The following is a 142,993-nucleotide window of genomic DNA, read 5'->3' as shown; positions in this document are numbered from 1 at the left end:
AAGAGTGTTTGCACTGCTGCTAAGTGGATCAAGAGTCTTGGGAGAACATACAAGACTAAAAACCTTGAACCATCTCTCTAACAGAGGGTATGTAATTGCCATGCTGCTCTCATGTTGAGAATTGTGGTACAACCGCAACTGATCCAAGACAAGGAGGAAAGGCCAAGGTTATCAGCCACTCAGTTTAAGAACATGCATTAGTAGCAGTATTAGAGGAGCGATTAGGACACAGCTCGTAGCGTGGATAATGTTAATTAAATACATCGATTCTTTACCTGATGGGGAGGATGGGAAGGCTTTTACAATGACTAAGGCCTAAGACTAAGTAATAAGTTTAAGTGGATTTTCAGAGTACTTTATAACAGGTTTCAATATAAGGATTTTAGTTAAGAAAGCCCAGCATGGCAGTTGTGAACATTCCAAATTTTAGAGAACTTTCAAAGACTGTTTGTGGCCAAGACAACACCAGCTAAATAACAGGAGCTGGGAGACAGTCTTAATTTAAAGCAGCAAGAGAGCATTTTCTATTGAGAAAGCTACACTCCTCCAGTGAAGCAACTACCTGAGTAGGAGGCAGCATTGCAACATACCACATGTTGTCAGACTGAGTATTCAAAATCAGTAGCAATGGAGCTTAATTCCACAGCAGCCTGGGAAGTAAGAATGAAGATGAGGAATTTCTACCTAGTAGAATTAGCTGTCAATCATTTCAGATGTTTTGATCACATCTACCCAGGCCAGATTTAAGATAGCACAAATCAGTAACTGTAATAACTGGACACTTACCTGGGACATGAATTCATAGGCCACAGTTTCATGATTCTCAAAGCCAATCTCTCCTGCAGCCAGTGCTCCTTGTAGGAATAGACGGAGAGGTAGCTCTGCCAGTTCTGCTTTGATCAAAGCACTGATGGTCTGATGAGCAAATGAGAAGATTTTCTGGCATTTCTTTTCCCATTTGTCATCCTAGAGAAGAGAAACAAGTCAAAGATTGAACAAGGAAAAGAACCTACTTTGTAATAAGATCTGTTAAGTGCTCTAGTCTGTCTTCTGCGTGTCACTTCAGCCACTTATTTATTAAAGTAGTAGCAAGAGTCCGAGCAGTAGTGTTGACCTCAGTGAGGCTTCACAAAAAGTTCACACTCATTTTCCTACCAGCTCACAGAAATGCTACTCAGGAGTCTACACTGAATTGGAGTTACCACAACTATGCTTCAAACATAGCAAATTAGGCTTTTGCTCAGTTAAGTCAAGAGAAAGTCTATTTAGTCTGGAACATCAATCAGTGGAAGGGAATTTTAAATCATGCACTTTGAGGAGTGTTTTAACAAACAGCATTTTAACTTTTCTCCCCACAATAAGGGAAAATACCTATAGTTAAGCTAACTATCTCAACCAGAAAGCATTACAGGGCCAAAATGGATCAGTGATTATTTAGTGTGTCCTTTTGCAACTATCATAAGTTAACATACAAAGGAACACTTGCTTTTAAAAGCATTAAACTAGGATAACTACAGACTTAAAAGCCTATGAATTTCAATAATAATATTTAAATCTGTTTCATGCCATTACTTGCAGTGTCATCGATCACTGGTCTCCCCATAAAAAACACATAATTGGTCACTTTCATGAATAAACACAACTAGCCAATTTCTGCTTCACCATTTCTCAAGTGCTGAGGTAATTTGAGTTAAACTATATTAGAAAGCATCAACATCTCAAGTAAAAAAATTCGCCTGAAGCAAAAAGCCCCCTAGTATTCTGTACAAATCTTAGCATATTGTAGCCAGACAAAACGCATTTTTAAGGAAGTCAAAAAGCAGCAACTATACAAGAGTTACCTGGAGGTCTACTTACCACTTTGGAGTTCTCTTTGTAGCGAAAAGCAAGCTGGTATGCAGCAAAAACGAGGGGTGGCAGCGTAAAACGAATGCGTTGGTTCCCACCTGCACCAAAGTGCTTCCGGGCAGTGTTTAGGATCTAAAACAAAAGCCCCATAAACTTAGAGAATTCTTGAAAGAGGAGTGTTATTCACATCTGTAACTTAATTTATGCTCTATAGAACAAGAACATCAGAAAGACATGGTGTTAACATCAGATAAATTACATGTTTTGAGGGGACTACATAGAAAGTGTTTCAGTTTAATTCAGTTTGTGTGGGCTCTGTAGCTTTTTATGTGCTATCTGCTCAAACTTTCCCTACACCTTCTTAATAAGTGTTAAGCAACACTTGCTGCACTGTATCCACTGCAGATGCTTCACAAATCAAAATGTGAGACGGAAGTTGCCTGAGCTTGCATTTAATAACAACATCACATACATTCTGTCCTCACCCCAATGGAAGCTACACAAAAGATTTATTTCTTACAGTAGCCTGTAAGAAAGTAAAAGAAAGAAACCAAGTTTCATGAAACTAAACCCCTAAGTCAATAAGGCTTCTCATACTCTGAGAGAAAGGCCATAGTGTTACATTGTGGTTTCTAGTGCCAGAGCAGTGATGCCCCAGCTCCCAGCTCCACTAAAAACTCTTGCACAGCAAATAATGCAAGAACTACCAGTTCAGAGAGCAGAAGCATCAACTGCCGTACCAGGTACTGTTGGTCAGGGTCATCTGAACGCAAAAGATGAATAAATCTTCCCACAAGACTCTGCTCATCAGCAAAGTCCTCAGGGTCAGGATCTTCAGCAGGTTGATCTGGTTGATCCTGGATCAGCGTTGATACCAAATTCATGATAGCATCAACCTGTTAAAGGCAATATATATAACTGTGTTTAAACCACAGTAACCTACAAGCATAAGTTGACAGCAACTGAAGACATCTTTACAGCCATTCATAGTGCTGACAAAGCACAAGGGAAGTCTACTAGTGATGCTTTAGGAAATATCTGCCTTACTCCTTGAAGAGGGACTTCTCTTCACAAAAGTGGGACAGTACAGCAGTACAGAGGCAATTCAGATTCCAAAAATACTATCCAGGCTTCTTTAGGTAACAGGTCTAGTTTTAAGGGGATTCCTGGCCTTTTTTTCAGATCCAATAGAAGTACTCTCTAGGATGAGATTAAGCAAGATATGCAAAAACAAGATATTTAAGAACATGGGTGAGAGAATTATCAAGTGGGATAAAGCCTGTGCTACTAAGATGGGGGGCAGGGGCATGAAGACTAGAAAAAACATGCCCTGCATAAAGTCACTTAGTATATGTTTTCAAACCTTCAAACAGTAGCTTAAATACCTGGAATTTCAAGTTAACTTATGCCATACCTGTTCTTGGGCCACAATTTCTGTGTTATAATCCAACACATTGCTAAGCACGTAACAACTCATGCTCTTCCTGGATTCGTAATCAAAATATTCAAAGAGTGGGTGAAAATGTTTTAGTTTCAGAACTGTCAGGATATTGTTGTAAGTATCCACAGGGATTTTCAAAAGCCTAGTCAGCTCCTTTGAAACAGCACTGCTTGTTGCAATACTAGAAGAAAATATATGCAAAAAACCACAATTAGAAAGAGTTCATATATGTAGACAGATTGGAAGTCTGCCTCAATACCAATTCTGACATATAGTTCTGAAATAAAGTACCAAAACAAGTCCTACCTTGCTCTTCAGGATGTACAGTGGAAGCAGCATATTCTAAGCTACTAATAGCAGAAGGGGTGACTGTGACTACAAATTCAGCAAGATGAGAACCCCAAAGTGCTCTAAGAGATGACCAGATAATGACTACACTCAGCTTGGCATACACATTGTGTAGCTGTACAGCTGTGCAGGGGGACTCACATACAGAAGAGCAAGGCCTGGTTAGTCAGTCAGTAGTTTATCACAATCTCCTATAGCTTGGCCCAAAAGCAATAACCTTACACAGCCAAAGCATGTTTCTTGCCAAATAAACATTTCTTAGTGAAATGCAGAAGTCAAGATTTTAGAGTAAAAACTGCTATTTCAGAGAGAATGCAAGACACATTTACTTACTGTTCCAGGTTGAGTTTATTGAATATTTCCACAGTTGTCTCCAACACCTTATCAACATAGTCAACACGGTCTGGGTAGCATTTCATAGCCAAGTTAATGAGAGATACTTGCAAAGATACCACATCCTCTGAGGGCATGTCCTGGCGAGACTGAAATTTAAGACAGCACTAAGTTCATAAAAATCACACAACTTGGCCAGAAAAGCCCCCAAACTCACGCAACAACACCCAGCATACCTGTATAACAGTAGCAACCTGCTGTGAAAAGATATCAAACAGTTTGATATCTGCTGGGATACCAGGTCCATCTTCACGATGTGCAAATAAAGCTAATCTGGTAACAGACAAAGGAAAGCAGCTTGGTCAGTATCACCTTTTCAAGTCTTCAGATACAAGCCAGAAATAAATATTATCAGAAAAAAGCAAGTTCTTCAGGTATATTTGCAAGCTTTAATACAAGCAAAAAGGAAACTAATGGAAGTTGCCTTAAGAGCAACTGAGCCTGGTAAACATCAGTCCTGGAAAAGAGTGCTAACAAAGATGGCAAAATGAAGAAAAAGCAGCGACATTTCGTAATCCACATTCTTCAGCTAGCAGCAACGGTTCTGTTCTTCTCAGCAGAGAAAGAGGTATAGAGCAGGCTGATGGAAGAGCAAGTATCCCCACATTCATTCAGTGATATCACTGGAGTTAGACATCCAGTAGCATTCACTGAAAAACAGACTCCAGAGAAAAAAAAGAAGAAATATGCAGACCTAAATATGCTTTGTCTCCAAAGAGAGAACAACATGTTTGGGACTTCCACTACTTGCAAAGACCAATATAAAGTAAAATTTGAAGCAGATAAGAAAATACTTCTGCGGGAAAACAACCCCACAAACAAAAAAAAACCCCACAAGACGCATAAAAAAAGAAAGATTACTATTGAGCAAGCATCCAAAAGATGTTGTAGAGCTATCTGTAACAGGAGAAAGTCATGCCAACCTCCATTTTGCAAAAATCTGATACAAGGTAAGACAACCCAGTACATGAAGGCTAGCACCTTACCGAAGACGTGCTTCCAAAGTTCAGCATTGCTATCTTGGCTTTCTAATCAGTAAGGGATTATTTTATTCTGAATTTAAAAGAGGTACACAAATATTTAGGAGAAGGCATCTGATGAAAATTTGTTTCTTATAGGGTTTCTGAACTTTGATTCTGAATGAACTTTGAGTCTGAAACAGGCAGGTAAAAAAATGCTGAGGTGCCAAAAAACTTCACTGCCAGGAAAAGAGAGATTTTGAACTACTCTTAAGACTTCATTAGAGTGGTAACAAGCGGACTTCCTAAAGCCAGGAACAATCACTGCCTTTTCTCAAAGGGAAGAAGCAGTTTTTGTTAGTGTGTTAGGCCAGCACACTACAAACTATGATCAAGTTGCAGGCAGATGGCAGCGTAGTTAAAAAGCTATAAACGATTTAGTAAGGCAAGAAAGATCTCAAAGCAGCAGGCCTATTTGCAGGAAGATTCCTTTAACAGGAAAGTCCTATGGGAATAGGAACTAAAGTCTCACAAGCTTCCTCAGCAGTCACTGATAATGTTTCAATTATCCCATGCCAGCTGAAATCAAGATGAGAAACGTCAACTACATGTATGGAGTAAATTGACAACCTAACAACTGTTCCTAGTAATTCCACCCCAGACACAAGAGCAACATCTTCCCTATATGCATGGATTCCAGGAACAGATGCATTCATCCTCCAACACTTGCAGCAATATTACAGTCAAAAGCATACGTTGCCATACTACAGAGAAGATAATAATCATACCATCACCTTGCTACTTCTGTCCTATAGCCAAACAAGAAAGCTCTAGAAAACACTATTAGTGGCCCCACAAAACACAACAGTGCTAAGTCCAGGAAGGCAGCTGTTTCACTGCTGTCAGTTGCTTACTGCTGTTGGCACCAGTAAGAATAGAAAACTTACTGTGAAGTCCTCTAAGCAGACATAACAGCAAAGGCTACAGGGTAGCCTTCTTGCAAAAATTACATTGTCATACGCTAATGTAAGAGCCTAGCAGGAGACTCTGCAACCTCTGTTCAAAGTAGTATCCAGATCAACAGACTCAGAAATTAGATTGTCATAGGCAATGCTTCCTTGGGTTTTGTGGTTTGGGTTTTTTTTTTTTTAAAGCTAACAAAATTATGAAAAGTTTCAGCCACAGCAACAAAGCATAGGAAGCCAATGAATTCCTGGAAACATCTCTGAATGAAGGCAGAGCTGCTTCTCTGACAAATGCATAAATACTGAAAGGTAGTCCAGTAGGCCTAAGTCCTGAACAAATAGATCTGGTGGAACCTGGAGAAAAACATCCTACCAATTTGTTCAGTAAAAAGTTCAAGATCACCAGTGACATCTGACATACATGCTTCATCTCCATGCAGGGGAGAAGATAAAGCCACAACTCCTCCACTCATTGCTAAATGTCAGTAGACTCAAGATCCCTACAGTAGCTGACATTCAAACATTGGTACATGGACCAAATATACAGAGATACACAAGTTTGTGGGAAACTGCAAGAACAAGTGGGTTTTTTTGAGGCTTCAAAAAGCCATGTAAGTGTAATTCCTTTCTGTACTCACTGATAATCCACACTGTTTCCTTTCAGGATACAAATAAAAACTTCTTTTATTTTGAAAGTATTCCCCAAACTAAATGGTTCTATGATTTCTCCTCCATATTTGAATTCAGCACAAATAGTTTTAAGCAATATCTCCAACAGGAAAGACATACTTCAGGGAGAAGCAGCAGGAAATTAGTGATAAGCTAAGAAAAAAATAAGGTAGTTCCATTTCCTACTAGCTCTTTTCTGAAGAGACATATGTTATATTTTCTGATCAAAATGGCAAGGTAAAGTATCCTTGACATACGATTTGGTCATTAGGATCCTCAAGTTCTCAAGGGGTACCTATGAGCACTACAGTTGTCAATGCAGAATGTTACTGCCACTTCAGTTCAGAACCATGAAAACAGTCAATACAAAATAAGTTGTTTCCTGGCTTAATTTGTTTACAACTACTAACCAGTCCTTAAAGCAGCTTTCACTAGAAATTGTAAAAGCAGAGTCTAAAGAGAAGCTACAGAAATAATATTCTTTATAGCCTTAATTACAGCCAATATAAAAACATGGAAATAATGAAGTTCCGTGATATCCAAAGTGACAACGCTTTCAAATGCTAGAAGAATTATTATCTGCTTGTCCACTGCATAAAACTTAACTTTGAGCCAACTTCCACCCCCTTGATCACTCACCTGTCAATTAAAGCAATAATTATATTTTTCACATTCACATTTTGGTGCAGCTCAGCACAGGCTCTGAGAAATGGGTTCAGGGTTTGGAGGTGAAATTCATCTGGGAAAACCTGAAGTTTTAGATCAATAGTCATCAAGTTATAAACTGAATTTGCCCATTGTTAACACAGCAGTAAAATGCAACAGTTAATTCCAAAGCAGATAGCCACATAGCAAACATGGTCTGACCTATGAATGCTTTAGGGTTCCCCAAATAGACCTTGACTGAGTAATGCATGAAGCAAGAGGTGCAAGACAAATGGGTAACTTCAGGGCCCAGCTATTACAATTCATTCTACAGGCACTGTTGCTCAGACACTTACAAGCTTCTGCAACAGGAGTAAAAAATGGATTTGACTCCATTCTGCCCATTTAGTAAAAAAATGGAACAAGCCACTATGTAAGTACCCCACTGACAAAGTTTTCCAGTTCATGAGGAAGAGGTGAAAGTAGCCCAAATAGGATTGAAAGTAGAAGAGCAAGTGTCGTCCCTGTGTCCCACCACTGCAACTGAATTTAAGCAGCTCACCTGTATGATGCACTCCATGAGGTACTCCTGAGCTAAAGCATCTCTACAGTTTACAACTTGCTCCAATATTCCAGGCAGAACAATCTGAAACAGGAAAGATGGTCTTTCAGTGATTTTACAGATAGTTTCTAAGTTTATATTCACACATATGCATTTAACCCAAGCAGAACAGTATTTCTAACATTTCTCAGCTTATTATTTACACAAAGGCTTTCTGACAAAAAGCCCAAATTTTCAGTAGTTCCAGTGTTCAGAGAAAAAAAAAAAAAAAATCTGTCTCAGCCACCTGTCCATCTCATACACTGTACAACCTGCAAGCTTTGAATTAGTTTGCTCTGCTAGCACATACCACTACAAGGTGCCAGAAGCAATGCTCAAAACTGTTTTCAGCAACTATATTGAACATATAAGGGATAGACTTCCAAATAATGTATTTGCTTGACTATCATTTCATGCAGTAACGATTGAGTGCTTTGGGATGCACAGCTTCACTTCACTTCTAAAGTCTGTTGCAGAATGCTGTATGTGTATATATCCCTTAAATCAGCTCATTCTATGTAAAAAGGGAATTAGGAAGGAAAGTGTTAAAATTATGTGCAAATATTACAGATAAGCCTATACATGAGTCATATCCTTAGCTTCACACCACACTATACAGCTTTATTAGCACTCAGAACTTCCTCAAGTGAAGAGCTAGAGAAACACCTGAATTACTGAACTTTTAGCACAGCTGTAACACTTTAAGCTGCCTCCTCTAAAAGTCCAAACTACTTTGATTTGCAAGAAGTAACAGAAGTGAGAAAGCCATCCCACCTGCTTGTATCGCTCCACATTGACACCTTCCAGCTGACTGAGGCGCACCAGGTTGGTTCCTACCAGGATTCTCAGTTCCTGCCGTTCCCTCTCCCTTTTCTCTCTGTCTCGACTGTGGCCCTGATGTTGCATTCGCACCCAAAGTTTGTTCATCTCTGCAAAGTTCAGTAGCACAAAATCCATCGAATCACTGATGTCTCCAGTAGTTTCTTCACTGCAATTAGGAACATGTCAGGAAGAGGAAAAACTTGTCAGAGGCATTCATACCTTCATCCACTTGGTGGATATCCAATTTTTAAGAAGGTAGGAGGGTGGGGAAAAGTGTGATGGGATATCTGGGTTCATAAGAAAGGTTCATATCCTCACTTGTGAAAAATCTTAGTTCTGGAAGGGAAAATTGTTGGACTAAACATCTGTCAAGTCCATAGAGTTCTAACATATTTACTTCTCTCAAACCTGAAGAAAGTCACACAGAAAATTTAAATATGTTCTGTTAAAAACAGCAATTTTTTGAAGTTATAGCCCATCTTTCTTACTCTGCTTGCTCGCCTTCATCTGGTAAGATGTTCCTGGTACACTGTAGAAGATAGTTTCTAAGAAAGAGGCCTCTAAGAGGATGCTGTACTCCACGGCACATTTCCACCAGGTCTTTCAAAATATCTTTCCTGGACTGTGGAAATGACTTGACATAGACAACGCCTACTGTTATCAGGAGATACCTGCAAAAGGCACAGAATCAAACAATAAATTGGCAGTAACAACATCACACTTAAAGGCAACAAGAGCTTTCTTTCATCCTGGCAGTATTACCAAACCACAGGAAGCAGTAAAATATCAGCTGGGTCCCACCATTTTGGATATTTAGCCAGCTTGTAGCTCTTACTCTCCTCTGCTACAGAACACAGCAAATCTGAACAACCACTTGACCTCATTACAATTCTTTACACAATGAATGTCTAAATGCTCAGCATGCATAAAGTTCCAAATGCTCCAGAACCCCACTAAACTGGAAACCAGTCCTGGAACACAGAGGTAAATAATCTATTACAGTGAAACACTTGAGTCTCTTTCACACTGTAGTCTAGCAGGACAGGTGTTCATCCCCAGGCCCCATTCTTATTCCTTCAGCATCTCTGTATTAAGCAACAGGTAGAGGGAACATACAAGATGCAAAGGACTGGTGTCCCAGTATGCCTGCGTTCCCCTTCAGCTTAAGGGAAAAAACATTTAGTGCTGAAAACGTTCACACTTTCAGTTTAGAAGCCTCAACCCTCTGCACACTTCTCTGACTCATGCAGTGATGTGTACAGCATTTTGATGAAAGCACCAGAAGTGATCATCAAGGAGAAGTAGAATCTACATCAAGCAGGCTAGGAGACAAATTATTACACAGAAGGGTAAAGATATGATGGTAATCTTAGTCAAACTCCAGAAACTGCACAAAGATGCAGACTGGTGTCTCTAAAGCCTTTTCCTCACATGAACATAAGGTCAGGAAATAAAAACTGCAGTACCAAGCAAAACTCAAGTTCTAAACCTGAAAAGCTACAAAATCTGCTCCAGCCCAACACTCACATATTTAAAGATAAAACCTTTCAGTACCATCTCTATGATGTTAACACATAACCAAAACCAATAATATTCAGAAACACAAAGCTTTTAAGAATTAAGTTGCAGAAATTTTCAACTTCCTTCTCACACTTCTTAAGTCTCCAAAGAGATAGATAAGTTACAAAGCATCTGCTGTGTGTGAGCATCTAAGACCTAGATCCTCAGGTACAAGTTAATTAACAGATAATAAAAAGTTAATAAATGTGTAGTCAATCTCGCTGGTCAATGTGCTACTCAGCTAATCTTCTGCTGATCAGCTCTTTAGCCAAAGTCTGACTTCATTCCAAGATCAAACTCCTTCCATCTTGGTCATATGCAAAACCAACACACAGTCAGAAAGAACTGATATTCTGCAGCTGCACTCTTGGTCTAAATCTCAGAAGTCTCACAGTAATCCATTCTTATATGCAGAAATACTATTCACCATTGCACACAGAATTCTTGCTGCCCAGCAAGAACACAGAGCCAGTCATTACCTGAACCCAGTCTGATCATAATTCCTTAGCTAAAAAAAACAACACAAAACCAAAAACCAAAACCAAACAAGTACACATACATACTTACAGTCTTGGAATAATATTTCCAGCATACTGTACTAGCTCATAAAGATCTGCCACCTTTCTCCCTTTGGCAAATTCATCAGTCAGGTAGACTTCCAAGTAGTGCAGTTCATCAGAAATTGCCATGTCTTTTTCTCATAGTTAAGGATTAAAAAGTGGAATGTCTACAGAAGACTCACATTTTAATTTCCTCATTCACATCAAGGAGGAAAGATGCTGTACCAAAAAAAAACCCCATTCTAAATCAAAAGAGGGAGCAAATTAACGACTGAAATATGTGTATACACTCAATAAATACATACTATGTGTATATATATTGAATATATTCACATTCTGCTCCCAAGTCTCACAAAAAAGCCTCCCTTTCTTCAGATACCACAGATTTATGGTTAGAAGTTAAGATAGTAACAAAGGGCAAAACATAAGATGGTTTTACAGATTTTGGGGTAGCATACAGCAAGCAGAGTTGCTTTATAGAGCTCATATTTTCACAGAACTAAACTCCTGAACCTCCCAAAAGATATGAAAGACACTAAAGACCTGCTTTATACCAAAGGGTTAACTTACACAGTTAGCAGGTAAGTGTATATTCTCCTACACTATATCTCCTTAACCAAATACTGAGGAGAAAAGTGCTAGGAGATATCTGATATCAATGAGGTGCTATTGTACCAAAAAAGCATTTCAACTGTTTGCTTCCTCTTCAAAGGATACAGAGTTCATAATAGCTCTTTGGAGATAACATAGAAGTCCGCAGCTCACCAAGCATGTTGGAAGCATGTTTCAGAGCATCCATGAGCTTGTTCTTGTCCTTTAGAGGAAGACAGAGAGAATAGTCTGTAAGAAGTAATACCAGGCAACTGTAATATTTTAGAAAGGTACACTTGTAGCTTTTTAAAAAGCATGCAAATATCAAGTAAATATCAGAAAAGTGATAATTCTAATTAAATCAAGTGATCTATTACCTTGCTTGTACTAGTAAGAAAGAGGAACATGATACCTGAAGGTAGTAAGATGCATCCGAAGACAGAGCTACAGTAATAAATTTTAATACTACTGGTAGAAAAAACTTAAAGAAAGTTCCCCTTATGCAGACACTGATTGCACCCAGAAAGCAAAATTGAGTAGATTCTTCCCTTGATGGGGTCTGTTGTTTTGCTCAGATCTCATAAAGGAAACTTTAGCAGATAGAGGACAGGCAGTGCCAGCACACCACTGTTGGAATCAGACTCCCCTTCCCCAGCTTCTCACCTAAGAACATCATCTTACTGAATACCACAGTTTATTAGGCTGCATGAACTTAGATTTATGATGCATATAATCATCTAGCATGACAGGACACAAGATTAACTTAACCTACCACCTATACATACTTGTTCAAGCCATCATAAGCAGCAGCATTAAGTCATGGGGGAGAACAGAAGGAACTGCTAGTGTGATCCACTTAGTACATTGTCCCTGAGTCACAGACAGTACTGAAAAGTTCAGCTGCAGCTACTTCAAAGGTTTCAAAAACATTCTCCAGCATATAAAACTAGAAGAGGTGTTACCTTTCTCGCTACTGTCATTTGCCTGTAAACAAAAGTAGCTTGGCTAGCTGTGTGAAAATATATGGGAACATTTAAGTTTTTACTGCAAATTGAAGCAGTTTCTCCAACTAAAAGGCTTCCTCAGAAAGGTACGTATGATGACATCATCTGCCTGCATTGGTTACAACTTCAAGATAAATATCTCAGCACATTCCTAGCCAGTGGTGTTGGCCAGTCACAGAAGAATTAATGCATCAGTCTACAATTACTGTAAAATTTAATCTATGCAGCAAGTGATTAACTACTACCCTGACCTCTGGTTCATGTCAGGAAAATATGTGAATAAAAACAACAGTATGTTGAATATAATCAAGGACAGTTTTTCTTCACACAGTTTCATACAAAATGAATTTGAGCCTTCTGATGTCTAATGGTAGGCTTATTCTCCATGAAGGTTTACTTAAATGCAAGCACATAAATTACCTGGGTCCATCTTCAGAATTTATCTTGTCAAATATCAAAGCAAAGTCAGGAAGACACATTCAAAGAATACTCAAGGCTCACTCTCATTGAGCAGCCGTATCATTTTTTCCAAAGCCTCTGGCAGAAAGATGCATAAAGGGTTAAATTTCCTCACAGCACCAGAGATTAGCATTGATTTACTGTTTAAGTCCTAGCAGACAGGAAGCTTGGCTGTATTTTAAAGTCACATTCTTACCAAGCACCTCTTCATCTGGAAAGACTGCACCTTCACAGCCTGAATGGCTTCATCTAGGAGTTTTTCCTGTTCATCCTGAGGAGATTGCTGTGTTGTCGGCTAGAAGGGAAAAAAACCCACCACACAAATAAAACTCAATTTTATTAAGCTGCTTATGACTTGATTCAAACTGAGTTCCTGTAGTTTAGAACATAGTGCAAGCAACACTGCAGTGTGAACACTCAGGAGCTGTCAGAAACAGTTATATGATATATATAAGGGAGAAAGTCCCTAGTACTTTGCAAAAACCTGAGGGTAGAGAGGAGATGGTTATGAGTAGCCTGTGAGCACCACTGCCTCTCTGAGTACCAAGTTCAGGGGAACAGAACAGAGTCAAGAGTCTAATGCAAGTATCTGCCAAGAAAAAGCTTCAAGTGAATGTAAAGACATCACTACGTTGAGAAGCAGCATTGTCACTTCTTTCCACGGAGCTTCAAAGCAATGTCCAGTCTGCACACATTGCAACTGTATGGATGCTTTCACAAGTCACAAGTTCTCAATTAACTACTATCTGGGCCCCAAAACTCCTAAGGTCAAGTTTCAGTTAAGCAAAGGATAAAGTACAGTTAATGCCTTCAGAAGGCAGAAGTGACTTTCAGAAGGAAATTGAAAACTGAAAAGAAACAGCTCTTCATATCCCATACTTGTCCCAGGGACCCTCTTACCTCTCCTCAGAGGCACATTTCAGGCCTTCAAGTTTTCAACATATTTTGCCTGTCCAAGGACCATCCTGTATTTTCTTATATTAATTGAACCTACTGCTTAAAGCCTCAAAACTTCCTCCCAACCCAGCTGTAACAGGCCTTCTGCAGCTGATCCCTGGCCTCTACCAGACTAGTGAGATTAATTTCTGAGCATTTTTAAGTTATCCTCCAAGATGTTCAAATTTACTCTGATCAGAACCCCTAACGTTGTCCTCATTTGCAACCAGCCTTCCTAACACCTTCCAAGGAAACACCACCATCCACCTTTTTTTAGGTCCAGTCTTCAACATCTCATTAGAACCTCACAGCCTCTCCTGATCTTGCAGTTTGTCTTCAGATGACCTCACTGAAATATTGACAGAGATAAAAGTACAGATGTTGTGTCCCAATTACATCCTCTCTAGTCTTGACAAATATCATGTATACAGTGACTTGCACAGCAGGTTCTCAGAGCCTGCAGCTTCAGTAAATTCTCAGCTCTTCATATTTGTTCCCCTCATCCACTGTATCCAGAAGCTTCTTGGTCTCCCTTTTCTAACTAAATCTAAGTAACAAGCCAACAGGCCACAAGTCACATCATCTTAATGGTCTTTAAAACAGTATCTTCAGTACCAACTCCTCACACATATCCCATGCTTGGAGTCCCTTTTGAGGACTGAGAATAAAATTGAGGTCTTGATTAAAACAGAGAGGTTTTAGTTTAACAGCAATTTGATGGTTACAGAACACTGCAGTCCTGGCACACTCCTGTTTACCGTTAATTTAATTGGGTTCTTGTTCTGCAATTGGAATTGCAGATAGTATTTGCCCCTTGTTCTCCCCACTATACTTTTCCATCTACGGAAAACTGACAGTGCCATGCAATATTGTTCTTGCCTTGATCACACCCAAATAAATGGTGAAACTCTGCTCTTTAAAGTTTTCCATAGTCCAGCTAGACAAAACCAAGGCTGATGTAACATTGGTGATAATCCTGCTTCAAGAAATAAGTTATATGAGATAAAGGTTCCTTCCAGTACTTCTGTAACTCAATGAGCCTCAGCAATATTCAAACCATGCAAATACCTAATTAACAAAATTATTTAGTCAATAGAAAAAAAATCAACTCTGCTAATGAGACAGACTGCATCTTTTAAAATGCTCTCACTATAATTAATGATATAAAGTGCAGTTCTTCCAAAAGACAACTTAAGCATAAGACAAAAGTAGTACCTATGGCTAGATGGCCCAACTTCCCCAGCAATTCAACAGCTCCAAATTCTTAGAAAACCTCCAACTGTGAAACAAGTACATTTGCCAGTAGAATCTTGCTGTAATTGCTAAGCTTTGTTTGTTCCATGACAGATTGGACTTTCAAGCAACAGAAAATGAGTGCAGGGACTAGCATACAATAATCAATATAAAAACATCATGTAACAGACTTGCTGAATTATATCTATGCCAGAACATTTGTCAGACTGCAGTTCCATGAATCTAGTGCTTTAGAGAGGACACATCACTACTGAGCTGATTGCCATATGCTCTAACCACATCAGATCTCTATTATTAAAGCACAGCTAGAAACCATGCAGCAACATCAACACTAGCCACAACTTCCTTAACCTCCATCCCTTAATGGGCATTATGCTTCCACAGCTACCAGTCCTGCTCTGCCATGCCCAGCTGTTCAAAGGGCTGTGACCGAAGTCTGAGAAGGTGACTGTTATGATCAAATATGTCTTTACTACAAGGGTGCTGCATTTCATGTCTAAAGAAAAGACAATCTTAGCATTTTACAGTCACACAGGTAGTTAATCTAGCACTAAGCATCATAAGCATACAATTGAGGTGTTGTTTGTAGCAGCGTTACCTCTACATGAAAACATCTTAACAGCAGCACCACTGAAGGCATTCCAACTCTTTCTTCCTTTTCAGTTTTCAAAGTCTGAATGTTTATAGGCTTACCCTTTTCTTTCTACTTCAGAAACCAAACTGCTTGCAGCTTCAGAACTATGGAAGTTTGACACACAAGTTGGTTATTACCAAGTGACACACAAGACCACATCAAGGTACACGTATTGTGATACGTATGCCTGATGTTTGAGAAAGCTGTAGCAAAAAGCAACTAAAGACAGCACACAGCAAAAGCCTATCAATGACAGCAGGGCACACACCAAACTAAAAACCAGTTCTGTCAGATACAATGTTCAATAAAGTTGTTTATGCTCTGTAGGGACCTACTATCACAAGATGGTATTTTCAAGTGTTACTTTATCAAAAAATGGAACTGCACTGTGAAGTCCTATGCCAATCTATACAGAATAACCTTGAACACAAGCTTTTCAAGTGGGAGATATTGGAACACAGAAGAAAACAGTGTACAGCACTACACTGTAATCAAGGCACAGAATGTCCTACCCTGGCAATATGTTCAAGATGGTATAAACTCCTGCATGAACACAAGATAAGCAACTTATAGCAATTATGCAGCCATTTAGATTTCAGAAATGCCTGAGCTTTATCCTCATTAAATACACTGCAAATGTTGAAGAAAAAAGAACTGACTGAAACACAGTTTTCTGCTTTACTTGTTCCCTAACTTTTTTTCCCTCCGAAGTCACAGGGAAGCAAGTGGGCAGTGGAGAAAAGACAGAAAATTGCCTCCTCCAGCTGCACTACCAGTTTCTATACAAGAGACCATAGACTTTTCCTGGCTTTGAAGAAAGAACTATCCTAAGTTACCACAAGCAAGTTACGGGAGTCACACTCAGCTCCATGGGAAGACTCTGTGAGATTCATGCTTAGTTTCATACTTGACACTTGGCTGCACTCTGTAAATGGTTATTATTCTGGGTCAACGTGTTGACTAGTTAAGATGCTCATTCCACTTGAAAAATCTGGTAACTCAGAATACTCAGAATTATGTAGTCTGGAAATATATCAGAATCCAAAGAAATCTTGAGAAGCCTACCAAATAGCTTGAATTCTGGTGATACAGGCATCTTAAACTGGATGTTGAATACAAATAACACAAAGTAGGTGGTTTTACCTCTCTTCCATTCTAAAGTGCATTTTCACCTAATTTCCAAATGATTTAGTACTTCTCTTTAGACAACTGATTGCTTACAGTCTATTCCACACATGACTTCTCCTTCTGTTTGCTCACGTGCCACATGAATGGGATTTACTCAAGGAAGTTTCTCTGCCTTCTAGGTGGATTTGATTAGGACTATCTATCAGCCAGTCACCACTGGGACATTTAAAATGCATGCTATCCAAGAGAGAAGATGGGTTAGGCAAGTGGATCAGGACAACTGCCAGCCTACAGATGAAGCCTAGCTACACATAATATATTATTGCTGTAAAAATCATTGAGCTGCTTGCAATTAACAAAAAATATATAAGCATTTTATACCATACAGGAAGTACAACTCCAGAACTTCTACTACATTTCCCAGAATAGGAGCTCAAACATGAGCCAGAGAGAAAAAAAAAAAATAATTTTTCAAATGTTTAAACTGGTACTTACCGTCACAGAAAGCCACAAGAATTAAAGGGGCTGGACCTTTTACCCAGGGGTAATTAAGAATGGCCAGAGTCCCTTTAACAATCACTCTTGTCCTTAAAAATTCAGCTTCAAGGTATAAGCCAAGCTCAGCGACAGGAAACAGCAGGGGACCCTAATTTGGCAGATGGAGTTATCACATATTTGACATCTCTTAGTTCACAGGCCTCAGACCAGTTCCCATGGGAAGTGACAGGCAGAAGGGAGTTGTACCATTCTCGAGCCTGTGACTACCACAAGGTATTTATGTGGAGGACAAAGACTGCCATCTATGTCAAGTTAGCATCTCTCATCACCCAGTTAAGTATTTTCCATTCATCTTCCACATAACATTACAGGTTTGTCATCCCGTCACTCTGTCCCCATCAATTGAGGACGTAGTATTGAACTGATACCAAAAAACACATAACCTTGAAAAGAAACTCTGTCTCAAAAGCCTAAGAACTGTGCAATCCCTGCTCTACAAAGTGCACAGTTTTTGTCTCATTGTCTAGACACTTAGTACAGCTTGTACTCCACACTTGGGCTAATCAACATGTCATGATAGCTATTGCAAGTGTTGCTTAAAATCTGAATATGGAATACCACAGAAGACACACTAAGCAGAGAGAACTTCTCAGTTTTACTAGGAAACTTGATTAGCCCCCTTTTTTTATTGATAACTGAAAAGCATTTCTCAATACACGCTAGTTATGTGTTCAAATTTCAAGTTTCTCTCTCTAATACCAACGTACTTGTTCCAAAGCAGGTCTGTCGAGCTGGGCTCTCTAATGCAAAACCACCTTTTTTGCAGGAAAGAAGCTTGCTAGTAATGTCTGAAACAGCAATCCTAGAGGATCAGGAATACCTGAACAGCAGACTGCAATGTGGACATGAGCACACATGCACGGGACTGGAGATGATATAGCCTCGGGTTTATGACAGGAGCAGCACGCTAAAATACACTTAAACTCTGACCGCAAGTACAGCGGTTCCTTATTAAAAACACCTACTTCCCCGCATCCCTACAAGCGAACTGGACTGAACCCAGCAAAGCAGTGGCTCGCACTGAGCCGCAGCGCCGGCGGGTCGCGGATGGCGTTCCCCACAGTGCCGACCGTCATCACGGCCACAACGGGCCCTGCCCATACCTCAGCCCCGCCCGGACCGAGCCAGGCAGCGGCCTGGGGGCTCGGCTCCGGCTCCCCGCCGGCCAGGCTCCTTGCCACCCGAACGAGGCCGCTCAGGCGCCCTCGAGGCCAGGCCGGCCGGGCCTGCCCCTCGGCCAGCGACGAGCGCGGGCCGGACCCCTCCCACCCGCACACAGCAATGGCCAAGCCAGCATGGGCGCCGGCTGCCGCGGGCCGCTCGCTGCCCCAGCGCCCGGGAGCCCCCTCTGGCCTAGCCGCGGCGCAGCCCAGCCCCTCCGCCCGCGCCCCTCACCATGGTCGCGCCGCCGCCACGAGCCGCCCCCACAGCAACACCCCACAGCGCCGCGCACCGTCATGTGACTGCGCCGCCCGTGCTGCCCCGCCCCGCAGCTGCGCCGCCGCCTTCCCATTGGCCCGCTCTGCGGAAGCGGCTCGCCCCGGGCCCATTGGCGCAGAGGGCGATGATTGGCGTCTGCGCCGGCCAGTCCGCGGCCGGGCCCGGCGGCGCGGGGGGCCCCGCGCTGAGGCGCGGCGGGAGCGGCGGGATGGAGCGCGCGGCGGTGCGGCGGCTGGGTGCCCGGCTCGGCCTCACCGAGCCCCGCGTGCTCAGGTGCGGCGGCCCGGCAGCGGCCCGGGAGCGCGGGGAGGGTCAGTGCCAGCCGCTGGCGCCGTGGAAGAGCGAGCGGGACGCGCGGAGCTAGCGATTGCGCGCCGGCCTCAGACGCCCCGGAGCGTTCTTCCCGCCCGAGTCCGTGGGTGCTCCCCGCCGGCCCTGCCTGGGACCCGGCCACGCTCCCGGCTGAGCAGCGGCAGCCGAGGTGCACCTCAGCGCCTCACCGTGCCGCCTGCCCTCCGCTTCCTGGGGTTCTGGGCGATAACAGCCCCAGGCCTTGAGGGATATGCAGTCGATGAAGGAGCGGTTTCAGGCTATGACATGCAAAGCTACTGCTGGTAATTGTTAGAGAAACGGCAGTATTAGGCTGTATTTGCCGTCCTGTTTAGCATTCCTTTTTCTCACAATGTGCTGCAGCTTCTGTTGGAGCCGGGGTGCTGGACTAAGTAGACCTTGAATCGGTTCCTGCCCTGCCATTTTGACCATCTTGTAACTATGGTTTTGTTAACAAGGACTTTGTGTGTTGGGTGTTTTGCAGAAAAGCTGAAGAGTATCTTCGTCTGTCCCAGGTGAAATGCACAGGATTCATGGCCCAAATGACAGCGACAAGCAGTGCAGTGATGTGCCTGGACCTAGCAGCGAGTTTCATGAAACAACCAGTTGACAAAGTAAGATGCAGTATATGACTTGGTTGGCTGGGATATTCTCTATAAGTCCACTAAAATTATTGTTCTGTGTAGTGTATCTTGGGAGGAGGAAAGGGATAGTAATGACTGACATTACCCAAGACACAGTGCTGCCAAACACAGAGGTAGAGCTTTCAGTACTCTTGAGTACTGAAAACTGAAACAGGGCACATAGAAACCAGTGGTACAGTCACTTGACAAGCTGAGCTTGCTGTGCTAAAATTTCAGCATTTTTAGTAACAAACTGCCAGCAAGAATGTTAAATTTAAGATCTATCCCTTTTACTGTGTGAGGGATGCAGAGGCTCCAAGGAGTCGCTCTCTATAGTGGTACCTGTAAATCTCCATCTGCAGACCTGCCATGCAAATGACACTGAACTGTCAAAATAACACCTGGTACAAGGTGTTTGTGATTGGCCAGTCACAGGAGAATTTAATTGGACCTGACCTCATGAGGAGTATGGTGAAAGTATTGCTTAAGTCTTCCAAGATGCCCAGATCTTTGTTACGTTTGAGTTTAACCACCTTGTGATAAAAGGGCCACATCATATTTTATGGAAAAGACAAACCCCATTTCCAGTGAAATGATCTAAAAATAACACTGCATTAAAAGATGTGGCAGTCCTAGGCAGCTCAGCTTTCTGTGTGCAGACAAAGCTTACATCATTCATTGCACAAATCTGTTTAATATAGCAATTGAACTTCAGTTTATGGTATTATGTAGTTTCTCCCTAATCTTTTGTGTTTGCCTGAATGAGATTTCAGGAAGGAATCTTGCTAATTCCTAGGGTCTGTCTTTGTCTTCTTGAAAGAGCAATTTTGTTAAACTCTCCGGTTTGAACAAGACGACCTACCAGAGCTCCATGAAGTCTTTGGAGTGTTTGCTAGAGGTGAACCCCAGGCTGGGACTGCGAGACTTGGCTGTGCAATTCTGCTGCACAGAAGCTGTGAGCACTGCTGCAAAAATACTGCAGAGGTGAGGAAGCTCCTGTAAGCACAGTGGTAGCCACTACTAAGAGTCTTTATTTGTTAAAGGTGTAAAGAGCTTGATGGTTTGAAGAGCTAGGTATCTCCCACTGACTGGAGTAGGGAGGTGAGTTCTTCACACTGACACTCCAGCCATTTATCTGTGCTGGTTTTTAGAATATATTTTAGAAAGACTTAGTCTGGGAATCTCAGTAAATCATTGTCTGAATCCAGGTTCTCCAAAGGGCAATAGTATAATTAAAATATAAGACTCACAGTCTCTGTATTTGTATATGGCATCACACTGTCTTCCGTTTAACTGCTGATCATGTCACAGTTCAGAAGTAATGATCAACAGAAACAAATGCTGCCTTCTAGAGAAGCAAATCTCTTACACTGCACTGTACTCTAGTTGTCAAAACAGTAGGTAGAGAACTTCCATGGAGATCCGACACATTTAACTCAAATTTTGCACTCTAACATCTACTTTCATGAGAACAGTCACTGAAGAGTTGTGTCTTAGAGCACTGTCACCCTGATAGGACAGGCTTAAATGCTGTTAGGCATTTAGAATATTCTGAGTTCTAGGTCAGTGAACAGAGGCTGTAAATGCTTGTTGGTGCTTAATACAAACAAAAAAAAATTGCTTGAGGATGAGTGAACACACAAAAAAATAATTAGTGCTGCATATCCATCACGTCACTCTATATATTTCCACCTTTATGTGTGTAATACACGTACTAGAGGAATGAAAGAAACTATAATTCTAGCCTTTTATTATAGGAGGGCTTCATGCAAAGCGCCTCATGGTAACTTGTAGAGAGAATAGTGCTGTCTGGATGGGGAGCACAAGAGAAAGATTTTTCTGACGTGCCTTGATCCGATCTCTAATTTAAAATACCTTTCACTGAAAAAGAGGAGGTGATCCCAGTTCCCTTCTTTTCCCTAGTCTCTTTTGGTCTCCTCAGCCAGTAGCAGCTGTTTCTGCCTGACTGCAAAGAAGCAAACGATCCCACAGGAGATTTGTTCAACTGCTGAGGACCACGTAACAAATTAATTTCATCGCCTTCATTTGAGGCAAATGCACTACACAATTATCTTTCTTATTATTGTTCTTTAGGTATGAAAGCAGCCTCTCTGAAGCACAGCAAATAGACCTTGATTTCTCAAAACCACTTTTTATAACAGCTGCGCTATTCACTGCCTGCAGGTGAGTGTAGATTGAGGGATCTTTTGTAGACTTGAACACCTGGTGAGATACCAAATGGACACAGTGTTGACAGTGCAAGCAGCTGATTCATTCAGCATGTCTGGATAGTCTGAAGGGTTTTGCTTAGCATGTCCTGATGACCTGCTCCTGGAAATGGAGACAGCTGTAGCTAACCAAGCCTTTCCTTACAGTAAAGTCTCCAACCTATGCTGCGCCTACCTTCAGCAGAAAGCAGAAGTATTGTATCAAATGTAGAGAAAAGGATTTTGAGTTACCCTAAAATAATTGAGAACCATCTTCCCTGATGTTTAAGTAGATGCTGCGGATAATTCCATCAGGACATATCCATGTTTCTGTTAGTGTTTTGCACCTCATCCTCCACCCTCTCAGCTTAAGCAGCATAATTTATTAGTAGTATTTGCAGCCCTTCTCAAGAAGGAAAAACCTTTGGGAGATGGATCCAATAGATGGATCTAGGCCTGCATCAACTTGGAAGATAGGTGTTGGGAGCACCTAAGCCAGCCAGCACTTTCTAAGCACTTGCTTGCGTGCAAACACCTTCACCCTCAGTGTTTTATGCATGGTAACTGTCTTAAACGTTTCTTAAACCTGAAACAATTCAGGTTGTTGCACATTTTGTCAAGTGTTCTCTTGACATAGGAGTCCTGTGCAGCTTTTTGCAGTAGCGGGATCCATCACTGGTACAAAGCTGGTTCCCTCAAAATCAAAAAAGTACCTTTTCCTAATAGAATTTCCCCAATTGAAGTAACCCCATATCTCACTTTAGGAGCTGTATTGACTGAGTGATGTAGGGATATAGTTTTTAAGCAAATTCATTTCCGAGCAAGATGAGGATGAGATGGAACACCTTAGGCCTACCTTCCTCATTCTCACAGGCAGTGTTGGTACAGTAAATATCACCTCACCTGAGTGAGAGTTGCTAAACTGTTGGGTTTGGGTTTTTTTTTGCAGAGATAACTTAAGTTTCTCTTACAGGTGTTTGAAGCTAAAAGTGGACAAAACTAAAATGCTGTCTGCATCTGGGGTGAAAAAAGCAATATTTGACCGGCTGTGCAATCAGCTAGAGAAGATGAGCCAGCAACTCAGCAGTAAGTTTTTGGCTTTATCTCTGTCAGGATAAGGCAACATACCCATTGCCTGAACTGGTGCCCCATCCTTTTCCACTGGTGATTTCATTCTGATCACTTACAGCTGTTTCAGCCAGACCTGCCCATCCATTCCAACATGTTTCCTGCAGCCTAGTTCCTCACCACAATAATTGCTTCTGGGGGAAGTCACAACAGCTTAGCATGTGGCAAGGCCAAAATTAAGTATATTTTCTCTTCTCAAAACTTAAATTCCCTGCTGCTCCCATACTATCTGACCTATCATGGGATTCCTCCTTCTTGCTCGCTTCCTGCAATGTGGCAACCGTACACAGAAATTAATTGCTACCTCTGTTGCTTTGACTGGCTGGCTTCTGTTTTCTTTTCCTCTACTGCAGTATTAACAAGCCTAGTCCTTGCTCTTCTGATAGTCATTCAGTCATTACCTGACAACATCCCCCTGCATACAGTGGGCAGACCTGGGGAATCATTCTTGCCCAATGTTGAACCTGCAGCTTGTTCCACTTCTTTTTGTCGAGGAGGAAGACTGAAAGACAACACACATCTTTCTGTCGTTGTATCTCTGCTCTTTCCTACTTACCTCCTTCATCCTCTCCTAAGCATATTCTCCCAGTGACAGTACCCCTGTTTCACTCCATCTTCATATTTAAAAGTTTTCTAGAATGTACTGCCTGAATCCAAACCAAAAGATACTGTTCTCCCATAGTGCAGTGCCCTATAAAAAACCAAAAACGTACCCTACCACTGAAGCAACTAAAGGCAGCTGGGCGGTTCTGTACTGCTTCAGGGAAGAGTGTGCGTCAGTTGTTACAGACATCTACAATACAAAGTGTGGAAATAGAATAGAAGGGGAAGAGACAACTTGTAGTTTTAGCTGAGCTGAACATGGTAGATCATTGTGGTTACAAATCCAGCAGCAGTGCTAGTTAAAACAGTCAAGCAGTCTGTACAACCCCTGAAGTGTGCTGGCACCTCTGCATGTACAGCTGAGGCATCAATCTGGACCAGGAAACGGCTCTGACTGGGAGACAATACTTCCAGAAGGTGGCACTACTGTCAAAGAAATTGCATGTAGAAGATCACCCCTGGGGCCTCAAACACCATCCAGAAGTAATTTGTTGTTTTTTTTAGAAGATGTTCCGTTGGCTGCAGAGACAGGTGAAAGCTCAAACACTGACCAGGAGCACTGTGAGAAGGAAGATGGTAAGTTGTATTTAGCTAGAAACTAAAATCAGATCAGCAGAGCAGTTCTGAGCTTTATTACTGCTCAGTAATACAGAATCTCTCAAGTTGGAAGAGACTCATAAGGATCATCAATTCCAAATCCCTACTCCCCACAGGACTACCTAAAACTACACCATATGGCTGAGAGCATTGTCAAGACACTCCTTGAACTCCCAACAGGCTTGGCACCCTGAGCACTTCCTGGGGAAGCCTGTTCCAGTGACCAGCCACTTTCTCAGTAATTAACCTTTTCCTAACATTCAATCTGAATTTCCCCTGATGCAGCTTCATTCCATTTCCTCATGTCCTATGTTTCAGTTATTATGCCATAATATTCATTTGATATCAACTTAGTCTATTCTGCCAACCACTGGCTAGTGAAAACACACAGAGGACTTAGGACAGTGGTGTCTATACTGAGTAGTGCTAGCAGAGTTAAGGACAACTCTTCCATTCAGGCACAAAAATGAAGAGGTGAGTGTTCATCAGGTGAGGAAAGCAGCAAACCACAAGATTAGGTAATACAGTGACAGCCTCTGCCTGGGTATGTACTCAGTGCCATTATTATTGTCAGCAACATGTTGGCCATGATGGCCTGTCACAGACTTTCTCTTTCTCTCACAGGCTCTGAAGATGATGAGGAAACGCCATGTAAACAGCCAAAGACTGAAACCAAACAAGACTATGAAGAGTGGAAAAAGAAAATCCTGGAAAATGCTGCTAAGGCACAAGAGACAAGTAGGAGTAGCAATATCAGTGCTGCTTGCTCATAATTTTAACTCTCCCTGTGTTCTAACAAGAGTTCCAATAGCATGTGTGATGGCTGCCTGGTAGCCAGCTGATTTTATTTATGAGCTAGATTTTAAGTATTTAAGAATGTTATTTTTAGTAAATGACTTGAGAATTGAGATGATTTTATGAGAAGCCTGTCTGACTACTTGCCAGGCTGGTACCTGAGCAGCTATGGCATTAGGTGGTAGAACAGGTTCATTTCCTTTGGCTGCAGGAAGCAGGGAACATTCTAATACTGTGTCAAATGTAACTAGGTTATGTGCCCTTGTGCCCCTGGCTGGAAGTAGTCAGTGAAAAAGGAGAGAGTGAACTAATAGTGCCTTGTTTAACTACAAAACCAGCACAGGTCTTTTTTAAAAGACTGATAATATTTTCTGATTTTTTTACTGTTGACCAACTATTGTTTCATCACTGAATTTGACTTATTTTTATGACCTGTAGGGGAGTGAAGTCTCTTGTATTTGTAAGGGAACCCAGATATTCCAAGTAACAATAAAGACCAATCCAAGCCTTCTGCCCATTTCTCTTGCATGTTTTATGCCTGTAGTATGCAAAGAGAAGTTCAGCTTTTATAAACTCTCATTTCAAGACAGCCCAGAAAACCTCAACTGTCCACATGAAGCAAGACAGATTCTCATACCTGAGCATTTAGATTTGAAACACTGCTCCCACCTGAGCTTTTTCTCCACGGTATTTTAACAGCTCGCCAAACACCTCACAACTGTGCAGACCCTGCTTGCCTCTGTGACACTGATCACACCAGGATTACAAAAGTTCGTCTCATTAACTGCTTTAGACACCAGGGTATGAGGCCAGTTCTTTTTGTCATACTTACTGTTCCAGTGACTCACAGAGCACCTGTGGTTCATCCTTTTGCCCTTTGTAGACACCAAGGCAAAATGCACAGGACATGGTGAAACATCCCAGAAGGCTGCAGAGGTGGGTTCTACTGTACTGCAGAACCATGTGACTGCTGAATCTAACAGGATTTCTTTCTATTAGGAATGAAATAATAATCCTACTGGCCAGGATTTCTCTTTGCAGAAAATGGAGAGGAAATGCATACAAGACAGCAGAGGGCATCTGTGTGTTATCTTCTTATAAAAATAGTGGGAAAAGAACACAGTAATTGGAAAATTAAAACCTACTGGCCCTTTTCCTTTCATTTCTCCCAATGCATAAAAAAGGAAATCACTTGAAGACAATGTTATTAGCAAGAGCTAATTGCATTCCAGATGAGAGTTTGGAAATGTAACATTAACTAGTGGGGAATGGACTCCAAACAAATGTGTGATGTGCAGAGGAATATTGGATAATTCACCAACATTAAGAGCTGTAACAAAATATCCACCATTTAAAGTCTGATTGAGTAAGTAGCAGAAGGTCCTCAGGATGGGAGAGAATCCAACCTAGCACAGGAGCATTCTGTTGTTAAGACCTACTCAGATACTTTCAGGTTCTGTTGGTGGCATGCTTTAAACCAAAATTGAGGAATAGGCTTGTTCCACTTGAATGGAATTTATTACTATTAATTCAGAAATATACAGACCAATTAATATAATCACATTTAGCATGCAGAACCACTGTGGAAGGAAAACACAAACACAAGTGGGCCTTCACAGAAGGTGATACATTGCAAAGATTGTTCTACTTGATTTTTAATAGTTCTTCTCTGTTTCAATTCTGGAAATGCTGCTGCAGTTCAAAATCCAGGACTATGCAAATTGAGAAGCCCTACAGTGGAGAACTAGGGTAAGCCAATCTCACAAACCTCTTTACTGGCAACCAACACTTGCTAATTCAAGGGACTTGAAACTCCATAAAGTTAGCTGGAGTTTTACAGTGGTTTGATGCCTTTGCTGTAAAGCTAGTTTTAGTAGTATTAGATTCTGGTTTTCCTAAGAGCCCCTCCAGCTCACACTGAGTTTTGCATAATCTAGAACAGGAAAAAAGGAAACCACGTATTTAATAAATAATGTTTTACTTTCAGCTGAGAGATTGTAAGTGGCTAGATCAGGAAAAAAAGCTTGAAATCCAAAATAAGTTAGTATTGTGAAGAAAACATTTAATTTTTAAGAGCAAAGTGGGGCAAAAAATACAATACTCTGCAGAATGAAAGCCTTCAGCAAGAAGTCAACCCCAACAACAGCCATCACTATGTACAACAACTAAAAACTTGTAAAAACAAACAAGGTAGTTTCTGCTTTTAGGAATTATTTCAATGCCTCTTCCTTGAGGCCCTTCTGGAACCTTAGCACTAACACACTTGATGAAGGCTGACCCCAAAGCTTATAAGACAAAGGGGTAGATACTGTTGAAGATACTGTCCTTCCTCCATGGCTTCATGTCCGTGTCCAAGAGTGGTAGATGCTTCACACAAGCTTATACAAGTTTGACAGACAGATTCTGAAATCTCTTCAGCCTGTTAGCAGCAGCCACCACATAAAAATGTTTCTGTGAACAAAACAGAACAGAGTCCAAGTATAAGGACAACTGAGATAAAGGACCTCTTCTGTGGCTGACGTGGGTTTTTTTCGTCTTAGTAAACCTATTTACCAAGAACCTTGTGTGGATCTCAGTGCAGAACAGCTTTGTGCTGATTAACCATGGATTGCTGCTGAGCAGACTTGCTACTGTCAACTTCTGCAGCATTTTTATGAATTGTACAGTGATACATCCTTAGATTATGTTAGGGGTTTTTTTTTTAATGCAAGTACAGAAGTCTGTGACCAAGGAGCTAGAGGGCAGGAGCAGAAAAAGTGTATACTTCTGGTTTAACTCCTTGACAAGGAATTACACTTCTCCCCTGACAAAAGACAATGAAAGGGTCCTCACTGAATTTTCCTCACATTTCCACAGGATTATTTGTAACCAGATCAGTGTTTACCTTTGAGGATTGATCACCTACAATCCAATAGAGACTCAAATAGAAGTCATATCACTTGGTATAAAATTTAGTCCTGAAGGAGCATGAGGTTATCAGAAAGGTCCTGAAGAGTTCTCTGGATGGACTTAAGGCTGATGTTTTCTCCCACATTTAAACTCTCTGCAATGGGAGGCAGAGAGTTGCATCTGCCCTATATTGTATGCCTACTCCATAGTGACAACAGAACAATGCAACTGTTAACAATGGAAAAAAAATCTCCCCAAAATGAAAAGAAAGTTTAATGTAAGCTAAGCAGCATCTGAAGTCTCTGAACTTGTAAAGAAACAAGTGTAAAACTTCTGAGCGTTTATCAGGAGGAATGAAAGTTGAAACTAAAGATAGAAGCAATATCATCTGACATCAGGAAAAAAGTCCATTTACAACTCAAAATAGACTTCCTAAAGTCATATATACAAGAAAGAATGCTGTGGGCAAAAGTGAGCCAAGATACAAAAAGAGGAGGGAATGGCTCTGCCCATGTTGAGCTAATTTTCCCCCTGGCAGTATTGCCAAAACTTTGTCTATTTACCTTCCACTTTCTGTGAGCCATGTAACTCTGCAGCAACAACTGGGACTTCAGGCGACAGTTGGACTTCTTGGCTTTGGCAGGGAGATTGTTCAGCCACTCGTGCTTCAGACACTGCGTTGCACTCATCCGGCAGCTGTGGGAGAGCAAATCTGCCATGTACATCAGCTCCCCTCGTTGCTGTTTTCACAGTGCCCTGAGCAGCTCAATAGTATGATGAAAAAATACCCTGAATGAACTAACCCAAGTGAGCAGAGATGCCTCCTGAGATGGTGTTCATTACAGTGCACAGGATCCTAATGACATCCTGCACTCTCCAGTGCGAGAGGTGAGTGGTGTGAAAAGCTGATGGTGGGTCTGCAGTGGGTTGAGTCATGGTTAAATACTGTATTTTGCCTTTCTAGGGTTTGGTTTTGGGTGTGTTTGTTTTTGCTTTGAAGAAGCAGCTGTGTAGGTTTTGCATCACTTTGTTATGTGAATGCAGAACTTTGCTAAGAGAACAGTGCATACAGAAAAATTGTATTTGTGGTGTTACCTGTCTGTCCTGATAGTGCAGGCTTAGTCTGGGCATCATATTTTAAGAACATAATTGTCTACTCACTCTAAACTTGGATCAAGCTAAGCATATATCATGACATTCAACAATGGGCCCCAACTGCAAAGACATATCCAAGAAACTTTGAGAAATACCTGGTGGTAGAGGAAATCTTGGGGGAGAGGTGTTGAGAAAAAAAAAGCCTATGTTTATTTTCAAAACAAAAGCCTGTGCCTAACTCCTAAGCTTTGTCTGAACTGTCACTGAGAATATGATGAAAGGATGACTCCTGCCTGCTTGCACCAAATTTCAGTAGCCAGGGGAGGCAGGTCAAGATCTTGCACAAGGCCAGACCTACTGTCTCAGCATGACAAAGGTGCCCAGTCTGTAGGAGAGCAGGGCCAGTCCATATACCCGGTGAATAACTGGGGCAACTAATCATTGCTCTTGGAGTCTCACTGATATCACTCTTTTCTTGAACAGTCATTTCATTCACAGTTTCTAACCAGACTTTGCATAGTGTCCCTCTGGAGTACCAAGTCCCATTGCACATAAAAATGGAAGGCTCCAAAGCAAAGACCAGAGTCTTCCAGCAAATGATCATCAGTCTAAGGAAAAAACCCTTTTGTTATCTCTTGCTGGGAACATGCTTATTCTTAGCTTTAAATATGACTTATTGTTCAAAATTTAATTAGAACTAGAACTGATTTGTCTGATTTAGGTAATGATCTGGAAGTCATTAATATTCTAAGCACTCCTCTGAATTCCTCTCAAACACATAATCTGTTTTACTGTATGCATCATTTCCTGTTTTGATTAGTTTTGTATCACTACTCAGAAAGAGAAAAATTTCTCTACTTGCTTAAGTAACCCTGTAGCCAGGGTCTGACATCAGTATCATCCTCATTCTCTCCTATTGTTTCATATGTGCAATCACTTTTTATTGCAGTGGAGCCAAGACTGAGAAGCCACATGCAGAGTTAAGTACCAAATGCTCCTTAATATTTACCAAATGTATGTAGACCATTTTAGAAGAGAACAATGCACATTTTCACAGCTGCATTTATCCTCCATGGCATTCAAGAGACATTTTTGCAATCTGTGTCAAAGCTTGTGAGAATCCAAAGAAATAATAGAAATAGCTTTTGCTCAGAGGAAGAATACTAAAACCAGATTCCTACCAAGCAAATCCTTCCAGATATAATCTGTTCTGCCCATATTGATGCTACTGCAAAAAGCAACTTTCTTCAGTCAAGCTACACAGACGTTGTCCTTTTAAATAGGAGTTTTTGAATCACTGAGGAACTGCCCAGCAAGCACACAGTATACTAAAATGTATGTCACATAGTAAGTTCTCATTGTTGGCTAGGAGGAACTTAATCATTAGGTGCTACTATCCTCATGATCAGATAAAGAGGTACCTTTTCTCCTTCACAAGTAATCTGGAAATAAAGTCTTTAGCTTCCTCCGAGAGCTGTTCAAATGCTTCTGCATCAAAATCCCAGCTGCAGTTGACTACATAATTCATTGTCTCTGCATCAGTTTCTCCCAGGAATGGGGAGAGGCCACTAAGCCTAAACAAAACAAAACAAAAACAGAAAAAGAAAAGGGTAGGAGAGGGAAATGAGTAGTTGTTATATGCAAGATGTGTTTTTCCTGCTATGAATCCTCTGCTTTATAATCATTGTTAACTTACGGAGAGCAAAGACTCTTAAGCTATTGGAGGTTCTACTTCTCAGTTGCTGCAAAGATAAGCCACCCGTTTGGAGCAATAAAGCATTATGTTAGTGTTACACTCTGGCGGCTCACTCAGCTGTGTCAAGGAATACTGTTAATAGATCTCAAAGGAAACTAATTCAGTGGGGATCTAGGTACATATCTCAGTGCTTTCCCAGCTAGCAAAGCTAGGTGGACTCAAGAGCTTTCCTAAAATGAGGCATATATATATATTTGGCTTGAATTAAACAGAATTCTGAACAATAGCATATACTTTTTCCAGTTAGTCTCCGAGCTCAGATTTATTGTCTCAGTCATTTATTACTTCATTGAGTTGGGTTTTGGCTAATACACAAATTTAAGCTGGAAGTATATCCAGTTCACAGAAAGCATCTGTGAAAGATTCCAGGATGCAAAGCTGGCTCGTCTGAAGGCAGAGAATTTGAACAGACAAACTTTCCATGGTCACCATCCAGATAGTGAAGAAAAGTCTCAGCCCTCCTTGTGACATGCCATGCTTTTAGACCCATGGCCTAACACCCAATTAATTCCACCCAAGTTAATTCCTCTGTGCAGATGCAGCTGCACACCAAGCCCCAGCTGCAAAATGAACACAATCAAGAACACAATCAAAATTCTGACATGCTTTGGGCAACTTTTCCAAGTTAAAAAAGACCTGACCCATTTTACCTTGCTAAATAAGGTGGGAAGGGAGAAGAACAGTTAGATAGTTATCAAAAGGATTTGTTTAAGGACTTTGTATGCACACCAAGGTGCCTTTGCAGGAAAGGTTGGGGGTTTTAACAGAAGGGATCAGGAGTCACAGCCGAATGGGCTCAGTGGCTGCTGTATTCCTGCCCTGCAGACACCCTCCCCCGACATGCTGTGCAAAACCTTTGGTGCCACCACCATGATCCTTTGCAGGGTTACTCACAACATATAGGTGATGACACCCACGCTCCACATGTCCGTTGGGAAGGAAACAAAGTCATAGTTCACCACTTCAGGAGCCAGGAACTCCGGAGTTCCAAAATTAACCTTTAGTTTTTCACGAGGTTTGTACCTTTACCAGGAAGAGACATCAGTTCTGAGAGCAGGCTGGGGAACACATCTCACAAGGGTCATTCAAGAATGAATTGGTGAGTTTTGCTGTGCCTTCAAGGAACTACACCATCAGCTACCCCCTTGCCAGAGCAAAACCCAAATGAAGACCAAGGGCAATAAAAGTTGCACAGGCTTCCCTTAAAGGCAGCTTTACTCTCTGCCAGGCTCCACAGGATGTTTTCCAGTAGATGTTGTCCAACATAAAACAAATAAAGAAGCTTCTATTAAACAGGTTCTGAGAGCATTTGCTTAGTGGGATGTACCCAGCTACAACTCAGGGTAAAGGTCTGTGTAACAGATATGAGCGCATTGTAATTGCTAAGGTGACATTCTGAAGAGGATTATTTAGGCTTGGTAACAAGTTAAACAGTGATGCCACACAGGGAGAAAATGATTTGGTTTTATTGCTGGGAAGGAGAAGGTTACAAAGGTGAACCAGTAATAACTGTCACCGGTGGCAGCCAGAGTTACATCTCTGTACAGACAGAGCAAACCATTAAAGCATTGCTTTTACTTTTATTTCCTTGAAGACCTTGCTTACAAAACTGCATTAGTAGAAGTTTGCATTTTTACCCTCCCAATTTAAAAAAACCCAAAACACCCATAAAAAAACCTAACCCAGTTTATCCATTTCTGTGTTCATAAAATACTTCACAAAGTCCTTGGCCAGATACTTAAATTACCACACATAGGTTCATATAGACATGAACATACCAGGTTCTGTCTTAAGAAAAGCCTCAAAGGGTTTACAAAAGAAATAGAGAAATGTTTTTGTTCTTACTGATACACTAACAGGAGTAATTCCTTTTTATTCTAGGGGAATTGACACACTCTCACACCTTTAACTCATGTGAGCAAAGTCAAAGAATGGAGAAAAGCCCATATTTCCCTCAGGGTTCCCTGTTTCACTTGGGATGGCTCAAACAAGCCTTTTCTTTTTTTCTTCCCGTTCAATCAACTTATCTATGTAGACTTCAGCAGATATTTCTGCAACTAGAACCTGCATAAAACTCAGCAGTCAAAAAGTCTCTAAAAGCCTTTGTGGAGTACCTAGAATAAAAAGCTCTACATGAGGAATCATTTTGAGGTAATTAGAATAGCAGTATAGCTTTATCCAACAGAAACATTGTTTGAAAAAATAATCAGATACTTATTGCAAACAGCAGCAAAGTCCTGCCTGCAGCAGCATACTGCTTAGCAAATTCACCTGTTAGAGTCACTTTAGAGCCACCAAAATGCATTAAAAACCCCAAGAACTAAAGAAAAACAACAAAACATGTCAGCAGGTTGTGGGTTTGTTTTGGTTTTGTTTTTCTAAATAAGCTCATAACTGAACTCTTACCTCCTTGCTAATCCAAAGTCAATAATTTTAATCTGGTTTCCTGTGTGATTTACACATAGTATATTTTCAGGCTACAAAAAGAGAAGAAGGTATTTTGAGTTAAATATATGACTGACTGAGATCTAGCAAAAGAGCATAAAAATCTGAGAGACTTCTAATGAGAACTTTTAGTATAATACTTTTCCTTTTATTTCTATTATGGCAGAGAAGGATTTGACTGGCATACTGAGAGAAATGTTTGGGTTTGGACCTCTCATAAAGAAGTTTCACTTCTGTTCCTGTATAACAATATTCCTATATTTCACCGCAGGCAATGAATAGATTTTGAAACAGAAAGGCCCTGCTGTGTATAATGGCAGAGTTAGGCTGATGGCTGAGGCTTACACACTGCATTTACTCCTTGAATATAACAGTAACTCCATAAAACGCCACAGGAGATGTATCAAATGCATCCTTTGGTTTGCCCATGAAGGCAAAAATTTGGGGATTTCTTTCCAATGAGAATATTTTTCAAGGTGGGATGAGGGGAGGTAATGGTGTCCAAATTTATTGCAGCTGCAGAACCATCTAAAGGCCAACTAGGCCTAATATCACTCATGTAAAGTGCTGTATAAACAAGCAGAAAAAAACAGCAGTTGCTGTTTCACAAAGAGGCCATTAGGAAAACATTGTTATTTTACTGGAGTTCCATTCCAGGTTGTAAAAAAATACAAACAAAAATGAAGATGACTGAATAGGTATTTGAATACAGTTACAGTGGGGTAAGGCGAAGTGGAGGGAAGACTGCAAGCATTTCAGGCCACAGAGGTTTGTGGGTGTGGTTTTCTCATTGCTGACAAAAGATTCGATCCCACATAGAATCAAAAGCTTCTGATTTAAGAGAGGCAAAAGCACAGAATCTGTCCATTTCACTATTCTAAGCAAGCTAGCAAATAGACAAAAAAAACCTACAAATGCATCTCCAGAGCTCTAGTTTTTGCGGTTACTGAGTTATGTCATAAAGGAATAGACTTAAAGCCCATGAAATGAGAAATTACTCTTGCAATCAGAGACTCTGTGGTGGTCCAAACCATAGCATCAGTAAAGAGCAGAGAGTATGAACTACTGACCTTCAGATCTAAATGGAGAATGTAATGCTGGTGCAAGTAGTGGACTCCTTCACAGATCTGTTTGGTAAATAGGATTGCATCCAACTCAGTCAGATTGTAGTTTTCGTCTGTGATCCGATCAAATAGTTCACCACCATCAAGACTAAAATATTGACAGAGAGAAGTGTTAAAACCCTAAAATTCCTCATTAACTCAATTTATTTTCAAGATAGGAGCTTAGGCTTTCTAACAGCACAGGTTCCAAAAAAACATCCAACATTAAGTGTATCGGTAGTCTCAGTGACGTCAAGAGACACCTTTCTGAGTGTGAAGTTAAGTACCCATCTACTTTAAAAAAAGGAAAAGTTGTCACCTAACATTTGGAGGGGGGGATATATGACAAACAAATCCACACGACCTGGAGAATCTACAGAGACTATTAAAGTATCTATTAGTCTAGAGAAAATAAGTCTTCCATCTATAAAGCTTACTAAATAAGAATTCTCACAGGGAAAGCTATTTTACATGAACTAACATTTGAACTCAATTGTGAACAAAAGAGAAAGATTACAGCAGACAGATAAGGTCTGACAAAGTTCTGCAAGGTAAAAACTTCTGGTATTCATTTCAATATACAAAATGTAAATGCCTGATCATATTTATAGTTGCTATTTTATTTTGTATCATTTTTTCCTTCATGTCATAAATAATTCTGTGGCAGAAACTCGTTTTTTAGGTTATAAAACTTCACAGTTTTGTAAAGTGATATGCCCCTACACAGAAAAGGCAGCAGCTATACATCATGAAATCTCCTTTTTCTGAATCTTATATTTGCTATAAACCAAAATTCTTATTTAGTTTCAAATGGTGAAGCATTTTCATTAATCCTGAAATCATCCAAAGGAGGCGTGCCAACCATGCATATAATTAATCACCTTCCTAACTTCTCCATGTCTTCTCTGTTTCCACTTTAAACATCTCACTCCTCTTGTCTGGTCTCTCACATTCAGTATCTCCCTAATATGAGATTTTATGTATCTAGGTGAAGCTGCTTCTGCAGGGGCATTGTACTAGATGATCTCTGAAGGTCCCTTCCAACCCCTACCATTCTATGATTCTATATTAACATAACAACACTTACACATTATTTGGTAGCTTGGGACAATGTTGGGGCCTGCAAGTTAAACTTACATGAAAAACAAACCACAGTCAAGTTCTGTTCATTAACAGTCTTGGAATTTGGTTTATAGTTTGGAAGACAGCTGCCCTTCTTCTCATTTGTTTAAACTGTAATCTTGCCAAATATATAGTTTTGAACCCAAAGTAATTACCTTGAAAACTTCCCCCCACACACACCACACCCCACCCCAGCCCCTTCTGAAAGTGAAATCAACTCTCTCCCAGGCTGGGAAACCCCTCCAGTCTTGTTCACACCTTACAATTATCATTCCCTGTTTCCTCTGGTGACCTGGGGAAACCCAAACACCTGACAGTTCCTGAGAAAATTTAAACTTACTATTCCATGATCAAAGTGATATTGTTTTTTGCTTCAAAAGCATCATAAAGCTGGATCAGATTCACGTGATTTAATTGGTTCATGACGTTAATTTCATTTTTTACTTCCTCCTGAAAAAATAACATCAAAAACTGAGCAAAACATGCTCCTTAAAATGCAACATACTCAAATACAATTGGTTGTAAATCCCAACAACAGCTATAACACAGGTCTGGGGCTGACCAAAGGTTTAATCATAAAGTGAGAGGACAAACAGCCATACAAAGTCCAAGCTGTTACTTACTAAGACAGATTTTACAGCATTTGACACTACCCAACAAGAAGTTGCCTCTAAGGGGCTGATTCAGGGAAGTGGTGTTAAGGTGCTTGCAGTAAGGCCAGGTTTAGAGTGTGCTCATTTAGGTTCACAGCAACATAGTTACCTTCTCTTTTGCTCCTTTCACTTTGATGATTTTGGCTGCCAGGTTGAGACCAGTCGATATCTCTGTGCACTTGTGAACTTGCCCAAAACGCCCCCTGTCAATACCAAGGAAAGGATGGGAAACCATCTGAACACAGCACACTGCAGAAACCCTGCATACAACTATTCTCATCATCGATTAAAAATAGCACAGTACAAAGTGAACAGAATCAAGTGGCCGGCAGCATGATTCTCCTCTTTCTCTCAGCTTATGAAGGATTAGTTTTATCTTTCCAGCCAGTTGTTCTACACTTACATTAAAATATTATGCCCCTTTCATATTACTACATTTCACTGCAGTATGATGACCTGATGATATTCTTTTTCAGTTCTGTAACTGTACCCACAGGCTGTCCTTCAGTGATGCTTTAGTGGGTATATTAACAAGGATATTTCTGTCCTGATCTCGTAACTTTTTAAATGACTCTAAGACCAGTAACAGTAGCCACTCCACAGACTGCATTTCCTGCAAGTTGCAAATTCTCTCCCATGTCACCCAGATACATCAGTGCCTCTTTGTATTATTTCTAAACACCATCTTCTCTGCTATTGCATCATATTGCTTATACTTATTAAGCCATATTTGTATTTGGATCAAACGGTAAATCAAAATTGCTTGTCTGATAAGTAAGGATACAAGAATACAAAGACTGGAGCAGCTGCAGACTTCCTGTGAGTGAGAACTAAACATAAGGTCAAAACAATTATAACTTCCCCCTTAGTTTTTGTTAATGTGCCGTTCAGCACGGAAGAAAGATTTTGGAAGCTGCCTGACCTAATGAGGTTTGCTGACTTCAAATGCTCCAAATGTATCTGCCTGAAGGGTACAGGTTTTTCTCATGACACCAGCTGTGGCCAGGATTATTGTAACAAATGCAAAAAAACAGTCATGCAAGATCCCAGACATACATCTGAAAATGGAACTGGGGCAGGAACCAGTCATCCAAAGGACACCCCACACACAAACACCCCAAAATAAACAGGAGGTTGATAGAATGATCCCAGTAACTACTACAGGCCAAAAGGTCTCAAGGATGAACCTACTTATTCTGGCTGCAGTGAGCTCGTACGTCTCTCATTCACACACACCTTGGGGCCTTCTGAAGATAATAGCTCTAGCTCTCCAGCTATTTTCATTTCTCCATGCCTTAGCTACCAACAGCACTAGCTAAGGACACGGATACTTACCCCCCCAGTATTTCGTGACGACACACCGAGTAGCACGTTGTCACCTCTGTTTGCTTGACACTCACTATGCGATGTTCAAAAGGAGCTGGAGGAGAAGGGCTGTCATCTAAAGAGGAGACAGGCTGGTCATTGAAATGTTTCTGCACACATTATTGCACTTAATGTCACCTCCCTCACACCAATTATTTCATTCTACTTGTTCACTAAATGTAACAAGAAGACTCAGCTGCCTTCTGTGCTCCCAGGAGCCACAGCTCCACCAAACCATGATCCTGTGCTACTGCCACTTCAGCATCACTGCTCCTGAAGGGATGAACACATGTTTTCCAGTCAGGCACTGCTGATGCAGCCCCCAGTGCTTCTGGCTTTGGGGCTCTAAGGGAGATGCACCAGGAGCCAACACAAAGGTAGAGGCAGATCAGCCTCCAACTGCTGCCAACGAGCCTCTAATGCAAACACTGGGATTTCAGTGTGAAGTGCATCGTCTTCTCTCACATCTTTTCTCTTTGCTTCACGCTCCTCACCACACCATCACTTTTTTCCTATTGGAATTCAGACAGCATTGAAATATTTGGATAACATTAAGCATGTAATTCCTTCACTTTAGAGCATTGCATTTGCACATAGCTGTAAGAAGGGAAGTGCTAAAAATATCCAAAGTCTCTCTGTTACTGCAAGTGGGAGACTTTTATTGCCAACACTCTTTTACAGACGAGAAATAAAGGCCCAGACTGAGATTAGGATTTCACCTTCTGAATCTCAACCTGTTCTTTTTTTTAAAAAAAAAACTACTGTAAATCCACTGGACACCTTTAGAAGACCAACATCTTAGGTTATGCTTTCACAGAAGTGGTCACCTTAAAAAAATACCCAGAAGCTTGATAAAATATACTTGATCTTCTTTTAATTGTTGTATGTCAGCTCAAAGACTAGCACAAGTATACAGCACTGAAACGATGACAGTTATTGGTAAAATTAGGACAAACTTCTAGCAGCAAGATTTTTGCAGACAATGTCCAATTAAAGGGGAAAATATTAGTATTACATCTATGAAGTTTAGTCAGGTTAATGGAAAGTTTAATCAGTTCACCATGACACACTTAAATCCAAATTTTTCAAGGGCAGAGATTCCACAAACCCACTTTTGTTGAAGCCCATTCAAAGCAATTTTATGTTAATCTTCAGGTGTCTTGGGCTGCCATTTAACATGTGTTCAGCTCATCTCCAGCCACTGCTGAGAAAGCTAGATCCATGTATGTACATTCTAGGATGTACACATCTTTATGCCACTAGGAGACGGTACTCCCTGAAGCAATGGGATCCAGCATCCACACAATAACCAAGAACAGATCTATGGCCAGTCACGCAGCAAACATCACAGCAAGATACTCCTCCTGCAGTATTTTCCTGCTCTCTGGATCTCCACTCCACAGCTGTCAAAGCACACCTGGTTTGCACACCCTATTTTTAAGGATAAGTACTTAATGTAAAGTAAGTAGATTTTTTCCAAATTACTGTTACTTCTGGTCACACAAATACTTCAACCAATTTTATTTTAAAGAAACATTTTTCCCAAAACACACTTTAAAAGGAAAGTTACTATAAAAATAATTTGTACAGATGTTAATTCACTTGTAATTTATGTAGTCAAAGATACTCATTACAAAATGCTCTTCACCTGTAAGACACAGGTGGTCTCCTGAGCACTGTTCTAGCTATTATTGTATATACAACGCATGAGCAGCACAAAATCTTCAACATAAAAGTTTCTGAGAGAAACTGAACAACTTACCAATGATCATTTCATCCTGTATAGGAAGCTCTTTGCAAGCTTCTGAAGACTTACTCTTCTCTGGTGACTTTCCTGTACACTGATGTCCAGCATTTTCACTTCCCCCTGAAGACACAGACTCGGATTCTCTCCTCTCAGAATCGGTATCTGTTGGGGATTCTTTTGCTTTTGCCGTTTCTTGATGGATTTTCACTTCTACTACAACATCCTTTGTAGGCTCATTTTCAGAGGTATTCTCTGAGGTTGCAGGCTTGCATTTTAATTCTGCTTTCTCTTCAGCCTTTTCATCTGGTTTGGGCTTGCTCAGTAATGGCTGCTGCTTCCCCATCTGAGGTGCAAGTTCATTTTGCTTACTGTCCCCTTTCAGTTCTTGATTAGGCTCAGTGCTGGTGCTTTTAGGACTCTGTTGAAGTTTTAATTTGTCAGGCAGCTGTTCAACTTCTTCCACTGCTGCTGGTGTGGAGGATGGGGATTTTACTTTGGGACTTTTACCTCTGTGACCTTCCTTGGTCACTTCAATCTTTTCTTTCTTTTCAGTCATGTGTACATTGATGGATATCCTGCAGACCAAACAGTTAACATTTTATGCAGATGACTAGCCTTGCTTTTGTAACTTTGTGGGGTAAGAAAAACTTGTAAGCTTCTGAAACCACAGATTTCTACAGTATCAAAGAAATCTGACTGTACCAATCCTCTTAGGAAATACAACACTCAAGGAAGAACATCAAAAAGCGTGCTGATACTTTTTCTATGTCCTTACATGTGTATACACCTGTCTTCTGCTGAACACTAAATGTCTCACACTGCAAAGCATTAATCCCAGATTTGAAATCTTAGCCACTTCTTTGCAGCTATTACAATTGGTCTAATAAAATGCCACTCATTTAGGCAGAGAGAGGGGTAGTGATTGCTTTCACAAATTACAGGCCAATTATCTCAATGGCTGACTGCTCTTTTGGGTCTGCAAATCCAGAGGTTTGCATCCATCCCAGCCCTCTTCCATCTGGCTGACTTGCACACTCAAACACCTGCATCTGTGTCTTCTGATGGGATAGCATTTTTTCCACAGCTTAAAAATGTAACTTTCAGAAACCCTCTCATGTTGTCTGAAAAGAATATGGGTTAAGCTGATTCTATATGTTCTTCAAATCCACCACTTGTGCTGGGCTATGAATCTAAACTGCAGCAGAGCTATCAGAGTAGCTAAACACAACTCTGAGCAAACACTTCCACTGCTATCTAGACAAGCCTGAACTCCACAGGACTCTTGGGCATTTCTCCAAGCAGGGGAACACAGTGTTCTTTTGACACTTCTGTGTGGGCTTACAGACTTCATTAAAAGTTGCATTCATTTTAAGGCGGCATTTATGACTCTCATGTGACTTCACACATAAAAACATATAATAGGTACCCTGTGCAGAGAGGCTGCAGCTTCCCCTGGGGTTTACTCTGGGCTCTGCCTACTAGTTATTGGTCAGCCTCCCTCCTCCCCAGACCAAAGTCTTTGAGGCTCAGACACCTCTCTGTCCAAACCAACCAGCTGCCTCAGAAGCTGCTGCCTATCTCCAAGTCACCATGATCAACTAGTTCTAACTTCTAAAGGGAAATATAAGGCTCTTCCTCCACTGCCTCACAAACACCTTGAGCCATCCTCAAAGTACAGTAGAGGCAGAGCCTGCAAGGCAGCTCAGCAGGCAGCCGAGACCGAACTGCTTGCACCCTACAGCTCACCAGCCAGAGCCTAAAACACACAGTGGAAACATAGGGAGATCCCTCTGTTTTCAGCGTTATTACAGCAATTAGTCTAGAGGTAACAATGTCTATAAATTGTACATAGTGTTTGAAAAGAGGCCACAGTAGTGAAAGCTTCAACTTTCTCCTGCCACTTCCTCACACTAAGCCTCTGGGAGAAAAATATCCCCGTGTGCCTGTTTTCCCGACAGGCCCTTTCCCTCGTGAAGCCTACGTGCTGACATCAGCACAACTTCCATTCCTTTTGGTGATTCTTTGGTCATTAAGTTTTTTCTTCTTAAAGAGTCCTGCAATCCCCGTTGACACTTACTCACTGCACAGGAAAATTTCAGTGTCCACTCTATATTCACAAGTGTCACTATAAATTCAAAGATTCCACAATAAAGTGTATATACAGTAAAGTCGTGTGAGTCTGTCTATCACATATAAACATATGTGATATAAACATATACATACATATAAACAATTTCACATCCACCATCCCAGGCAGAGAAGCCACGGCAGTTCAAAAATTGCCACAGAATTTCTCTCTGTCAGGGTTTGGCTGGCAGAGAGGTTTTGGTTGTGGCTTTTTGTTAGGGTTTATTTTTGTGTTGGGGGGGGGGCAGTATTTAAAGAAATGGAATTAAAATAAAATCCTAAATAAATGATCAAAAGAAAATGGATTATGAAAGACATGTTTAAAGCCCTTATGTGAGGAAAAGATTAGGCTAATAGAGATTAATAAATGAACTATCTGGTCACATCATTAGCTGACCAAGGCATTAAAAAACCCCCAAACAAACCACAAAAACAGTGGGGACAGCAAAAGGAAATAAGTTGATTGTTTTTGTTATATACTAATAAGCGTCTCAAATTCCTTTTACCCCCACAGTCATGGAAACAGAGGAGCTAAAAAGGAGTTATTGGTTTATAAATGCCCAACTATTTAAGCTATACTAGGGCTGTCACCTTTCTATCTCCAATAGACAGAAAGCCTGATCATATAAAAGGCCTTCCACATTTCCAGCCTTCTTACTCTATGGTTTCACAGACATTTACACAGGACCCTTGTTGCTTTGAGGTTTTTGCTTTAAACATTTGTAAGGTCTTGCCACTCCTATCCTAGCATGGCTGTTCCTCATGCCTCATGCAGCAGGTGCCTCCTTTATTGACCTGGCTTTCTTTTTTTTCCATTCTAACACATGAAATGATTTCAGATCACACAGAACGCTACCAACAAAGCCGTTACCTGGTATGTGTCACTTCACACCCTGTGTCAGATATAGCCCGGGATGTGGAGGGCACAGCTTCCTGGGCTGCCACACTTGATGATGGAGGTTTGTTTTCATTCTTTTTGAGTTTCTGATGAACAAGCTGCCTGTGGCACTCATCTAGGCATGGGGCTCCGTCCATATCGTGTGCTTTAGCAGGAACATTTTGGTTGGCTACGTGATCTTGATTTACAAAGGGAAGACCGTTGTGTTGATTCAAAGCTTTGACATCAATGTCCTTTTGCTGTTGACAGCTCTTAGAGCTGTGTGTTTTGCCAGCACCTTCTATTACTTGCTGCTGTGCTGTCCTCTCTTTAACTTGGGGTTTGGAGTCAGCTTTGTGGGCACTGGAAGCATTTGCCTTCTCACATGCTCCCTTCTTTTCATCCAGCTTTTTCCCACTTTTGGTCTCTGATGAAAATAAACCATTAATAAACTCTCCTTGACAAAACAGCAAAACAGATAGCAAATAAAGTAAATCTCCATTCAAAATATTCTATGTAGTTATGTACGTTTCAAAAGGTAGGAAGAAAGCCCCTGAAAGATTTAAAATCCTTACACCAGCAGGCTTGAGACAGTTAGTGCTCATGGCTCAGTCAGAGGTTTAACTGCCTGCTGGCTTTCCAGTCATCTTACAGTTTGAACTTGTTTCCACAAAGCAAACAAAAAAGCCTGCAAGGCTCAGGCTCACTGCATCTAAAAATCTGAAATCACTCTGTGTGCAACTATAATGGGTAGCTCAGGCACTGCAGATCCATCCCGGATCTTCCTGAGCCTTCATCATCTTCTCATGACAGAAGCTGTGAATATTAACCATAGAAATTCTAGGGTAACTTCTTTCAGGATTCAGCATGCACAGGTCACTGGCAATCAAGGTTAGTTCATAACCCTGCATATCTTTTCAGTCACAATTGTGATCATCTGCTTTATTTTTGTCACATCCTGAATGATGAAGCTAAATGATTGCCCATCATTTAAAGGGTTCACTGACAATTCATGAAGTCAACAGCCTGACAGGGCCTGCTCAACATCATGTTCACCCCTCTTGCAACTGCACAAGTATTAATAATGGATGCAACAGGGCAATGCCCTGATAGTTGCATCCTAAATAGGAACCTAGCCCTGACATGGCAATGAAACTTGGTGATCCCAAACAGATATTCCCAATGTCAACATGTCCCTCTTCCAGCAAGGGGGAGGAAAGGGGACTGGTTCAGATGTGTTAAGCGAAAAGAATTTGTTAGGTTTGCTATGTGATCCTGCCACTATCTTTGTGGTATCTCCAAACAAGTACTGCTCTCTTAACTCATCTCACTTTAATTCCAAAGCAAAAAAAACCTGTGCAGCCAAAACAAGGTGCTGCTTTTAGATTCTCTATCTTCCAAAACTTTGTGGTGTTTGATCCGGGGAACAGATCATCTTGTGGGGGAGGTGAGAACAACTCTATTTTCCCAGTACTGGTACACAAAGTTACTCAGTTACATTTGAGTAATTCAGGTAGTGGGAAATAGCAGGGTATTAATTTCCAGTTTGTCTGATCCACATTCTAGAGTCAAAGCTTGTAGCATGCCTGGAGTGATACATACCTTCCAGAGGCTTCTTGCTTTCAGTTTGGGTTCCTCTGTTGCTAAGCACATGCTTAGGTTTTGCACCACTCTCCTCGGGCTTATCTTTGGCCTAAAAGTGATGGGGGAACACAGTAACAGTTATGGCCAAGAGTGTTTATTTCCCTCTATAGGCTTCTCCAACTACATAAGTATTTGGACTCAGTAAAATGGACAGTAACACCTCTGATCTTCTGAATTTTTAGTTTCTGCTATGATTGCTCCCTTCTTCCAACCTCCCCACTGTTGCAGACAGGCATACTTCTAAAACAAGTTAACACAGAATAATACATTAACTTACTGTTTTCCAAAATTTAGACTGTCAGAGATTTTGCCTCCTGTCATTTTTACTCATATTGATTAACAACCATCACACGTGAAACATAAGGGAAACATTAGAGAGTGAAATGAATGATAGTGTTATTTCTGTTTCTTTTTTGCTGGTGACAAAAATAAGGAATGTCTCTGAAGATACTGTTAATACATTTGTTTCAAGGCATCTAAAGATTCACAGTTTGAGCTATGATAGAGGTGATACCAAAAACAAGCCTCTGTCTAGCTTTATGGTAACGCATGTGTATGTACTTGACAATCCAAGCCACCTTTGGCATGGTTCAAAACAGACTTTTTGTCTTTAGAGGCAGAATTTTACTTTTAAGCAAATTTCTTCCTCCAGTTCAGAAAGCCCAGACGAGGGATATTTTGTACTAGAGCCACTGAACACACAGCAATACATTTGAAATAAAATTAACACTAAATAACCAATATTTTGCAAAAAGCATTACACAAAAATAGACAAAAGCATAGTGTATTATTTGGTTGGCACATAGTTAAAATCTAGTGACGAGCAACCTCCTAACCTTATCTGCACAAGCAAATAAGCAACATTTTAAATATTTCTGCAGATAACTGTGATTACAAGATTACTGCAAATCAGTCTCTTCATCTATTAGTAAAAGCAATTAAGGATTTAAAGCTCCAACCATAACAGATTCCACAGCAGAACTCTCCCACTCCCCCCTTCCCAAAACCTAAAAGACATAAAGATGAAAACCAGTAAGAAATAATTACCATTTTTATTACAGCTCTAAGCAAAGCTGCAACAATGACCAGAGGGAACATTATTCTTGCAAAATCCTACGTGGGAAGGAAGCTTGGGATAAGTGACAGATGAATGCTGGTGGGGTTTGTCGTCTGTTTGGTTTTTAAGAAGAAGTTACAGGTTTGGACCCTATGAAGCTTTTATAATTTGACTCCAACACCGCAAAACTTCCTCCATAAGCATTCCCATGGCATCCCTGGAATGCTGTCATACCATCAACAAACAGCTTCACCCAGAAATGAAAACATGACCTCCCCACTCCCACCCCCATACCGAGTAACCTTGCACTAAGGCAGCTCTGTGATAAGGGCCATGCTGTTACAAAACAGCAAAGGTTGGAAAACAGAAACAAGCAGGTAACAAGCTCTTTTTATGTGCAACTCGTGTGCAATTGTGGAGCTCTTTGGGCATAACTATGCTGCTATCACAAAATAGGCTGCAAAAACTAGACCAAAGTTAACACATGGCTCAGCAGAAGCTAATTTGGTTTTCAACTCATCCGTGCTTTGCTCCACGTTACCCCAGCTAGGTAACGTACATATGCTACCTCACTAACTCAACCCTAGTTCAAATATCACTCAGAAGCTTGTAATCAAAGTATAGTCATATCTTAAAGTCTTAAAACTGACCTTATGCTCCAATTTCAAAAAGTGTTTGTGACTAGAAAAGAAAAAACCACAAAGCAATGATGGTCATATTGCAAAACTGGAGTGAGCCGTAAGACTCTGCTTGCTCAATACTGCCTGTTCTCACCTAACTACCTAACCATCATGGCAGTGGTTGGGGCCTGGGACACAGACCTCCAACCCCGTCCTAGTCCATCAGTTCACCACCAGCCAGTCATTTCACCTGTCAAGTCTCCTATCCATACAACTCAGATGAAGTTCTCTCCTCCTTCATTCTCCTCTTCTGCACATACCAAAGAGGAGGCAGTGCATAGGAGCTAGCTGACAACTCATTCCAACAGTATGCTAGAAGTCCATGTGAAACATTCTTCCAGTATCTCTCACATCACTTCCCTTTATTTACATCCCTCCTTACTGCTTTTCACTTAGAAACTGACAATATGGAAATAAAATTAGTTTATCATCTTTGTACTCATCTTCACTTGGCCAATAACAAGCTGTCCGCTGTCAGTTCAGTTAAAGGTATAAATCCTGTCAAGGACTCTATCTGTCTACAGGCATTTTGCACTGACTCCACTAACAATGCAGCTTTAATCAAAGCATATCAAATTTGCCCATTTCTCCAACAATCTGTAGAACTGAACTTGCAACTGCAAGCAAGGACGAGCTTCATCTCTCTCCAGAATTCAGAGTGATACGTAACGTATGATTTGTTGTTCTCAATGCTAATGGAAACTCTTTATACCTCTGTCTCCCAGCAGTCTAGCTCACTTGTCAGCCTCTGGTACTTTCAAAGGGAGACCGGGAGAACCCTTAAAAAGCCTGAAAAGGTATGCTAGCATCCAGCAGTGCCCTGCTTTTGTGAAAGTTTAAGTGTACTTTCCACCAGAATATTTTACAGTTTGATGAAAGGTATTTGGATTAAGATGCAAACAGATTTTTGCATTTCTGCTAAGTTCTCCCCCCTGTAATCACATGTCTACATACAATGAGACTCTTGGAATGAACAAACCTATTCCAGCTCTTGCTGATTTCCTTACTTCTTCCCCACTGTGAATACAAACCATAGAGAAAACTCAAAACTCATGTTAGTTAAAACCATTCCAGATGCCTGTAGTTTTAAAAACATGGTTAATCAATTCCAAAGCACCATATGAACTATGTACTGGTCTTACTTGTTCGTCTCTCACTGTCCTCAATAAGTAAGAAATGCTTAGGAACTGATGTCTAGGAACTTGCAAACACAAGAACTATTTGATTTGAGGAGTGAACAATGTCCATGGAGTTGGTAAAGTCACAGTTTTATCATAAAGACCCAGCTAAAGACAACTCAAATGTCTAAGGACATAAAAATCTGCTCAGTGATATGACCATAAGTCAGCACAAGTTTTAGGAACTGATGTTGTGTTCAGAATTCATGACCAATTGAGAAAATAGAAGCTCCTTCCAACAGAAAATGCTTCTAGTATGTTACTCATACTTTTCACTAGGGCCTCAATTCAATCACTAATTTGCTGATCTTTGAGCTCTCATAGAAGCTGAATTTCCCTTTACAATAGCAACCTACTCCTCACAGTTGCTACAGAATTGCCTGGCACAATCCCCAGACTTGTGTGCAGAGCATGTTTTGAGCCGTGGTCTCTGTCTTAAGAGCCTTGCAATTCAAAGGTCATAGCAGTCACCTGTAACAGCAATATTGAAAAGAAAATCTGGCTTTTATGTCATGCAAGAAGCCAGCAGGGTTGCGTAAAGCCCTGCTATGTCATAAAGAAAAATATGAAGAACAGTAAACCAAAACCAACCTCGAGGATTTCCAGCAGACTCCCCTTCTTCCAGGGCACAATGCCTTTGAGAATAAAATCCACTACTTTAGAATTTTTTAATACTTCTCCCACAAATGTAACAACTTTATCCAGTGTATCAACCCTTTTCTCTATCTTTGCCAGCCTCTCCTTATGCTTTGAGGCATCTAGCTGGGCAGCTTTCATCAATTTCAACACTTCTGACAATATGCTCTGGATATCAGCCTGGTGAATACCGTCCGATAGCGTTAGGCCTTGTTTCAGTGCGTCTGTCTCATCAGGAGCTGCTCGGGATACTGTTGGCTTGTTAATGCCTTTTTCTACATCATCAATGCCTTTGTTAACTTGCTGCAGTTTGCCTGTCAGATCTTCTTGGAAATGCAACAGTTTATCCATCTTTTCATTCAAGAGATTCAGTTTTTTGTCCATCATACTTAAATTGTTCACTTTTGTAGGCGGTAACTTTGTCAAGGCATTTCCCTCTGCAAGGTCCAAGCTACTCGCAGACATTCTGTCCATACAGAAGGATGTCAGATAGACTAGGTTGGCTTTTCATTAATTACAAATTAGAAAATGAGGGTCTGAAATTTCGTCTTCTTTAGTTATTCCTATACCAGACAACCTCACTTATTGGAGGCACCAGAGCGTATCATGAGATAGCTACTGCACAAAAGATTTATTCCTGTGTTATCTGTTTCTTACTGCATGCTTTCAATGCTGCAGGTCATCTGGCACCAGACTCTATTTTCTTGGGCCTCCTTGACGTCACAAAACCATTTAAAATTCTTTCTCGAGTGGCTGTTGATAGGCAAGCATTTTAACAATTGCCAATGCCAATGCAGACCTCTGGAGGGAAGACTGGTTTTATGAGCAGTTTTAGTTGTGTGATAATGAAAGGAACTTGCCAGAGCATTTCTTTTCATTAACTAGGAAAAATATAAAAGTAAATCGAGTGGCCTTGTGCTAGGGCTCGAAAGAATTCAACGTTGTAGCACAGATGCAGAGCACCCAGCATAGATACAGAGTGTGCTCTTTAGGCTGCCTGCAACTTGAATTTAAAAATAGAGTACAATGACAAGGATCTGAAATACGTATCTAGCACCAGCATGTCTTTGTCAACTGAAACTTCTAAAATTAAATCTTTCTCCCAGGCTACAAAAGTGAACCAAGCAAAAATCTCTTCATGAAGGCACGACACAATTAATCCAACTATTAGCAACAAAATTATTGAATCATAGATCTTATCTAAAAGATTTGTTACTGACTTCACATCTGAATTAGCATGTCTACTGTGAAAAGTTACATTAGTCCCTAAAGAACAGAAAGGTAGTCGCTTTATACTTGCACAGTTCCCACTGCCACAGTTCTGAAGGCTTTAGATACACTAATGAATAGATCTTTACAATAAAACACAGAGTGAGAGTCAATCCTCTTTCCCAGAGAAGGAACTGCAGCATCAAAAGACAAAGCAGCTGGTCCCCTACCAGACATGACATGTGTCAAATGACTGCATCTAGTTCTCCCAGGTCCCTTTTCACTGCTCTATGTATGTAGAGCACGGAGGGGAAAGCAGTGGAGAAATCCTGCTGCTGCAGGAGTCCTGGTGCACTGCAACAATGGAACCACATCAAAGCCATGGGCTTTTGAATATCCATCCCCCCTTTGCCTCAGACCTCTTCACCATTTTTTGGAAGGGGCATATGGGAAGTATCATAGAATAGTAGAGGTTGGAAGGGGCCTTTAGAGATCATCTAGTCCAACCTCCCTGCAGAAGCAGGTAATTCTTGAAATTAATTTGCTGTATGAGATTGGACATTCTAGAAATTAAAATCATTCCTCTATACACCACAGAAAATTACCCTTTAGACAAGATGCTGAGTCCTTCCCACTCCTGTAAGACAAGGGTTTTTACATTTACAAGAAAAAAAAATTTTGTTACATTTACTAAGGCAACTAAATAATTACAGCCAACCTGGTGATTCTGTGACATTTATTGGCTAATAACTGTCTTTACAAAAGATATAAAAGGCTTAAAGACTTGGATTGTTCATTACTTTCATGGGAAATTTCAAAGAACAAGCAACAACTTGAGAAGACGACTTGGCTTGTGAAAGCTGATGTGAGTTGGCATTTCATGCCACATCACTTCTCCTGATCAGAAAAGTATTTTCTAGTCACTGATATTTTCACAGTGATCCAGGTCAGTATGGCATAAGTTTGATGATATCCCATATAATCTTAAATCAATAATCAAACATACAATGCAGTAAAATACACAGCTCTACCTTGAAAATATGACACATACAATAAAAGCTTTGCAACTACATGACTGCATTTAAAGCAGCAAAGTTTTCAGCTAAATGCCTTTAAGTAATTATTTCTTTCAAGCCTATAAACGTACCTTATGACAAATAATCAAACCTGCCAACATTTTTACTAAACCAAGAGTAGCAGCTGAATGTTTTCCTCTTACAGACAAAAAGAAAAAGGTAGAGTCATTAGATTGTTATATTTAAAGCCAGACAACCTGCAGTAAATATTTCAATAAGGAAACCCAGCCATGGAAAGTCATCTGTGGTTGCATACTTAGAACTCAAGTTGCCTCCACCAGTGTGCTATTACAGGCACAGCACGTACGGTCGTGAAACAATGTGAGTACAACAAAAGTGCACAACTGGCCTCTGTGTCTGTCTGTGGGCAAACAAGAGTCTTTTGAGATCTTGGCCACGCTCTTAGTTATTGAACAACTGAGAGCATAAAAGCATTAGTCCTGCCCCATTGTTATGTACTAGTGGTATTAGTCATATAACGGATTATTTAATTCTCCTTATGTACAATGGACTCCGATGGTAAATGCTGTGTAAACTTTTTTTAAAAGATACTTAAAAAAAGGAAACCTCTAAATTATATTAGTTTACACAGGCAGATTTGTCTGATAGCAACTCAAAGGGCACAAGCCATCCTTTCCTCCTCTGGATTCTATGTGTACTGCATATTCCAGATACGTGGAACAGATTTCACCACCCAATACCTACTCAAACAGTGCACTGAGATGTGCAAGATAACGCACTATGGAGATTCTCACTACATGCAACAAATATTCCTTGCTGCTGCTGCCTGAGGTGCACACAGGCAAGATAGAGCCAAAACTGCCTCCTACTCAGATACAGATATTTGACTAACTACACCATTTACATTATACTATGCATCCATAAGCAACTGCAAACTATGGGTGAGGTGCAGGATAGAGAAGGAAACCTCATTTGGACCATAATGAAAAATTTTAAACACCTGTCACAAAGTTGTTTGGGTTTTTTCCTTTAATTTCCTCCTTCTTTCTCTCCCCTCTTGAACAGCAAACACACTAAAAGAAAAAACGGCTCCAATGGATCTGATTGTTTTGTCTTCAGGATGACAACGTGTCCAAATGCTGACAAAAGATCTTCTACTCTTTTTGCTATGAAATACAATAGAAGGTAATTATTGTTCAGAACATTGATTTAGTGCTCAATGTTTGCATCTTGCTGGAGCAGCCTGAGGAGAGCATTCAGGTACATGGGCAGTCTCAAGCCTTCAACACTTAGCAAAAAAACAAGGGAAAAATCCTGAACTGCCTGACTCCATATTACAGATCATAGTATTCCCACTCTTAGACATCACAAAAAAGCACAGTTATCTTAACAAATGCAACAGCCCATTAAACTCATTTTCTCTTTATGAGGAGCTATTTTGCACTTACACAGTGCAACACATTGCTTCATTTTCAATACACCCCAAATTATATCTGAAGAACTTGAAGTGTTATATCTACAACAAACACCAGTGAATCTTGCAGTGAATGTAGCCTGCAGAGCTGTGTTCAGCCACTCTGTGTTGTCACTGGCAAAACAAACCGGTGGTCCAAAAAACTCCATCGTAGTTTGGATGTAACTGGAATAAGATTTTTGATGATAAGAGGTTTCCTGTGGATTTCTGCTTTTCTTCCAGGTAACAAAAAACGAGCACTCTCATCTGGAGTGTGCAGGCAACTGCTTCAATTCCACTAAAAGCTGAACCTAAATTAATTTCTCTGGTATCTTTAAAATCAAAAGTTTCAGTAGCACCACAGAAACAGAACACAAATGTTGGAGAACCTGAACTACAAGTGACCTTGAACTGATGACCCCAAAGAGATTTCTATTCTCAAGGGGGCAATGAGAGTTTATTCCTCTTTGGCTCCAATCCCACACTCAGTTGTGAGGGAGATATGTCAGAAAACAAGAGAAAAAAATCACATTAAACACAGAGAATCTATGATATATAGTTCAGTTATGATCCCTCCTTACCAGCTGTGACCCAAAAGAAGGGAAAAAACAGCAAGATGGGGTAAACAGAAAATAAAAAGGAAAAACACCCCAAACCTAGAACATGTACTGAAGTGACAGCAGAGGCTTATGTCCCAAACAAGAAATGTCACAGAGGTTAAAACCAGCTGCTCAAACAGATCATCTCATTAGATTATTGCATCGCTTCCAACAACACAGTAAAACTGGAGATGGCTGAAAATATGTAGATAATTGAAAAAATAACCTTTTATATTGCCTAAATAAAGCCAAAGCTTAAACTTGGGGCTTTGGGAGAACAGAGTTCTAAGGAGACAAACTCACTGTGGTAAAATATCAGGAGCTTACAAAAAGAAAAAAAACCAAACAGCAGATAAGATCAAAACCATGTATCTGCATCTGCAAAACAATTCTGAGGCAAAAAATGCTAATAAATATATTTCACGTATTTAGAAACCAGTCATCCACTATTTCAAGTTTCACTGGAAATCTACGTAATGTACATGTAGTTGCTGCAGCTCATTAAACTTCATGTCTTCCCCCCAGCACATTAAAGGGTAACTGAACTTTCTTAGGGTATCTAAACTTTTGAAAAATTAAGCCCTAAACCAGGGAGTATTTTCTCATGAACAGCATGCTTTCTAGACACAAGAGGTGATAAATCATAGCCACAGAGCAATGGTGCAGCAACAGAACAATACTCATGGCAAGTGGCAAGCACTGAAGTGGGCATTGACTCCAATTTAGAGCAGTATTTTTAATTTAGTTAATTAATGTAGGCAAGATATGCCATATAGTCTGGATAAAACTTTCTAGCCCAATAGTTGAGTTTCCTGCTGAGATCAGATCATATTAGGATCTGGCCCACAACTGCTTTAGAATGCCAAGAGCCTGACATTTAACACATTATTCATGTTGGCTGTTTCTTGAAACCCACCTGCGTACTAAAAGGGTCTGTAAAGCACTATCCATCTCCCCAAGTGACCCTGGTGTGGTGCACTTCAATGTTGCCTCACAACAGCACATTACTGCAGTATCAGATCACTATATACACTTTTCCTATATATTTAATGACAGAAAACTGCAAACACAGTAGGTTATGAAACACTCTCTTCCAAGTCCTGACTTCTTCCCTCCCTTCTATTTTACTCTTTTTCAAACAACTGAATGTAAGGATAATGCTCACAGGCAGTGGCACAGCTAAGGATGGGTTACTGTATCTGAGATCGTGTGTAGCTTTGTAATGCATCTCTGTGAAGCAGCTGGCAGCAGACGGTTGAACAGATCCGTTATGACATTTCATTTACATCAAAGTGATGAGATTTCCAGATAACACTGTTTACTATTTGCACACAAGGTTTAATAAGAACCTTTAAGTCCTCGCTCCAGGTTCCCTTGCCTCTCAGGAGGCCAAGAGAGCACCTGTTCCTCATCCACGTTCACTCACTTGACCTCAGAGCTTATTTTCAACACCAAACCTGTTACCCACAGAAACACATTAAGAAGCTGTCTTGTTACTTTGAGTTTTCATTCTTTCAATTTGGTTTTAACCCAAACAGATACTAAACTATTTTACCAACTTGGACCAGAAGAGTGGCAATCAGTAATGTTTACTGGTGTGATGGTAAGGATTCACCCTTCCACTCCTCCAACACAGAGCTCTCTGGAAACAGAGAAGACATGTTAGCTCATTCTGCTTTCACTGAATTTCAGTGATTTGATATCTCATGCAGTCAGTTTCTTGTAAAGCCTGCTGATTTGAAAGGTCATCCATAAAAGCTACCCTTGGATTCAAGAAGCCTCTCATTTACAAAATGCTTTCTCACTACTCCTGGGAGCTCAGCACAGAGTCCTAAGGCATCTTTTAGACCTGCCAACAACTCCTGTGTTTACATAGTGGTTTGATCAGGTGCAAGTAATTGTAAGTTAGTAGAGATCTGTCATAATGTGGAACAGTAGCCTTGCCTGTGCAGTAATGCCAATAGGAACAAAATCAATAAAAGCAAATTCTTGTCACTGAAGTGATGAGATAGACCTCTCTCTAAATATATAGGGAACAGATCTGTTGCCTAAGAAAGCGTTATTTCTAGAGTAAAGTTTTTAGAAAAGAAACTCTCACATAATCCAGAGTTCACTACAAAACACATTGAAACCAACACAATCATTCTTGCCGAGTTGAAATTTGAAAAATCAAATCCCTCAGAAAAGTCTCTGCTTTGCCAGCAACACACTTTTGTTTGAGAAAATTAAAATCATGAAATTGTACTGTGCTTTGTGTTGTCTTCTGTTCCCTTCCTACTTTGGAGTCTCAGTTATTGATTATTTTTTTCTTTCCCTCACGTTTCCATTTGACAGTTGTTGTGCAACTAATCCCAAGCACTGTGCTCAGTGTCCCTTGCTAATAGCAGTCTTTACAGGAACCTCATAATAAGGGGATGTTAGTTTTTTTTAAGTAAGAACACTCTTTGACATTGCTATTCGCCACTAGTAACCAGAACACCAGGATAAGGAAATTCTAGATCAAGCAAATAGTCATCTGTCCTCTAATAAAGTCTGTTATGTGCTATATTCACCTGCTGACTTAGATCTGACATTTTGCTTTGACGTCATTCACAATCACAGGAATAACTGCATCAGTTCAGGCTTAGACTCCATACAAACTCTGCTTTGAAAAGGACTCAAAGAGCTTGTGTACAAAAGCTGGCGTTTTTGCAAACTCCTCAGTAACCAAATACCCACAGATGAGCCACTTGCACTCCTTTAGGTGAATGTTTAAACATCTGGCAAAAAAACCCCAGTAAATGCTGCATCCATTTCAGATATGCAAAAGACATCCAGCCAAATTTATAATGGTTTTCCTTAAGTTTGAAGAAAGATGCAGGAAACAAACAGAAGACTGTCATCTACAGAAAAGCCTGTCTAAAAGAAAATTATACTGCATGCTGTTGGAATTGCAGAAAGCAGCTAACAGGCATCAAAGTTTCTAGAGCAAGGAATGAGAAGGCAGTTTTTAAAGTTAATCTCTGTGAAGCAGGGTGTGAATTAAAAGCCTTGAGTTAGAGTCTCAGTGGTATGGCTAAGCACAATGATCCATTTCTCCATCTGAAGTCAGTATCTCAGTACAAATATCTAGCAAAACCAGAAAACCAAGTTTGCCAGTTCCTAAAGAGGTGCTGAGAATTAACCAGGACCCTGAAGCTGAAGCTTCCCATGCGGGGCATCTAGGGGACTTCAGCTGAAACTGGGAACAAAACATCCATAACAGAGCTATTTGTAGAAAAAGGGCATTTCTTTCTAGTCTTACCTAGCCCCATACAATAACAGTGAACATGCAGTGACACTGCTGGAAGGAATCAGGTCTTTGAGAAGAGGCCATTCTGGACAGCACACATCTGAAGTCATAGACATGCAGGAATAAATTGAGTGAGCCAGAAAGCACATGAACTTCTCAAGCCTGAACACTAAAGCAAGGATACAAATGAGAGTGAAAGATGAACCACAAATACAGAAGACAACAGCAGAAGGACCTTGTTAGCTCCTGCTATCAATTCAGCCATGGGAGAAGGTGAAAACAAACCTGTTTTGTAATGTCAGAGACTATATATAGTTTACTAGTGTAGTTTCTGGCATATGGAGTGTCTGAAAGGATACTCAATAGAATATATTTAGACTGCAACCACTAGACACTGGTGCAAAATTTAAATTGCAGCATATCACACCTTTCTCTCGAGCTCCCACAAAGCCTGGGAAGATGGTGTTAACAACTGAGATGCTCAGAACTAAAAATGCCAGTCCTTCAGAAGTGCTTACTACTTCCATTGATTTTTTTTTTGTCCAGTATACCTGCCTTTCTGCCAACTCTCTACAGCAGTCTGCACATGGCCTGCCAAGACTCTGGACTCAGGTATGGTAGCTGGGCCTCTGCAGTACACAGATCTGCCAAGGATTCCAGACCTGGTCTGCTGAGCAGAGGAGTGACTCCCCGGATAAACAGGAGCCTGAACTGCAGGTGTCAAGATCTGCTCTCAGTGAGGCCTATCCCAGCAGCTCAGGGAACAAAACAAAGGTAATTGAGCAGTGCAAGACATTAAAAAACAAAAACAGAAAGGTCAAGATGTGAACCAAGAGTACCTGAATTCTAAATAACCCTACACAGGACTCCTAGAAGAGGTGAGTCTGAGTAGCAAACTCAGCAACATGTTACCCAAACAAGAAGAGAGTGGAAGGCACACCCCATATCATAAACAAGAGTGAAAAGAGCATCAAGATTAGCTTATGGGAAAGACTAGGTGACTTCAGATATCTCGTGAAGTGGATCTTTCCTACAATAAGAGTCAGCTCCAGCAAGCCAGCAGAAGCATGAGTGCAGCACCACCGAGGTTAAAAGGACTAATGCAGCTGAACACCAAAGCAGTTCAGCTCATGAGCAGGAAAAGCATGAAGGAAATATCAGCAACTTGGTCTTCAGGCATCTGTTAAAACATTCCTATCACTACCTCTCCTAACAAGAGTCAAATTAATTTTTGAAACATAAATGCCTCATCTTATTGCTTGAGTGTGAGTTACATCCTCCACTGTACATCTGAGCAATAACACAAACTCCAAGCAATCCATAAACACACTCAGGCCACTGTTTACAGAGCTGCTTAGTGTTATGAGTCCTTCCATAACACCAGGATCAGCTGAGCCAGTCACTTACTTGAGCATGAGCAGGCAGATCATCAAGTATTATGCCAGAAAGACTATGGTCAACAAACATACAAACAGCAGGTTCCACACAGCAACCACTGAAATCAGAAGTGTACACACACTGATCAGCTCCTGGAACAGGCTCAAAGCCAAGTTATAGGCTGCCATTCTACATAGGAAAAGAGAGCTCTCACTAGGGTTAGTATTAAACTTACAGATTAGAGCAGCTCTCACCAACTACAGCACAAACTGCTCACATGGTCCGAAACACTATTTATTCTTATATGCTTCTCTGTTGGTCATATCCTCCATCCTTCCCTTTAGAATGTTCCAGGATTTTGAGTGCTAGTTTTTGAACAAAACAAAGAATAATTTTCCATGAGTTTGATGAAGAGGCTGGAGTGATGTGATCCAATGCAAGACATCCAAAACAAAGTTATTTTTGATTCTTAGCTCACTGAAAACTAGGAAAGACAATAAATCAAACTGAATCTAAGATAACTTTTACCTGTGTTTGCAGAAGAGAAGTACCATTAACACTAGTTTTACAGAAAGGGAAATTAAAGCAATGAATACAGAATAATTACTCAGTCACCCAAGAGGTCAATTAGAGAAACAAGATACTTTGAATCTCATTATAGCCTTCATATTATTGCAAAATACTAACTCTGATTTGCAGAGACAAGCCACAGCATGCCACAGACTGCAGTACTGTTGTTTTTCCCCAAGACACAACTAGTCCAAAAGAAACCTGGATCATTTGCTTTGATGGTTCTAAAGCCAGCTTCTGTAATCCTTCCTGAAATATCTTTCATTTGCGTTCTTATGGCAATAGGCAAAAGAAAGCTGTGTGTATTTCAGACTGCTTATTAACAAAAAGCTGAACATCAACAATTTAAACACATCATTATCTGTTCAACATGAAAAACAGTTGAGTAGTATATTCAACTTAAGAGACCAAAATGTTCTCCTGCTATGGTGCCATAAGCAAACAATAAATCATGTGGCCACAGGGGCATGAAACATATCTAAATCTTCTATGCCATTTTGTTTCCCATGTAATAAATGATAATCCGCCCCCAAAATCTTATTGTACTCTTGGCTATATTTAATCCACTACATGACATTACATTAGAAGAATTTAAGGCTTTGGAACAATATCCTACTTGTGGATACTAGTAGAAATTTTGATGTTCAACTGGTCCAGAATTTAGTTTATTACTGTTGATTTAGTTTGTTTCTTCCACTGGTTCTTTAAAGAAAGCCCATTAGAGTGATTGTTGGACAAAATACATGAGGAAATCCTTTCTTTCACATTTTGAAAGAGAACAGAACCCACAAAATCTGATCAGATCTGATTGCATTGATTAAAATGCAATTCCCACAACTTTTTTTTATTACTTGAACATTATTATATGTACATGGTGTTCCTTTTAAGGTTGCTTAAGTCCTTTTTCTGCTTCTCTCTGGATGGTAGTGGTCTTCTCAGCAACTCAAAAAGTAGGCAAATGTAAACAAACAGAAGAAAACAGAAATAACATTCCCTTAGATCTCCTGCCACTGTAACAACTGAACCTGAACTCCACAGTGTGGTTTGATGACTAGCTTACAGTAGTAGAAAAGCAGATTCCTATTGTCTCTGCACCTCTCTCCTCTTGCAGGGTTTGTGGTCCGTTGATGGGCTGGTGAAACTTTCAGAGGCAGACTGTCTTTCACTTTGTTTCCTCAGACCCTTTGCACAATGGTCTTCTGATCTCTAAACCTTTAAGTACTACCACAGAGCACACATTTGAGGTATTGAGTGCCTGCTGCTCAAGCTGATTGCACTGCTTTTACCACAGGTTGAATAAGCTCATGTAGAATTTAACTCCTCATTAAATCATCTCAGTGTGAGCCTGCCTGACAGATTCATTGCCTTAAAGCTCTTGGACATATGGCAGCTAAAGCAAAAAGCTATAACAACTAACCTTTGCATAATTTGAATGGCATTCCAGAATCCAATGCTACAAATACACCACTTAGATTAAAATGTCAATGTGCCAAGGCTCTCACACAAAATAAGTTTCTTTACAAAGGCAAAGCCTGCACTCATCATTCCAGAAACACCTACTTGAAATCGGCAGGTGTTTTGCAAGCCAACAAACTGCACAACCTGGCCAAGAACATCCAACGCATACAGCACTTCACAAAAGGCACAGAAACCAATACTGCGCCAGCTAGAAAGCTTGTAATTTCAAACTAGGCTTACAATAAAATACTAAGGAGTCTCTTACCGTAAATCTCTTGATGTAATCAGAAACACAAAACCCTCCCATGCTCAAACGCAGGGATCTGTGCAGAGAAGATTCTTGATATAATGTTCCCATCTCGTTTGGCTTGTATGGTGGTCACACAGGTAGCCTGCAGCCTTTTACTGAATAAAGCTGCAGAGCCTCCCTGGATCTTGCTAGAATTCTGCTCGTGTGATAAACCAGGCATTTAATCTTATCTAACACTACACCAGGCATTTCAATCATTTCACTTCCTTATCAGCAGCACCAAGTTCTATCCCTAATCCAGCAGCTCACTTCCTGAACTACTGATAACAGCTACTGTAAGGCACAGAAACAACTGAAGATGACAGCCAGATCTCTTGAGTCAGTAAAGAATCCCTTCGTGGCATTTCTCTGTTTCTCAGCTTATTTTGCCCAATTTAACTTCACTTTAGTTGTAACTTAAGAACAGCGTGTTTGTTTCAGGCAAACAGTGACGCGACTGCAATTTGTTTGACTGCTCTTCTATTTTTCAGTGGCACTGATTTCTGCTGCAGCTTATTTGCCTTAACACAACGTGATCGTTATACATGAGGGCTTTTTTTTTTTTCATTTTCTTAAGCATAGGAACAGAGGAAATTAAAGAATAGACAATAAAAGGACAGCTATTTATTCTCTATCAGAATTCATGTGCCTTCAAGCACTGTTTCTACAGTCTAATGCTACGCATGCAGAGCCATTGACTTCAGTCTGTAAAGCAAAATGTTTTACCACGAGAAGAGTGCACATGCACTCTCCCCTAAAATAATCAAGCAAGCATTGGAGATAAGATACTGTACCTTTAACATCACGATCTAAGGGATGTCAGGTCCAGAAGTGTGGGTGTAGATCTGGCTACCCCTCTCACAGCAAAATGAATGCTTCGTTTCCACTTGGGTTTGTACAGCAAGATAAACAATATGCTGTTAAAAAAAACCAACCCAACAAAATAAAACCAACGTGAATACAGACAAAAACCGTGAGCTAAGGTGAATGAGGAACTCACATAAGTCAATAGCCAGGGAGAAGACCAGGCTTGTTGTGCTGCAAGTACTTTTTACTGCATGGCAGGGAATGTCTTTCAGGCCATTCAACAAAGAAGTAAAAAGGCCAGGGTTTGCCTGGGGTGCAGGATGATTTCACTGCAGCTCAGAGGTGAGAGAGTTGTACCAAGAGGTAAGTAGCCTTAACATCCTAGTAAAGGGGCAGAGGCAACCTGAGGTCACCTGAGACATTGAACTTAGAACTCCAGAATTGTGAGGCCAGTATTCACTGCCAGACTCCTGCATAATTTCTAATTCAATCTCTGTGCCTGAGCTCTTCCACCTGTAAAACTGAATTTAACTCCTCTCAGCTCATAGAATATTTTCAGAGCTTCAGAATCTATTACTATTACAGAATCTATTACTACTAGTCCCCTTTTTAAAAGACAAAACCAACCTGCAAATCACAGTTCAAAATTGCATCCAAAATTTTAAGATGCATCAGCTAGCTCCATATATTGGTGAAGGAAAACTGGTGTCTTCTGAGCAGCAAGCAGTGAGACTGCTGCTGAGCCATTTTGCATTTTGGACAGCATAACACTGTGACAGGCTTTGAGGCAGCACCCCAAGTAACACTCCTGGCATTTGCACAGGGAACACTATCCAGCCCCTCTCAATGGGAGAGGAGACTACCCACATGGGCATCAAGCTCTTAAAGATCACTCTAAACTGTTTTAGTAACAGGTAAATGATTATATGAATTAAAGATCCTTGTTCCAAATCCTAAACCAACCCAAACACTAGAGCTATTCAGATGGTACAGTGATAAATACATTAGTCAGAAGATCCCTAGACTCAGTGGAAGAAAAAAGTACTTTCAATATATATTCGTGACTTTCCAATAGCAGACATAACCATGTTCTTACTCCAGAAGCAATAAAGAGACACTATTACTTAATGTGGCAGCAGAGGCATGTACAGCATGTAAGTGCCATGCTATGAGGGAAAGCTTGCACGACAAAGAGAATCCTTTAGGAAATTTGGCAAGCAGTCCAGAATAAGCAATGCTCAGCCCGCAAGCTTCCATTAGCTGATCTAAATACAGAACTGTAGTGTAAAACAACACCTTCCTGCAGCATTCTCATTAATTAATACTAAGAATATAATTATTATGATGATGAGCTTCACTGACTTCATATTTTCTCCATTTTAGCATCTTATGATGCCGATTCCAGACTGTTTTTTCAGAAGAACATTAAACCAACAAATAAGTGACAACAATGTAACATTCAATTCACAGCAAGGAAATAATCCACTTTCACAAAGTTAAATGTACTGCTGTGGATGGAAAACAGGCAACGGACACAGGGCTATGGTTTCTTTAGTACTAAAAAAAAAAGTCTAGAAGATTTGACATACAAGAGAAAACATAATTTGGTCCCTTGCCCTAAAATACTGAGTGTGAGAAACAAGGAAAGGGCTCACATTGAGTATAGGTATTCCACTATGGGCTTTGTAGATGTCATGAGACAACACTTATAGAATAAATGCTAAGCTTTTCCAAAAATCATCCAACAAATGAAATCAAGATCAAGCTTTTAGAGCAGCTCTTGAAATTTGCTATTCTTAGATTCCAAAAGTCCTCTTTCAAACTGAGGTATTTGACAGCGAAATCAGTGCAATCAAAGGGAAGACCAAGAAAAGGAAAAAGGTAATGCTAAAAGGCTATTAATACTAGCTTCCCCAGACAGCTGCTGACAGAGATGCCAATTCCTGCAAAAACTACTGAGTAAAATGAAGGCAATCAGCATTTCTGAGGTGACTTCTGTCATCTCTCAGCATCAGCCTCCATGAATTAGGAGATGCATTGCTCCACACACACATCTCATTTTCAGGGAATATATAATCTAAACAACTTTCCTTACCTGAAACTGCTAAGATGGCAGTTAATACGGAGTATCTTCCTTCCTGATAATAAGTAAGGAGCAGCCTTAGTCCCTTGGTCTATTTCTTTCACACAGTTACTAAATTACTGAAGTATTTTAGAGCTTCTTTGTCATTAATAGTCATGAGCAGGGAGCTACTAGCACTGATGTCACTCAGTTTAACTCAGCATGACTCTGCCCAGAACATCTACTTGAAGGTTCACAGCTCTCTTCTAAAAGAGATTTCCAAACTCTTCCAATAACTTACCCTTTCATTACGCTTCCATCCATGCAACAAGCTAGAACCAACTGCCAGCATACAGGAGTGTTCCCAGGGAAAAGCACATAGAACAGCAGGCAGAGTACTGGTACCAGAAATGTTCAAGTCCCCTTCAGTATCAGATGAGGACAAGGATTCAGAACTCTGTGAAGACTTTGACTGATGAGACGTTTTCTAAGAGCAGTCAATGCCTGGTTGTCTCTGTGCCAGTATTGGCACATTTCTAGAGCTGCTCCACTCACAATGGATTAGTACTAAAGGCCAGGTCTCAAAGCCTCCCCACCTCATTAATATTCATTTTATATTTGTAATCCCATTTACACAAGGACTTATCTCCAAGGTTAGAAGCCTCATAAATTATATTCCATTTTTAAACCTGCAGTTTTCACTGTCATCGTTTCAAGAGGAAAACACTAGCAGAGACAGCTTTAAAATAATAGTATCTAAAGCCCTGCTTTAACTTTATTAGCCTACAAAAATTTGCACTACAACAAATTCTGCCTGCAAAGCACAAACACAATTGTCAGCAGATTTTCATTCTTTCATTATTCTACATTTGTACCAGCTGCCAAAGTGGGTGGGTATGTCTGCAGCTGAATACACTCACAAAAGGCAACTTACCTAGGGAAGGCTTCAAAAATAGCCACACCCACCACAAAAAAAAACCAACCCACATTAAGAGACCAAGTGACTCAGTGTCTACTCTGTCTCCTGGCAAGCATGGGTAGATAATTTTGCATTCAAAGTGTACCACATTACATAGCAAACCTCACTTAGAGAGGCATAGAAATGGTCCAAAGGAGAAGAGATTCAAGCTTTCTCTGTAAGGATGGGGGCCAATTTTGGGATAGTATCTTTTTCTTCTGTATAGCACAGAGCCCTGTTACACAGGTCTACCCTAGACACAGCAGCAGTCTGGGGTGCTGAAGCAGACAGTACCTGCATCTTTCTAGTCTCCACTACTGGAAGAATGAACAGTCAGAGTAAGATGAATTTTTGTAGTTTTACCTTACTCTCACTTGCAAAGCATCTGTTGTAACACATTTACTGTTAACAGCCTGTTAGTTTTTAACACAGAAAGGTAACCTTTTGCAAAAACCTGAAACCGTAAGAATTTTACATCATTCCTTCATCTGTCTTCATAGAAGCCTACAGCAAGAAGAGCAGATCAAGCATGTTTCCCAGAAGATGGGATGAGTAGACAGTAACGTGTGTGGGATGAGAGATTTCTATCAAGTTCCTACTTCACAAATGCACTATTCTGTACTTTTTAATTCAGAATTAAACTCACATCCTCTCCTCCACTCTGAGGCAGCCACAAAACATAGTTGGCAATTGCAACCTCTCATTTCAGTGGTCCCATTAACTATAAAAGACATAATTTCTGTGAGCAACCCCCATAATGTACATAGGCAGCACCAAAATTACCTGTTCAATGAACATACATGTGGAAATCAGATTTATAGGATCCTCTACATTCAAGATTGAAGTACAGAAGTATTTTAGATGTATTTTAACTTTGGCAGTCTGGATTTCTGACTTTTTTGTGTGTACATGTCTTTAAATTAGTGTCCACTAACCTTCTTTACAAGATGTTTCTTCCTTTATGAACCTGGTCTGAAAAACAAGGATAAACCTCTCAATCCCAGTCTCAGTGGTGGTGAGGGATCTTTTTCATCTTCCACACCATGTTTGAATCCGTTTTCCACCAGAAATGCCCAGTAAACTCACCAGTAAGGATACACATAGGGAAGCTCAAACAACACAGGGGAAAAAAATAGCTTCTAGAGAATTCGTTTCTCAAACCCCCTCATTTTTAGGTGAAAAATGCTCAACTCTGAGAACAGCTTGAGTAGCAGTATCCTTACTCCTACAAATCCAGCATCTCTCCAGTCTCCTCTCCCATGTTCTCCAAACTGCCCCTCACATCTCCAGAAAACTGAAACACGTGCACTGCATTCTCCACCTTGATAGGTCTTCACATCTCTCTCCCAACAGCCTTAAACTCATCTTTAACTCTCCTCATTACACTCATCTTCATTCTCTAGCTAAAACTAGCTTCTTTTTTCTACCCTCACCATTCCTAGCTTGGTCATTCTGGTCTGTGCCTTCTCCTCATGTCTGGAGTGAGCTGAAATTACTTTTCTCCCTATGCTATATAAGGAAACTCCACTGCAGCTGTAACACTGGCTAACAATGAGAACTGCATGCCTGAAATCCTTGAAATTGAGATTAATGTAATCATCATATAATAACAGTCAGTCACTGCTTTAAGTCATTGTGCTTGTGAGTATTACTGCAGCCATAGACAGTGCAAGCTGACAAAACCCCTTAAGATGTCATAGCTTGATCAGCAAGGCAGCAGTAGTAAATTGACAAGCAGCAAATAATCTCAGAAATCAATCCAATATAATCTCAACCCACTTGTTAGTCTCACACAGTGTCTATATTTCATTTTTGTGACTGTCTCAGATTTCCCACATTCAAATAATTAATCTTCTTGTTTCTCAGGAATGCATTTGTAACATAGGCATTCAAATTAGAATGCATCCCCTGCTCTTTTCCATTTGCTGTATTTTTGGCTTTACTGGTAGGAGTAGGGTTGTATTCATTTTGTTTCCAAGTTCTTGTAACACATTAACAACCTAGTAAAGATTTTAAAAGACAAAACATTTTGAGATTTACTTTCCTATGTACTACTGCCATCAGTCTCAAAATCCAAATTGGTGAACAGTATGTTTCTCCTTCCAAACTCTGTACTTCTTTAACCTTTTTTTTTTTTTTTTTACAGCACTACATTTAGATGCATACACAAACTACACATAAACGTGAGCTTCACTGTTGCTAAGTAACTCTGTGCCAGTAGATAGCACTGTGGATGTTGTAAGCAACAGCATCCAAGTTGCCAAGTTCTTAATCTGGTCAGTGCCAAGAAATGCAAGATAAAATAGTTTGGATCAGACTTTCAGTCTTTTTAAAACAGGCATGAGCAACATTGAAAGGAAAATACAATGAGAAGTGACTAGACTCATGAGTAATCCTACCCACAGCAGGACACTTTTTCACCTATCAGGACAGGCAGGCCATTCTTCAGAATGTAGCTATTAGTATTTACCTAAATTGTTCTGTCTTAAAGAACAGAGTTGTGTTACTTTTGATAGGAAGCAATCATTATCCTTCTCTGTTTCAGAAAGCTAAAGTAAAATTATATTTTAACCCTCACTCTGCAGTAACAGTGTTTCCTTAGGGAATATTTACAAACAGGTCTGGCATTTCCAAGTTTATTCATTTAGGTTACACACGAACACTTCCTAGTTTTAATGCAGTCCTCCAGCTGACTGTCTCATACAAAATAAACAGCTATTCTTTTCAAGAGTTTATTACATTCATTCCTTTTCTCTGACTTTTGTCTTTGGTTTGAGACAAAACCTGTGCTGTCTTCAGTACACACTGTATGGTTTCATGAGAGAAGTTTAATACCTAGTGCACCCCTTATGCATGTTATGACAACACTAGATCTAATTCATTAACTATGCTGTTAATAAACTGTATCCCTTTATTTAAATGTCTTTTAATAGATAAGAATTCATTAAAAGATGTTAACTCTATCAACAAACATTACTTTCCAATATATTACAGACTACCATACAGTGCCAGTAAAATCAGTGTTAAGATTTGGCATCATTTACACATTTTATTGAAAAAATCAGAGCTCCTGGTTTAATCTCTTGCTCCAGCTACTTCAGTGACCTTAGACAAAACACCACTGTTGCTGAGGATCAGGATCTGAGGCCCAGACGGTGTACATGGCCGACTCCATCCATGCATCTCATCATTACAAAAGCTCACATGTGCATGCACACACACAAACACACACATTCTACTTTCATAGCTTCTCCAAATAAAGCAACTCTGATCTCAATCTGAACATTTTTCTTTATTAGCAAGATATTTTCAATGAAATATTCACAAGCTGTTTATTCCAAGACAAAACAAAACCCATTGAGACTTGAAAAAATGCCAGACTATTCATGTTTGTTCTCCTAGTATCTGGAACATTCACTGTTCTTAACAGCATTTTGTGGTCTTCAGCACTGTCCAGGATTAAAAATAGTATTTTATTTCTTAACCCTTACAACAAAACTAAAGACTCAGTTATGACAGAGAAATAACACATAATAGGAAACCAAAAATCAGGTTCTATATACAAAGCTAAGAAGTGCCAAGAAAAGCAGCTTGTGGGGGAAGGGATGAAGGTGAGCAAGGGACACCTGATGTTTTCCTGGGGCATATGCTGCATGGTGACACCAAGTGATTCACGAGAACTGTGTTTTGAGCCTGAAATGAATCAACCTCAGTCAAAGTTCATTTTGGTTTTCCTCTGGAGAAAAAACAAAACAAAACAAAAAAACCACACGGATATTCACTTCCACCAGCTTCTGCCTAATAAACTCCTTGTTTTTTACTTAGATGGCACATCACAATCAACTGTTAATGGCTATAAGCAAGGACAGAAAAAAGACCCCCAAATGCTCTAATACATTGATTTACAGACACTTTTAGCTCTGTGAATTCACAATACCTATTAAAATCCTGCAGGGTATTTCTGCAGTGTCTGATCAATCATGAAGCAGCAAAATGGATCATCTTCATCTCAACAGAAAGAAAATAGAATTTAAAAAAAAATAATCAAAAAGCAGTTAGTTAAAATTGAAAACTAATCCAGACCTCTTCAGAACCAAACATTTTAAGAAACCATTTCAATGATAATCTCCCCCTCTGTAAATCCTGCTGCCCAACCACAAGCTGATCATCTGCAAAGTACTCTACAATACCTTGGCCCACCTTAAACATTTTTTCCCCGTCAAGCATAACAGTACTAGAGTGAAACTAACAAGAAAATCAGAGATGTTTGTAAAATTTGATCAAAGGAAACATATATATATATATATATAGGACTTTCACAGGAGGTGAAGAAGTTTCCTTGTTAACTGAATTTTCACAGCCCAAGAGCTAACATCCTACACAAATGATGAAGCCATCTACTTCCAGCACAGATAGGCAGTAAAATCTATTAGCAGCATTTTAAGTTCCCATGTTAGATATTAATGAGTGACATTCTAAAAACCAAGAAATACAACAAAACAAACAAAAAACCCCAACAAAATAAACAATCGTGCAGTGCATTTTCACTGAAAACCAATGCTCTTCGTAGAAACTCTTAACAACGCCTCAACGGGATAGTAACTGTCTTTAGAGTAAGACTGCCATCTAGTAGCAGAAAAGAGTAAATGCACAGATATGTCGAGTTAGAATTTGAACTGTGAATCTGCTTGACGGTCTGAGACGCTATTACAAAGAGCTACAAACACTGCAACCGTAGTTTGTCAGAAAAAAAAGTGGGGGGGAAAGAAAAGGCAGCAAGAGCAACTTGCTAGACGGTGGTTTATTAACAGAAGTGCTCCAGTACAATCCTAAACTATTCAGTTCAAAACACAAAGTTTATCTACTCAGGTCAGTTGTACTGTCAGTATAGAGTTGAAGTGATATTTTTGTGGTGATGACATATTTGATCTTCTTTCAAGCTAGTTAAAAAACCTGCAGCCCAATTCACTTTTTCTGACAGGAGACTTTTTCTATGTGTGAGGTCTCACGGTACAAAACACAGTGAAACAAATTAAGTTAGACAGAGCCACACACATTGAAAGGCGGGACCTAAAACCTTATACTGGAAGCAGAGAGTCACCAAAAACATTTGCATAAACAAGTTCCTAAAGTATTACCATATTTATTCTTGCTTCTTGTAAACGATTCCGTTTCCAAGCAAGTCAGAGCTGCAGTACATAGAATTTTACTCTCTCATCATTTAGCCATCATTGGCTTTATTTCATAGACCAAAAGCAAATACATTTTGAAATCATCATCTACGACGATTTGCCACAAGTGTTTCACCCATTCATCACCTCTAACACACAATGAAAGAGCTCCTGAGACGCCATCACGTTGATGCCCACTTCCTACAATGCAGACACTCTCCAGCTCTGTCACTGAATGCGTTTCAAGAATCGATGTCTTAGCATACTACAGCCACAGTTTGGAAGATGCTGAAGTGTCCTGTCTATATAGGAAAGAATGGCTTGTTTCTCGTCAGTGAGGAAAGGGAGTAGGGAATTTGCTTTGCAAGATCCACTGGCAAAGAATCACTCCCTCCCTAGGGTATCTTGAAGGCCATCTGCTTTTATCAGAGCTTTTTCAAAGAGACTGGAAACCAGCAGGCGAAGGAAAACAGCATGACAACTGGGAAGGAGTTGACAGCAGAGACCTGGGGAAGACAAAGAGAAGTACAAAAGTAGAACTCAACTACTGTTTCAAGAGTCTCCACCAATGAAGGAGAAAATGCTTTTGAGAGGTATGAATGTATTTTTAAGTACTTATCAGAGCAGGCAACAAAGATAAATTCCATTAAGTTAAATAAGTTAAATTAAATCTAAGAACATTCACATCAGTCTTCTGAGGACAACTTTAATTCCATGTACAGGAGCAGAAAGAAATAGGTACCTGGAGGAATGCAGGTTAGAGCACCAAACAGACTGCCTTAGCAGTTCCCTTTATCCCTTCTTAACACAGCAAATCTCACCCTAACAACAGAAGCAACACAAACCTCATGAGTCTTTAATAACTTACCATGTAAATATATCCTCTGTCCTTAAGAGTTACTCATCTGTCCTTACTACTGGTATCTTTGACAGGCTACAGTCTGGAAAGCAGAAGTCTACATGATGTAGGGAAGTAGGTCTTGTATTCACAATTCCTCACTTACTGGAATAAAGACAAATGTGTATTAGTGGTTTAAGTGCATTTCCACACCCATTCTTCTCATCCAGTGTTAAAAACTCCCAATTACTCCTTACGAGTTAAGAATTAAAAACACTTTGCATGTTTCCTGCTTACAAAGCTTGCATCTGATCAGTCCTCTCATGGCTTAACTCAAAACCATCCTAGCTTCTTCCTTCAACAAGTAACTAATAAGCAGTCAGTATTTGATAGCCTAGCTTTACTAATAAAAGTCTTTGCTTCTACTCAAGTGATCACTTTTGTTGCAGAACCTTATTAGGTGGTTCTCACTATTAAAGTACTGTGATACTGAAAAGCATGAGCAATATTGAATACTAGTTGCATTCCCTTCTTAGAAAGCTGTGAATGAAAGGTGACAAAAAGCCAGTGTGTCAGATTTTATGCATGCAATTACCTCCTACATCTCCTCCCTCAGGATTTTACAGGGCTTGAGCTTTTTTCTTTTTTACCTTGCTAAGACAGATCCCCCATATATTTACTGAAGTAAGAATTTTGTCTCAAATTGCACTATACCGCTCTAACAAAGACTACTTTGTTGAATATCTTCCACAAACCCATTTCACAGATTCACACAATGGAAAGGCTTGGAAGGGACCTCTAGAGACTATCTGGTCCAACCCCCTGCTAAAGCAGGTTCTAACAAAACAGCTCATTTTTGCATATTCACATAGATTTTTGCTTTGGTATTTACCAAATAGCAGTCCAATGACAATACTGCTAAGAATTACACCTTGTAAAAGACAAATAAACAAAGACACAGAGTAAGAGGAACAAGCACAGCCTCCTCTTTTGGCAGTACCCTACGAGGATGCCAGCTGCAGATCTACATCTCTGATGCCTGCTTCTCTCCCCGTCCAGTAAATGATGGGACAAGAAAGAGTATGGGAGAAGTACTTACCGGCTAGACAAAGCAGACACCCAGCAAAAAGCTGTTACAAAACAAGTGCTCCACTCTCACACTTCAGGAGTCTGACCCCCAAAAGTATATGTGATTTTTTTAAAAAACAACTTTATGTAATTTTCTACAAAAAAGGGAGTAATTTTCTACAAAAAAATTTGTAAGCAATGTGATGTTGTCAAGTAGAATAAATCCCCCAAATGAAAACCTGGTTTACTTTTCTTCCTATCTGAAATTTTACAAATGCAGATCTGAAGTCATCCCTAGGATGAATAAACCATTTCTTAGAGGATTAAAACCAACACACCTTAAGTATCACACACGTACTTAATTCCCAGTTCAATAAAATATTGGAATATCAATTTATTAAAAAAAGTTATGTCAACTGTACATACATAAACTGCAATATAGCTGAAAAATCTGAAATATATAATTTTAAAGGAAAATCATTTATTTCTGAAAATACTTAAAATATTGCATTTCTGGCAGCAAATCTAAAAGAAGTGCTCTGGAATGGGTGCAGTCTCTCTGTGCATTTGTCTAGCACTTGTCTTCAAGGCATAACACGTCTGCATTCTGATTTTTCATAGAACAATCTTGTGAACACTTTCTTTCTGACTTGTAGAGACAGAATTCGACTTCCAAGAACAGCAGCAGAATTTTAACTATGGTCCTTGCTGGTGCAGACAACACACTTTGCGAGAGTCCACGACACCTTGGCAATATGCTAGCCATTCTGCATATAAATGCATCAGATTGTGCTTACAAGTTACAGAATAAGTCTTTGATTGATAATTTTTCTGTTTATTTCCGCCAAGGCCACTGAAAATACGAAGGCCTTTTCATCTGAAAGGTTAGCGTACATGTCAACTTCCTTCTCTTGCTTCTCTGCAGAGAAAAAAAAAGTCACTATTAGAAGCTTTTTCCATTAACCAAAGTTAATGCAAGTTAATTATGTGGAATGGAGTACTGTAATTGCAAAGTTAGACAATCAACTCCTATGCAGGGAGGGACTGCGAGAGAGGAGGAAGGAATGGAGGCACATGAAGGTGCCAGAAGAACCACAGAATTAGTCATCCAAACACATGACTGAATTTCTGTTCTTCAATGATGGTGAAAGAACGAGTCCTTAACATCAGACTGGTTCCTGACACCAATGAGTGTTCCTCCAGGTTTTTGGGTTTGGGGGTTTTTTTGTTTACATAAACACTTCCCATCCTTGAACAAAAGTTATTTTACAATATCCTCATTCTGACATTTGACCCCTATTTCACATCTAAGTAACAGAAACCCCAGAGTTTAATTAGTGTCCAAGACCAAGAAACAGACACATGGAAGAAGTCAGACTCTATATTCATCACCATGAACACCTTCCATACTGCAGACTTTCGATCTTATCCCCGATATAGAACAATGCTGAGAGTAAGCAAGTGAACGGTTTAGTTCTCTCTGCTGATGCTGGCTTGTTTCAATGCTACCAGACAGCAAGCCATCAAGAAGTTTCCATACTGCAGTGCTCAAATACATCAAGTTACACTATAGCATATGACAAAACTCACAGAACAGTTTGATTCATAAATACCACTTACTCCAGATCATTACTATTTATATCGCAGCTTACTAGTCACAGGTAGCTGACACAACTCGTTAAGGAAAACAAAACAAAAAACCAGCTTTGTCAGCAGAAGACCAGGCCTGCAGACACAGAGGAACACACAAAGCTTTAAGGTTGGTGCCTAGCTGTGGAAAGCCTCTAAGGTCCACAGTGGCATGGACCACACAACACTCATCTGACAGGCCTCTTCATCTCACTAACAGAGACACACACACACACATGCACTCTCTTTTTGCCTACAGCACACTCTGGCTGGCTGCTCCACAAAGATACCCAAATCAGCAATGGGTAAGTGAAAGACAAAGCAGCATTGGGAAATAATGGAAAGCATCACATGGGAAAAAAGATCCCAGCATCTCCTATGTCCACCTACCCATACAGTTATTCCTTCAATGGGCCCACATTCATAATGTTTTTAGGTTTGGCTTCACATCTGTGTTACAGCTATGGACATTGCTCCAACAGACTGCCTCTCTGTGAAGTCTTACATTAAACAACTAAGTGGCAGAAACTGAAAAATCCTTTTAGTGCTGTGTTCTGACTTAACACTGATAAGAAGACACGCAGCAACAAACCCCTCAACTTAAAGACTTCTAAGCAACTTAAATCACACATGAGCTCCCCTTTTCCTACAGATAAAAATGCTTAATGAGGAGCCTGGACACACAAAGATTCATCAGTTTTTAATATGAAAACAAGAAAATTGCTTAGCAAAGCCAGACAAATCAAAGCATGTTTTATATTTGAAATGTAAGTGATTTCTGTTGGTTCCCTGGCTACACAAGACAATATTCTCTAGTATATTGAGTCTGAAATGAAAGCTAAGACACTGAGTTTTTGCTGCAAGTAGAAACTACACGTAGCTCAAGCCAAATCAGTTTCTTTATGTGCACTCAGTCTGGATTGCTCCACTTCCTCCCTCCCACCATTTACAAATTAACAATGCTGGGAGTTGGTTCTGAGCACAGACACTACACACACTGGTTATTCCACATTAACCTTTTATATTTTCCTATCTAAACCCCTCCTCTTTTTTCATACTTCCTGATGCAAATAAATCCAGTTACTGAATACGTCAGTACCCAGCAAAATTAAAAATACTTCCATTCATCTCCTTCCTCCCCTGTTACTGTTAACAGATTATAGGCTTAGAAAAAAATAAAAATCCCAAGTTTCCCTTCCCTTCTGTCCTCCTGAAGTACTGGCATGTTCTGAGAAACTCCAGCTTCAAACAACTGAACTCTTGATATCAAACAGTATCAGCGATTGACACAGGTCTGCAAGCTTTATGTATTCTTTAAGACAAATCTAGTTCTCATCAGTAACTAGAGAAGAGTCTGCACCTGCATGACATTTTCTCATATGCTACTCATAAGACACTGTGGTTTCTACAGACACTATTAAAACGTTCCGCTTCAGTCTTATCAGAAAGTAGTTTTGACTCATTTCTCTATTATTAGCAAAAGACTCTTACAGATTCACAATACTCTTTGTAAGACATTAAAACTACTAAGTCTTTTGTTGTGCAACTAAGATGCTATCTAAGTGAAAATATTCAGCCTTTCTGCAGCATGTCTCACATTCCCAGATCTCCCGCAACCTTCTAGACTCACAGCCCTGAAAACCATGATTATGTTTAAACCAGATATGGACTCTTCCTCTTCAAAGCTTGTGTGGACTCAAAATCCAAAGTTCTGAGAATCACTATCCAAGGTAGTTAAGTTACTTAAAATGTGCACATGGGGCAAACAAATGTATGAGTAACACAATCAGAAATTAGTAGAAAAGGAAAACTTGGATCAAGAAATGTAATACAGCCTAAGGTTTATCAGGATACTGAAATATATACATTTCTTTATGAAGATTCATCCCTTGTTAAGTATCAAATATGCTTTAGATTCCCAGCCACTGAGTCTCACTTGACGATACTCTCTTTCAGAATAACTAACACCACCAACATAGGAGGGGGTTTTTTTTATATAAACATAACCAAGGTTGTTACCCAGATAACAAGGCAGCCTAGGAACTGGTCTAGTTGTGTATCAGTCCCACAGAGTAAAACAAAACACATACCACCATCACCACAACAAAATCAGAATCAAATTATTAGGAAATGTTTCTATTTTCAAAATACGTTGTAGCATTTCTGACAAAGGAATTGACAATTTTGACAAGCCAATGCTACAGGAAGTTCCTAATTTTCAAGATCATCACATGGCTCTGAAACATGTGACAGGAGTATTCTCTGGGTCCCAGCACTCTGCCATATCCCCTGAATCTACGTCAGCTTCCTCTTTCCTCCCCCTCCATCCCTTCTTATTAAATTTGCAGGAAAAAGAGCTTATTTTAAAATCCCTTTTGCTTCTCTTATTCTTCTTCATTGCTTTCAAATCCTGCAGCTCTTTGCCTTAATGTGAGCCAGCCATGAATGATACAAAAGGACTAATGAAAGGCACAAACATAACTGGCAACAAGCGTGCCATGTATGAGAAGAACATAACAAGAAAAGCAGCACAGCTACAGATGTCATGAGTGTCTGTAGGAATAAAATTTTCACAGCTGAGTGGTCTTCAAATGGACAGATTATCTGCTCTTGCATGGTATTATAATTCAGCTGTTCCCTGTCCTCCTGTTTTTCTATCTACAAATGCATTAGGCATTGCAGAAGCCTAAGAGAAGCCAAATGCTTAACAGCTTCACAAGCAGTGACCTCTTCAAGTCTTTAGGGGGGAAGAAGAACAGCACAATCTGTAGCAGCAAGTAATGTGCACCCAAAATATCCTGGAAATGTACAATAGGCAAGGAAATAAGATAACATCTAACACTAAGTGTCTTGCACTATGCTACTTTCCACACTATGCAGACTGATAAAAGGACTGGCAATGAGTCACATAAAAATCACCTTAATTGAAGCATACGCAATGAAGTTGCTTAATACACTTTTACACAATCAAGCAGCAGGTTTGGTAAAGGGATACTATTTCTAAAATTCCCACTAATTACTCCACACATAGTAGTTAGGCAAATTTTATAAGTCATTTGACAAAAGAGAAGTCAATATGAACTTGTTTTATAGTAAGTACTTACAAAATGGTGGGTTCTCTACTGAATTTATTGTGATAGCTCTGACAGTCGTATACGTCAACTTCTGGTTTGTTTTGTTTAAACCTGTCCAATAATCACCACAGTGTTCTACACACATTACAGTCTGATATAACTAGAAAGAAATCAGAAGTAAGTAGACTTAGGACAAGGTCTGCTGTACCGGTGTGAAGCAAAGATATTTACAAAGGGGTGCTAACCCAAGCTCTGTACCAGCTCTGCAGAAGAGGACAAGGAAGAAATAGTAGCCATAGTAAAGGGGACAGTAAGACAGGACAAGATGAAGGCAATCTTCACAAGGGCCATTCAACTTGAAAACATACCACCAAACACCACGAAAATGACACACCACACTTCAATCTTACGTGAAGACCTCACTGTATCTGTACTTCTAGTTTTCTTCCTCAGAGCACTGGTATATTGCCACACTTCAGGATATGCAGCAAGAGGTTAAAAACATTCAGTCTAGTTTTGGATAGGAAAATATCTTCTCTAAATATCCCTCATACTTTCAAATTCTTTCTTTTTGGAGATTATAAACTGCATTAAGAGAATGGATCTTTTCTTTTGATTGCTTAGATTGCTTTCCTCTTGTTTAGGGGACAGGACTTACTTTTATAGGGCAGTCTAAGCAGCTAGCAGAAATTTTCAAAGGAAAGCTGTGTGTAAAGTAGACTGGCAGTAAAATGCCTAGGAATGTTCTGTAAGTGCTAGACAAAGTCTGACTTGGGTCAACAACAAATAGGGAAGCTCTGTATTCTGTGAGGCTACATACATAAATAAGTCACATGCAACAGTGAAGAGATCAGATATTGTTACTGTGTTTCTATTACAGTAAAGCAATCGCCATCCAGAAAACATACAGAAATCAAATTCCATCTCCTCTTTCCAACAGCCAAAGCACTAAAACAACAAAAAAAACCCCAATTTATACTTTGTTTTTATAGGAAAGACATATTAAGAAAGAACAGGTTTACATTAAACATCAGAGACAACAATATTGGTTTCAAAAAGTTGGAAGGTAAAGGAACTCACTGTGCAACACGGATTAACACCCTTTTTTTGTTTACAAATAAGGTGACAGGGGAAAAAACAATTGTATTTCTGAGTTATACCACAGGGTACGCTTGAAGGCTTCAGCAGTTTTAAGAACAAGATCTTCTGAAGATTTACATGAAGTCCTGTTCTTCCCTTCCTATCTGCCTTCCAGCCTTTTAAAGTTCATGCTAAGTTTTGGATTCATTATTCAGGCCTAAAGTTAGTGTCTCTAAAACCACAGATAGCAAAATGCAGTGTCAATAGGCTCTTAGAAAAAACAAAGAAAAAAGGAATCCTAAGTGAGTCACATACTTGAAGGGCTCCAAAGTTACTCTAGTCTCTTTCTGTATAAAGATTAAAAACACCAGGTCACCAAGGAATCTTAATAAGCAAGGAGGTATTCTTTCCTCTAGAGTATTATTCTGTAGAAACACAGAACTAAAATTCAAGTCATAGTAGTGACTCAAGATGCCCATTTTGCTTTGTCCCTTCAAAAACTTTCAAGGAATTTTTTAAGCAATGTAGTCATCCTAATCACATTCTGACAACAGAAATCATTACATTGTTTGTCCTTGTGATACAGAGCAACAGTACATCAAAAAAATGAAACAGAAACAAATCAAAAAACCTACTCAGTACTACAGTCCAATGGCTTTCAACCTACATGTTGAAACTTGATACAGTGGCTAAAAATACAGACTCCGTTCTGAGTAGTTAGTTCCAACCAGACACTGAAACATAAAACCAGTGGTCTCTACAGATGTGAAACAGTCCCTTCCCGTATTAAGAAATAGGTAATGGCCAAACTAGTCTAGTTACTTAAATGGTTAGAATGGTATGAAGGTTTATTGATTAAAAAAAGTCCTCATTTAAAAAGAAAATCCACTAAACATATCTCTCCAGTTCTCATACCTCTTTCTTCCTCGTGCTTTTTGGCTGAGGCACTCTTAGGTCTTCCTCTTCCTCGTCTGCTATGATCTGAATGGCTGTTAGACCTGGATCTTTTTCGGTTTTCTAAGTCTTTATTTACTGCAGAATTTATCTTCTCTCGCTTAACTCTCTCTGTCCGTCTCCTTTTGGCCTCACTCTTGTTTTCTGTGCAAATGAATAGAGATGGTATGACCTAGGGTTGTTTTCATCTTCATTTTTAATTTACTCTTCATGCTTACCCCATCCAATCCCCTTTTTTCTTTAAATCTCTTAGCAAAAGCAGTTAGATGTCTATTCTTTTACAGAACAATTGCAGCTGCATGATAGCCATGCAGAAATTAAATGTGTCAGATGCAGAATGACACTTCTTGACTGCAAGGATCAAGCTTTTCATTACTTCAAATGCATTTTGCAACATGAGTCATTTGCTAGTATATGAAAATGTCATATACTATTCACTGTTTCCCACAATAAAATGGGAAAAAAACCCATACAGATCACAGCCATTAAGACAGCCCATTGCATTTGTTTCCACTAGCCCCATTCCTCCCCCAAAGAGGCTTATTACACAGGCAAGCAGCAAAGTACTTCAGCTTTTGACACTAACAATGAAATCATTCCCACTGCTCACACAGATCAAAATGTTGAGTCAATGCTGCTGTCAGTAAATGCCACATGATACAGCATTCGTGTCCCACCAAATCCAGCCTATGACAAGGCCTGATCATACTGAATGCTGTACAGGTGTGTTGTTTTCCTACATACTAGAGTCAAAAAAAAAGACTATTTACGTAAGTATGGATTAATGAGCTTGGATACTGAAAATAGTACAGTCACCACAGCAACACAGGCTAGAGGCACATTTTTCTGCAGTAGCTGTAAGTATTGAAAATACTGGAATTAAGTTTTCTAAAACAAGTTGCAGCTAGCTTATGAGCACAGTATAGATGTACACAGTCTCCTACTGTATTTTCCTAGGGAACTGGTTTCCTTTTGCTGCAGTGATCCCATTCGTCTTGTACATACACAAGGAACAAATTGAACAGCAGTGCAACTTGTCACTAATGTTAATACAAAAGCTGTATTGCACAGTACCACAAAAAGGTTCAGGTAGCAAGGGACCTCTGGAGACCACCCTGTCCAACCTCTCTGCTCAAGCAGGGCCACCAGGAGACAGTTGCCTGTGACCACATCCAGATGGCTTTTGAGAATCTCCAAGGATGGAGACTCTGCTACCTCTCTGAGCAATCTGTGCTAGTTACTGATCACCCTCAAAGTAAAAGTGTTTTGTGACATTCAGAGGAACAGCCTGTGTTTCAAGTCTGTGCCTGTTGTCTCTTGCTCTGGCACTGGGGACCAATGGAAAGACCCTGGCTCCATCTTCATTTCACCCTCCTTCAGGTATTTATATACATTGATAAGATTCCTCTGAGCCCTCTCTTCTCCAGGCTGAACAGTCCCAGCTTTCTCAGACTTTCTTCAAAGGAAAGACGCTCTAGGCCCTTCATCATCTTCACAGCCCTTCACTGGACACAGCACTCCAGGTGTGACCTCACTGGCACCGACTAGGGGGAAGGATCCCCTCCCCTGACCTGCAGGCAATACTTTGCCCAGAACACCATTGGCTGCCTTTGCTGGCAAAGGCCCACTGCTGGCTCGTGGCCATCCTGCTGTTACCAAGACCCCAGGTCCTTTCCTGGAAAGCTGCTTTCCAGTAGGGTGAGCCCCAGCATATATACTCGTGCATGGGGTCCTTTATCTCCTGGTGCATTGACTACATACAAGGCTGAAAATATAAAAGCTCTGCTCTACCAGATTATGGCCTTCAGCTTCGTTTGGTAACTACTTTATCATTAATACCTTGAGGAGGGGGAAAGAAAATTGACCAACACTTCCAAACTACCGCAGACATTGCTTAACTTCCTCCATCCTGAAGGTTCAGTTACCTAGCATCACGTCATGTAATTCCTACCAGCTGCTAAACTAAAAGGATCCTTCAAAACAGTGATACAAAATACCAAACATTTAGCTTCCATTTTGTAGGCCTGGTAGACAATTTTTTAAAGCAGACATTTTTTCTCTTTTTAAACATCTTCCCTGACAGGTGCTTTTTCTGACTAATTTCTACTAGGACTGGAGGAAGTGACAAAAATGAACACAAGGAGAATGTTAATCATGTCAGAACGCACATTCAGCCATCTTCTTACTGTGCCCATCAACAACAAAAGACATACAAATTAGATACAAAAAAAATACCATTTTAAAATTTAATGCAACCATAGAGAAACAAGACCCACCTGGTTTTAGATTAAACATGTGGTTAACTTTTACATTCAGAAAACCCAGCTTCAATCAGCGTGTACTCTGAAATCTGATCATTTTGACAGCTCCAGACATTTAGCTTCAGAACAGGATTAACAGAAGGCTTTCTGAAAGGAGCTATTTTGCATAGCGACCAATATGCACAGCTAGAATACACACAGAATAAACCCCAATGTCTTTCTTACGCAATAAGACTGAAACCATCAGCTTTTTTTCCCCCCTTGAAATTCAAGAATAAGTAATGTATTCAAAGTCTACCATGCACAGACTCAACGGAAAATGACCTAGCAACAGTTGATTTACACAGAGAAGTAAATTATGCTATCCTTCACATCCAAGAAATGGAGGGAAAGAATTGTTGTCCCATTCTCATCTCTGTATTACCTGTGATGGGTGGTGATCTCTCAGCACGTTTAGCATGCAAGAGTTTTCGACTAATAAATATGTAGCCACAGGGACATGATTTACATGCAACAGGAACCTGAGAAACAAAAGACAAATATTTCAGATCATTTCAAATTATGACAAAATTCCTGTCTGATGAAGAAAAACTAGTAACTTACATTTTGTCCTCAAGAGATACCTCTTACAATTCAGTCTGTACAGCAAACAATGGCCTGTACTATTATACAACTGTATTTAAATGTAGCAAAAACAGGTTCTACTGTGAATCATTCCACAAGTCTCTTCTTCATGCAGTTGTAAGAAATGAAGATGGAAATGTACAGCTGTTGTGACTGCTTTGTACAACAAACCCTTTTCCCCACACTGTCAGGAAAAGGGTGGGGGAAAGCAGAGAGCACTAAAGCAAAGGTGAATTAGAATAGAAATACCATTTCTCTTCAGACCTCTCAAATATCCCCAGCCAAATCAATCAGACATTCCCAGTTTTCCTTCCTTCATTTACTTTGTAAAAAAGAAAATATTACAGAAAATGTGTGAGTTAAAACTGTCAGTACATTCTGAATATATTCCCTTTCGGAAGCATTTGAAAGCAACTCCTTTAGAGAGCAGAAGCAGCTTTAAACAGGAAGCACAATGGAGCCCGAAGCAAAACAGATGCGTTTGTACCACACTCTGCAACAGTATTGTAGACAAGGCTGAGTGGCTACAGAAGGACCTAGTTAATCCAAAATGCAAATAACCTACCACAGCTACTCCAAAGCTGACTGCAAGCTGAAGAGTCTGAGAGACTATTGAGCTTCCCCTGATCAGCTAAGCAGTCGAGAGCACTGTGTTCCCCCACCATAAGACAACATAAAACAAGATGATAAAATTTAGAAATGCCACACTTAAAAGTAAAATGCCAAAAATCTTACTCTGAACAATTAAAAAGTGATACTGATAAATCACAAACCTCATTACCTTCACTTAAAGCCAAGAGCTTTCCAGACCTTTTTAAGCAGTAAGGAATACACCATATTGCTTTGATTAGGTTTAAAATTGAAAACACAAATCAAAGCAAGTTTAAACAGAGATCTGGAAGAGATTAACAGAACACACAGTAAAGTCGAGTCACGTTGAAGCATGACAATGGGGAAAAAAAAGCAGGAGGCAATTTCTCAAATGTAGTTCTCTAAGACAGGTCTCTACAAGTTTGCCAATCTCTACCAAAACAAGCAGCAGCACAGAACCGTAACTAGTGGCTCTGTTTTACCTGACACGAATAAGAGACAAATTCGAATCTTCTACTGGCTATGAAAGAAACTGACAGTTATTACGTGAGTTTGTAAAACGGGAACTTAACTGCTACTCAGAATAAACAAATTATTTTGCTTTCTGTAGTGCATTTTACCTATAAGCTGTTCATAGGGCGAAGTACAGGAGTTAGGCTTTTTATATAGTTTTTATTTAGCTAGAGTAGTAAAAAAAAAAACAAAACCAACACCTCTATCTAGCAGATAGTTTGTCTGTATTAAGGTGAAACAGGAGCTCCACTTAAGTTCATTTTTACACATCTGGGTCTCTCCCAAAACTACATTTATAGGCTCAACCTAAAAAAACTAGTTGGGAAAATCACCCAAGGGGATTGGCGCAGAGATAATATTTTTCAATGAACTTAGCTGTGTTTAACAGAACAATATTGTTCTTGTGTTACAGGTTTGGCATGTAGGTGTGTGCGTCATTTGGGAGGGGGTGGGGGGATTAGGTGGGAAGGGACTTAATCACTGAAACATATCCGTTATCCTTTGAAATCCTACACTGATAACATCCTGTATCATTAAAGTAATATAGTCCTACAAACATTATTCTACTCTCCTAAACAGAATGAGATTCTCATACAAGAAAGTTTACCTGAAGCTAAATTAAGAAAGGATAATTATTTCTTCTGATCAGCTGCAAATACCTTGGGCTCTCTAGTTTAACGGGGATGTGAAAATATAATTAGAAGCCTTCTTTTTTATTTTTAAAAAGTTTACATGGCAACTGCATAACATCTAAGTTACAACAGAAAAATATTAGAAACCTAAAAACTGTTGCTGAATCCTAGGCTCCAATATTTGTGGCTGTATAAATACTTCCATGCGTGCCACTTCGAGCACAGAAATCAGAAACAAATGCAAAGCCCTTGTTTAGGGAAGAATTTAAGAAATGCTAGTACAGGGGACAACCACTTAAAAGACGCACAAGACCTTCCCCAGTCTCTGCAGACAGCTGACTTGTACTGTTTTAGTTTCTTGTCCTCTTGCAAACATTTGGCACAGGAAAACGATGAGCAATACTTGTGCCAGGTCAAGATATGTATGCACATTAATTCCATGTTTGCCACGGAACAATTGCTATCCGGAAATCTACGCTGATGTACGCATATTGTGTTTTAAAGCGCAGAATAAAGTGACAGTTTCAGCATCAGCTTAAAAAAGCCTATGTTTGCTTAGTTGCTCTTCCTATTAGTAGTGGTTTGACATCCACTACATTATTAAAAACACAACTAAAACCAACCCACCACCACTCTCGTATTCAGCTTCTCACTCATTTTCATTTCTTCTTTCACCAACTGAATAACCAGAACTTGGCAGGCTTTTTTTTTTATCTCAGAAATAGTACTTCAGTGACGTGCATAACATGAGCTTTGCAGTGGCTCATCTATTGCTTAAAACATGAAAGGATGCACCCACACTGATTAAGATTCCAAACTGTTCTAGGCTGAGCAAGAAACACTATAAAAATTACACAAGTCGGAACGTGTAATAGAGATTTTTTTTTTTTAAAATCATTTAAGTACGGGAAATTGCATGAGATTATTTTAAATATGGCTAAAACAGTGTATATCAGTCAAGTTTCAGGATCAAATAACAGGAACTTGTTTCTCATGATGACATGTAGCAGCCTCTCCCCCTGCCCTGAGCCTCACAACAGCCTTCTGCAGTGCTGGGCTATTGTTCCCGCAAAGGAGCACTCCCTGCTGTCACAAACTGGCTTGTTTGTAATAGTAACATCCTTACCAACAAAAAGTGTCAATAAAAACAAGCTCGTTAGACTGTAACAGCGAAAAGTCATGTGTTGTTAATGTTTTAAGAAACTCCATTTTGTACATGTACCAGAAGTGCAGCGAGACACGACAGTTCACATATACATTTGCACTACACGACAGAAACTGCAGAGGTCTCGATTTTGGTTTTTCTAAACTACTCCATGAGAGAGCAACACAACTGAAACGCTCTCCCGACTAGCCTTAGGCACATTAGTCATCCAAAGGGCAAAGTGCATCGGATAAATTGCTAGTTCATGATATTTTTAATAAATAGTTACTAAACGACACTAGCACATAAACCTTTCTGTATGTCACACAGAAATCCTTCGGCATAACGTAGCCATTACGCTACTGTGAGAGAGGAGCACGATATTTAATCCACATTCCAAGCAGAAACTGCAAAGGCAACAATCATTTACTTCATATAAACACCGCTTCACAGCAGCACGGAGACAGTTTCATTTTTTCCTCCTCCTCCCTCAAAACTAAACGGCTCAGACGACAGTTTCTTGCACTGATATTGCAAACAGATCATCTGCAGCGGAGGGTATCGAAAAGCGACCACAACCGACAGAGAAAACAGGAAGCACGGCTGCTTGTGTGAAGGCGGGGAGCGGCGGGGCCGCCGGGACAGGCACCCAGCTCGCTGCCTCGGGAGGGGGAAAGGCGGCTGTGAGCGGCCCCTGAACTCCGCCTGGCCCGGCGAAAGGTCCGTGTGGGACCGCGCACATCTCCCGAGCCCTACCGGGGCGAGCCAGAGCGGCGGCGGCAGCGTCGCTGCTCCCCAAGGTGCTGCCGGAGAGCGACGGCGGCTCAGGGCGCTGAAGACCAGAGCTACGCTACGACTCCGGCCTCACCGGCAGCCGCGCCCCGCCGGTGGGGGCTGGCGCCCACCTCCTTCCCTGAGCCTGAACCAGAGCCCCAGCGGCCGAAGCACCTGTGCTCGCTGGGGTGGCCGGCGCGCCCCTCCATCCCAGGGCACCCCGCCGGCCTGTGAGAGCCAACGAGCCCCACTGCGGGCTGGCGGGGCGGGTTCTGCGCCCTGCCTTGGGAAAGACGGCGAATCCAGCACTCCTCCCGCTCGCAGGGGCGCCGTGTCAATCCCGCGGCCACTAATCCCCCTTCCCCGGCAAAGACGGCCGTCGGGGGAAGCGGACCCGGCAGGTACCTCACCTGCTGGTCGCACTCCGGACAGGACTTGGTGGCCATCTTCACTTTCTTGGCCCTGCTCGAGGACATGCTCGCTGCTGCTACCACCGCCGCCTGAGCACCGGCCGGCCGGCCGCCCCGCCCCGCGGCGGCCGCCGCGGAGGGTGGGCGGGAGGCGGGGGCGCGGACCTGAGCCCCGCCCGCCGCCGCGGGCCGCCGACAAAGCAGCCGCTGCCCCGCGCCGCCGCTGCCGCAGTAGCTCCGCCCACCCCCGCGATGGCAGCGCCGGGCAGCGGCGCGTGCGCGGGGAGGCGCCGGTGCCGCCGCTGCCGGATTGTGTGCGCGGTCGCGGCGCTCAGGGGACGCGTTGCTGTGGGCTGCGAAAGGGTCTCAGCGGCCCCGCCGCAGGGCTGAAGCGTCAAGACAAGGGGCTGCGGGGAAATCGGGGAGAGCCGCGGGAGAGGCTTGCCCCGAGCCTAGCCTCTCGGCGCCACCTCCCAGTGCGGCCGGGGCTGCTGCGCGATCGCCCCTCTCGGGTGTTGCCGGTGCGGTTGGAAGCCGGGCGGTTCCACAGAGGCGCTCTGCTTCTTGGTTTTCCCGTCTGCACGGTCGTATCTTTAATTCGAGGCAGAGGGGAGCTCCTTTTTTGCCTCCTCGCTTACTGTGCCCCGTAAGCTGTACCTGCAGGATGAAGTTGGGTTGGAAGATACAAGCAGGCAAAAAGTGTTAAATGTTTTTCTAGTCTTCATCTCAATGCAGGGAAAGAATAGGCTGAAGTTGACGGGGAGGGTTGTCGCCTGCCATCCCTTTATCTTTAGGAGCCTGGTGGTTCAACAGTTGGCAGATTCAGTCGTGCTCTGAAAGTTGTTAACACTTGCAAATTTGATGGGTTTGCATCAGTGTGCTAATTTTCCTGTCACTCCCACGTAAAAATATTAATAGCAGAATGTTAACTAACTACACTTTTATGTTTCTTGTAAGATACATTTTTAAATACACCAGCAAGAAATACTCATTTTGATGCATCAGAATGTAAAAGTTTCATATTCTCACAAAATATTTATATCCGAATCATTTACCTCTGGAGTTTAAAAAAAAAAAAAAAAGGAAAGTGATAATGACAACACTGATTTAAACGGGAGTTTGGGTTGGGTTGGTTTTTTTGGTTTTGTACTACAAAAGGAGAAAAGTCCAGCTCAGTCTCAACAACAAAAAATATTTTTGAAGATTTATATTTAAAGTACAGCTGCCAACAAATATTAAAGAACGGGCCTGTTTATGCTTTTACGTGGGTAGCTTGAGCACATCAGTGAAGCTGGCTCCGGGCCCAATGGGACTGAATTTTTATGTTGCATCAGTAGTTTAGTCATGAACTCAGTTTGCTGCACCTATGCATTGAGGAAAAAAAAACATTGGAGGAGAGGCAGTTTTAGTAAGACTTGTCTATACTTCTCCTTCAGGGAAACTAACCTAAAAGCAGTTTAGAGGAAACTATTTTCAAGTGACTTTTGCAGCTATTAAAATGTTAATACCTTCTACAAGCTCATTACTGTGTTACTTTGATGCATTTGGTCAGTTCTGGGTGAACAGAAATCTAGAGAGTATTTATTCATCCACCAGACAGTCTGCACATTTTTTTCCCTGGCAGGCAAATGAGAAAGACACCTCTTTTCTCAGGCACAAAAAAGACCAGCACTTGTCATAGTTTCTCACAGAGTAAAATTTTTCTTACAGCTGAAGGCTCAGTGGTCTTATCCTCCTGTGGTTTGTTGACCTTTCCTACAGATCAGATAGTTAACAGTATTGTACTTGCCAGGTAAGCTTATCGAGAGTCTCACTAGTGCTTGATTTATTCCACTAAATTGTTGAGGCTAATTTATTTCAGGTTCTGTGAAACTTGAAAATGGAATTCCAGATTCATAAAAGACCACGGATGCTATAGACAAGCAATATGTTCTTATTGTAGATTTTTCAGTGACGTGATTTCTGCACATAGCTTAAATGTACACTGTAAAAACTGAAACTTCTTCCAAAAGGCCATATAGAAGGATATAGACATGTATTTATAATGAGGAACACGTGAACATTTAGGACATAAAACAGGGAAGTCGTGATATTGTAAACTTGACAACAGTAAAGAGATACATCCTCACCTTAATCACTTGAAATATGGTTCCTTTTACTAATCTTGATGGTTAATCCTCTCATGACAAACTCCACAGGTGACAATCTTAGGATAAATTTTTCCTTTTCTAAATTTTAAAAGCAAATCTCTTTCCTTACAGAAGGTTTCTCACATTTACTGCCTGAAGTGACTGGTTGCAGTTCTGGTTTCAAGTACAATCACACCAAGTCAGTTACTATCTTTTCTTGTTGATAACTTATCTCTATGATTATTAGGGCCAGATCACCAATGAGAGCTCCTGAATAAAACATAATAACAGAGCTCTGGATTATGCTACTCTTCACATGGAGACTGAGGAAGTGCAGGGCTTTTAATCACCTCTAACCTGTTTAGGCTTCACTTTTCCCCCCTGGACCACAAGGAGAGCGTCTTTCCACCCTTCTTTTAGCAGTCCACTTAAAGAAGGAAGAGCCATCTCAAACTATCCTAGTGGGGAGGGACATACATTATAAGGGACAGAGACTCCATGAAGACAGCCCTTAAATGAAGGAGATTAAGATCTATATTTGTACAGAATAATGTACTTCTTGTACTTCTAATTGCACTTGCTTTCATAAGTTTTTCATATAAATATTTGTAACTGTGTGTATTCACTAACATATGCAAGTTAAAGATACTGAAAAATCTATTCAATACACGTTTGTTGTTGTTTTATGCTCTTAAATCAAATGATGTCATGCAAAGATGTTATGGCATTTAAATGACAAGAAGGATCTGTTTGGTAAATTTTTTTCTAGTTGTTTTCCACTGGAAGCCTTACTTGTCACAACTGGCTACAGTAGAAGCTTTCACATTATTGCAACACAAAGGATTTTGACTTCATGTGACAATGTTGATAGAGGTAATTGCTCCAGATGCCTTCATATTTTTGCTGGGCTAAAAACTAAAGACAATAAAATAACCTCAAAATTTTGATTTTAGTTTACTTACATAAAGCAAAAGAGTACTGATGCTTATTAAACTGTTCTACAACTAAGATTTTCACCACTGGAACACATAGCTTTTAAACTTTAAACAATTAAAGTAGACTTTAATTGCCATGCTTGTACTTAAAACTCATCATATAAAGTACACATAGTCAAAATGTAATATAAGGTGGCTTAAATCCTGAATATGGATAGTGGTAGAACACCACTGAACTTTGATTATCATTTCTCCACACAAACATACTCTAAGTGGTTTTCTAGATGCTGTGGGAATCTAGCTGCTATAAGTTACAATAAGCACATGTAAGTATTAACTTTGTCTATTACAGATAAATATAGCATATATACGTATACAGTTTTGTTTGATCTGGTTTTCCTGATTCTGTTCTCAACGCCTCAACTATAAAACCATCCTTGCTACAATCTCATACACAAATTTCTCTTCCTGAAGACTGCAGTTAATGTTCTGAGACAGCAGTGTAGTACTACCACACCCCTAGCAGGACCAATGCAACAGGAAAACCACTAGACCTATGCTAGGGCAGGAATTTCTGAGAGGTAAATTACATTTATGCCTAGCAAGTACCCTTCAGATTCCCAGTTTGTCATGCCAGCCCTCTCCATCTTTATTACCAATATTGTAAAATGAATAAGGAATCAAACATTTTATCATTTGCAACATCCTTTCCTGGGACAGGACAACCTATTGATTTTTTACTATCCTTCCACCTCAGTGAGTCTCTGTCTTTGAGCCCAGTTCCCACGCAGGGGCTGAGAAGGCTAAAGCGTTTTGGGCCCCCACGTGTGTGTTGTGGTTTCTGTGCGAGTACAGAGTCACTGAATTGGCTGATTTGCCCTTTTCCTTTTCTTCTAAGTTCTGTCTGCGAGGGCGGGGTTTGTTTCCCTTTGTGCATATTGTTATCAGACTATACCAATTCATTACCAGCAGAGGTCTTTCTCCCAATATGAGAAAAGTTTCTTTTTTATATAAACTGTGACTGTTGCCAAAGGCACAAATGTGTTCTGTGTAGACAGGACGTCCAGATTTCATCGCCGAATCACGGCCAAATCCATGCAACCAGGACCCTGAGTACTTTTGGATTTTTTTCTTTGTCTTAACGGAGAAGGTTCAGACATAGCGTAACACAGACAGACTCTCTCGGTCTTTAGGACAGCAGGGGGCTCTGCTGTGCACAGTAAGGGTATCTAGTAAAGGAGTTAATGAATATACAAGAAAACTAACTGAAATGTTAAAATACCTTGCCTCTCCGTGTAGAGCAAATAAACTAGTCAGTGACAACTGTTCAACTATTCAAATGCAAACAAAATTATTTTCCTTAATAAATGCAAACAAGATAGCATTAGTAGCTAGACGAGTGATTTTTAAGGTTTACCAAACGACATACATTTTTTTCTTGGTATCATGATTTATTAACAGTTTTGCATCATTTCAAAGGTTTCATCCAGAACTGGGAAAAAAAACCCTAAAAATACCTTTTTAAGGGTACAGGCACTTCTTTTAAGAGACAACAATGAGTGGCACTTTGCAAGACCAAGCCTCATTTAAAATGTGTTTTACACTAATTTAAAACAGAAAAAAAGAAAGTTCTGCCATTTCTCTATTTTATGAGAAGCTACACATTACTTTTTGTCTATTCTGCATGGCTACTTTTTTTTTTTGCTGTTGTCGCAACAGAGTCCAGCTGACCTGGATGGTCTGAGACATTCACGGGAACATAGTGTACATGTGTGCCACATCAGCTTCTTGCACACTACAATATTTTGGCATGCAACTATCATTTTGCAAGAAAAAAAACAAAGTAGGAGCAATTCACATATAATCCACATTAGAACTGGAGAGAGATCTTTTAAAGTTACATCTCTGATAACCACCACAGACAGATTGGAAGCATTTTGCTCTCCTGCAGTAGTTCTTTGTGAGCTCTTTGAGACCTGTCTAAAAGCTGATAATGTGCAGCTAATTGAAAAATTAAATTCCTAAAATGCTGTGCAACCTTGTGTCAGAAAGGTTGTAAAATACATCCTGATTAACTAATGACTTCCTAATTAGTCTTTCTCTTCCTAAATAGTCTTTCTCTATTCAGTGGGGTTTTTAGTCTTTTCACAGATGAAGTACTACCTAGAGAATTATTTTTATGTCTAAAAATACATAGGTATTCATACCAAGAACAGAATGTATCAGTGGAAAATTACAAATAATTGGAAGAGCTAGATGATAACATCTGCAAGTTACCATGAAAGAACTGGAAGTTGCAATGTTACAGTGTCCTGTACAAAAATCAATTCATTATATAGATGAGCTTTAGTCCCATTTTCTGTTATTCTGGTTTTGGCAGTTTTGGTAGTCACAATAGTCTGTGATACTCAGTACTGTTACTATGCTTCTCATCAGTAGATTTCAGGATAGCTCTAATATGAACACCTTCTGAGTTCTTCCATAAGAAATTAAAGTTGTGTCTAACAAGCCCTTTGTTTCATTCTGGGTTTGGTTTTTGGGTAGGGGGTGGAGTCTTTTTTTCTTATCATGAGAGAATGAAAGCTGGTAAATGTTAAGATATGAAGTCACTGAACCAACATTTTTTCCACTGACTGCATTAAGCTTTAGACTAGATCTTAAAGGTTTGTGTTCAGTTTGCAGAACAGTACAAACAGTGATTTCTCTGAAGATGATCCTTATATTCTGAACTGCTGCCATCAGCAATATGTCACAGGAAACAGCCATCCTCCACACTTGTACAACACAGAATACACAAAGGGTTTGCTCTTTGTGCCTAAAAAACATAGTTTTTGTAATGTTTCCATTTACTGTGTCCTCAAAGATTCCCAAATACTTTTAACAATACTTTGACATTTTAAGTTTTAAGAGTAGTTTTCTATCTAATGCCTTTACTTAAACGAAACAGCAGAAGAAAAATGAATGCCTAGTTACCATGTGTGATTATTATCATCATGGGGTTTAAACCATGCAACTATTCACAACAAAGCTGGCTGAAGTTCTGTCCAAATGGAAACATGTGACAGCAACTGTTAGTCTGCTTACCAAGGTTTTTCTACAACTCTGTTTTTACCTTTCTGTGTATTTATGCATTTGCTCCTGTACTGTATCTTCAACTCCTCGCCATGAACATGAAATTCATTATGTTAACTTCTTACAACTGCAAGAACACCATCCTGTGTCTTTATGACTAAAGATGGAATACAACACAGCGATCAAGGAAGTGCCTTTGGTAAGCAGCACTTGCCACCTTCTTTGTCTGGCTTGTCTGAAACTTGAGTTCATACAATTTGTATCGGATACATAAAATAACTGTTGGTTAGGTCAGTTGATCACCATAGGTCAACTTACAAAAGCTAACATCTTCTCCAAAGGGAAGCATGAGCTTGTAATCATGTGTGCTATCTGCAGTTGAACTCCAGGGGCAGGGGGGAGAGAGAAAGGAAGATTGCCTTAAATAAATACAAAAAGACACTTCATCCTTAATAGGTCATTGCACAAGATTTTTACAGCCATGAATTATCTAATTTCACAGCTTATGAGGTAAGTTTTCTTTTGTTCATATGATACATAAGTAGGCCAAGCCACAGTAAGTCAAAGGCATGCACAAAAACACAGTCACACTGACATCAGAGTGGAACGCTGACCCTCCTGAAGGCATCAGGAGCTTTGCTGCTAACTTCAGAAAGCACGAAGATAAGCACAGCTTGGCCTGAACATTGCAAATTCATCATACTCTGCTTGCTTTCCTGAAAGTATCTGTATTAAAATAAAGCTTGGAGATAAATTTATCAGAATTAAAGCAACAGATACCTCTGCTGTAACACAAACACCACTTCAGAGTACATTGAACATGTAAAGGTTTCTTTTCATCCTATTTATTTCCTGTGTGCATTTCTAAACTTACAAAATGAATCAGAGGTGGAATTTGAAGTTTGCATTTATTCACTCAAAAGTTTTACTAAAAAGGTATGCTTTGGATTGTGCAACATGCGTTCTAAGATTGTTAGCCTTACTCCAATGCTGCCATGCTACACTGTGTGACAAACAAGCAACATTACGGAATTTGCAAACAAAGTCTGAGGTCTTGCTTGGATTGCCAGCTAGAGACTGAACCAGTGATGTCAGATAGTCTGTACCTTTCCCTTCTGGGGGATCAATCAGAGATAGTGTGGTAGTGCTGGCTGGAAACTTTCTGCTATGCCAGCTGTTTCTTGGAGGTGGATGAGGGGTGGAACAGTAGGTGTGGACCAAGATCAAAGGTTTATTTGTGGTTCCAAAATTTAGTGGTTTCAAGTCCATTGGACTTTGATTTTTAATAGGCTGAGTAGCATCTCAACCTTGGTTTCTAATGAGCATTGAAACACATTCAAATCAAGATGTCTGGGAAGTCTTCTTGTATACACTGAATGTACATATTACAGTTTTAAACAAGTTGGACATTTCAGGTGATTTGGTTAAAAGCTTACTACAAAATCAGTTCTAGTTTTGGTTTTGTGCTATATTTGACCTTGGCACATCTTACACAGCTTGAAATCTTTTCTTCTGAACTACATTTTATCAAACCTGGAAAAAAAGTACTATGATGCCACTTATTAATTATCAGTCAAAAAGCCAGATTCAGGTAACACTTGGCTTTCCAGATACATGATGGTCCTTTCAGCACAAAAAACATCCAATTTCTGTTATTTTGTTAACTATGAATTGACTAAAATTCTTAAGTAGCAATCGTTTTTAAATTAGCACAAAGTCAAAGATAAAATATTGCTCTTGAAATAGAATAAAGATTGGAACAAACTACTTGTGAAACTAAACACTGTGGCAAGCAGGTGATTGTTAGAAGAAACAGTAAAACCAGGAAAAAGATTCAAGATATAATTGTATGGGATGAAGTAAAATCAAACACAGCAAAAGCAGCTTGCTTTCTCTTAATCAACCAAGGAAAGATACCAAAACACACAGAACAGAACTCAAGTCTCAAACCATCTAATTGAGACACCTAAAATAGGAAGTTGGTTTTCTATATTCTCTCTCAGTGGAGAAAGGGAGAGTTAAAACAAGGTTCCACAAAAACATTTCATAAATAAGCCTGATTTACAGCCCAGGCGCTTACTCAGAGAGGTAACATTAGGTCATAGGAATATTCCTCTGAGTGAATGATCCCTTATTCCACTCTCTGAGCACAAACAAGGAGCCTCTTCTGGGCATCCAGGACAGGTAAGATGGGCCTTCTCCTCCCCAGGGGCAGCAAGAAGGAGAGAGCATTTACCTCTCTCTCCTTGAATGCTGCTGCTGCTGCTGTTGTATTTCATGGCAGATCTCCAGTCCTTTGCTAAGAAGGTTCAACAAGGCCATGTGCTGGGTCCTGCACTTGGGCCACAACAACCCCAGGCAATGCTACAGGCTTGGGAGATGAGTGACTGGAAAGCTACATAGAGGAAAAGCACCTGGAGGTAGCTGAACATGAGACAGTAGTATGCCCAGGTGGCCAAGGCCAATGGCATCCTGCTTTTTGAAAATAGCATGGCCAGCAGGGCCAAGGAAGTGACTGCCCCTCTGTACTCTGGTGAGGCTACACCTCAAGCACTATGTTCAGTTCTGGGCCGCTCACTACAAGAAGGACATTGAGGTGCTGGAGCATGTCCAGGGACAGGCAATGAAACTGGTGAATGATCTGGAGAACAAGTTTTATGAGGATCAGCTGAGGGAGCTGGGGTTATTTCACCTAGAGGAGGCTGACAGAAGGTATGATCACTCTCTACAATGACCTGAAAGGAGGCTGTAGTGAGGTGAAGGTGAATCTCTTCTCTTCAGTAATGAATAACAAAACATGAGGAAATGGGCTCAAGTTGTGCCAGGGAAGGATTAAATTGGAGACTAGGAAGACCTTTTTCACCGAGTGAGCATTGGAAGGGGCTGCTCAGGGAGCTGGTGGATTCACCATCCCTAGAGATGTTTAAAAGGCACATAGCTGAGGTCCTGAGTTTAGCGATGGACATAGCAATGTTAGGTTAGGTTATGATTCTGTGAAAACCAAACTGAACCTGAGAGATAAAGACGTCTTCATAATCTAAAAACAATGAGGAAATTGTGAAAGAAAACTCACTTGTTTCAGCGGGAGGGAAGGATCAGGAGAAAATGCACCACTGGCAGAGTGACAGTGTGAGGGATGAGGCTGCTGGCGTTCAGCCTCGCTGCCTGATCTCCGCCCTCGACTCACTCTATCAGTCCAGCAACAGGTGACCTGTCTACAGACCCACCGCCACACACTAAGCCTCACGCTGTCTTTGCACTGCCCAGAAAAGCTGGGAAATGAGAAAATTGGGGTTTTTTTGCCTAGCGGACAGAGGAGAATCAGCGGGGGCAATACTGCATTTCGGAAACCGCAGAGCAGAAAAGCAAACCCAGACAAAGGCAGCGCTGCCAGCCACGGGCGGGCGGCGGCGTGAGGCGCAACGCATCACCACCCGCGCCGTGGAAGCGCAGGGACCCGCTCCCCCGCCCGCCAGGGCTGCGGCCCCGGCCCCCGCCGCCCCCAGCCCCTCTCCAGCGCTTGCACCGAGAGCACGCGGCTTTGCCACTCCGTTAAGAAACGCCCCTGGAGCCGCCCCCTCCCCGGCTCCCCCGGCATCGCCAGAGCCTCAGCGCCCCCTTCCCCTCCGCTAGCCGCCGCGGTGGCGGCAGACAATGCGGGTCGTTCCGGACCGGGCGGGAGGCCTGTGGGTGCGGTAGTTTCCTGCCCATCACCTGACGCTGTGGGCAGGCGCAGCCCAGGGCTGCGGGACTACAAAACCCACCAGGCAGCGCATCTGGCAGCCTCGCTGCTGCAATCCGCACCTTCGCACGCCCGGGGCTGGGCAGCGCTGGACGGCGCCCGGCCGAAGAAGGATGTTTTTTCCCGGGACTCCGCTGGAACAGTAGCGCGACCACTTCTGCCGAGGAGAGGGCTCTGCAACGCTATTCTGATGCAATGGTGGGATCTATTGCTCATCTGGTGGCATCGCAACACTGCAAGAGCAGTTGTAGCCATTGCAATTAAGTTTGCGGGATCTGGACATGGGAGGATCGAACATGTGCATGTAACTGTGCCAGCAATTCGGCATTTCTACTCATTGCATCTCTTGCTCGCGTGCCTCTTGCTAGCTCCCGGTCCTTATTACAAAATAGACTGGCGCTTAGCGTTAGTATCTTTAATCTTATTTGGGGGACTACCTGAAAGATCATGCATCGATTTGTCTTGGTTGCCAAGAAAACTGCGGCAAGCCTGGGCTGCAAAGGGCCGGGGGTCTGCCCAAGCGGAAGGAAAGACATGGCTTTGCGCTGTGCCGCTTCGCTGGCGGCGGGGCGGCAGCCGCGGTGTCCCCGGCTCCGGCGGTCGGCGCGGGAGGGGACCGTGCGCTGGAACAGCGCTGCCAAGGCCTCCGCCGTGAAAATCAACGAGAAGGCGAGCAGGGAGAAAATCCTGACGCTAGAGTCCATGAACCCGCAAGTGAAGGCGGTGGAATACGCGGTGCGAGGCCCCATCGTCCTCAAAGCTGGCGAGATCGAGAATGAACTGCGGAAGGTGAGGCCAGGGCAGGGTAGGGCAGGGCAGGGCAGCGCAGCACGGACTCCCCGCCGTTCCGCTCCGCCCGTTCCCGCGGCGTGGCCGCCGCCGCCGCCGCCGCCCGCACTGGCCCTGCCCTCGGGGCACTCCTCCGCCGCCGCCGCTCCTGATTGGGGCGTCGAGGGGCTCGGCAGGGCCGCGGCCGGCGGTGGGGCTGACGTGGCTGACGGTGGGGCCGCCGTGGCCGCTGACACCGTGCGGGGCTGAGACGCAACCTTGGGAAAGCATCCTCGGGGGGATGCAGGGCGGTGGCGGCGCTGCGAGTGCCGGTGGCATGCCTCGTCCCGAGTGAAATCTCGCAGACCACAAGCAGCGTTTCCCCCGCTCATCCCCGATACTGCCCGAAGCCGTGGCCGGACGCGCTCCCCCCGCGGGGTCTGCGGGAGCGGCCGGGGCCAGGCCGAGGTGCGCAGCCGCCTCCCGACCCTGCGCATCTCGCTCCACTGCAGGACAGCCCCCACTCGCGCCCCTCGCACGGGAGGCAGGAGAAGCACAAAACAAAGAAACCCGCCCTCCGGCTACCGTTTATCTGGTGTCGCCGATTGCGTAAGGCAAACATGGTATACCTCCATAAAGCAGTGTTTGCATTTCTTCAGCCACTTTGACCCTTTTCTGCAATCCCATGTCCTTTGTGCCATACAAGAGGGTGACTGACCAGTTTTCATCATACTGATAGCGCGTTTAAAACGTTGAGGAGGATTTTAGAGACTGCCTTGTCCGGGGCAGAGGAACCCCGCTGAGACAGGATGTCTCTTCACCTGCGGGATGACACTGCTCTGCCAGCTCACTCCTCAATGCCGAGGAGATCAATGCCTTTTGAGGAGATCGCTGCTACTGCCCTGCTCTTTTTTAGTTGCAGTGAGCCTTGAGAGCATCAAGGCTCGATAACGCTGCCCAAAGTTTTAGATGGTTAGTGCTTCCAGGAGGCTCAGGTAATAGAGCCTGATAAAAGATACTCGTGAGGGTCTGGGCCAAAATGTACTAAATGAAGCCTCTAAGTCAGTCAGTGCTTACATTTTATTATTTGTATTTTTCTCTTATTCCTTAATATTAAGTAAAGCTTCTCCTGCCAGCATGAGGACTCACTTATTTTTGTTTTGAATACAGCATCTGGCACAGTTACTTTTCTATGATTCCAAATATTATTTCCTGCCTTCACTGCTATAGGAGGTCTTGTTAATATGTTATTACAGGTACTGCAAGACCAGTTTAGTATATGTAAAGTGCTTTCAACAAAACCAGTGCCATAGCAATACTAATGAGAAGAGATTATTTTAATTCTCTGGGCTTTATGTTCCTTGCTTTAGAAGGTGAAGCATGTTTTCAGCTCACTGTGTATTGTCTAGATCAACTACTTATGTCTAACTCCATAATTATTAAAACCAGCTTCTTTTTCACAATTCTATTTCAAAACCTTCAGAGTAGTGATGGAGATGTAATTTCAGAACATCTGTTGTGATTTTTGTCTCAAAACTTGTTTATAAAGGTGTCATTGATTCTATGCAACCAGGTTCCCTAGTGGGTACATTTTCCAGAGTATAAAATCCTCCAGTGTTCTCAATGAGTATGTTTGTTTTCAAGCTAACATCACAGGGCAGGAGGTATTACTTGACAAAACAAATATAGTACGATCTTCTCCTCCCAGCTCCCCTGCTTACTTCAATTACCATCTGAGTCACTGGTAGGGAGAATAATCTTCTGTGCACCTTTAAAAAAATGCAAGAGCAAACCATTGCCAATTGCTCTACTAAAAGATTGTTATGGCAGTTCTGTGGCCACTTACATGGCATTTTCCATTTGAAAGTTTTCTTAAACCAGCCTCATGGAATATTATCAATGTTTTCTAGCATTCATAACCATGTGACTAAGATGACTAAAGCAAACTGACTCCCTCTTGTCAGGGAAGGAGGAGAGTATTACTGCAAAAGTTGAGACAATGTGTCTGCAGGGAACACTAACCAACTTAAGGAAGCAGCTGAAAGATTTTATTTTCTTCTGTGCTGCTCAAGTTACTCATTTCTCTTTGCCTTTCCTGTAAAAATACTGTTATTCATCCTATTGTTTAATCAAACTGTCCGGTAAACTATACAGCCTCGAGCATCACTTAAGTTGCTTACAATTGAAATATTATAGGTTATCTAAATATCTCTTTTTTTTTTGTCTAAAATTTACTTCTGTGTGATCACAGGTCAATGCCACTTCTTTGTGTACTTTTAATTAAAAATCAGACAACTACTTTTTTCATCCCTCTCAACCTTAGCTCGCAGAGTTTGGTTACAACCTGACAGCAGAATTAACACTGTATCAGATTAACAGGTTATCAGAGCAGTTACGAGAGAAAGGCAATGCCTCACAGCATTTCTAGATCCATGACTACTCTTCATTGACAGCAAAAGATTTGTCCCGTGGCAGCTCTGTGACGGAGAAGGAGCTTTGCTCAGACAGGAAAGCATGGACTTCACATGTGACACGGATGCGCTGCACTGGCTACTGGTAGCAAGAGCAGGCAGAGGTGAAGCAATTCTATACATACACACTAGTTAAACCTGCATTTGTCCTGTTCTGCAGAAATGTCTTTGGGTAGTTTCTAATCTAAAAGCATCTTAAATGTAGACATTGTCTAATCAGATGCAATAAAAGTTCCCCTGGTTTAAACTTGTTGCAAATCAGTTAGACTTCATACCCGTGTAACTTACACAACATGTAATATAGACTATAAAATAGTTACTTGAAGCTGTTTGCACAGTGTAAGCTTTTGTCTTTCTTGAGTTTTATTCTGCCGTCTCAGATTCTGAATAGCAGTTCACCTGTTATTATATCTGACATTTGCTTCTTTTGTATATTAACTGAAAATTATTGCAACAGGAGCTGAAACTCCATTGTGTACATAGAAAATAAGGACTAAAGTGTTACTTGAGAAATTTCCCACTAAGGAATTTAATGGATAACTCTTTAAAAAAGCAAATTAAAATGAGGCATTAATTTCAGCTGATGTGCTCAGGATTAAGCCAATGTAATGAGTTAGAATACTCTGTTAAAACAGAATAAGGTTGATTGATCCCGGGTGCAGATGGGGCATGCAGTACTTAGAATCATAGAATTGTTTTGGCTGGAAGAGAGCTTTAAGATCATCGAGTCCAGCCTTTGTCCCAGCCCTATCAACCCCTAGACCATTTCCCTAAGTACAACATCCAATCATCTTTTAAACACCTCCATCCTTCCTTGGGCAGCCTGTTCCAATGCCTGATAACCCTTGTAGTAACGAAATTACTCCTCATATCCAGCCTGAACCTTCCCTGCAAGAATTTGAGGCCATTTCCTTTTGTTCTATTACTTGTTACTCTGAAGAGCAGACCGACTCCCACCTTGCTGCAACTTCCTTTCACGTAGTTGTACAGAGAGATGTCTCCCCTCAGCCTTCTTTTCTCCAGGCTAAACGGCCCCAGATCCCTCAGCTGCCCCTCATGTAAGATGTGCTCCAAATCCTTTCCTAGCTCGGAAGCCCTGCCTCTGGATCCTCTCCAGCACCTCAATGTCCTTCTTGTAGAGAGGGGCCCAAACCTGGACACAGTATTCGAGGTGCAGCCTGACCAAAGCCAAGTACAGGGGAATGATCACCTCCCTGCTCCTGCTGACAACAAAATGATTGGACTTGGACTTTGTAAGTTTTGTTGGCCCATGACCTGTATGCGTATAGGTGGAAAATCAAGGTTTTGTTCTACATTAAATCTTTCCAGCTGGAAATCTTTATGGAAAATCACTTACTTCAATTACTTCTCTGAATATTTTTTTTTTCTAATTTTGAAATTGCATCATGCTTCAAAAATGAAAACCTGATTTCTCCTTTGCTAATGGTAATAGCCAGCTGATTCTGGCTTAGTAAAGTGATACAAGGAGAAAAAACTGACTTCAGCCACTTTCCTTGGTCTTTCAGGAAATTTTTTAAAGCAAGCTAAAGCACAGGCATATTTTAATAAATGGTTACACTTTGAATAGAGCTCAAAGCAGTAAGATCTTTTTCCTATTTCCTTTTTTTAAAGACTTGCTAGCAGATGGCCACCATATTAAGTACTGACTTCAGTTACATTTCAGAACAGAATTTACAGTCATGAATTAAATGCAAGAACAACGTAATCTCTGGACAGAGCCCTCCTCTTTACTTAATATCTGTTATTCTGACATCTCTCTCCACTTGGACACTCTTTTCCCCCCCATTTCCTGCTTAGGTTTTACATAATGTCAAGCTCTCTGTCAGGTTAAGCTGCCTTGCTTACCTGCAAACATGTGTGTGTTAAACAACATCTTAGGATCCAGGTGTCAACTCATGCAACATTGGAAACTGTGCCTGCCTTACAAGTCACACAACATTAGGTCCCTGTGCAAAACTTAGGATAGAAAGGAGTAAAGGGATGGTATGTAGAGATACATAGGTAGCATGTAGAGTTTCTTCTGATCAGCCCAGGTGGTTAGTGTATTCCACCACTCAGTCTGTAACTACATGCCTTTAAAGGCAATTTGCAGTCTTTACACATTGAAGTCCTTTTTTTTTCCAAATGGCCCACCATGACTTACTTTTATAGCAAAAAGTTTGTACACTCATCTCCTGTGCCCATGTTTTTCATTTGCAAAACTGTTTCAAATAGGTTTCTGTTGCATGTTTTTCCTTCAAGTCACTGCTTCACTCCCTACATTTCTGTTTAGAAAATAAAACTACCAAAATCTCGTTTACTTATGTAGCTATAATTTCAGGTGGCTTCTGCTAAGGTATTTTGATTAAAAGACAGTAGAACTTTTCTTCTTTTTTTTTTTTTCAATAATTCTTCAAGTTTTTAAATAGAACCGAAAAAAATCTGACTTAGAATCCAGGCTTATTTGTAAATGTGAGTTGACTATGCCCCTGGGAGTTATGGAAAGATAAAACACAATTTAGACAATGACATACAGAAGTATAATTTGACATGCCAAGATTGACTGGTACACCCAGTAAACAAAGATGTGAAGCTGAAATTACCATCCTATAATTTTATGGTTTGGGTACGTGACTGTGTGCACACTAAGAGAGAGTCTTCTAGGCAAGAGCATTTGACCTCATTAAGACAGAACTGTTATTCTTCAGTTGCTTGTACATGTTGCATACAGAAGCGAATCTATAGTAAACCCATGTTCTTTAACAGGATGAAAACTACTGCAGATAAAGATGAAAGAAAATAATTTTTAAGAGTACAATTACTCATATGTTCAGAAGCACAAAGTACACAAGATTGATTTATTTGATTTTTTGTTGTTGAATACTGTAGCAAAACCCTTTTCCAGTTGGTATTCAAGTTAAGAGGGTCCTAATGTCTTAATCTCCTTCTAATGAGCATTATTTTAATTCTGTCATTTACAGTCACATTAAAATCTAGGGCTCTGTTCATACAGGCAAAATTTCTGAATGCAAATGCACTTGAATGCAAATAAACAATGTATATGGTAAAAGTAACTTGAGGACAACTTCTGATCTGTAATCCCTGAATCAGATCTGCCAATTAATGGTCAGCCCCACCAATTTTTTCATCTGATATCAGAGGGCATGCAAGTCATTACTGCCATTTCAAGTAAAAATCCAGAATTTGTCTCCTCCTGCCTTCCAACAACAGTTCATGTCAGCTTGAATTACACATTCATAACACAGTCTCTAAGCTTTACTCTGTGGTAAGCAGGTCAGGTTTATTTTTCTGCTGTGAGCTATTTTAATAAAAAGATTGAAATGCCAGTTCAGGCCTTCAAGTCCCTGTTAGTTAAGGGCCTCAGGATAGTGCTTTCTTGGCTGTTTGAGAGGGGAGAAAACTTAACTTGGCTACTACAGTGTAGATCTCATGCTGAAATACTTGGTTTTGCCAGCTCTTATTATGCAGCTTGTTTGTGCAGGACACAGCAAAACCGGACTTGTGATAAGGAAATAGCACAATGTTTCAGAGTGTGACGTTATTGCCTGATAACTGTCAAGAGGCACAAAGCAATGGCAATGAAAATGAACAAATGAGAAGCAGCCAAGAGTAGACAAATTCGGAACATGGAAATAGCTGAAATGCCATGTTGCTCTTCTGAGATTAAAAGAACCTCACATTTCCACTGCCTTCTCAGGGAAGCCCTTAACAATTCTTTCCAATTGCCATTGCCAAATCCAAATTGCACAAGCTTCTCTTCAGACTGAGGCTTTTCCTTTGAAATTTGCTGAAGACTTTAGCAAAGACAGCTTTAGATCAGTTTGCACCTTTCTTTACTCCTGAGCACAGGGTTGTTTTGCAATTTGCCAACATCCTTAAATGGTACCATGAAGGTAAAGGGAACCTCCAGGCATATTAAAACTCTCAAGAGACAAAGCAGCTGCTGGCAGTGCGTTACCCTCATGATAGTTCTTTGGGATAGTGTATGCCTGGAACCATACCGTTTCTTGGATAAAATAATTCTCCCAACACTTCTGGCATAGTGGAGAGATGGCTCATCATTTCATACTGTACTCCCTACCTTATTCAGGCCGTGAGGGTGCCTATGGCAAGAGGAAGCTTCTGCAAACATGGTTAACTACATAAAGATTTGTATTGACTCTTCCTTCTCCTAGCTTTATGTGATACTTAAAACACTGATACCATTAGAATAATCCTGTCTGACCTGCTTCAGGTTTCAGAGGCTTTCCATCTGGTCACTTAAAAGACTACATTTCCTCTGAGAAGAGGAAAGTGACAAAAGTAACTGCTGAAGGAACTAATTTCGAAAGAGCTTATTCCAAAACTGGGAAGAATCGTTTATTCCATTAAAATCCCCTCATTATCAAGAAGACAGCAACTGAAAACCAAATTAACACATTTTTTGCATTTTCTGCTCCACATCTGAATTTGAAAGTGCAAGATGGCTTCTTCAGCTTTAAAAATGACTATACCACAATTAGTCTGTCTGCTAACAGTTTCAAAACAATGACAGAAGATTGGCTTTGTTACCAAGATGAAGAGGAATCACGTTTGTAGGATAGTGTGAAGTGCCACCAAATGCAGAAGGCTGTAGCAGTGGTGGTTTTGTAGAGCTGGGGATTGGTTTTCCTCCTTGATATGGTTCATAGTCTCTTCAGTAGGCATGAGTATCAATCTGGTACTTACTGCTTACAAGTTTGTTATTAGAGCTTCTGTTCTACAAGCTTCACTTTTCTAAATTTCTGCCTGCTGGCAGAGGTAGTTACAGTACAGCCAGAATGCCTCTAGAACACACCTTGAAAGCCTGTCTGTACCGAGAGAGAGAGAAAGAGTGAGAGAGTGCGAGACTATGAGAAAGTGTAAGAGAATATGAGAAGGAGAGAGTAGGAGAGAATATGAATGAGCATATGAGAGAATACGAGTGAGAATATGAGATCAAGAAAGTGACAGCAAACAAGAAAGTGAAAATGTGAGGGTGAGAGGATGAATATGAGAAAAAGAAGCAAGGCAGGGGTACAGCTCTCTATCACTAGAAGAAGGCAAAACAATTCCAATTGCTTAGTTTCTGCTCCTCTTGTATGTTCCTCAGCTTGCCAGGGACTTAAATAACCTCAGCATAAGGCATGTTGCTGACATGGTCAAAGACTGCTTAGTCTTCTGCAGTGAAATAAATCTTGCCATAACAAACTGTGTCCTGTTGCAGCACTTTTCCTGTTCTACAACCTGATGTTGAGGTTATCAATATCCTGTTAATTCTTTCTCCTTTCATCTAGATCTTTTCATAGACCTTCCCAAAAGTATTTGACATTAATCTTCCCTTGGATACCCATGCACACTGGTGCCATCACCATAGGAAAAACCTTGACACAAGTAATCAATGACTGATGCCAATCTGTCTTAAGAATTTATGTAGAATTCCATCTTGAACTCATCTGCAGAGTCATAGGCACTGTCTAGACTTCTCTGCAGAGAAATGCAGTAAGCTTTATATTAAACTATCTGTTCTGAGATTAGGCACAGTTTAGTTACAGCCACATGACATCAAAAAAGAGGAGTTCTCTATTATTTACTTCAACACTAACAACGCTAATTGTGGATTACCTCTCTTTAGGGAATCAAAAAACCTTTTACTGAAGTAATTAAAGCCAACATTGGAGATGCACATGCAATGGGACAGAGGCCAATCACCTTTCTCCGTCAGGTAAGAATATTATAAAATATTAGCCTTGCTTTTTTATTAAATTACCAAAAATGCCTTAAAATCTATCTGATGTGTGTATTAGTATAAGTGAGTCGCTAGATGCACTTAGATTTAAAGTAGTTTTTTTGTAGAGAATTAGAAATTCTGGTTTTTGAGACAAAGGCCTATACCTTGCTTGCTGAGTGTCCTTTTTCAACACAGTAGCTATTGTTACTTTTCAGATCATTCTCCATCCATACTTTCTCCTGCCACTGCTCCTGTGTTACTAGTCAGCACATTCATTATCAATAATGCACTCAAAAAAAAAAAAAAGTGGTTGTCTTCAAAAAAAAAGCCAATGCCTTTCTTTATCTGACAGTATACTTAAGATCTGCATCCAGCTGAGTGCAACTAGTTGTATTGTTGCTGATTTTGCACTTTTTACCTCTGGGCAAGCTAAATGGTAGGTTAACTTTTAGGAAAGACTACAACAAAGTCCACATTTGTATATTATTCCTAAAACACAAGCGAGGTTTAAAACTAGTATTACGCTATTTACTGAGCATCCCTTATGCACACATATAAAATCCTGGGTCTACAATAATGTAAATGCAGAGACTTCCAGAACAAACTGAAGCCATATCAAACTGGGGCTCCAGGTGATGATATTTTAAAGTTGAGCTATACAGCAAACTGTAAGCAAACTAGGAAGACCAGAGTTTGTTACAAATTATTCAGATCCAATGTTATTAAAGAAAATACTGGGTAAATAGGAAAACCTTTCTCCCCATGACTGTATGCACATGTAGATTAACTCTTTAGTCATTGTCCCAGAGATGACAACAGCCTATCTATATTACACCTTGTAAACAGAAAAAAGAGAGAGACTGGAACAAGTTAAGCTGTTCTCAAGCAAGACCTCTAGATTCTTTGTGTCTTACATTCCTTCATAAACTTAATTCTGCTATGTCACATTTCTAATTTTACTATGTTGTATATTACCACTTTTAAAAAATTTTCATATTTCCCACAAATTCAAATTAGTAATAGCTGTAAGTTATTTTGGGGAAGGATTAGAATGTGCAACTGGGACTTCAAAATTTGATCATATTTCCCAGTTCTGCTCCATATTTGAATCCTTGATTTCTTGTCAATAAGGTGGGCTAGTAGTACACTAAGAGTGAAGGATAGAGGTGTTTAGAGGTGACATATGAATAATTAACTGTGTTTACTGTGTTTGCACTGTGCATAGCTCACTTGGAATCCAATCTTTTCTGTCCATAATATAAATAGTTAATAATTCTATAACTTTTTATCAGCAGAAGTTGAAAACTGATAAGATTTCTTCACTTCTGTAAGCATTACCCTTAAAGAAACAACTGCAAACTCTTCATCACTAACCTTTGTTTTAAATAGCTAGTAGTTGTGATCTTCATTTCCAAGTAAAGTTAACGGTAATAATACCACCTTAAAATAACTATTGAGAAGTGGACAATTTAAATCTTCTTGACACTCTAGGTAGTGGCACTGTGTACATACCCAAACCTGTTGGACAGTCCAAGTTTTCCAGAAGATGCCAAAAAACGAGCCAGACGGATCTTGCAGGGTTGTGGAGGAAACAGTTTAGGTAAGCATCTGTTTCAGTTGCTCCTGTTGGTATTAGAATCAACAAAGGTAGTTTCAATATTTGCAGTGCTGAAACTTCTTAATCATGTTTTATATGATTCTAGGTCAAATGGGAGATGGCCTAATGATAGGGCAAAATGATAGGGGGAAAGTTGACCGTGTGGCCTGCTGATAAGCAGTGACTAATAGTGCAAATTTTTGATAAGACTTATTGGAGAAGAGGATGAGGATTATGGATTTATGGAGCCTTCACCACACAATAACCCTAGGCATAACCCTAAACAAAGTGGCAGAGAGTACTAGTGAAGCTTTGATACTGTTCTTCTGATGTCTGTTAATCCTGGGCTCTGACAGCTCTGGCTTCTCCTAAATCTAGGTGAAGCCATTTACAGTTTTATGATCTCTAGATGTTTCTCTGCCAAGGGGTCTACTGTCTCTGTAATGATGGCATCAACAAACAACGTATGTCCATCTCAGCTGATCCAGGTCACAGACCCATGTCTTAATTCTGAACTATCAGTCCAAGTATGTTTGTCAGGCTGTGAACTATGATTGCAGAGCCTGTTTGCACTGGTGTATTTTGAGAGTAGATGCTGTGAAACTGAAGAAAGTAAACAAAACCTAGATAGTGGTTACGTTAGCAGTATTTTGGCCTTGGACTATCCCCAACAACACAGCCTAATACAAAATGTACTTTATTTTCACCTTTTCTTCATTAGCTTTGTTTCTATATGTAGAGCATTAAAAATACATTTATTAAAACTTAAAAGTTCCTCTAGCTCCATGAATTTCTTCCCTGGCTTACTTTAGAACAATTAATCCACATACTACTATAGTCTTACATAGTCATGTAAGAGTTACTGAGAATGCATTTGAGTTATTTCTCTTTCAATTTTTCTTTGTTGCAATTTTCAAACTCAGGGACATAGTAAGAGTTTTCAGAATGCTGGGTCCCAGCCCAATGCTGGAGTGAAACTAAAGGAATTCTGCCATACATGTTATTTCAGAAATATGTTGAATCTGTACAAAATCTCCTTTTCAGTAGAAGATCACATATTCCAAGTAATTTATGTTAGCTCAGTAGATGCTGAGGAAGTAGGTCTGAAACAGCTGCAGTGTTCAAATAAGATAATATTTCAGTGGATAAATTAAAGATCTGTAGGTAACTGGAGTCTAAATGACTTTTTTCCTGATATGATATGTACCAAGAACAACTGTCCCTCTAAAGTCCTGAAAACTAAAACCACTGCAGACCTTACTTATCTGCTGTACTGGTTTATGCCTTCTCTCAACCCTCCCCATCTCCAGTATCATATATCAGCCTCTTCTCTTGGCCTCAGTTGCTCATCAGCCACTGTACAGCACTCCATAAACACACAGTGTGCCGTCCATAAACATGGTCTGAGGCAAGTGGACGTGCAGCTGAATGGAAGTTATTCCTGACAATTTGTTGGTAGTCTGACAACTTACTGCTCTCTTCATGGCTGAGAAGGAGAAATTGTCTTTCCTAGGAAAAGCAAAGGTCATGGATCCCTCCCTGTAGCTTTAAGTGCTGTGTTGTGTTCTAATAAAACCTTATTTTAAAAAAATTGTCAATTCAAGACAGAATTGGCTTCTCTACATGTGGTCAAGCTATTTGAAGTGCTGTATCCACATCTGCACCAGCCTATTTAAATTTATTAATTGCAAAGTTAATCTGAATGTCTTAACTTCTGGATGTGAGCTAGAATAACCTCATTTCAAAAGAATCTTCCTTTGGCAAAACCCTACTTACAGTATTGAGCCTTTCTACTCCCAGACCATGTATGAAGGCTCAGATATATCTTTAACCTCTTTTGTGCTCAAATACTGGGGGATTCCTTTGACATTACTTAATTTGTATGTGGGTAACTGTTGTGTCTTTCCAGACAGTGTATCCTCACTGAGTCATGAGACTCAGCCTTCAGTGGAGCAAAGACAGAATGACAGCTTAGGTTTATAGCAGCTCCTTAGCTGTGGTCAAAGACCCATGTATAGACCCAATGTAACTTTTAGTCCTGTAGAAGTAAAAGTTTAAAACAGCAGGGAACTTTGTGCCCTCAATTGCCATTTTGTCCCATGTAATTGTGCAGTACTTGCAAAGGTTCTTTGTCTTTATAAATTATGGGTTCACAGAAGTATTACCAGGCAGACTACTAGCATATAACTGAGTGATGAGACTTAAGTCAGGCACAATTATTCCACTCCATCCAGCAAGCAAAGAAGATTCTGCAGCTTCATGACAGTGTTCTAAATTAGATGTACACTTGTCACTTCATTGTCCATCAGTCTTAGGCTTCATAGCTTGAATGCATTCCTCACCTTGGCTTAGGCTTATTTTTCCTCTGTATTTGTTGCACATGCTCAGCAATGATGCCACATGGGCATCTAACGTGTTACTTTATGTAAGGTTATTAGTTGTGCTCTGTTCACTGCACATGAGGCTTATAGATTGGGGAAATCCTAGATGTTTCTGCCACAAGCAACTGAGAGGTGATTGTGGGAGATGCTGGGGAAGACAGAAGTTTAGTATTTTGGGAGTTTCAGACTGTGGGAGAAAATGGTATTATAATATTTTCATACTGCAAATACGAGTCTTATTTTTGTTATGGATTTGAAGAAGTTCTTTTCTATTGCACATGCTTCCTGTGTTCCTTGTTCCCATTACTTAAATAGGTGTTGTTTGACATTCTGAAGTGGTTTTCAACATAAAGAAAGCAGTGGGAGATAGTAAGAAGGAGACTGCTCTCCTAGTCTGCAAAGCAGCCTTTAAATGTTACTTTTTACAATTTGAATATATTATTTTTGTATAATTATATGTTTAATTCCAAAACAATTCTTTTGCTTTATGAACAAACCAACTCCCTTTCTTACTCCTTAAAACAAGACAAAACAAAACAATCCTGGGAATCCAAAGCCCTCGTATATACAAACTACTTCATACAATACTAGCTCAAGAATCTTGCTAGCAAACAGAAAATCTGATGTTCATTGTACTCAAATCTCATCTCATTCTCTATTTTTCACAGGATCTTATAGTGCCAGTCAAGGTATAAATTGCATCCGTGAAGATGTTGCTTCATATATTGAAAGAAGAGATGGTGGGGTTCCTGCAGATCCAGATAACATATATCTTACTACTGGAGCAAGTGATGGGATTTCTGTAAGTGTTGAAGATAAACCTGTCTCTTCTTGGTATAAGCTTTAATTTATCAGTTACCTTTGAAAATACAAATCTGTGGAACATCTGGTCTCTCAAACTCCCGTGAGTTTGATCCAACAGATACTGAAGTCACATAAAATGGATATCCAATACATCCAATTATGAGGATGCAAGATGCCAGCTAAGAAACAGGCATGTGGAGACAAAGTCTCTTAACATACGTTAAGGCAGTAAAACTACATAGGTGCCTAGATATAAATTTAGGAGATTCAGGTCATTCAGACTAAATAATGGTGTCCTGAGTGGTTAAAATACATGAGCACTGAAGATTAGAGGGTATGAATCAGTGGCAGAAAGAAGAAGGAACTACCTCGGATATGAGAAGTCTCAGCAAGCTCTTCTTCCTAGTAAAGTCTGCTAGTGCAAAGTAATGTCAGTGAAAATCCCAGATCTATTTCAGCAGCCAGCTTGTTTGGTCAAAAAATTCAGGTTTTGGCTTCAACCAAGGTTCAAAGATGGTCCTCAGTTAAGACAAGACCAAGTCTCTATTTGATCTTTCCTTTACACAGAAACATTTACTGATATTATAACAAGCTCTTTGATTTAATTAACGCAGCCTTTTACAGCTTGCTTGTAAAAGTGGCAAGTTTTTGATATGACATCTAGTGGCAGAGTTCAGAATGACAGTGTTCTCACGAGCTGTTCTCCAGATGCTCTTGGTGATTTTGCTTTCCAGAGTTTATGATGCCAAGTGTTACACTGGGAGCTTGTCAGCAGTGGCAGTGTGGCATATCAAATCTGTACCATGCTGTCTTGATTTCACCAGCGATGAAAAGTCAGCGGTACAATGGGTCTTGTTATTTGGCACTTCCAAGAATAAAATAACTATTGTTTCATAATTTAGGGGATAGAAGGTATTAAAGAGTTTTTTAATTTGCATTTGGTCATGATTATTCATTTTGGATGTTTGGTATTTTTAAACTAGTGTTAATTATAAAATTATTAGCTTAATGGCTGAGTTAGTATGGGATGAGAGACACAGAAAGTCAGATTTTGTTTTGAACCAACAAGAAACTTGAAGGATACTGTTGTTATATCTGAAGAGATATTTTTGTTTTTAAAATATCAATCATATGTTGATAAGGATGCCTGCTTTGATTGTAACAGTAATTCAGTGTTCTCCCTTGGTTATAAAGGCAAGAAATCTCTCCACTTCCTGCACCAAATGCACTTTTTTATTTAATTCACATCTAAAAAGCCTACATATGGACACTCACAGATACACAGCTGTTGGGCACAGGTAAATTCTCTGGACTGACCTTAGCTCAACAAGCATTACATTTCCATCTGTATCTTCTGGGCATAAACTACATATGGTACATTCTATTTCCATCCCAAGACATGCAGACATTTTGTTTCCTCTGTTACCTGAAAATGAAACCATAACACGAGTCTCTAGTTTTGTTCTCAACTGCCCACAATTGTTCCTAATCTAAAACAGGTCTCTGTTGCAAAGGAGAACCTCCACAGGCCCCAGTTCTAATTTCTGGTTTTATTTATTGGCCTCCTGCATTTAGTGAGATAAAATGAGTGGAAGGCAACAAGCAATGACTCGCTGAGGCTTCTTTGTTTACAACTGGGCTCAGGAGTAAAGTCATGGTGTAGGTGGTTCTATTTCCAGCTTTCCCTCTAGTCTTAAACTCAGAGTGTTATTCCTAACTTTTGCAGTTGATCAGACACGCACTTTAGGACCCACGATGTGCAGCATAATTCCATTCAACCGAGTGTCCTCACTCAGCCAGTAACTTAAATTGAAATCAATAAATGTCCTTTGATATGAGAAAATAAGGTAGGTTGCATGCATTTTTTTAAAGATCAGTAACTTACTGTAGATGATACTATTCATTCCAGGCTGTGACCTTTTTTTTTTTTGTTTAATTCCTCCTTTTTCCCCAGACAATCTTAAAGATCCTTATCTCAGGAGGTGGAAAATCTCGAACAGGAGTGATGATCCCTATACCACAGTATCCCTTATATTCAGCAGTGATATCTGAACTAGATGCTATTCAGGTGAACTACTATTTGGATGAAGAAAACTGCTGGGCTCTAGATGTGAATGAACTTCGCCGTTCCTTGAATGAAGCTAAGACTTATTGCAATCCGAAAGTCCTCTGCATCATCAACCCAGGAAATCCTACAGGTCTACGGCAATTTTGTTTAATGGATGGGGTTAAAAAACATTTACTTTTCCCCTTTTTTATTTGCAGACAAATCCTAAATACATATCAAATATGTAAAGCTGAGTTCTAGAGATCAGTGCTCTAAGTAAGACAGTATGTCATAGTTCTAGAAACTTATTTTCAGTGGAACTCTGGGGATTTGGGAACAGAAAAAGGAGCAGGTTCCCTTCACTGGATCCCATTTGAAGTGTGAACTTTTACAGACTTGTTGAATGACTTTCAGTCACTTTTGTTTTTTATCAAAGGTCTTGTCTCTGACATGGCCTATATCCTCTTGCCTTTGAGAAGCAATAACTACAGATACACTCTTAACTTCGTGGCAACCACTGCCTCCCTCAGAAGAATGTATTATTTTGAGTAATTGAGGTTGATTAGTGAGAAACTAGTTCCCACTTAATCACCACACATGTATTTTAAATGATCACTTACAGAGTAATCTAATTTGATTACTATCTCTCACACTTCCTCTGCTTGAGATAGGCTACATTATTTTGAAATATAATTCCTCAAAAAACATTGCTTAATTTCCCATTTAGTGAAATGAAAATTCAATAGCACTTTCCTGAGAATGAGAGTTATCTTATTGAAAAGATAGTTGTCTAACTAGGTCAGGGAGACAAGATTTGTATATCTATGCTCAACTAACTTTCTTCTTGCTTTAAATATCAAACTATAGGACAAGTGCAAAACAGAAAATGCATTGAGGATGTGATACACTTTGCCTGGGAAGAGAAACTTTTTCTTATGGCTGATGAGGTAATGAAATATTCTGTTTACTCAAAAGCATAGCTAAGAGTATGCATATGAGGGGTAATTTTGTTCCATGAGTGGTACTGGTATTTTTTAAGAACAGGGAACAGATTCACTGTTATCATATTAAGACATAAACAAACAAACATATAAGATTGTTAATATCACAGGATTAATATGAGAGATGATTTCATTTGGATTTGAACTAGACAGTAAGTATAGGGGATAGAAGCAAAGGGAAACTTCACTGGAAACAACCTAAAAGCCTGTGTGATACTCAGACCACTTCAAATGAAAAAAATGGAAGAAAAAATGATTTAAACATACAAGTAAAGGTTAAATTATACACAGAAGCTCACTGTTCTTCCAAAGGCTAAACTATTAAGTATGGCCACACAAGATAACATGTATCATTACAGTAACTATTAATTAACAAAGAACCTTGTGTATTCTAACAGCATTAAGTTTTGAGTGCTACCACAATTTCTGCAGTTCAGATCTGGCTCTCTAAAAGGCCATCTTTTATCCTTAGTTGAGGGAACAGAGCACATTAATGTCTTCTGACTGTTCAGGTTTACCAGGACAATGTGTACTCTGAAGGATGCCAGTTTCATTCTTTCAAAAAGATTCTGTATGAGATGGGACCCGAGTACTATAACAATGTTGAGCTGGCCTCTTTTCACTCCACCTCTAAGGGATACATGGGCGAGTAAGTCTGCTTTAGCTTTTTTTTTTTTTAATTTTATTTCTTTTTCCTCATTAATTCAGTTGGACAGCCATTTCATGTTAATGACTTGAGGGTAATTCACTGTCTCCTGTTACTTTTAACTAAAAACTATTAGGAAAAGGAAAACAAGCAGAAAGTAATGGATTAGCTCGGTGGTTTTCAAAGAACCAAGTGCAATTATTTCAGATGCCTAATGCCTCACTTTCACCAAGGTGAAATCCTACAGTCCTAAATCAGACCTATGATAAAGGAAAACACAGTGTCCAACATTCAAGGGAACAGATCAAGAATCACTGAGTTATCTGATATTACAAATGTTTGGGTTTGGATGTTTTGAGGAGGAATAGATGGAAGAAGAATAATTTTCTGATTAAATGAATGTTTCTATAGCCATATGCTCCTGTTCTGAAAAGCAAACGATCCCAGTTAACAATTAACGTGCCTAACAGGGAATCTGCATGTACACGATTTTCTCTGTATGGGATACTAGGGCTTAATGACATACCATTTAGTTCTATCTTAAAACGTGATCAAGGATAGCAGCTGTTTCAACAACCTGTATGTTACATACTGTAAAATTCTCATTAATTGTCTTTCCACTTCTGCAGTTATTTTCATTGCTTTTCCAGTATTTATATACTTGAGGTTAACAGATCTTTTCTGTTCACTGTAATCACAGATGTGGCTACAGAGGAGGTTACATGGAGGTCATTAATTTGCACCCAGAAATTAAAGGACAGCTCCTTAAGCTGCTTTCTGTTCGCATTTGTCCTCCAGTTTCAGGACAGGCAGCAATGGATGTTGTAGTGAATCCTCCAATACCTGGAGAAGAATCTTATTCACAGTTCATAAAGGTGAGCATGCTTGTTCTTTTGTGCATTTCCTAAACCTATCCTAAGCATTGTGAACTCAAAATACGCAGAGACCAGACTTCTTTCCTTTCTTCTTGGGCAACTCTGTAACAACACCAATTTACAGAACTATGCAGGGTATTTTAAATTAACTCAATATGACTACATTTAAAAATATTTTTTATTTCTTTTATGATTCCTTTGTTTAGGAGGTAAAAAGAACCTAAGAAGGCATTAACAGGCATTATCAAATCAGCTTTCTTGCTAATAAATTCAACTGTTCTCCTGTATTTGGCAAGACAAAATTACTAAAAAAGATTTGCTTTTACTAAAATATAAACAGGAATGTGAGTTCAAATACAGTTAAAAAAATCAGCCTTGTTCTTAAGTATCCAGTGCCTCTACATATGGAGCAACAGATATTCTGTATTAAAGTATACACACAGTTTCTTACTTGTAAAAATAGAACTTAATCTGGCTTAAGAAATTACAATATTGAGTCAGATCAAAGGTTCACCTAACATGGTCTCTAAAAATACCCAAGGTGCTCAGAAGGAAGAATGTGAGAAGAGGGTATGCAGACAGAGACTTCTGCAGGTTATTGTCTCTACAACACTTTGTAGTTGTATACTGCTAATGCCTTTTTGCTTTGGTGTCTTTAACTGTGTGACTGGAATTAGGACCATCATTTGCTCTAATAGCTCAGCAAGGCCTCTAAAGTGCTTAAACTAGGGAAGGCTTCTTGAAGCGTCATATTTTTCTCCGGTGCTTTTATTGCCACTTCAAATATGTCAAACTTAACCCTTCCTTTTAAACAGGAGAAGGAGTCTGTTTTGAAGAATCTTGCAGAAAAAGCCAAACTAACAGAAGACATGTTTAACAAGGTACCAGGAATTCACTGCAATCCACTTCAAGGAGCTATGTATGCTTTCCCACAGATCTTTATTCCTTCCAAAGCTATTGAGGAAGCAAAGGTCAGTCTGTCGTTTTTACCTCAGTCTATTTTAACCTTCACTTGACACTTCCAATGATGAATTTTTGTTCCAGCCACAGAGCAAGCTCATGTAGTTACAAAAGCAGTACTTCATTGACTATGTATGAACTTAAATATAACACCGTCTTTAAGAGAGGAAAACAAACCAGAGCATTTCATCACAGTGGTCAGGCATCTAGGTTGAGACTGTTACTCAAGTATGTCAGTGTTAAATAGATTAAGTCACAGGGTAGGCAAATAGTTGGATCTTTCCAAATTCCAGATTGCTGCCTAGCCTGCCTTAGGTGGGGCAGCACATGCAGCAGGGATTGTGAATGGCAGTGTGCTACTGACCTGGCAAAAAGACGCTCATTCAGCAAGTGAGGGAAAGAGGGAAGGAAGTTTCCTTACAAATGTTACTTCTGTGCAATACCTTTTTGTAGGAAGGTCAGCAAGCTATATTACTAAATGGCAAGTTTTTTGTTTCTAACTAGAGCTCTGTTACCTAATAAGTAATATTCATTTTTTAAAGGGAATTTGATCACCATAGCTGAGGACAAAAATAGGGCTGTTTTTCAGCAGATTATTTGATTAGGCATATAACTTGCATATATTTAAGAACTTCCATAGTTATTAATCAGGGGACTTTCTAGTCAGCAGATAATTCAGGGAAAAAAAATAGTAACTGCCAACAGAACTGGAAGACATAGCTCTCATTAATTTTATCTTGTCAAATGTCAGTGGCTTAGATTTTTCTAAGTACAACTTTGAGACTTTTGACAAAAAGTTATATGCAAGGCAAGAAGAAAACCAAAAATATCTAAAACTTTTCTTTTGACAGGAGTGTTTTGTGTAGGTTCTTCAGTCTTGTTCCTCCATTAAATATTATTATTTAATTGACAGTGTGAACTGTCCCATTAGCAATTGTTCTTTAGCAAATATAATAAGAAACTAAACTGTAAGAGAAGGTTTCAGGAAGAAAAGCAATCATTAAATTCTATGTATTTGGAATATTTTTCCTTCAATAATTCCAAAGCATCCATTTCCTTAGGCTCATAAAATGGCACCTGATATGCTGTATTGCATTAAACTTCTGGAAGAGACTGGAATATGTGTTGTACCTGGAAGTGGATTTGGCCAAAAACAAGGAAGCTACCATTTCAGGTACAGTTTCTGTTTGTTTAAAACCAAATGAATTGCAATAAGCTAAGTAACATCATAGTGCTTCCTCTTCTGCTTAAAGATTTTTATTTCAGTTTATGTTATCTAACTTTCTACTGGACATATTCTGTGTACTGACAGCTAGGTCAGAAATCTGGTCTGCTAGATGAGCTATTCAGGTTTTTACAGTGTTTTCACAGCTTGCTGATGTAGGTTTATTCTATTTTTATACACTGACATTTGAAACGCCTTCTTCACGAATGCAAACAATAATAATAGCTTATACTCTAATCTTAAAGTTGGCTGAGGCATTAGAAAAATTGCCCTGCTTTCTTCTGGGAAGAGAGGACACTGAAGAGTATTTCCATACGGAGAAACTGCAAGAAAGTGTCTTTCCTGTAAATCCACTCCTTAGACATGCTGAATAACTCTTTGCTTTACCAAAACAAGATGTTGGACTGAATCTTCTAAAAACAAAACTGTGAACATAAACTCTAATGCTTTTGTTTCCAATAAACTCTGTACAATCCACTGATAGGTGGAATTATCACAGAATATAGGCGTGTTCAGTCCGTAGTCTTGTTCAGTCTGAAGCAACATAACAGGGAGCACCTTTAGCCATGATAGTTCTGCAACACAGATCACTGGGTTTGACAGCTGGGTGCATGCAGCTCCAGGAAAAAACTAGTGTGAGTCCATTCCTGTACCAGTGTGGAAAACACATTTTGTTCTGGAGGTCTTGTATACACACTCAACATGATTTTCAGATTATGCAGAAGGCAGCAAAAAGGGTCTAAAAACTGCAGTGTGGGATGTTGCATTGTTTTGATGCTTCTGTATTAAGTTTTCAATTCAAAAAGAAATGGACATTTACTCGTAACTGTCTGCCCAAAAAAAATCTCAAGAAACTCAAATGATTTGGCATAACTGTCCCAAAAATGGAAACTGAGTTGATGTTATTTATTACTGATAACCTGCTTTACCACTCGATAGAAAATAACAATTCTTGAATTCTTATATAGTAATCAATTGAAAGAAATTGCTGTAGTTTAATAGTATAGTTCGATTAAAGCATAAATGCAGAAAATCAAAACAGATATTAAACTTAACACATTGCTGTGTGAACACATTGCTGTGCCCTGAGATTAATCAAGATCTCTGCAAAGATCACAGTTTAGTTTATTTTGAAGGTAACATGAGTTGTTTGGTTTTTTTTATCTTAAATATTATTTTTCAGAATGACCATTCTTCCTCCAGTAGAGAAGCTGAAGATCTTACTGGAGAAAGTGAAAGACTTCCACATAAAGTTTCTTGAAAAATATGCATGAAACTACTGTGGCTTTTTGCCCTCATCCCCACTCCCTCCAAGGCGAATGTAGAAAGTGAACAAAATGTGCTGAAAATGTGCTGTTCATCTAATTCAACTGAACTCAAAATAGACAGAACCAATCTTGGATACTACTACAACTTGTTGGACATTAATGTCTGGTACAGAAGACATTGTTACAACAACTTTTTTTTTTTTGAAGGAGAGAATGTGAAGAAAATGGTGAGAAGATAGTAAATGATTTTGTGCCTCAATTGGAAGTTACATTCATGAACTTTTGACTCAATAGGTTGGGGAAGGGAGTTGCTCATTAAACTTGCTACTGTTGTGTGGGTCTTTTTACAAACCAGAAATGCCAAGAGCAATTGTTTATCTAGGAATATGTTTCCCATCTTAAAATTCTACTAAACAAATATTCAAAAGCCTGCACTTTAGGTATTGTTTGTTTTTTGTTGTTGTTGTTAAGTATGGAGTGTCCTCCAAATCTGATTAAGCCTGTAGGTACAGCATCCTTATTTAAAAAAACAAAACACTTTTGCAGATGTATGCAGATACTTTCGAACTTCTGTTTGTCCTGGTTTAGGCCCATCTAGAAACAACGGACCCTGATCAGCCATTAGTGCCAAGGGCCTTTTGAATCCCCTAAGGACAGGGAGGGCTCACTCAGACAATACTAATCAGCTTGGGGAAGAAAATGAAACTTGATTTAAACCGCCTCCAACTAAAACATAATAAACAAAAATATAAAACCCAAAGAGTAGGGTGAATGATGAAAAGTGCAACCAGCCCCTCTAAGATCCCTTTCCACCCACCCTCCTCTCTTACCAGGCTCAGAACCTCCTCTCTCCTTGAGCAGCACAGGGAGCAGGGAATGGGGGGTACAGTCAGTCCCTTCCTCATGTCTCCTGCCGTTTGTCTCACTTCCAAGGAGGACTCTTCAGGGGTCCTCCCTGCTGCAGCTTGGGTCTGTCACATGCCAGGCAGCAGTGCATGGGCCACCCTCACATGCAGTTGTCCCAAGGGCTGCAGCTCCACTCTGTTTCCTCTGGGTTGAAGTCCAAAACACTCACCTCCTCTGACAGGAGGTCTCACACCTGACTCCTTCTGGCACAGGGTCCTGTCAGAGCTGCTGGCAACTATTAGTCCTGCCATTGCCCTCCATGGGTCACAGGGGGACAGCCTGCACTCTTGCCATGGGCTGCAGGGAGGTCTCTGGTCCAGCACTCCCCTTCCTTTTCTGACTGAGGGGTCTGTGTGGTCTCCTCCCTCTTGCCCTACTCTTCCATCTCCTTATATGCACTTCACATTTCCATTCTTAAGTAGTGATGGCAGAGGTGCCAGATTGGTCTGTCTGGGTCAGAAGTGGGTCCAAATCTCAGATCCAGGGCAAAGTTCAAGAACTGTTTACAGGGGCAGCACTGCAGCTCCCTCCCCCTATTACCAAGGGAAAGCAGTTCCACACAAACACATCACACTGTTAAAAAATAATCCAGCCATCACTGCATAATCTGGGTGGAATGCACAGTTTTGATGAGAGGACTGAACATGGTGTCTGTTTGAACACTGTTTTTATGAAATGGAAATATAATGAGGACTATTAGCTTCTTATTTATATGCTATTCCATACATTGTATCAGCATAAGAGCACTGAACACTTCCTAACAACTCCATGAATCTCCTGTTAACTCACATCTTTATATAACATGGCACATAGTTACTGTTTCAAAGCAGATGTGAGTACTGTCAGTACTGTGAGTAGGGTAAAATACAACACTGTTTCTGCATCACTTTATCTATGGTGAACATTTGTTTGGAATCATGTGACTGAGAGACCTGTGAGCTGGCCAAAATCCAGCTTGACTGGCAAGGACTAAGAAGTGTTGTTACCCTGAAAAATGCTGGGGGTGGTTTCTAATGAAGGAAAAGGTATTTAAAGGAAAATGTCTTTGAGCAAGCATAAAGATAGCAACAGTGCAGCTCACATTTAAATCTTCCACAGTCATTCTGCTGACTGAATGATCATGAATGCTTATTAAACCCAGCTAAACCAAGTTGGTGTCTGGGAGTATAGCTGTATTACTCTACTACTCTATGATAGTTTCCCTGAACAAGGAAAAGCTTCTATTTCTGTGGAGCTGGAAGCTGGATACCTTCTGCTAGCACTGATAAAGGCCTGAACAAACACAGCTTCCAGTATTCAGCCATGAAAGCATTAGCATTTCACAGGCTTAGGCTCGGCATTTACGAAGTTAATTCGTTAAGACTATCTCACTTAATCTAGTCATTCGTTTTAAGTTATTGTTTAGAAGTAAACTAATTTTAATGTCTACTAGCCTGCCTTTGTAGATGGTTCCTGTGCTGATCCAGGTTACTAAGGGCTAGAAAATCACCACATGGATAAAAGCATATGCCAGTTTGTTACGTGTGGAAGATGAGATGTTGCCAATAATAGTCCTTGCAACATCAGCTACTAGTCTATGACATAGCATTGCAGTTGGTGTACTTCTCAGTTCTTTATTGACGTCTGTGAGAAGATTCAAATACCTCTCAATCACTGTCCAGTGGTCACAGGTTCATAAGTGAAAATTACATGCTGCTACATGAAGTTACGGTGGAGGCTTGTGGAGAAAAAAATATGCTTTCATCCTTGGAGAAATGGACTTCTTGGAGGACAGCAGACTGAGAACAGCTGTGTTGCTACCATCCATTGATAAATACAACCTTTTATCTATTAGCCCTCTCCACTTGGCATCCTTTATATTTACTAATAACACTATTCCAGAAAGCAAAACTGTAGTAAGAGGTCAGAATACTAATGTAAAATTAAGACAAACAACACTTTCCTATTCTAGGAATGTGTACAAATCAGACTGGCTTTCGAGTCGTAGTGCAGTGTAGATTGAAGCTAAGATCTAACAATGGAAGGTAGAATATTTTTTTATATTTTTGTAACTCCAGCTTTTTCATGGGGTAGTATTTGTAAACTAATAAGTCAAGAGATTTTATATTCGCCTTGTGTTTGCACCTGATACTTCTGGAAAAAAAATGTAAAGGTTTACAAGTTTCTAATGATAATTTACAAGTGTGAAAAGTGTTTCAAGTCAGGACAGCAATTCTTATACTTTTAAATCAAAATACAATGGCATAAACTGATTTTTTTTCTAAACATTCTATTATGGTGCCTTTTATGTTTCTGACTTTGTAAGAGATAACCATTTGTTCTCAATGCATCTCATATGGAAGGGTGGTGATTTCTGTTGTCCATCCACAATATTTGTATGTACTGTGATACAGTTGGTGTGCATTTTTGTGGAACAATCCTATAAAGCTAAGAAAAGAGGCTTATTTTCAACGTCTTTGAAATATTTCATTAATAACAGACAATCCTTACTTTGAAATGCATGCTTCCAGGTTTTATTTTCCTACAGGTGCTTCTTGTAATGGTACTTGAGATGTATGAGACTTCCAAATAATAAAGCACATTTTAAAAAAAAATAATAGTTCTCCATTTCATATATCAGTGAAGCAACACCTGCTGGATTGCACTATGGGGCATTTAACTTCATGTTCAAACTAGTATTTACTTTAACCTGTATGTCCCAGACCATTAATTTCTGCATCACTCCAATTTATAGACTTGAAATTTGTCAAACTTGTTACCACAAAACTATTCCCTAGCAATGCAGAAATGTACACAGAGATGGTCTTAGGAATGTTTTCTGCTCATAGTTAATGATGCATTTTTATTTAAGAAGTTGTAACCAAGAGTTCCTACTTCATAGAGAGGATTAATCAGTCAGTGAAGGCTGATCAACTGTGGCCTGAAAGCTTTGGTGAGGGGTTTGTTTGGTGTTGATGGTTGTTTCCTTTTGAAAAAACTTCTGATGTGGCTTGTACAAGATTAAATTTACAAAACAACATATTTTTGTCTTCTTTCAGTGACAGCTCAGAATTACTTTAGTGGTGTTTGTTTGGTACAAGGAAATGAAGTTTAGTCCTGCTTCCCTAAACATTTATGCATATATCAGCACCACAAAAAAAAAAAAAGGCAAAAGCATGCTAGTTTCTTCTTTGTATCAGGTATTTGAGCGTTTTCTGGAGCAGAAACATTTACCTATTTGGTTTTTTTGGTCTGTGACATAGGCTGTCCCATCTGGATCAGCTGATAAAGATACTGTGCCAGATGCATATGACCAAAAAAAACTACTTGTTCCAGAGAGCTTGCACATACTCTATGAAAGCCACTAGTGTTTTAAAACTTTATCTAAATTTCTTTTTACACACTTCCTTGGTCAATAAAGAACATAGGTTTGATTATTTGCATGAAACCCAAGATATTCATACCTCTGTTGTGGTTTTTTTTGTTTGAATAAATGTAAGACACTAAGTTTCTGCAAGGAATTAAACTTTGAGAATAAGGCTTTGAATGTTTTTATATATTCAATACTACATGTAGTTACACCTTTCTAACGTTCCACATTATTACAAGTTTATTACATATTCTCTTTGCCTAATTGGAATTTACACAACCTGTAACCATTTGTATCAGGCAGAACAAGTTATTCCTTATGCTAGCTTTGAAGCACTGCACATTCTGCACACTGAACTTCAGTGAAATAGATAAAACCAAACCTCTGCTCTGAAGTTGAGTCCTTATACAGCAAAAGATTTCCCGGTACCTGTCCAAACCTTGCCCACACAACTGCTGCCTGCCCCAGGCCTCCCTTTGACACTTTCTGGTACTGGTTATTACTCACCCCAGTATGGAAGCCATCGTCTGCTCCTCATAGGCCGAGGTCAGCAGCAGTTACTTCAAAGCAATTAACAAAATAACACAATTAATTTTGTGCCATCAGGACAAAACACCTGTACGTGTAGATATACGTGAACCTGCCCAACTCCCGTCAGGTGACGAGGGCTCTAGCTCTGTGCCCGAGCCCATCCCTGGGGCATCACCGACTCGAGGGACCCCAAGATTCCCACCCTCCCTGCACCTCCTTCCCTCCATTCTGATAGGAGAGGCCGGGGACGCCCGGGGAACCCTCCTCGCCCAGCACTGCCTCGGCAGCTCCCGCCCCACAGACTTGTCCTCCCGGGACGCCCCTTCTCAGCCTCAGCCCTTCACAGGACGCCGGGGCCGCTCGCTCCCGCCGCCCCGGAGGGTGTGTCCGCCCAGGCCCGGAGGAGGAGGGAGAAGTCCCGGCTCTTACAAAAGCTTCCCGGGCGAGGAGCGGCCGGCTGTCCTGCTGGGTGGCAGCCATGCCCCTGAAGAAGCCCGCGAGCAAGCGGCGCAGCACTGACTCGGGAGTGGAGTCCGACCGCGGGGCCCTCTCCCAGGAGAAGAAGGATCAGCGCATCGCGCTCTTCCTCAGGGATTTCGACCAGCAAGGTAGGGCCGCGGCGCTACCCCCGCGCCCATGGCAGGCACCGGCGCTCGTCGCTGCTGAGGCGGCTCAGGTGCGGATCGGCGCCGTGGAGCTGCTTAGCATGGTGCCAAAGCCAGCCACCGCGCTAGCGGGTAACTGTGCCAACGGCGCCCGCTGCCCGGCGGCGCGGAGAGAGCGGCGAGGCCGTGAGGCGAGGCGCGGGAACCGCCCGCCGTGTGGCGCGAGGGGCGCCGCCGCTCCAGCGGGAGGCGCCGCCTGCGGGAGCCCCGCGGGCCGCGCCTCGAGGGCGGGCGGCAGCTCATCGGCCTCCGCGTCCCCGTCAGCTCCCGGCCCCCGCCTCGCTGCAGCTCCGAGGCGCAGCTCTGCTCCTTGGCAGCCTGCACCGTGTTTCTCGGCAGCCTGAGGAGTGCCTGATGGCCACTTTCAGGCGCTCTGACCCTCAACTCGGGTTACCCCGTATGAAACATTATTGTAACTTGCTTTTGTAAAGCAGTCTACCAGCACTTATGCTTGGAAATACGTAACACATGGTAATAAAAGCCTGTTTGGTTTTAAAGCCAAGGAAAATATCCAAGAAATGAAGAAAGAGCTTGATTCGCTTTTGCAAACAGCTGAGAAGGCGTTTACAGTGGAGCTGCTAAAGATGCCGGTTGCCATCAGGAAAATGAAAAGAAAAGACCTGCTTAGTAAGTCTGTGTGGTCTTGTGTTTGCTGTACATGTTACAGTATCATGTACCTTTGACTAATGTGAGAAAACCTGTAAACTTGGTGACTTAGTTTGTCTGAGTATTTAAACCTATTTTGTCAGTAGTATTGCACTGCTCAGTACACACTATTGTTCAAGATTGATCTGTAACATTGGGTATAGAATTAGCGGGTAACAGTATCTAGTCTGGAGCCTTCTCTATGCTGGAGTCATCTTTTTTTAAATCTTGAAGAGACAAGGAATAATTAGAAGTCTAACATTTTCTATGTGTTAAGTCTCCAGCACTGCTGTCCATCTGAATCTGTTCATGCTAGCCACAGATAAGTTATGTCTTTCTGTTATTTTGGAGTTTTTTACTATTGAGACCTTCTCATCTACTGGTTTACCTGTGATGATGATGAAAAAAAGTTCAAGTTTGACCTCACATTTATGCAGCAGTTTAAGCTGTGGTGTATAGTCAGCATTAGGTGTGAGAACTGATGTTCCTTGCAACTGGACTGCACAAAGATCAAACCCAAGACTTTTGAACTTCAGTTTATTGTAAGCCTTTGAATATGTATTTCAATGTCTGTCTTGAAAATTTCTGCCAAAAAGCATTATCTTTCAGCAGTGCAATATTTGCAGGGGGTTTCTTCTTTGAATTTAGGTTATATATTGTGTATACTAGCCATTTAGTATCCTTTCAAAGATTAAATGTACTGAAATGGCCCAAGATTTTCATTGCTACTTTGTAGGTGTGACTGTGCTACAAAACTTGGATCTTGTTCAAATACAACATATATACTAGCTAAGGGAAACTGTTTAAGCAACTGTAACCCTGAATTACTTGTTCACCTTCATAGCCCTTAAGAACTTGCAGATAATAATTATGCAAGTAACAGTATGTAAACAAGCTGTACTTTCTCGAGTTACAGATTTGCAAGGAGGGGAGGAAATGACTCTTGCTGCTGCAGTGGTAAGTATGTGTTTTCAAATTTTATCACAGCTTTACAGAACAGAAGGTTTCTCTCCCTGCTGTAAACATTTGAGGCAATTTTTTTTTGGCTAACTGTTTAAATATAAGATGATATGAAAAGGCTAGACAGCCAGCCATGGTGCAGTGAGGAATGTTACCTAAAGCTCTAGGGTCATCTGCAGGCAAAAATGCAGATGTTGAAGAAATAAACTGATGTTTAGGCAATCCCACTTCTGTTGGTTTACTTTACACCCTTTTTAGTTCAATGCCTTTTATAAGATAATATGCATTTACTGGGCAGAACTTGTTGACTTCTCTTTGTGGGATAAACATTTATTTATTTATTTTTAAATTTTAGACTGAGTGCTCTCTAGAAGACATACCAAATCCAAAACTGGCGAGAAGCAACAGCAAAAAAGGCAAGTTAATCCAGTTATATATAGCCTAGTTATTAGTTTTCCCCTTTTTTATTGAAGAGAGCATTTTAAAAATGAATATTAAGTCTGTAGGCTACAAGAGGGAAAAGTATGCAACTAGAAGTACATATAGGGTCCCTCCAGCATGTAGTGTGGAGGATCATGAGCTATGCTACTGTTGAGGTACTTTGAAACTTGAGATGAGTTCCCGCCCTTTGGATTTATCACTGCAAGTGGTGAGAAAAGACAGATTGAAGTGACTTGTTGGTGCTTTACAGTAGAGCAGAACAGTTAGGAAAGTTACTCCTATTTTTCTCATGGGTTCCCCTTTGACCTCATGCCTGTTGACATTTGTCAGGAAAACACCCATTCTCTTCATACTGCAAAATATGCAAAAAGAACATTACCACTGAAATGTAATTCTATGTTCTCTGGGGGCTGAAGGGTTATCTATTGTCTATCAATTGTTCTGTGTGTCACAGTGTCTGTGACAAATGCACATAGCTTGCTTTGAGCTCTGTGTCAGGCAAAGGACCATCAGAGAACTGAACTGATACATAGCTGTCGGTGAGTAAATAGCTTCAGACAAAGGAGTTTGAAGGGGTGTTTCAAGCTCTTAATGAAAATTATTTTCCTTGTCTTTCTCATATATTTCTAGTTAAGGTAACTACAATTGTTGAATATGAAGATGCCAAGAACATATCTGCAAAGAAAATATCTAAAAAAGTAAGTTTATTCTGAACAAACAACATATGGGTTTAATCAGTTCTAACCTGATGGAACCCTGCTACATTTGTGACCAGTTTGACCAATGAGTTGTTTAAATTCAACATATTTCAACTTAAGCAAGGCTAAACTGTATAGACAATTAATTTCCTAATGAAATATGGTATCTGCACTTTAACTAATTTGTACAGACTTGCAAATACTGGTGCAGTCATTCTTGCTTGCCTTGCCAGTAAGTCTAGCTGGTTTGAGGAAACTTTTTGTTGTTGTTGAAACTTTTTTTCCCATGTTTTTATACATGCTTTTCTATATTTGAGTTCTTGTTCATTCTTATCCACCTTGATCTCTAAACCAAATAGCACAGGTGGATTAAATTTACTACCTCAGTCCATCTGTGCAATGCAGTGCCTCAGCCAGACATTGAAGTATGTATTAAGATGACAACAAAGGCAAAAAGATTATATGTGGAGCTACAGGCATTAATTATAAGAGGCCTTACAAGTAGGAAGGGTGTATATTATGAAGGTGGTTGTTTGCACAGAACTTCAGTATGAACAAATACATTTTGGCATTATAAAACTCTTAGTTTGGAATGTGTATTTGCCACTTTATGTTTATATAGAGCTATAAAGAGGCAACACTATGGGGCTTAACTGTACTTTTTCAACAGGGCATTCTTACAGTATTGTTCCCTGGAAATATCTAGCATTTTGTTTTAAAATGACAGTTCTTTTAACTTCAGTCTTGCATATACATTTTCAGGTTTCCAAAACAAAGTCATTGGTTTCATTGGCCTCTGGTTTAAACAGCAAACTGAACCCTCTTTCTAGGTAAGATTTTGAGGTAAGACTAGGTAAGAATTTCTAGGTAAGCTTTAATAGCTTATTTAACTCACCTGAACTTGTCAATGCAAAATAAAACTGTTTTCAGATATTGTATCTGAGATTTGTGGCCAATGGGAATACATCTGGTAAAGACGTATTCCATAACATGAAACAAATACATTTTAGTGATGTGAATCCTGAACAAAAAAAGCATATCTAGCCGATGAATGAATGCAGTTGTATCTCTTGCTGAATGGTACACGGTGTAATACATATAAATATCCAAACAATGTCCAATGGAAGAAAGTGTTTAAGGGAAATATCTTTGTTGATCTGTTAGGACTAATGAATTGTACAGTGGTAACTTTGCCCTCACACACAGCTGAAAGGAAGGTGTCACTAGCGGGAAAATACATACTTGCAAAAACATCTTAATGCTACTTATAGATGGAAAATTCAAGTCTCACAGTAAGACCTAATGATTAAAAAATTGGTGGATCTCTGCATGAAAACTCTTCTCATAAGCTCCTGATACACATATGGTTCCAGTGTGCATACTTGTACTCACTGGCACTTATTTTGATACCTTCAAATTGTCTTGAGAGAAATGCAATTTAAATAATGTATCAGTGCTTAATGTGCCTAAAATAAACTTTTTAAAAGGAATTTTTTAAATTTTAGATGGTAGAATTTTTGACTGAAAGCCAAACTAGGGAAGGCTGCTCTGCCTGGGCAAGTCAAACTTTTCAGTCATTGAAAGTTGCTTTTATTAAGTACACTAATGCTATGTCAAAAACATATGCTCCAAAATGTGTGACGACAGGAAGACAAGAGTGAAGAGTGAGGTAAACTTCTGTTATCAATATTTCTGTGAATTAAGTTAAAATCTAAAACTGAAAAAAATGTTCTGGCTTCAAATCAACCATGCAGGACAAATATCCTTAGATGTAATGCAGAAAAAATAATTCCTACTGAAAAAGAAGCTTCTCAGAAAATTTTGCACACTTAGGTAAAAGCTGTGGATGCTCACTTAATTATATCCAACTCTTATCTACTAATTCCTCTCTTATCTACTAATAAAAATTATCCTTTCATTCCCCTATGGTGTTACTATATCATGCTACAGATCACATGTATATACGTTAGATCTCTGTCATGGAGCACTTCAGCATTCTCTAATTCACCAACTGTTCATCTTATTCCAAGCTAAAACTCTCCAGTACGTGAGGATGGAAAAAAAAAAAAAAGCCCAATCCAAGAACCACTTTTTTTTTTTTTCTAATTGTAGTGCCACAAACTTCAAAGCCACACCAAAAGTATCTAAAAGGTAAGGGGTTTTCAGCTTGTCCTGAATATCTTTTTGTTAAATAACGAGACATTATATATTAATAGCAATCTAGATATTAATTGTCATCAATCTAAATGTAATAGAGCTTCACAATTTGCAGCTGCATTTGGCAGTGGGGATATGAACCAGTTATATCCTCTCTTTGTTGTGGGTGTTAACTTATGTTCTCATGGAGGTACAGTTTTTTATGTCATAATTAAGCCAGTTTTTAAGAAAACAGCTTTAGAGTGTAAATTCTACCACTGCTCCCTGTCATTTAAAAGTGTAGTTTACAGCTTAAACTAATTCTGAGCACAAGCTTGACTTTAAAAATGTCACCAATACTATTTTCTTAAAAAAAACCCAAACCAAAACAAAAAAGACAATACAAATAAACAAAACCAACTGAACCCCAACTGAATAAATTGACAGTCATCTCTTTACCTAGTGAACAGTTAAGGTTTTCAGTTATTATCATTCTCTGTCTACTACAGAGTTTGGTTTTGGTTAGAAGTCATAAGCTGAAACGGGGGGGGGTGAAAAACTTAAATGGGTCATGGAACCAGCAAGGGGCTTAGTTTTGCCTTGGACTGCTATAAATTTCAGAGGCTTGTTTCCATGCAGAGGATACATAAAACCTACACTTCTGACGTGGAAGAACAACAGTTGTATTGTGTAAGAAGCTTAGGAATTTTGTATGTCAAAAGGCATGGCCTGCACCTCTGAGTGATAGCAGTTTTGGTATTCCTTGGTATCTCCCTGCTTAGTAGACAGATAAAGCATACATCTTAAGCCCCGAGGCATGAAGTTTCCTCTTTCCAAACTATAAGCATTCGCAGTTGATACTGGAGAGTGGATATTCTTCTCAGTAGTCTGAATGTCAGCTTGCTGTCTTGTAACACAGGCTTAGAAAGTTACTTCAGCCTCTCAGGGTCATGAAATGTTACCTAGTGATGCTAGTAAATGCTGCTAATGGCTCGATTTCCTGTAGTGTTCTGGTACAACTCAAAACATTTAAACATGACTGCTTTTCTCTTTGGTATGTTTGCTACTACTTGTATTCATGGTTGAAAATTTCCTGCAGAGCATAGGAAGTTAACCTCAGAGTAACACTGTTATTGTATTCTAGTGCTGGACTACAACAGGCTGTTTCAAGAACTGGTACCAGTGGGAGAGTTCAAGGCATGTTATTAAGAAGTAAATCAGTACCCCAAACTAAAAGTGTTCCATTTGTAAACATTCCCCTGGCTGATGGACAGGTACCAAACATTTTATTTTTTCTATTAAAAAAAAGCCAACATTCTTGTAGTGCTTGATAAGCTGAATAGTCTGATAGTGATAGTGCTTGCTATTCCTGAATAAGTTGCTGCTAAACAAAAGGAGAAGAGGTTTCTGAAGTCTTGCAATGTAGCAGGAAGCACATGATTTTCAGAAAAACTAGCCATGAAAAACATTATGGATAGTTCTTAAAACTGTTTCTCTTTCTATTTAGACACTCTGTACAGCTGGTGGAGACCTCCATAATATTGATGTGCAACTACTAAATCAAGATACAGTACAGCATATTCATAACTTAGTGGTAAGCTTTTAAACTAATAGGCTTACATATAAATACTCAGATACCTTGTCTCAAGGTTTCATGTGCAACACTATTATGAATGTAAATTCTAAGTGCTTTAACTCTTGAGGTAAAGCCTGAACTGGTTGGCATACACTGCAGGGAGGAACAGGGAGGAGAGAACTGCTGCAAGCAGATAACATGTCAATGTAACTGCATGTAAATCACCATGTGCAGTTTGGTAATTGCCTAGGGGGACAACAAGGCATAAGTTCTGCCTTTTAGACTTCTTTGGTGTCTCTCCTACCATGTTAAACTACCCTTCTCTATGTTGTACTCACAGAGGCTTACAAAGCTAAAGCTTGATTCTCATTACCATCTCTCTATTATTTTTATGTCCTTTGCTAAGTAACTGTTTTACTGTTAATTCTCTGTTGCCATTGAATAGTAACTGCCCTACCTTTGGTTCAGGGATGTAAACAGTTTGAAGCAGAGTGAAGTTGAAGTGAATTTTGTAGCATGTGCTGCCTTCTGAAGATGAGGGTACCTGGGCTTTTGGATGAAGTCACGTGCAGCACTAGAAATCAATCTAGACATAAGAAATATTAGTTAAGTCTTGCAAGTACTTAACCTGGACTGCGAGCTATATGAGCTAAGCTAAAGGTCTGGAAGCTGTTTTGTATTTTATAACATGGACCTGTCTAAGATGACAATGGGGAAGTCCTTGCTCCCTGTTTGCTTTAACAGTGGAGACTTTTTCTAAGTTCTGTTGTGCTAGCATGAACTAAAATGCTTTTTTCCCCCTTCCTTAGAGTGAGCTGACTGTATTATGTGGAAAGGCAACAGCTAAACCGAGTTAACAGAACTGCCTTGTGACTACAGAATATCCATGCCAGCTCTTGCTTGCTGCATCTGAAGTGTTTAAAGCATGTCTATGTCTTAATAAAGCTGTATACTGTGAAGCAAATGGTTTTATAGAAAAGCTTACAATGTGATGTGTATTATTAAATTCTTGTTATAGCTGTGGACACAAAAGCAGAAGAAAATAATTCCCCTTGCCTAAGTTCATTATAAAAGGTTTAGTAAACATCTAACCTCACTTCTCAGTAGAATGAACAGTAATAGGTTGTATGTAGGAGGCAACTGATACTCACAATAGGACTTTGGGTTTTTTTACATAAGCATTGCCATTTTACAGTTCTTTCTTCCATGCATGCCCCAATCAGAATGTAGGGTTGGTTCACTACTCAGGGTAAGTTTTCACAGTGTCAATCCCCTTGAATTTAATTTGAAGTACAACTTAAGTTCTTGAGTATCATTTTAAGACATGAAATTTAAGGTTTGTGAGGGCAGCTGACACGGGACTAAAATGTATTTCCAGTCTTGTGGTGTTACATGACAGTAATGTGCAAGTTAATAGGTCCGAATCCACAGTTACTGTAATTTGTGGTATCAGCTCAGTTGTGCTAGTATTTGAGTACCTGGAGCAAAGGTTTTTAACATCTTTCCTGGTCCAGATGCCAGTCCAGCATTCAGGACTGTGGGTGCTCTAGTATTTTCATAACTTGAAGATGCAGGGGACTTCTGTTCTGCCAGGGGTGACTTCAATTTGTGTTTTCATGGCTAAAGGATGGTAGGAAAGACACTTGCACTCTTTAAAACAATGGTTTAAGAATGAAATCTAGATTAGTTTCCTTCTGCTTCCATACTTGCTTCACTTAAAGAAACAAATGGAGCCTACTCTTGCTAAAGCAGTCTGAGTCGCAATTGAGAGACTGTTTGTTTGGGTTTTCTTTTGGTGACTAAAAGACTGCCACTAAGAGCTGGGAAGGTGTTTCTAGGCCCTAACACAACAGCAAATTCAAAGGATGTACACTGTACTGAAGCACAAAGACTCCTGCATGGTCACAGAGATGTGGTAAGAAAGGCATGCAATTAATGCCTCACAGTGTGACTGTGATTGAACTTTATACTGGTATCAGAATGGGAAGTTATAGGTTTATGATTATAAAATAATTCTCCTCTTTAGAAGACTAACAAATTGCAGGATACTAACAGGTAAGTTGTTGACACGGTTAATTTTTTTTTAAACATCAGCAGTCTTTCTTCAACTGATTAACGTGTTTGCAAACATACTTCTCAGGAGAATATAGCCTCATTGCTTATGTAAGCAAGAACCACACCAGTGCCAGTACCTGATGAGTACGTGGTCACTGCATACTGTGGTAAATTAAATGCACACAGGAGGACAGATAAGACTTTTGAGATTCAACTTGATGTCAGTTTTAGTCACTGAAAACACATACCCATTTCTGTCACAAAATAAGCTCGGCAACACTTGAGGGCTTTTTTCCTTTCAGTTTCCTGAGGCCAATATTAGAAATAATAAAACATGTCAACTAAAAAATGGTTCTAATACCCTTCTGGTGTTTGTGTTTTCTTCTTCCCCAACAGACAGAGCACTAGTTGCAGCTGTTTATTACTGACAACACTCTTGTTTATTTCAGTATTCATAGGACAGTCATTATGGCCCAGTTAAAGCATTAACAGCTATGTTTAGCACTGAACTTCAGTCAACTACTATAGAGTTAGTAACTCTAGTAATACTACTTGCAACTTCAATACTGAAACCAAGACAGTGTATGTAGACTGTTAGTTTGTCAGGTTTTTTCTACACTAACTGCTTAAAGGGATACTCTCTTAAGAGAGCAAGAGATACATATGAAAGGGCAACACCAAAGGCCTCACTCATTGAAAGATGCTGTTGTGAAGAGCCTTAGTCCTGAGATTGCATTGAAACAGAACTTGACCAACTCACACTACAGAGCACACTGAAGGGAGGATGGGAAGTTGATCACTATCCAAAACATCACCATAAATCCCTTCCTCTCTCTCTACACTCCTCTCCTTAAGCAATGTGAAAGTAAGGAAAGAAAAAGTTGAGTATAGAACTCTTTTTTCAAAGGAGGTAAATCCTAAAGCTACTACTTACAAGCAGAAAACAGGCATTTTAATTGTTTAAGCATTACAACTTAACATGAGAATGGAGCAACATGTAACCAGGGCTTCATGAAAAGCAACTTGAAGTTTTAATAAATGAAAACAAAGATTCACTAGATTAGAATGACACAGCACAAAAAGGCAGTACTGAAACACAAGTCAAACAGTATTTATTCTTGCTTCAGTTTTAGTGTCTGTAACAAGGATGTTCAGCAACACTTCAAATGCCAATGCCTACCCAAGCACAAGGAAATCCTTGAGGTTTGCCCCTACAACCTCATGGGTAAAGTGTCAAGAACTGAGTAATTATTAAACATGTCACACTTATTTGTAAAGAAAAGTAAAGGCATCTTTCAACTTCCTCACTCCAACAGAGACAGAAACCACTATAGAGAAGCAGCTTACCAACCAAAGTTCATGCATGTTCCTTAACACTGCAACAAAAGGCTTGGATAACTAACTGTACCTCATAATTGAAATAACAATTTCTTCTTTGTTGTAGTATTTTTATCAATTAAAAGTATATAAAAAGGAACATAAATGAAGCTGGAAAACTTATGTCTTAATGAGTTAGAAAAGGAAATGCAAACTACTGGGAAAGTAATAAAGCCATCTACATTTAGTATGTTTCCAGGTCAAAAGTTTTTGTCAAGAGCAACACTAATCTCAACCACTTTATAAACTGTAAATGCAACCACAAGTGGCCAGGCATAATGTTCATTTTCACAAATATTTGTTAAAAATTGGTAAGGTCATCTCTAAGGCTAACTCAGGTTTTGAATTTGATTCAAAGGCTGAGAGAAAGACACCATCATTTTGGTATTTTATCAGCATTTAAAAGTTTTTGTTTTCTTCAGATTGAACTCAGATATCCTTGTTTTCTTCATACAAGAGAGACATGGCTGCAAGCCTTCCCCAGGCCCATTTCTCATATCTCATTTCAAAAAAAGACTTTCAGATGTGCTACACAATCATTACCTAACTGCAATCTAGTCTTAAAGCAGCTTCAGCGTCCACGTTTATAAAGTGTCTACCATCCACACAGTCTTTGTACACAGAGTAGTTAAAGCCACTGGAAAAGTAAGAGTTACAAGGCAAAAGAAATATATTATACACCAACTGCTTTTATTTAATTTCAGAAACCGTTCACAAGATGGTAGAAAAAACTTACAACCACTTCTATTTTCATCTTCCATTGTTCCCAGTCAGCTCTAAACCATTATGTGCAAAGCCCATTTACCATGCATCTAGATGATAGATACAGGCTATGAAATTCTTTATTCTACTTGTAGCAGCTTACGCAGGTGCAGCCAAATACCAAGCCTCAAGACAAATTGTACACAAACTTTACAATGTAGAATTTGAATTTAAAATATGAAACTTAAAATCTACACAAAACTGGTAAAAATCAAGCACAGATACGAGGACAAACTTAAAACCCATGTGAAAAGGAGTCTCGTCTTCCTTTCAAGTGCTTTATTCTGCTACACAGTCAAAATGAAGATGTAAGCTTGTGGTTAGTTTAAATTACACTCTGTAGATACTATAGACCAATTTAAAAGTTACACATACAGCAATAGATGTCCATTGGTTCATCTGGATTACTTATACAATCCAGTTGGATTGTTGAAAACAAGTCAGGCAAAATTTGAAAGAAAATCCTTGTGCAACTTTTTAGACAAACGTTTACTGATGGGCACACTGTACCCCAGGTCCATGATGGCTACTTTCTTCATCAGAACTATCATTATAAGCTTCACGTCTCTGGCCACCACCTGAACCACGAGTGGTATCAAATTCTTGAAGATCTACCTCTTCTGCATCACCAATTACATTGGGAAATTCTGGTCTAGCTGGCAGAAGATCTTCGAGTTCCTGACACAAAAAGAAAAGTGTATTCAGTACTGCATCTACAGCTGCTAAGTAAAGTGACCAGTTTCTCACAGCTTCAGGACTTAGTCTCAGAGCAGGTTTGGTTTAGAAGCCTAAGCTGATGTAAACCCCAAAGAGCATAGTCACTTAAAAGTATCCAAAGTATTTGTATCAACTGCAAGAACAGCTTCACTTATCAACCAAAAGTGCAATCAGTAACTACAGCTGCACTCCAAAAATTTATCACACCGCAGCAGGAAGATTCTTCTGCCCTTGTCTGCCCAACATCTGCACAGTTCTTAAGCAGGTTCCACAAAATCATATTCCAATGGATATTTTCAAGTTACATGTTGCCCATAAACAATGTTAAAACAATACCTGTACTTGCATCTAAATTTAAGCACTGAAAAAGGCAAGTGAAGTACACCACACACATTTTGCATTTACTGTCAGGTAAGACCATCATATTTATATTAGAGAAACTACTTACTGAAAGCTTTTCTGGGCTAATCCAGTTATTTTCAGGAAACTGAACATCAAATTTAATGTAAAGATCTCCCTTCTCAAAAGGATTGCGATACTGTGGCATCCCTTCACCTCTGACTACACGAACACAACCTGTAATTCAAACAAGTAAGCTGGAGAGTGCTACTTCAGAACAAATCTCTCTGTATATAATTCTGTCCATTTCTGTAGCCTGGTTAACAGGACAGGAATGGGATTAAATGTTCAAGAATCACAAAAGCAGTCAAAAGAGCCCTTATGAGGTCAAGCTTACCTGGCTCAATTACTTTTCCAGGAGGATATTTAACCACAATTTGACGTCCATCAAGGTGCTTAAATGTGAACTGAAATCCACACAGTGCTTCAACTAGTCCAATCTTGTGTGTCATGTGCAAGTCATTCCCATCCCGCTGGAATACCTAAAAAAACCCCAAAACAGGAGATATCTTTTCTAGTCCTATAATCCTATCTTCACAAGACTCATTACTTAGAATTCATTTATTAATTATTCTTAAATGTCAGAACAACAGCTTTCATTAAAAGTTGACTTGATTCTGTTAATTCAAATAGCTTAACATGCCTGGGACAGTTTGTGCCTGATGAAAGTGCCATCTATGACAAACCACACTATATACTACGAAGGAGGTCCAAATTTAAAAAGAAGGCCTGTATAGCAGCAGTCCTCACTTATCCCTAAGATCTTCTACACAAGCAACCTATAAACAAAATTGATGCCAGTTTGACACTACTTCCCCTGCTCAGAGTACAAAAACCACAGCTTCGTTTCCTACCATTTAACTAGTCACCATGCATTATCTGTTTCAGAGCTCTGATCTACAAGTTTACAGATGTCATAAGTCATCTTTAAGCCATTACACTCAGGACTCTTAATTGGAATAAACCTAAGCTTTATCCACTGGCAGAACCATGACTTCCACCTCAAGGGAAATTTTAACAACACTAAAGGCCAGTCTAGTTTTACTCACTAGGATACAAGGTGCAGTATTTTTCAGATCTGTTGATACTGTAAAACTAGATGTAGTTCATTAGAAGACAACAGAAGTGGTATTCACCATCTGGAATGTGCTGTCAAGCACATCTGACTGCTTTGTATGCTTACAGACTTTCTCCGTTATCATAGCCAAAATCAAATGTGATGCCACATTACAACCAGTATTACACAAGAAAAAAGAATGTGTAAAGAACTATGCAAAACTGATTGACAAATTAGTAGTCCTTGAGACAGCTTTGAAAAGCTTACAAAGAACTTAATTTTCAGGTAACCAACAGTATCTCCTTAATATGTGACTGGAATTTAAATTTGTACCCAATGCTATTCTTTGTGCCACAACAGAACCTCCCCCACCACCTATCATTCCATTTGGCATTTTTTCCACAGCATTTCTTATTTAATCACTACTAATATCTGACTTCTGTAAACAAAAACATTTTTTAAAAAAAGAAGCAATCACCTCAACTCTGCCCTAAAGGAGTTGTAACAAAGAAAAAGATAAATTACAGTATTTAATTCAAGTCTGAGTCTTAAACTACTATACGACAAACATGTCTCTTTGTTTTGTTAAATGCATTAGTAACAACAGCATTCTGATATATTTCCACCACCCCAGTGGCAGAGATGGAAACCACCATCTCGGAATCTTAATAAGAGTTCCTTGCTCTGTCACCAAACATTAAAAAAAAGCAACACCTATCATTTTGTTAGCATCCCAAGCAAAGCAGACTGAAGTTAACATCCTGAATGACTCTTCACTGTGTCCACTGGATCAAAGCCAGCCTAAGCTTACCTGAGAAAGCTAACTTGTATTTGTGTTAGGAAGCAGCAGCAGACTCTGCATGGTCTATGACTATAGACTTGTAAAGTTTGTTCTGCCTCACCATTAAAGCCCCGTTACTTGCTATAAATCTATTCAAAGCTATTCACTCCCAGAGCTGCAATGATATGAATTACTTTAAAATGAACAGCCATCTACATCACTTAAATATTAAAGACTAGGATAAAAGGCATTTAAAATATAAACTCAAAAGCATTACCTCATTCTCCTTTTCTTGGAGTAAGAGGACAATATCACCTGGTTCCACACCTGGAGCCTGATCTGCTTCTCCACTGAATGTAATTCTTTGTCCATGTTTCATGCCTTTGTCTACATGGACTTCAAGTATTTTTACCTCTTTGATCACTTTCTTCCCTTCACATTTTTTACAGCGGTCTTTTTCATTAATTACTTCACCTAAAGAGAGAAATTTTCAGTTCACAGATTTCCTCATAATTGTCTCTTAATCTGAAGAAAAAAAATTAATATAGGCTGAAGAATATGTGCAACATGAGTAGTGACTTATATGTTGCTTTATTAATTCCTCAGGAAAGGAAAGTCAGGCTCAAATTAACCTAGCTGAGGGGCAACAAAAAAAAAAGGGGGGTGGGTGGGAGGGTGGAGAAGACAACATGACAAACACACACATAACCTTCCAAGCTGTCTTATCCACGATTGTGAAAACAGGGTGTTTTAGAGAAGGATAAAACATGACTTTGTCTATAGCTTCTAGTGTTCCTTAAAACTTAATTTGACTTCAGTATCCTTCCCACTCAACTTACTACTGTGGGAAAAAAAAGCCTCCTTTTCCATTCCTTGTTGGGCTGGAGGATTACAGCTATAAGAAAAAGGATGAAGCTACAACCAAACTGAAGCATAATCCCCCTCTTAGAAGTCAGAACACACATTTCAAATTATTTCAATGAATTTAGGAAGCTTAGTTCTGCTTCTGTTAATATTGGTGAAAAAAGGGTTACTAGGTTCTGTTCACTGACAGCTACATTTTCTACTATAGCACCACCACAATAAAGTACTATGTAAATGCAGCCAGTAGAACTAGTGTTGCATACAAAATGGAGGGATGAGAGCTGGTCAAATCAGTTTCATGCAAGAATATACAGGTTCTCCTACACACAGAAAAACAGCACCAAAAAAAAACCCCTGACACGTAAGGGATTTCACTTTTAAACTCTGAAACTGAACAGTGTTTCACATTCTTCGTTACCTCTAGCAAGGCAACCATTTTTCCCAGTAAAGTGGAGTTCAACTAACCAAAACAGCAAAATTTTCCATTCCACTTCACCTTTAGTTTTTCAAGTAAGCTATTGTCTTTATTCAGAGTAACCAAAAGACTAGGTCATACGCACTAGGTGCACGTATGAATCCCAGCACTTATTTCCAATACTGCCCTAAGTACCACAAACGGATACACTTGGCTTAAGACATTAAACTTGCCAGCTTAAACCAAGTTTCTGTGAAACAAAATATAACATCACAATGCAGTTGAAGTAATTTCATCCGTAGGTTAGATATGTAAAATGTGTAAACAAGATGTTCAAAGACAACATAATTTATGAAAATGTTTTGACAAGTCACAAAATACAACTCTCTGTAACTTCAGAGTATTGAAGAGCAAAATCATCTACAAGGTGATGTCACTACTCTGTCAACTACAGAAGATCCAAAAAGGAGTCAGTCGCACAGTAAGTACAGATCCCTAAAACCAACCAATTCAGCAAACGTCATCATCTTACTTTGAAGAAGTTAAAATCCAACTTCACGTTTTCATTCTTAACCTAGACTTGTCCTTGAACATTAGGACAAAAAGCTCCTAAAACAAAGTATCTTGTTATTTAATTTAACACAGGAGTAACAGCAATATCCACATCTACGTGTTTTTAGAAACAATTAATCCCTACTCTTCAAGCTTCCAGGCTGCTTTTTAGCACATAAACACCGTAAATCTTGTTGCTGTTCTAAGTAAGTGATTTTTCCATGTGGACATCAGACCGATTCCCAACTGACTAGGCAGGTGCAAAATTGTCTGGGATTAATTCCTCCTAAGATTTAACCAGGAAGTTCGATCCAACTAAATGCATTTAGTGACATAGAATAGTTTGGCCTACCTTCTCCATTGCAGTCAGAGCATACAGACTGCATCTGCTGAACCATTCCAGGAGCCAGCTGTCTGATCATGATACGTACACCTCTACCCCGACAAGCATTACATTTCTGAACAGCTCCAGCCTTCCCTCCCTGCCTAGAATAGAAAACACCAGTTGCATGAAAATAAAGATTTTCAGAGATACAAAAAAAAACCCCACTCCAACCCCCACCCATACATCAGTAGGTTAACATGCCTAACTGCAATGCCAATTATAATTAGGTTCTCTCTCCCCACTGTCTCACCAAACAATGCCATTGAATAGTTCCAACATCATCAACAGTATCACTCAAGTTCCACAATTTTCTAGTCTGACAGCAGGCTCTGGTAACTCAAATACCACAAAATGGCAGGGGTGGGAAAGGACCCCTAAAGATCATCTAGTTCCTCTCCCCTGCTAAAGCAGGTCCACCTAGACCAGGTCACACTGGAATGCATTGTTTTGATAAACTCAAGGAGTAAGTTGTTTACTGTAAGAGGGAGGGAGCCCTGGCACAGGCTGCCTGGGGAGGGTGTGGAGTTTCCTTCTCTGGAGGTTAAGTGGAACTTTTTGTGTTCAAGCTTATATCCATCAATCCTAGTCCTATCACTGGACACTACAGAAAAAAAGGTGTTGCCTCATCCTCTTCACATACATCTTTTTTAAATATTCAAAAATATAAACAAACTTACCCATTACATGCACTACAAAGGACATTCTTGCTAAGTTGTAGTTTAGTTGTCTTTCCATTATACAGATCTTCTAAAGAGACTCTAAAAAAATAAAGCATTTCTCCTGGGTTATTTAACAACTTACTCTCCCCATGTAATTAAAATACTTGCCTGGGACAAATAAAGAAAAATATCTTCATAAACTCCTTAAATCTGTCATTAAAATGAGACTTTTAAAGCACCATTTTAGTTTTGACAGTCACTGAAAACAATTCCATACATACAAAAATACACACATAATCCTTAACAGTTTTGGTGAAAAGCTGTTATTTAATCTGAAGAAAGCAGATAGGATTGGCTTGTGTTTCTCAATAGGAAACAAGCTGATCTGGCATTTTAGGTTTTATTATGTAGTAATAGTTGAGGTTTTTTTTCCAGTTCTACCAGGCAGGTAAAAAACAAACCTTTCTAGACAGTCCTGACAATATTTATACAATGCATACATATGAACATATACACAACACCTATTAGTTGGGAGGGGTTAGCAGGTCCCCAAGGCCACTTAATTCCTTTAGATTTACTTGCGTTTCCGGTTTTTTGGAAGCTCTTGAATACACTATCAAACTCCAAAAACCTTCATAATATTGATAGAAGTTTATGAACACATTTACTGTTTCTCCTAAAAAGGTTTGTTAGTGGATAGAAATTTCAACTCAATGTATTGAGAAAAGGTTGCCTGGCATCACTGTGTACAAAGCCACAGGTAATTAATAATACAGTGTGCGTTTAAAAGTACACAGACTTCACTAAGCACTGTTTGTCAGTTTAACTTCAAAACTCAGAAAGAACCTGCTCGGCAGGCAAAAAGCCAATCAGGATTGCAAGCAGAGATCTACAAAACACAATTAGATGTGATATTCCAGCATGGCTTTAAAAAATCCCAAACAGTAAACCAAACCCACCACACATTTTCCAGTAATTACACAGTTCAACTTTAGTTTCAGCAGGTATTACGCTACAAATGCAGGTCAACTGAAGTCTTCTCAGAGCCTTAGTACCTCTGCTTCCCTAAGAACCCAGCTGAGGGTAATACTTGGTTGTTGAATGCTTTTCCAGATTAAAACTTCCAAACATAACTAAGGAGCAAAATCAAGGAAAATAATGCTCACAAAGTATCCACAGGCTAATAGCAAACAAAAAAATTAGGGTAGTCTATAAGATCAATCAACTGTGAAAAGTAACTCAACATGACTGCCTTCTGGGCTACAAGACACACAGGTCTGAAAAGCAAATGCAGACTGCAGAATCTGTCAACTAAAAAAGTATGTCAACAATACAACATAGCAAAGTACTGATCAAGAAAGCTTGAAAGCACAAATTTATGTATTAAGATACTCACTTGAGTGGATGCATCATATCTTCTCCTCTTCTTCTACCATTACGACTTCTACTCTGACCACCCATGAAATTGAACAATCCACCACCAAAGATATGGGAGAAAATATCGTCCATTCCACTGCTTCCACCACTACCTTCTCGAAGACCCTGTTCTCCATATCTATCATATAGCTCACGTTTCTCTGGATTTGACAATACTTCATAGGCAAAGCTTATTTCTTTGAACTAGAAGAACAGAGTCAAAACAGTGTATGATAATTTAGAAATTCAAAATAGTTTTTCATTCTCCTTCTAACATGCAAGACTTAGAAGTCAGACTTGGGCTTAGTTATATTACCTTGTATCATACGATATTACATTTTATTCCAAACTGTCATTGATTTTGTTCTTTACAGTGTCTAGCACAAGACAGTTTTCTTACAAACAAAAAACCAAACTGAAGAACACCACCAAGTGTACAATATTGCAAAAAAACCCAAAATCCCCCAGTTACATACTAATGACAAAGACTTCAAGATATGTTAGTCACTTAAAATACACTAACAATTAACTTAAAATGCATATTAACATTGCCTTTGAACCAAATTAATATCTTTTCAGTCTCTGCTCACCTCTAAGCAGTAAGAACCTCAGTTCTGTTAAAAAGAGAACCAGCTCAATCAGTTTTGAGGGGTTTTTTTCTTTAATTGCAAATAGCATAACAATTCTAATTCAACCTTCCTGCATATGTAATTTGTTTTATACTGCAGCAGTTTCAGGAGCCTCCACAAATATATTTTTTCCATGTTGGAAAACATAAAACACTTACTATTTTTCAACCACCTATGTAGATGTCAGTGCCAGCTGACATCATCTCAGCAGATGTAGAGAGCATTACCATCTCAACCAGTTTGACTCAGTCAACTGCTGCATTTTTTCATGTGGTTTGAGGTTGGCAAGTAGACAAGATAGGATTCCCTCTCACAGTTGTTATTTTTTAACAATGTCTAACAGCAAGCCCCCAATGCCTGCATTTGGTCCCTTGGATTCTACAGTAATAACAAACTTCAAGAATATAAAAAAAGGAAGTCTTACTTTGTCCCCTGCATTTGGATTCTTATCAGGATGATATTCCTTGGCCAGCTTTCTGTATGCCTAGTTGAAACAGTTACACAATTAGTTTTAATTTTGATTAATCAGTTCTTTTCTAAGCAACTCAAGTAACGTTGTCAAGAAGAAAGAAAACCCTAATAAAGCAAAGTGAAAAAATGAATGTTCTGAAATCATTCACATGTTGAAATGTTACATAAAAAATTTCTGACATTGGTATATGCATAAATGAACTATACTTGGATTTGAACACAACTAGAGCACACACAATAGCTAGAACTAGTTTTTCTGTTTATCTTCATTACCTTACAGGAAGAATCACACTGGATTTTCATTAACAGGACTTACTCTATCAAATCTACTCAAAACCTACAATATGACAATTTGTTTCAACCCATTTGTCTTTCACCTCAGTCACAGCAACACATTAACAACAAAATGGCTGCCTCAGCTTATCATTCAACCCTATCAGTCAATTCTCACAATAACCATTTTATTCTTCCTTATCTATCAGTAATGGAAGAGTTTTCATCTCATTTCAACAGATTACATGTGCAGAAATATACAGATCTTTGCCTTTATTTAACCTCATTGTTCTGAAAAATAAGTAAGTACAGCCAATTCTCTAGAAGAAATTTTTCGCATTGCTTTTTTTTAAACAGTACTTCTACTCTCAGGACCATCACTTTTTCTACAGCAATATTTGCTCTGTCTTGCTTATACTTTGTGTAGTCAAATAACACAATAGACAAACACTCCTACAATTTGAGTTTTTGATAGTAAAGACCTCATCTCTTCCCCCACTCCACATAAACACTTTACAGCAACAATCAGGGGACAGAGAGTAAGAAAATACATGGTACACAGACATCTTTTGAGGGTTTTTTTAAATTATACATAGTAAAAAAGCTACAATCATGCAGCTGCAAACAACTGAAACCCTAGTTCTTAAAGTGGACTTCCCAAAAGTTCTCTTTTTCTAGAACTGAGTACCTTTGACATGCAATGAAGAAAAATTCTAAGAAACTAGTGAAACAAAAATGGAACACTGATATTAAAAGTGAAATATTCTAAAGCACAGTAAATGTAAAAAACAGATCTCATAGGGCTTAAAGAACAAAATACCCACCAGTAACAAAGTACAGGCTTTCATAAATCTATATTCTCTGTAATAATAATGTTTTTCTCCCATATATTTTAAGGAATCTAACAAAAAAAACCCAACAAACCCAACAGAACACTATCTAACCTGGAAAAAAGAATCTTGTGTGGTAATCTTTAAAAGAGAGAACATTCATGTCTTTGCTGGTAACAGGATTACAGTTTAGAGCAATTCTTAATACCACCCATGCCCAGAAGGAAGCTACAACTATTTATTTAATCAGAATCAGATCCAGAATCAAGGCCTACATTGGCACCACAATATAACTCCAATAAAGTTCATTTAACTAATAGGTGTTAATGCCTGTTCTCTCAGTCCCTTTTAACTAAACTATTATCTATTTGTTTTCACTTTCCTATACTATTATATAAGTTAAAATAACAAATTAATAGAACATTCATGTGACCTCTCAGTGGCAACAACACACAGCTGAACTTCTTGCTATTTGCAGGAAGTTGAAAACTTAACATTCCATGATAGATTTATCATATAGTACTTTATTTATCATATAGTACTTAATATTGAGCAGCACAGATCATCCAAGTGGAAAACTGCTTTCAATTTTAAATACTCACATGACATTGACATCTTTAAGATAATTTAGTAAAGGAAAAAAAAAAATCCTTCTTGCTTGTGTTTGGCATACAGCACTATCTTCTCATTACATGCCTTCCACCTCTAACAATCTTTCAACACTGCAGTTGCCTATCCCCGCACAAATTAGGCTGCCACATGCATGATGGGTAACGCATAGTTGTTAATACCAGCACCACCCATCAGCGGAAGCAGGTCACTGCTAGTAAACTGTCTAGTTAATTACCCTGCCTCACGTGTAAATGGTCATTAAGGCCTTTTACAAAACAGTGTTTTATTTCTACAGAACGGAATGGATGTAGTGACTCGTTATACTGATGACCCCACTCCAAGTTTTCACCTCCCTTCTTTGTTTACCTTACCTTGTCGCTTTCAGCCTGAGAGGCATCAAATATGTGAGTAAAACGAAACCTTACTAAGGCCTGCACGTGCAGCAGACAATGGCACCACTTAGAACCTACCGGTCCTTCACAAGAATTCTTACACCCGAAAAGCTTTTCGCGGGCTGCGAGTATCGCTCTGCCGCGCCGGAGAGACGCGGCGCTGCGGGGGCGAGACAAGCAGAGTCCCGGCGGCGCCCGCAGAAGCCGGTACTGGGACAGCACGGCCAGGCCGCGTTACTACCTCCTCCCATCGGCTCGCCCTCTCCTCCAAGGGCTGCCCGCGGCCTGCCCCGTTCCGTCGGTGCCTGCCCGCAAGCCGGGCTCTAGAGGCCCCGCGGCGCGGCCTACCTCGGCGGGCTGAGGCGGCACCGGGCGCCTTTCCCCGGCGCCGCACCCTGCCCCTCGCAGGCCTCAGCCGCGCGGCCACTGCCGCCAGGCTCCACTCCTCGCCTGCGGGGCCGCCCTGCGGCTCCCCTCTCCTCGCTTCCCACCGGTCCCGGGGCCGCTCGCCGGCCGCCTCAACCGCCCAACGGGGCCCTGCCCGGCGGCGAGCCTGTTTCCCCTCCCCCACCGCTCTACCGCCCGGTCTCCCCGGGCGCCGGCCGCCGCCCCTTCCCCGCACCTTCTTCAGCTCGTTGTCGGAGGCCCCGGGCGGCACTCCCAGAATGTCGTACAGCTTCGTGTCGGCCACGTTGGCCATGGCGGCAGTGAACGAGCGGCGGGCCGGGACGGTCCGAGGGGCGGCGAGGGCGAGACCTGGAGCAGGACGAAAGCCGCCGCGACGTCACGCGCAGACGTCTGGCGTCACCACGCCGCGACGCGGGAGGAGCCCGCCCGCCCCCTTCGCCCTTCGGCGCCGCGGCCCCGCCCCCTCGGCACACTTCGGGCGCCTGACCCAGTTCCGCGGCGGCGCGCTAGGGGGCGCTCGTGACTAACAGGGGGAGGGGGGGTGGGGGGCCGCGCCGTCGTGAGGGGGCCGCGCCGTCGTGAGGGGGCCGCGCCGTCATGAGGGGGCCGCGCTGTCATGAGGGGGCCGCGCCGTGAGGGAGAGCAAGGGCTCTTTGCCCCGAACAGGGAAGATGCCTCCCGCCGTGACAGTTGAACCACCGGAGCACAGGACTGTATCCTAAGCATTACTCCCTGTCGTTTTGAAGCCTGGAATTCCAGTGTCTTCCCCGGAGCCCTCTTCCTGCCGCGATTTCGGTGTGTTCCTAAAGTACGTCACTGAAGTTTGTGGGGCAAGGGGCAGCTGTGCACCATCCTACTGCCTCACCTCAAGTAGTGACGTATTTTTCTTCAGGGACCTAGTGCTAAGGCTTCGATAGTTATAAATAGCATCGGTACCCATCTGCTCCATTTTTGTGTTTTGCTCCACTTCTTGGATCTTAAAAAAAGCACTAGTTGCTGTGCTAGGCCTTGAAGTGACTCAGAGGAGTGTGCTTGAC

The 142,993-nt window shown here is 40.2% G+C and overlaps 7 protein-coding genes and 1 long non-coding RNA gene across 15 annotated transcripts in view; 3 read left to right on the top strand and 5 right to left on the bottom strand.

Moving 5' to 3' along the window:
• VPS35 (VPS35 retromer complex component) overlaps positions 1-18,857 on the bottom strand; it is a 22,416-nt gene extending 3,559 nt beyond the window's left edge. Inside the window, exons 1-14 of the mRNA XM_062007242.1 lie at positions 18,771-18,857; positions 13,062-13,160; positions 11,529-11,625; positions 10,819-10,942; positions 9,180-9,362; positions 8,644-8,857; positions 7,831-7,914; positions 7,263-7,372; positions 4,207-4,303; positions 3,971-4,119; positions 3,263-3,470; positions 2,589-2,744; positions 1,858-1,980; positions 787-966 (exon numbers count right to left, since the gene is read on the bottom strand). Of these exons, the coding sequence (XP_061863226.1) occupies positions 787-966; positions 1,858-1,980; positions 2,589-2,744; positions 3,263-3,470; positions 3,971-4,119; positions 4,207-4,303; positions 7,263-7,372; positions 7,831-7,914; positions 8,644-8,857; positions 9,180-9,362; positions 10,819-10,942; positions 11,529-11,625; positions 13,062-13,160; positions 18,771-18,773 (1,827 nt within the window). The 5' untranslated portion in view covers positions 18,774-18,857. The remainder of the gene's footprint in view (positions 1-786; positions 967-1,857; positions 1,981-2,588; positions 2,745-3,262; positions 3,471-3,970; positions 4,120-4,206; positions 4,304-7,262; positions 7,373-7,830; positions 7,915-8,643; positions 8,858-9,179; positions 9,363-10,818; positions 10,943-11,528; positions 11,626-13,061; positions 13,161-18,770) is intronic.
• A 143-nt stretch (positions 18,858-19,000) lies between these two features.
• ORC6 (origin recognition complex subunit 6) lies at positions 19,001-25,607 on the top strand. Its single transcript, XM_062007575.1, has 7 exons — positions 19,001-19,088; positions 19,630-19,759; positions 20,589-20,752; positions 21,863-21,952; positions 22,949-23,061; positions 24,211-24,282; positions 24,928-25,607. Exons 1-7 carry the CDS (start codon positions 19,024-19,026, stop codon positions 25,074-25,076), a joined length of 783 nt encoding a protein of 260 aa, XP_061863559.1. The 5' UTR covers positions 19,001-19,023; the 3' UTR covers positions 25,077-25,607.
• Positions 25,608-26,594: 987 nt separating this feature from the next.
• On the bottom strand, positions 26,595-58,846 carry MYLK3 (myosin light chain kinase 3). Of its 3 annotated transcripts, none has more exons than XM_062007725.1 (13): positions 58,712-58,846; positions 43,880-43,970; positions 42,272-42,704; positions 39,289-39,848; positions 37,497-37,602; positions 36,271-36,364; positions 35,849-35,958; positions 34,354-34,495; positions 33,245-33,315; positions 31,733-31,861; positions 30,504-30,656; positions 28,551-28,683; positions 26,595-27,549 (listed from the first exon to the last, which is right to left on the bottom strand). In XM_062007725.1, the coding sequence occupies exons 1-13, from the start codon at positions 58,802-58,804 to the stop codon at positions 27,478-27,480; spliced, it is 2,187 nt and encodes a 728-aa protein (XP_061863709.1). In that variant the 5' UTR covers positions 58,805-58,846; the 3' UTR covers positions 26,595-27,477. The 3 variants fall into 3 exon arrangements, with proteins under 3 accessions (XP_061863709.1, XP_061863708.1, XP_061863710.1); XM_062007724.1 differs by lacking the exon at positions 58,712-58,846 and adding an exon at positions 47,428-47,967; XM_062007726.1 differs by lacking the exon at positions 58,712-58,846 and adding an exon at positions 44,969-45,130.
• A 6,989-nt stretch (positions 58,847-65,835) lies between these two features.
• On the bottom strand, positions 65,836-83,448 carry C14H16orf87 (chromosome 14 C16orf87 homolog). 5 transcript variants are annotated; one of them, XM_062007311.1, is made up of 6 exons: positions 83,326-83,448; positions 79,062-79,158; positions 76,338-76,520; positions 69,671-70,558; positions 68,602-68,736; positions 65,836-68,239 (listed from the first exon to the last, which is right to left on the bottom strand). In XM_062007311.1, exons 1-4 carry the CDS (start codon positions 83,389-83,391, stop codon positions 70,440-70,442), a joined length of 465 nt encoding a protein of 154 aa, XP_061863295.1. In that variant the 5' UTR covers positions 83,392-83,448; the 3' UTR covers positions 65,836-68,239; positions 68,602-68,736; positions 69,671-70,439. The 5 variants fall into 5 exon arrangements, with proteins under 5 accessions (XP_061863295.1, XP_061863296.1, XP_061863297.1 ...); XM_062007312.1 differs by having other exon boundaries at positions 70,437-70,558; XM_062007313.1 differs by having other exon boundaries at positions 68,602-68,732; positions 70,437-70,558.
• A 1,047-nt stretch (positions 83,449-84,495) lies between these two features.
• Positions 84,496-120,605, bottom strand: LOC133626691 (uncharacterized). The gene is made up of 4 exons (XR_009819730.1): positions 120,211-120,605; positions 119,758-119,810; positions 103,704-103,814; positions 84,496-84,689 (listed from the first exon to the last, which is right to left on the bottom strand). It is a non-coding gene; the product is annotated as an uncharacterized LOC133626691 (long non-coding RNA).
• On the top strand, positions 93,196-116,065 carry GPT2 (glutamic--pyruvic transaminase 2). The gene is made up of 11 exons (XM_062007306.1): positions 93,196-93,992; positions 102,096-102,185; positions 103,683-103,791; positions 106,838-106,971; positions 108,928-109,171; positions 109,888-109,967; positions 110,534-110,670; positions 111,368-111,542; positions 112,358-112,513; positions 113,564-113,676; positions 114,911-116,065. Exons 1-11 carry the CDS (start codon positions 93,651-93,653, stop codon positions 114,999-115,001), a joined length of 1,671 nt encoding a protein of 556 aa, XP_061863290.1. The 5' UTR covers positions 93,196-93,650; the 3' UTR covers positions 115,002-116,065.
• LOC104552385 (borealin-2) lies at positions 120,109-127,881 on the top strand. Of its 2 annotated transcripts, XM_062007309.1 has the most exons (10): positions 120,109-120,389; positions 120,945-121,073; positions 122,008-122,048; positions 122,407-122,467; positions 123,123-123,190; positions 123,953-124,020; positions 125,303-125,341; positions 126,471-126,600; positions 126,834-126,920; positions 127,712-127,881. In XM_062007309.1, exons 1-10 carry the CDS (start codon positions 120,260-120,262, stop codon positions 127,757-127,759), a joined length of 801 nt encoding a protein of 266 aa, XP_061863293.1. In that variant the 5' UTR covers positions 120,109-120,259; the 3' UTR covers positions 127,760-127,881. The 2 variants fall into 2 exon arrangements, with proteins under 2 accessions (XP_061863293.1, XP_061863294.1); XM_062007310.1 differs by lacking the exon at positions 120,109-120,389 and having other exon boundaries at positions 120,664-121,073; positions 122,002-122,048.
• A 3,122-nt stretch (positions 127,882-131,003) lies between these two features.
• Positions 131,004-142,351, bottom strand: DNAJA2 (DnaJ heat shock protein family (Hsp40) member A2). Its single transcript, XM_062007307.1, has 9 exons — positions 142,171-142,351; positions 139,395-139,454; positions 138,322-138,545; positions 136,944-137,024; positions 136,234-136,367; positions 134,328-134,524; positions 132,550-132,694; positions 132,262-132,389; positions 131,004-131,774 (listed from the first exon to the last, which is right to left on the bottom strand). The coding sequence occupies exons 1-9, from the start codon at positions 142,246-142,248 to the stop codon at positions 131,586-131,588; spliced, it is 1,236 nt and encodes a 411-aa protein (XP_061863291.1). The 5' UTR covers positions 142,249-142,351; the 3' UTR covers positions 131,004-131,585.
• Positions 142,352-142,993: the final 642 nt, after the last annotated feature.

This window comes from Colius striatus, chromosome 14, assembly GCF_028858725.1.
Source record: "Colius striatus isolate bColStr4 chromosome 14, bColStr4.1.hap1, whole genome shotgun sequence".
Classification (NCBI taxonomy): Eukaryota; Metazoa; Chordata; class Aves; order Coliiformes; family Coliidae; genus Colius; species Colius striatus.
This window is presented reverse-complemented; position numbering and strand designations above follow the sequence as displayed.

Bases quoted from the DNA above. Each gene is read 5' to 3' on its own strand.
- GPT2 (XM_062007306.1), top strand. From the start codon at position 93,651: ATGCATCGATTTGTCTTGGTTGCCAAGAAAACTGCGGCAAGCCTGGGC. The intron at 103,792-106,837 runs GTAAGCATCTGT...TATTTTTCACAG, and splicing joins TTGTGGAGGAAACAGTTTAG to GATCTTATAGTGCCAGTCAA. The intron at 113,677-114,910 runs GTACAGTTTCTG...ATTATTTTTCAG, and splicing joins CAAGGAAGCTACCATTTCAG to AATGACCATTCTTCCTCCAG.
- DNAJA2 (XM_062007307.1), bottom strand. From the start codon at position 142,248: ATGGCCAACGTGGCCGACACGAAGCTGTACGACATTCTGGGAGTGCCG. The intron at 136,368-136,943 runs GTAAGTTTGTTT...TTTCTATTCTAG, and splicing joins CTTTGTAGTGCATGTAATGG to GCAGGGAGGGAAGGCTGGAG. The intron at 131,775-132,261 runs GTAAGTAGTTTC...TTTTTGTGTCAG, and splicing joins TTAGCCCAGAAAAGCTTTCA to GAACTCGAAGATCTTCTGCC.
- LOC104552385 (XM_062007309.1), top strand. From the start codon at position 120,260: ATGCCCCTGAAGAAGCCCGCGAGCAAGCGGCGCAGCACTGACTCGGGA. The intron at 122,468-123,122 runs GCAAGTTAATCC...ATATATTTCTAG, and splicing joins GAGAAGCAACAGCAAAAAAG to TTAAGGTAACTACAATTGTT. The intron at 125,342-126,470 runs GTAAGGGGTTTT...ATTGTATTCTAG, and splicing joins ACACCAAAAGTATCTAAAAG to TGCTGGACTACAACAGGCTG.
- MYLK3 (XM_062007724.1), bottom strand. From the start codon at position 47,946: ATGGACAGAATGTCTGCGAGTAGCTTGGACCTTGCAGAGGGAAATGCC. The intron at 42,705-43,879 runs GTATGTATCACT...TATTTTCATCAG, and splicing joins AAGCAAGAAGCCTCTGGAAG to AGACCAAAAGTGGGAAAAAG. The intron at 37,603-39,288 runs GTAAGTTGTTCA...TCTCCTCTTTAG, and splicing joins ACAGGATGAAATGATCATTG to ATGACAGCCCTTCTCCTCCA.
- C14H16orf87 (XM_062007311.1), bottom strand. From the start codon at position 83,391: ATGTCCTCGAGCAGGGCCAAGAAAGTGAAGATGGCCACCAAGTCCTGT. The intron at 76,521-79,061 runs GTAATACAGAGA...TCATTTGCACAG, and splicing joins GAGATCACCACCCATCACAG to AAAACAAGAGTGAGGCCAAA. The intron at 70,559-76,337 runs GTATGAGAACTG...TTTTCTCTGCAG, and splicing joins AAAGCACGAGGAAGAAAGAG to AGAAGCAAGAGAAGGAAGTT.
- ORC6 (XM_062007575.1), top strand. From the start codon at position 19,024: ATGGAGCGCGCGGCGGTGCGGCGGCTGGGTGCCCGGCTCGGCCTCACC. The intron at 20,753-21,862 runs GTGAGGAAGCTC...ATTGTTCTTTAG, and splicing joins GCTGCAAAAATACTGCAGAG to GTATGAAAGCAGCCTCTCTG. The intron at 24,283-24,927 runs GTAAGTTGTATT...TTTCTCTCACAG, and splicing joins GCACTGTGAGAAGGAAGATG to GCTCTGAAGATGATGAGGAA.